Below are 139,569 nucleotides of genomic sequence, written 5' to 3' on the forward strand. Positions count from 1 at the left end.
TTTCTACTTCACCAAGACAAGTGAAGAATTGGAAGAACTACACATTTCTGTCACCACACCTACTGAAATACCAGCTTCTTATACTCTGCTTGCCTGTCTGTTAGCACAGATAACATAGCCATGCTTCCAACCGGATTCTATCTCTCGCCTACCTCCATTGATCACCATCATTTTCCCTCTATCATGTAACTCCCATCAACATATAGACATGCTGTTCTCTCTCTAATCAAAAAAAAGCCACCCTTCTCTTAGTGCAGTTCTTCCAATAGCTTGCCCTGTTTCTTTGTTCCCTTTTGCAGCAAACTTCTTTTTTTTCTTTTTTTTTTTTAAAAAAAAATTTTTTTTTCAACGTTTATTTATTTTTGGGACAGAGAGAGACAGAGCATGAACGGGGGGAGGGGCAGAGAAAGAGGGAGACACAGAATGGGAAACAGGCTCCAGGCTCTGAGCCATCAGCCCAGAGCCTGACGCGGGGCTCGAACTCCCGGACCGCGAGATCGTGACCTGGCTGAAGTCGGACGCTCAACCGACTGCGCCACCCAGGCGCCCCTGCAGCAAACTTCTTAACACAACTGATTATACTCTTTGTCTCCAGTTCCTCCTCTTCCACTCGCTTTCCAACTCCAACTCCAGTTTGACTTCCCGCCCCGCACCCCCACCCCCCCACCATTCCACCAAACTGTGCTTTCCTGGCTCTCCAGTGACCTTGGCATTGCTCTATCCCAGGATCAATCCTCAGTCTTCATCTTGACCCAGAAATGACGTTGGCTAAGTCAATCAATTGATCAGTCCTTTGCCTGGATGCACTTTCTTTCCTTGGGTTCAAAATTCTGCACTCTACAGTTTTCCACCTACTTCAGCGGTCACTATCTTAGTTCAATCAGGCTGCTGTGACGAAATATTATAGACTGGGTGGCTTAAACGATGAGTGTTTATATCTCACGGTCCTGGAAGCTGGAGAGTCCAAGATCAAGGTGCTGGCAGATTCCCTTTTGGTGAGGTCCTTCCTCCTGGCTTGCAGTCAGCCGCCACACTGTGGGCTCACATGCTTTTTCTTGGTGCCTATGTGCAGAGAGAGATTTTCCTCTTCTTTTCCTACCCTCATGACCTTATCTAAACCTAATTACCTCCGAGGAGCCCCACCTCCAAATACCAACATATTGGGAGTTAGGGCTTCAACATGTGAATTTTGAGATTCACATTTATTCTGTAACAGTCACAACTTCTGAGCCCTCTTTGCTGATTTTTCCTGTTCTCCCAGACTTTTTATAATGACATGCCTCAAGGCATAAGCACTGGTTCTTTTCTCTTCTCTACCTTCACTCCCTTGGTGGTTTCATTCAGCCTTGTGGCTTTCAATACACCTCCCAGTAACTCCAAACTTGACATCTTTAGTTTAGAGCTGTTCCCTCAACTCCAAATGTATGCATCCAACAGCGTATTCAGCATATTTTGTTGGGTGTCTAACAGACATTTATTTAACTTTCTGAATACAGAAGATGAAGTCATAGCAATTGTTTTAACCTCCCAGTCTGCTAATTTGTACAGCTGTCAGTTTTTTCCTGGTTTTGATGATTTTTCTTCTCATTACGGGTCATATTTTCCTGCTTCTTTGTATGCCTCATATTCTTTGATTGGTTGCCAGACTTTGTACATTTTATTTGTTGGGTGCTGGATATTTTTGTAATTCTATAAATATTCTGGAGCTTTGCTCTGGGACTCAGTTAAGTTACTTGGAAACAGTTTGATCCTTTGGGGTCTTGCTTTTAACATTTGTTAGACAGGACTGCAGCAGCATTTAATCGAAGGCTAATCGTTCCCTACCACTGAGGCAAGACCCTTTCACATGCCCTGCACAATGCCCCATGAATTCATTTTGGCTGGCAGGATCCAGCACTGTTCCCAGCCCTGCTGATCGCCTGGTACTGTTTCGTCCGATCGCGTCATACAGCTTTTTTCTCCATCCTTGAGTAATTTCCTCACTTATGGGTGAATACTGGTAGGGAGCTTTCACGGATCTCTGGCGTTCTTTGTGGCTTTCTCCTTTCTGATCCTCACTTCTGTGAACTTGAGTGGCCTTGGTCTCCCTTCACTTTCGGCTCAACTCAGGGAGTCAACTAAGGCACGACCTGGTTTTCACCTTCCAGTACCTCAGCTTGGAAACTCTCTCCAAGAGCTAAGCTGGGGCAGTGGTAAGGCTCAGTCTCTCAGGGATCATTGTCTTTTGTCCCCTGAAATTTAATGTCTGGAGAACTATCGTGTCATATATTTGGTGCTTTTTTTGCCATTGTTGCTGTTGTTTGTTTCAGGAAGGAGGGTAAATTTAATCCCTGTTACTCCGTTTTGACCCTAATCCAATAGGCATCTGAATGTTGACATGTGCAAGACGGATCTCCTCATGTTTTTCACCAGACCTGCTCTTGTAATCCTCTGTATCTCTTTGACTTCTTTCTTTTCCTCATCCAGCTTTCTCCAGTATTTACTCCTTCAGGAAATCTTCTGGCTCCTCCCGCAAATTTTATCCGTAATGTGATGACTTTACTTATTTTTTATTTTTTTAATGTTTATTTATTTTTGAGAGAGAGACAGAGAGAGATGGAGAGAGGGACAGAGCATGAGCAGGGGAGGGGCAGAGAGAGAGGGAAACAGAATGTGAAGCGGGCTCCAGGCTCCGAGCTGTCAGCGCAAGGCCCGACGCGGGGCTCGAACTCAGGAACCGTGAGATCCTGACCTGAGCCGAAGTCAGACACTCAACTGACTGAGCCACCCAGGTTCCCCAATAATATGATGACTTTAAATCACCTCCGCTGCTAGCACTTGGTCTGAGCGACCTTCACTTCTTGCCTGGATTATCATAATTGCTTCCTAACCGGTTCCCTTTTATGCTCTTTCCTACCGGGAATCTGATCTCAATTCAGTGGCCAGAGCAAGCTTTTGAAAATATGAATTCGTATTACTCTGCATTGACTGCCTCGGCAATTCTCTAATGGTTCAAGCATGTTCTTGTCTCAGGACCTTTGCACTGGCTCTTTCCTCTTCCTGGAATACTTTTTCCCTAGATCTCTGAATATCTAACTTCCTTCATTCTTTGCCAAATGTCCACCTTCCCAATGAGGTTACCCCGCCGTTTTTTTAAAAGAGGCTCCACGCTCAGCATGGTGCCCAGCGTGAGGCTTGAACTCACAACCCTGAGATCGAGACCTGAGATGAGATCGAAAGTTGGACGCTTAAGTGACTGAGCCACCCAGGCACCCTGAAGGTTACCCCTTTAAAAGTTTTTTTTTAATTAAAAAATATTTTAATAGAGCATCATCTCTTTGCTTTTTGACTAAAGCATCTACATGGCTTAAAATTGGAAAGATCAGAGTACACAGTGAAAACTTGTCTTTTTACTCCTGTCCTCTCCTAGAGATCACCATTGTTTCTTGCATATCTTTCCGGCAATATTTTATAGGTATAAAAGCGATATATACCCTCTCCTCTTTTTGTACAAATAGTATTTTATACACCCTGTCCTGCTTTTTACTTTTTTCATTTATCTTGGAGATCGAATGGCTACATTGTATTTCATTATTTGGATATTCCGTGATATGCTTGGAACTTTGCTGCTAGACCTTTCAGAATCCAGGATTCTAATACTTTGCTGTCATAAACAGCACTGCAATGACTAACCTTGTCCATATGTCACGTATCTCACATGTGAGAATATCTGTGGGAAAAATTCCTAGAAGTAGAATCGCTGGGTCAAAGGCATGTGCCCTTGTGGTTTTGATAACATGTTGCCAAGTTGTTCTTTACAGGGTGTGGACCACATTCCAATAAGCAATGCATGAGTGACTGTTATCTCCACATCTTCACCAACATAGTATATTATCTCTAAAAAGCTTAAAGCTAAAAATATGGTGGGTTGGGGCACCTGGGTGGCTCAGTCAGTTGTGTGTTCAGCTCTTGGTTTAGGCTCAGTTGATGATCTCACGGTTTGGGGGCTCGAACCCCGAGTTGGGCTCTGTGTTGACAGTGTGGAGCCTACTTGGAATTCTCTCTCCCTCTCTCTCGCCCCTCCCCTGCTGGGTCTTGCTCTCTGTCCCTCTGTCTCTCTCTCAAAATAAACAAATAAATAAGTGAACATTTAAAAAATGGTGTCTTAATGCTTTTCCTTTTTTTAATTTTTTAATTTTTTTTTTTTCAACGTTTATTTATTTTTGGGACAGAGAGAGACAGAGCATGAATGGGGGAGGGGCAGAGATAGAGGGAGACACAGAATCGGAAACAGGCTCCAGGCTCTGAGCCATCAGCCCCGAGCCTGACGCGGGGCTCGAACTCACGGACCGCGAGATCGTGACCTGGCTGAAGTCGGATGCTTAACCGACTGCGCCACCCAGGCGCCCCTCCTTTTTATGAGTTAGCTTAAGCCCCACAGCTTAATCTTAATTTGTATTTCTTTTTCTGACGTCTGTTCATAGAACATTGCTTTTATCCTTATTTATGCATTTATTTTTTTAACTCTGCACACCTGAAGGACAAGCTGCACCTGACTTTGGGTGAGGGGAGTGGGAACCAGGAAGGTCAGAGTAGTCCCTGGACTCTGCTGGGACGACCTTTGATGATTACAGTAAGGACAAAGGACTCAGAATCTTACATTTGCCAGGAACCTTAGAAATGATACAGTTCAATGTTTTCATTTTTGTTTCAGGTTTTGTTCTCACTACCTCCGCCTCTTCCACCCCACCCACTCCACTGTCATCTCCATTGGGATCCTGCAGGCACTTGGCTTCTGAAAAATAGGCGGTGACTGCAATTAACGTGTGCTCCTCAAACACTGCATACCCTACCCCCCCCCCCCACCCCGTGTATGCTTTTGTGTAGACGGTATGAAAACATGTGTTCCTGTCATTTCTGCCTCTACAAGTCTGCAATCCTGACATCTAAGGTGCTCTTTTTTAAAAATATTTTTTAAATGTTTATTTATTTTTGAGAGAGAGAGAGCGTGTGGGAGCGAGGGAGTGCAGGGGAGGGGCAGAGAGAGGGAGAGGGAATCTGAGGCAGGTGCCAGGCTCTGAGCTGTCAGCATAGAGCTCAACATGGGGCTCGAACTCATGAACTGTGAGATCAGGACCTGAGCTGAAGTCAGATGCTTAACCAACGAAGCACCCACGCACTCCTCTAAAGGGCTCTTAAAACCTGAAAGTGTTTAAATAATTTGGCACCAAAAGTTATTTAGTGGCAAAACCTGACCTGATGGGTAGCTATTTAGAATCTTTGCCTATCTCATAGGCTGACAATATTCAAATGTTTTTCAGAAGAATGATTCCCTTTTCTTGTTGCAGATTGTTGCCCTAGACCCTGCTGGGGGCATGACGTAACAGTCTGCTACATTTCTGAAATCTGTAAAATCTGGAATATTGAAAGGCAGTTGGCTCTGAGGGTGTCAGATAAGGGATTGTGGACCTTCATTTGGACTTAAAAATTCTTGGGGCGCCTGGGTGGCTCAGTCGGTTAAACGGTCGACTTCAGCTCAGGTCATGGTCTCGAGGTCCGTGAGTTTGAGCCCCGCGTCGGGCTCTGTGCTGACAGCTCAGAGCCTGGAGCCTGTTTCAGATTCTGTGTCTCCCTCTCTCTGACCCTCCCCCATTCATGCTCTGTCTTTCTCTGTCTCAAAAATAAATAAACGTTAAAAAAAAAAATTCTCACTACTTGGGAAAGTTTTAACTCTGCACTGTTTTTTAAAATTCAGGCTTGTGTGTGTCAGTTCATGTAAAGCTGTTCAAACAAGTCCAGAAGAGTCAGTTGTGCAATAACATCCTGATAACATTCTATTATGAATACTTACAATGCTTATTCTCAGTTTCAGGTTCTTCCCTGACCTTTAAGTGTGTCTTGGGATGCCTGGGTGGCTCAATCGGTTGAGCGTCTGACTTTGGCTCAGGTCATGATCTCACCGTTTGTGAGTTTGAGTCCCACATTGGGATCTGTGCTGACAGCTCAGAGCCTGGAGCCTGCTTCCGATTCTGTGTCTCCCTTTCTCTCTGCCCCTCTACCGCCTGTGCTCTCTCTCTCTCAAAAATAAATAAACATTAAAAAAACGTGTCTTAAGTAATACAAGTTATCTAAAAATATTGTTTTTTAAAAAAATTTCTTTTTTATGTTTTTATTTTATTTTTGAGAGAGAGAGTGGGAGTGGGGGAGGGGCAGAGGGAGAGGGTGACACAATCAGAAGCAACCTCCAGCCTCTGAGCTGTTGGCACAGAGCCTGACGTGGGGCTTGAACTCACGGACTGTGAGATCATGACCTGAGCTGAAGTCGGGTGCTTAACTGACTGAGCCATCCAGGCACCCCTAAAAATATTGTTAATCTTTCAACTTGGAAACAAAAATGTCATATCACTTCTTTAAAAAAATTTTTTTTAATGTTTATTTATTAAAAAAATTTTTTAAATGTTTACTTATTTTAGAGAGAGAGAGAGAGAGAGACTGACAGACAGGACGTGAGCAGGGGAGGGGCAGAGAGAGTTGGAGACACAGAATCTGAAGCAGGCTCAAGGTTCTGAACTGTCAGCAGAGCCCAAGGTGGGGCTTGAACTCACGAACTGTGGGGTCATGACCTGAGCTAAAGTGGGACTGACACTTAACTAACTGAGCCACCCAGGTGGCCCTCATTACCACTCCTCCCTTAAGAGATACTTAGAGGGGCGTCTGACGGGCTTGGTCAGTAGAGCATGTGATTCTTGATCTCAGAGTTGTGAGTTCGAGCCCTACATTGTGTGCAGAGATTATGTAAAAATAAAATCTTTAAAAAAACCAACGGGCACCTGGGTAGCTCACTTGGTTAAGCATCTGACTTTAGCTCAGGTCATGATCTCACGGTTTGTGGGTTCAAACCCCTGTCGGGCTCTGTGCTGACAGCTTGGAGCTTGGAATCTTCTTCAGATTCTGCCTCCCTTTCTCTCTGCTCCTCCCCCGCTCATGCTCTCTCTCTCTCTCTCTCTCTCTCTCAAAATAAATAAACATTAAAAATAAATAAATAAAAAAACAAAAAAAGAAACACGTAGAAGTTGTAAAGGGAGCTTTTATTTGCTTACTTTTTAAATTTATTTTTTAAAGAATGTTTCTTATTTGTTAATTTTTATTTTTTTATTTGAGAGAGAGAGAGGAAAGAAACACTTGAGGGAGGGAGAGGGGCAGAAGGAGAGAGGGTGAGAATCCCAAGCAGGTTCCATGCTCCGCTTCCACTGGGAGCCCGACTCAATGAGGAGTTCGAAGGAGGACTCAATCCCACAGTCCTGGAATCGTGACCTGAGCTGTAATCGGGAATCTGACAACCGCCGGAGCCACCTGGGCCCCCTGGAAAGGAAGCTTTAAAAAAAAACTGTTATATTTGCAACTACATGTGTGGGGAAATCAGGATTTTCTTCTTATATAATCAAAACAAAATTAGAAATAAATTGTTATCTAGAACCCTAATTGTAAATGTGTGCATAAACATTTTTGATTCTGATTGTCTTCTTAAGTATTAAAAAATTATTTTCTTGGGGCGCCTGGGTGGCTCAGTCGGTTAAGCGTCCAACTTCGGCTCAGGTCACGATCTCACCGTCCGTGAGTTCGAGCCCGGCGTTGGGCTCTGTGCTGACAGCTCAGAGCCTGGAGCCTGTTTCAGATTCTGTGTCTCCCTCTCTCTCTGCTCCTCCCCTGTTCATGCTGTGTCTCTCTCTGTTTCAAAAATAAATAAACGTTAAAAAAAAAAAATTAAAAAAAAAAAAGAAAAAAAATTTTTTTCTTACTGTTTATTTTTGGGAGACAGAGAGACAGAGTGCGAGCAGGGGAGGGGCAGAGAGCGAGGGAGACACAGAATCTGAAGCAGGTTCCAGGCTCCGAGCTGTCAGCACAGAGCCTGACGCGGGGCTCGAACCCTGGAAGTGTGGGATCATGACCTGTGTAAAGTCCGATGCTTAACCGACTGAGCCACCGAGGTGCCCCTTAAGTATTTCGAATATGATCTTATTAAATATTTTTATATTGGTTAAATACTACTTTTAACTCATTCTGCACACTGGCATTTCTCATAAAATTTTCTTTGGAAAGAGTTTCAATTGCCCAAGGGTATAATGACGGAAGAGGACAATGATAACTAGAGATTGTGGAATACATCTTCTGCAATCCTTGGAGGAAATAAAGGTGACCTTTGGGTTGTTTCAGGGATGGGATTATAGAAAAGAGCATTTATTTCACACAGTGTCTTTCTGCATCAGTGATTTTAATATGGATTCTTAGTGGTTATCAATAACTGGTCAGATCATTTTTTTTTTTTTAACACACTGCTGTCTGGATTTTGACCTAGTGAATTGTGGGCTCAGCCCTCTCCCTCCTCCTCCCCCATCTCCTTCTTGATCCAGTCCACATAGTTGAGTAATTTGGTGTAGAAGCCATAGCCCCTGCCACACCCGATGCCCCAGGATACGATGCCCGTGGCCACCCAGCGATCATTGTCCTCATCCTTCACTGCAAAGACCCCTCCGCTATCGCCCTGACAGGCATCCTGCTTTAGAGACGGGTCCCCGGCACAGAACATGTTTTGAGAAAACACATCGTTCCTATTTTTTTTCCGGAGCCAGCTCTCACACGCCTCTCGCCTACCTACGGGCAGACGGATAAACTTGAGGTCATAGGAAAGCCTCTCCTCCATTATCCCAAAGCCACTGACGTAGCCCATGAGGCCCCTGTCATAGAAGGTCTCGTTGTCAGGGAGGCAGATGGGGAGGAGGTTGGGCCCCAGGGTGACACTATTTTCCAGCTCCAAGAGGGCGATGTCCGCCTCAAAATTGTTAGACTCGTCCTGGCGGTAGTCTGGGTGAATGCTGACCCTGCGGACAGGGTGGTTTGCTAGTTTTGTGATCTCTTCCACGTTTACGTGGCCCAGGAACACATCCCTGGTGGCGTTATTTTCCCCGTTGTAGTCCTTGGGGTAGAGGGTGTGGGCAGCCGTGAGGATCCAGCGGTCGCCCAGCAGGGCCCCCCCGCCTGGCCCGTAGATGTTGGTGTATGCCTGCCAGGGGAAGTTGCCCAGCTTGGCTCTTTGCCCTCCAATGATGCGCTGCTTCTGTTCCACGGGATTGACGGGTTTCCCACACACTGGAGAGGAGAGACAGAGAAGGCAAGTTCAAGTCAGTCCGGCCCATCCTCTTTCCTTCTGTGATCAGGCAGTTCCCCCCTGAGGCCTTTTTTTCTGGCTCTGGGGGCGTTTCCTCTTTGTTCTCCCATTCCCACCCTCCCCCTGAGTCTTTGGCCTTTGTCACCCTCTCCTCCTGGCTCTGGTTTATTTCTTCCTGGGGGTTTTCTTGCTCTTTTTTACTCCCCGATTCCCCATCTGCTCAGGGAAAAAGCGGGAATGTCAGGACCGAGTCCAGTTGTCTGGGTCCCTCTGTCCGTTTCTCCTGGGCCTTCTCCTTACCTTCCCCCTTTACTCCTCCTGTCTATTTTTGACCTCAAGCTGGAGTGTCTCTCCATTCACTTTGTCTCCATGCTCTGTGCAGGCTCTTCCTGAGGCCCCGCAGGGTTGCCGAAGGCACTGAGGATGGCCCCAGAGGGCTTCCACTCACCTGGCAAACACCGAGGAATCTTTTGTCCTTCCTTTTCATTCTTCCAAATGCCCTCGGCGGTGCAGGTATAGGCCCCTGTGGAAAGAGGGGGCGATGAGCAGGCTGGGAGATGGTGGGCAAAAGAAGCGGCTCGCAGAGGCCAGTAAGCACAGAGCGCGCTAGATGGGGAGAGGGGAGATCTGGAACCAACACGGACGAAGGGAAGGTTGAAATACATAAGGATGGAATATCACAAGTGTTGTGAGGCTCCCTACGTATATTTTTTTGGTGTTGACATTCGGTGAAAAAAATCAGAACATTAACTCTACGTTTGATGTGCTCCCTGTTTGTGAAGGTAGACATAAAAACCGGAAGGAACATTTGAACATCTTGTCAGTGACTGCACCTTGGAAGTGGGTTTGTAGATAATAATGGTGGCTACATTTTCTGATGGCTGACGGAGTACCGTACCTGTTGCTAAGCACTTTCTTGACATTATCTCCTTGAAGCACCACAGTGACACTTTCGGGGATGCATTACTATCCTCATTTTTTTGGAGGAGGAAAATGAGCTGAAATAGTTTGCACAAGGTCACATAATTTCTAGGTTACAGAACCAAGATGCAAACTAAGGGTTGTCTGACTTCAAAGCCCAGCTGTTTAATAATACTATATAATTTCAATATAAGATTGTTTCTTTTTTTGGATGTTTCTAACCTACAAAGCATGTCATTTATTTTATTTTATTTTTAAAAAGTTTATTTATTTTGAGAGAGAGAGAGACAGAACGAGTGAGGGAGGAGCAGAGAGAGAGAGGGGGAGAGAGAATCCCTAGCAGGCTCCATGCTGATAGTGCGGAGCCCAATGCGGGACTGGAACTCACAAACTGTGGATCATGACCTGAGCCAAAATCAAGAGTTTGACGCTTAACTGACTGAGCCACCCAGGCGCTCCTAGGATGTGATTTATTTTATTTTATTTTATTTTATTTTATTTTATTTATTTTAATGGTTATTCAGTTTTGAGAGAGAGACAGAGACAGAGACAGAGTGTGAGCAGGGGAGGGACGGGGAGAGAGGGAGACCCCGAACCCAAGAAGGCTCCAAGCTCTGAGCTGTCATCCCAGAGCCTGACATGGGGCTTGAACTCACAAACTGGAAGATCATGACCTGAACAGAAGTCGGATGTTTAACTGCGCCACCCAGGCACTCCTGATTTATTTTAAAGAAACGTTTGGAAGATAAGTTTGAGAGTCATTTAGTAAATCTAAATGCAAAAAAGTTGCAACATAGTAGCCTGAGGGGGTGTTGGAGGTGGTGGGGATGGTGGTGGTGGAAATGATGGTGACGGAGGTCGGGATGGTGACGCTGCTTGCGCGGGTGGGAATGATGATGCTTGTGGTGAGAAGGAGCGGACCGTTTATGAGATTTGAGATTTTCTTTGTATCGGCTCCGGTGCCTCCTTATTCAACCCTCCTAGACGCCTCTTGGCATCGTACTTTAGGCCCCTGAAGCCAGTGTCCTGGGAAGATACCGTACTATGCATCCGTTCTCGAGGGGTTATGTTGGAAGAAATCTCCGGAAGATGTCCCGAGAAGATGGAAGGGAGGAGGCTGCCATTTGCATGGGTCCCTACCTCGCTCGGTTTCACTGATGCCTCCTCTGGTCTGCATCTTGTAATAGGGCTCCCGGCAGTAGTACTGGATACGGGCCTGGTAGGTGTTCACCCCCTTTGCGGTGGTGTAATTGAAGTCCCCGTTAGTCAGGCTTTGGGGCTGCCCACAGTCCTTGACTTGGAGAGAACACAGGGCCGTATGAGAGCTGAGAACGTACTGGAACTTCAGCGGAGGGACCACGGGTTGTCTGCCCACAGAACAAGCTGAGAACCTCAGGGCAATACGGTCGGTGGGGGGAACTTATGACGGATGGGAACTGGATGGAGTGAAATTCAGTTCTGGGTAGAGCCCCCCAATACAGCTGAGCGGGGGGCCGACTGGTTCCTGGTGTGGGCCATAGGCTTCAGAGGACAAGTGGGGGGGACAGTCCTTTGGGGAGAGGCTTAGCCCAGGCCCCCTCTTCCTTTCACATCCCAGGTCCCCATGGCCAGGGGGTGGGAGTAGGGGCAGATACTCCTGAGTTGGGACTTACTCTTGCATCTGGGCATGGCACGGTGCCACGTGCCGTCGTCCTGACAGACAGCCGTGAAGGAGAGCAGCACCTGGTTTCCCTGTGTGAGAAGAGGGACAGAGGTAGCTGTGTCATTAGTACAAGAAGGCACTGCGGTTCCCTTCCCGCCTTTCCCACCCCAGAGCAGTAGCCAGTGCAAGAACATCTCAAACTCGCAGACCGCAGAACCTCTGTGGGTGCGGCTCCTTTGTCCTTCTCAGACCAGGGCTACAGAGGGGAGCCCCGAGCCACACAGCAGCAAGTCAGAGCAAGGACTCATTGTCAGGCCCAATAATCCTCTCTCTAGACTCTTGCCTTTTTCCACGGAGGCCCATTTGGACTCCACAGGTTTAGATTAAAAAAACAGCAAGACTGGTTGGGTGTTTTCTGCGTTGGAACAAAACACCGTGCCCTGAAGTAGAACCATGTTTCTCCTCCTTTGGAGTACACACCGGTCTCAGCCTGCATCACTTCCTTTCTCCTAGACCGCAGTTTTCCTTTTTTTTAAAAAAATTTTTTTTTAATGTTTATTATTGAGAGACAGAGAGACACAGAGCGTGAGCAGGGCAGGGGTAGAAAGAGGGGGAGACACAGAATCTGAAGTAGGCTCAAGGCTCTGAGCTGTCAGCATAGAGCCCGACGCGGGGCTTGAACTCGCAAACTGCGAGACCATGACCTGAGCCAGAGTCGGTTGCTTAACCCACTGAGCCACCCAGGTGCCCCTAGACCGCAGTTTTCTGAAGGGCAAGGGCCCAGCCATTTTCCAGGGTGCTTGAGATACTGATGTGTGCCAAATGCTATAGTAGTTGAGTAGATAGCAAGCACAAAGCAAGAAAATGGCACCCTCTGAGATGAAAATTAACCGGACCCTATGAATGAGTTTTATTAAGGCCAACAACCATCCCAGAGAGTTAGCCCTGGAAAAGATCGCAAGAGAGTGCGTACGAGAACAAGGATGTTTGAGTGAAATGCAAATAACGGGAGACAAGCTGTGTGGCTTGCTTTAAATTCTATGATGTGAGTCACACATGCCAAGGTAAGGGTGGTGGCAGCAGAAGACAGGGAGGGTTGTAACGTGAGCAAAGAGTACGGGAGTCTCCAGTCTTCTGGGCCTGGGACAGCCAGTCCTCATGACGTAGCTGGAGACATCCAGGGGTACAGAGCAACTCGTCTGGCTAGCTCAGCTTGATGCAACATTCATAGGTAGGCTGCATGAAGGCTCTCGTGAATATGCGCGTTTCTTTTTACTGACCTCCTGCATCTAGAACACCGCCTGACCCTCGGTAAACACTTAAAATGTTTGCTGAATGAATTAACTACTATTTGAGGGCATACCAAAGATCTTCTCTCTGATTCTGATGAGGTCTTCCAAGTGGATCTATTGACCAAAGATGGGATGTCCCGTCCCGTGCCCCTGCCCAGGGGTCACTCTAACTTTCATGTCTTTCAAAACCGCATTTTACTTGACCGGATTCTGTGAGATTAACCAATAAAACCACGTTCTTTACTGCACCCGCAAAGCTGAGAACAGGCTGGTGGGCCCAGGCTGAGAACCTCATTGTACATAAAAAAGCCCTGGGGCAAGAGGCGGGAGATTTGGTTCTAGTCCCTCCTGTACAAAATCTGTGATGCTGAGCGAGTCACTCCTTGTACTCCACCCTGCCTTTTCAGGTCCTAATCCTACCGTTACTGCCCAAGGTTAGTAGTTCATAAACTTGGCTGCACATTAGCTTCGAGTGATCCTGATGCCCTAGGTGCCAGGCCGAGGAATCAATCTCCAGGTCAATGGAATCAATCTCTTACAGGGGACCCAGACATCAGTATTCATAACATTCCAAGTGTTCCCAGTGTATAGTCAGGTTTGAGAGCTGGTAGACCAGGTGACCCTTCCAGCTCAAGCATCTGTGAGTCCAATCGGGACTGAGCCTAAATCTGATGGGGGGGGGGGGGCGGGGCTGAGCTACCCGTGTGAATTGCCCCTGGAAGGCTGGGCCAGCTGTTTTCCCTCAGCCTTGGGCTCTTACCTCCACAAGCTGGTAGCCCTGTTTGCAGGTGACAATGAAATAGTCACGGAACTGGTATTGAGGCTGCAGGTCCTGGATGATGGTGAACTTGTCTAGGGTCTTGGGCTGGGGGCACTTGATGACTGTTGGGGAGACCAGAGGACATATTCATGTCAGAGCCACTGTCTCTTCTACCCATCTGATTCTGCCCCAGTGTTGCCTAATGGGAGAGGCCCCCGGGAAATCTTACTTTCAGTCGTATAATGCAGCTTCCAGCCTCGGCTGTCCCCCGAGTCATCCGTGAAGAACAGCAGATCCACGGCATTGCTGCTGCTGTCAAAGTCAGCGGGTCTTTGCTTCCCACAGAACTCGCCGATATTCCTCCCACTGGCGTAGATCTGGTGGGGAAGAGGTGAGGGCCATCTCTCTAATTCAGATATTTCCCCACTGAGCCAGGAGGGCGGCGGTGGTGGGAAGTCTGCTTTTTGTGTATGCTTTCAGCTGGAGGGGGAAAGGGATCCCTAGGATCCACACCCAGTTGTGTGGGAACTTGCCTAGCCCATGTGTGACGTTGGTCATTCCTGTCCCGATTGGCCAGAGGATCTAGCGGGAAGCAGGGGTGAGGGGTGCCGGGTGAAGAGGGGAAGGAGAGGAAGGGGGTCTCTCAGGGAGTAGGACGGCTGTACCTGTAGCTGGTCATAGGGGCAGTGCACTTGCTGGTGGTCATCGATCTCGAAAGGTTCCAGGAACTTGAGGTGGAGGGTGAGGCCGCGCTCTACCCGGATGCTATAGTTGCAGCGCAGGTCAGGGGGGTAGGGCTTGGGGTACTCCAGGCTGGAGATGTAGCCCGATGGCTCCGTGTACAGCTCACTGCTGCACTCAGCTGTGGGAACAGAGCCGGGTGGGGGTCACCGGAGACTCTCGGGCTGGCCAGCAAGCCCTTGCTCCATCCCTGCCTCCCTTCCACAGTGCCCCAACCTCACCCTGGCAGGAATGCCCATTCTTCTGAAGCTCATAGCCTGGACGGCAGGAACAGAAGTAGCCACCAGGATAGTTATGACACAGGTGCTGGCACTGGGGCTGGAGATTCTCCTCAACCGAATTGCGCTGGGCGGCACATTCATCGAGGTCTGGAAGAGATTCCAGAAGGAGAGGTTAAATTCCTGCCGGGGATTTCTGTAATGGCTCTGCTCTCAGAGAGATCACTCACTGGAGGCCGAAAGACAAAGTCATCTCTTGGCCACCTCAACTTCCAGGCCTGTCTAATAATGTCTTCTGGAAATCCCCCAATGGTGACAGAACCCAGGTTGGCAGGCCCCCTTTGGACAAAGCTCTCTTGAGGGGAAAAGGAAGGGAGGACAGGCTTCCTACTCCTTTGGATTCAAGATTCCCCTTTTCTGGTCCCTAGTCCATATGACTAACGCCAGAAAAAAAGGCACCCAGGGACCACTCACCCACAGCTTGGTAGTAGGCCAGGAAGCCCTTGTAGAACATAATGGTGCCATTCTCCTCATTGGAGAAGTCCGTGTGGAAGGTCAGCAGCATCTTGTTCCCTTCAGACATAAATTCCTTTGCTTCTGGGGGGTTGCCCAGTGGAGAACCCAGTTGCCCACAGAACCTCCCCAGAGTTTTCTTGTCAGCAGAGATCTGGTGGAGGAAGGAGAAGGGGCGGGAAGAGGAGCTGTTAAGGAGACACGTCCCATGAGGAAGGTCAGTGAAGTTCCTCCTCTTGTCCCAAAGAGCGAGTGTCCCAAAGAGTTCCACTCTATTGGCGCAACAGCCTCTGCCTGGTTTCTGCCTGCCGGGATCTGGCTGTTGTGAACTTCTCCCCACCCTGGCGGGACTTCCATGGTGCATCTGAGTCTCCCAGTGGGTAACTCCTTGCATGTCACCCTGTGCCTGGTACATCATCTCTTCCTTGTTCTCCGTCCCCCAGCACGTTTCAGACCTTTCTTCATTTCCACCACCTCCCGTGCTCATCTTCCACTGGAATCCTGGTTGTCTCCACCCAAGTCTTTAGCATTCCTTCATTCTGAGAGCCCGACAGGTTTGCTTTATTTTCTGTCTAGTTACTCCACCTCACCTTATGCAAACTATTCACATCCAGTCATGCTTCCTGATAGACTCAGCTGAGAGTGAGCCTCTCCAGCCTTCATATCGGCAAGCATCGCCTAGATTCCCTTATCTTTCCTTTCGTAAAAAAAAATTGTTTTAAGTTTATTTATTTATTTTGAGAGAGAGAGAGAGAGAAATTGAGAGAGAGTGTACACAAGTGGGGGAGGGGCAGAGAGCGGGAGAGAGAATTCCAAGCAGGCTCCATGCTGTCAATGCAGAGCCCGACTCGGGGCTTGATCTCAAGAACCCATGAGATCATGACCTGAGCTGAAACTGAGTCAGATGCTTAACCGACTGAGCCACCCTGGCGCCCCCCCCCCACCTTATCTCTTTCTTCACAGGTTCCTTAACCCCTCAAAAGTGGAAGACATCCTGCCCCCTCCCCATCCCTCTCTATCCCTACCCTGGAGACCCTTCCCCCCAACCCTGCAAACTTCTCAAGTCCTCTGGGTTAGGAAGATGTATCATTTTCCGATCATTCTCTCATAGCCTCCAGAGGGTATACCCTCCTGGGAATGGTATTTATCGGATGTGTGTAGGCTCTACTTGGATCCTGAACCTTGAATCTCATTTTTATTGGATATAGAAAGTTGAGACTTGGAAGGCCTTCTTGGTTGCTTCAAAGGTGAGGAGACTGAGCCCATTGACTTTGCTGAGGGCTATGTTTGAGCTACTACTGCATACATTTCTCTTCCCCATGTTCCTGTTTAGGTAGGCAGCCATGGTGATATTCTACATGGAAACAGGGAAACTGAGGCACAGCTGTTTTCCAAAGACTCCCAGAAAGTCAGCAGATGGGGAAGGTTTTTCTGACTCTTATGGACAGTACATTTCCTGGAAGTGGGACCTATACATTCCTTCCTCCATGTTTCTCCCTTCAGTGCTCACTGAGGGCCTCTAAATCCAGTGGACACCCCCCCCCCACACACATCCAGGGTGTCACCTGACTCTCAGAGCTCCACTTGGCCATCAGCTCTTGAAGGGCTAGGGCTCTGTCCATGTGTGAGGAATACTATCCAGGGTGGTTAGAACACAAGTCCTCAGTTTCCAGAGACACCCAGCTCTCCCTCTGCCCTCCCAACCCGATCCCATACCTTGACATAGTCATAGAAACAGCCTTCAGAAGGCTCCAGGTCAAACTGCCAGAAGACGAGCTTCACCCTGAATCCTGTGGGCACCGTGATCACAGTGGTTTTCTCAAAGTTGTTGGGGTAAGGCTTGGGGTACAGAGGAGAAGTCACTTCCCCAAAGAGCTTCTGAGAAATGGGGATGGAGCCTTCCACCTTACAGAACAGGATCATCACCAGGAGGTATAAGAGCCACCTGCCGAAAAGAAAGTGGGTGTCTGTAGGGCTGGAGGGGTGCAGCACCCTTGCCATTTTGGCAGTGATTGGGGTGGGGGCTGGGATGGTCATACCGCTCGGCATTTTCCACTCTGGCCATTCTAGACCTCATAGAGATGTTCTCGGTGGGGGTGGGTGAAGAGGGGAGGCTGGTCTCTGCAGCCACTGCATTGGGTATTCCTCCCCCGGGGCAATGTGCAGTCCAAAGGGTCATCATACTCCCTGTCCTCTCTCCCCATCCTCCTCCCCTGCCCTCTCGCAACACTCCCCTCCCCTTCCCGGAATAGGGCTGGCTTGGGACCAGTTAACTGAGGGTGAGGGTTTCCAGTCATGGCTCTCTGATATGGCTCCCAAGGGCCAGCAAAGGCCTCTGGGAGAAACGGCCTATAGAATATGGAGTCACACACAGAGCGCACCCCTCCTGGGCAGAGTGGGTCTCCCCATCTTGCTGCTCCCCTGCTATGAGCTGGGAGGAAGAAGAGAGCGTGGCCATCGCCTCACTTGTGTAAGGTCTCCTTTTGTCCTCATGAGGAGGGATGGAAGGTATATGTTTGCGTGTGCCCGCATGTGCATACCGGCATAAGGTAAGATATACGGGGAGGGGAAGGGTGTTCCTGTCTCCCTGAATAAATTTGGGAGCAGAGTTGCCCAGGATTCTCCCTTCTGGCTTCTCCCTCCCTCCCTCCCTGGGTCCCCATCAGCCTTACTCACATTTCTCCAGGCCTGTTTTTGGATCCTAGACTCTCCTGACAGCGTCTTCATCCACTCTGCGTTGAGGGAGACAGCGGTCATGCAGAGGAGGGAAGGGGGAGGGAATGAGCGTGGAGGGGAAGGGGGGTGGGAACCATTCCCGGAGGAATGTTGTAGGGAATGAACTATTTGCATAAACAAAATGAAAAAAAAAGTCTGTTTCCAGTTGAGTAGAGTTTTGGTTTTGAAATCCCTGATGGTGGCGCCACCTGCTGGTCGATCTGGGGAAGGGCTAGGGAGCCGGGCCTGAGTTTCTCCAGTGGAGACAGCCTTTGGTTTGGAAAACCCAGACCTCGCGGTTTCTAAATCTGATCTGAATTTTCATTTTCTTCAGGGACCGCCGTTGTCTTTACAAGGTTCCTACACCAAAGGCAGTGGAAATCGCTGTTGAGGGAGACTCTCTTTTCTGCATCACCTGTTCCATCAATCTGGTTCGTCCTGCCCTTAGTCACCCAACGGCCCTGGTCCAGGAATGGCTAGGATTTTCATGTCCAGGAACAACAAGGTAGAAGAGGGCATTGCAGGAGTGAAAGAAGACAATGGAGTTTGTTTGCATTGGGGCCCCGGCCTACTCATCCTTGAATGACAAACACTGAACAGGGCTTGTTGTGTCAGGGTGACCCTAAAGCAGCACTAGGGACTCTTGTAAGATGCTTCCTCCCCACTTCAATGAGCTCAGGCCTGCCAGTGAAGTTGGCTTTTAGAGAGGCAAGGGAAGCTGAGCGGGGGTAGAGACATCTCTTCTTCTGGGCATCTGGTCAAATATTGGGGCCCTGAGAGTCATGGCTGCCTAGGGCTAGCCAAACAACAGTGTGGCTGTGGACCAACAGTGACTTGGCCTTTTCTGAGAGAAAGCCAGGCCCTGGGGTGGGGGTGGGGGACTCTTATCTTTCCTGGGCTCCAGGGCATAGTCTCCTAATTTAAAAGTATGCTCTCTGTGGAAGGCTTTCTTTCTCAACTCGCCATGGCTCAAATACCGTATGTGGCAAAACCAAAATACCAATATGGCACCATGTTTTATAGGGCAGCTCAGGCAGAGCAGTCGTCTGAGTTTTTAGACCTTCGGAGTGTATCCCACTTGTTTCTCCAATGAGATTAATCCCTCCATCCCTCCACCTACCCGCTCCACCTACCCACTCATTCCTCCATGTAGGGACGTACCTATTTTAATGTGCCAGGCACTTTCCCAGGCAACGGATAGCGAGGACTCACAAAGATGGGGCAGTTTCCCATTAGGCAGTGGCCAAGTCGTCACTGAATGTACTTAGAGAGCCGGCACAGGGAAGACGCAAGGTCAACCAAGGTGCGGAGGGTTCCTCCAGCAGGCCTGTACGTCAGAGCTGAGGAACGGATCTGATGGCGGGGCTGATCCATGACTTAATCCCTGACATGACCCATGACCTTGTCAGGTTAGGAAAGGCAAAAAAATAGAGGAGAGGGATAAGGACCAGATCAGGAGACAAGAAAGACGGGGAACCTTGCTTAGCGAATTGCGTGTCAGCAGGCTGACAGCGCTGTGCGTATGTCTCGTGTGGTGTTCACAGTGGAGGCAGAATAGCAGAGGTTACGGGTTAAGGAGAGGTGGTCCAAGAAGGTAAGTCTTAGCTGAAGCTCTCCCATCCGTCCCAGGGATCCTGAGTTCTGTCCTGATGTAGACGACATGACTGGAAAGTGACAAACCTGGGGCGCATCAGCTCAGTCCCAGCCCTGCCTCCCCACTGCCCGACCACTGAAAGGAACCCTTGACTAACTTACACCAAGGATAGAAAGAAACAGCCAAATGAAGATTGCTTCTGCCCTGGCCTAAAAACCAGTATCGAAGACGGTCTATTTTATTGTTCATTCCTCTCAGGATTTGATTCTGGGGGGAAAAGTTTCTCTCCTAAAGTTATGGTAAGTTTTCTTCTGTGGGTATATCTAAATCTAGACAGATGGCTCTATATAGATATAGGTATATAATTTTTGGCTTGGCTGGGAGAAACATCATTTTTTACAAAAATCTTTTAAAAATTATTTTAATTTTTGAGAGAGAGACAGCATGAGCAGGGGAGGGACAGGGGTGGGGGGACAGAGGATCTGAAGCGGGCTCCTCACTGACAGTTGGCAAGCCCAACACGGGGCTCGAACCCACGAACCGTGAGATCATGACCTGAGTCGAAGTCAGACGCTTCACCGACTGAGCCCCCCAGGTACCCCTCATTTTTTCAATAACAAAAATAAATAAAATAAAACTAAGATATGCTCATTAAATACAGTTTAGCAAAGTTTAGCAAACACAAAAGATTAGGGGAAAACAAAACAGCCAAAATTATACCAGCTACAACAACTTCTGATTAATATTTTTGGGTATTTTTTTTAACTTTTAGGCTATTTTTAATCGTCTTTTATACTATAGGTTTGAAAATGGTTTTAAAAAAATCGACGTAACCACCTGTATGTACAACTTTGCATCCTGCTGTTTTTCAAGATCAATTCAACCTTTAACCACATAGCTAACTTGACCTTCCATGTTAGCACATTGGCTCTCTTCTGTGTTCTGGCATTAATTTCCTATTTCCATGTGAACAACTGTACTTTACTCGGGTCTTGCGCTGTAAATCACCTCGAGTCCTTACTACAAGTTAAAGAGTTGGTCTTCTCAGGTGGAGCCTGGACCGGGGTGTCCCGTGGTGCTGGAGGCTGTCTGTAGAAACATCCAGCCCCGGGCTGGGCTCAGCTTGGTGTCCGCAGGAGGTGCGGCCGGCAGGAAAGTGTGAGCAGGTGCATCACGATGCATTTGTTAAAGACCTGCATCTGTGAAGTGCTCTCTCTCTCCTGTCTCCAGAGACATTAAAAAAAAAAATCACTCTTGGGGTGCCTGGGTGGCTCAGTTGGCTGAGCATCTCACCGAAGCAGGAACTCCCAGGGGGCATCCGTAAGGATGTGGGGACTGGGTAGGGAGGTACAGGAGGTCTTGAGGACAATCAGGAGGTATGGTGTACCAGAAAGCAGACGGCCTTCGCTGTCCGGTATCCGCTGGGGGTTTGGGGCAAGCCACTTTCTCTCTCTGGGCTTCAGTTTCCTCATCTGTGAAATGTGGCCCGTAACACATCCATGGCAAACCTGGTGTGAGGAGTCCATGAAATAACATGGGAAGCACCTGGTGTGCGGCAGATGTCAAACAGAACGAACTATTCACTTCGGTAACTGCAGCTAGGAGATAGGGTGAGGGGTGAAGCCGAAACTCTGAACGCGGGAAGGTCCACGAAAGGGGCTTTGGAATGTTTCAGAAATGAAAGCATTTAGGACCACATCCCTCATACTCCACGTGAACAGGGGGATGAGAAGGTGACAGACTCCCAGGAGAGTACAGAAGAAGCCATGTCAGCAGGAGATGAAGTTTATTATTACTATTTACTTTATTTATTGAAAAAAATTTTTAATGTTTTTATATATTTTTGAGAGAGAGAGAGCGCGCGAGAGAACAGGGGAGGGGCAGAGAGAGAGGGAGACACAGAATCTGAAGCAGGCTCCAGGCTCCGAGCTGTCAGCACAGAGCCTGACGCGGGGCTCGAACTCCAGGACTGTGAGATCATGACCTGAGTGGAAGTCGGACGCTTAACCAACTGAGTCCCCCCAGGCTTTAGCTTATTTTTTGAGAGGGAGAGAGAGGGCGCAAGTGAGCGAGGGACAGACAGAGAGAAAGAGAGAGAATCCCAGGAGGGGGGGGGGGAGAGAGAATGAGAGAGAGAGAGAGAGAGAGAGAGAGAGAGAGAGATGGGGCTGGAGCTCACCCCATATGGGACTGGAGCTCATGGAGTCCCGTGAGATGATGACCTGAGCTGAAATCCAATACTTAATGACTGAGCCACCCAGGCACCCAGAAGATGAAGTTTAAAGACTGAGCCACCCAAGCGCCCAGAAGATGAAGTTTAGAGACTGAGCCACCCAAGCGCCCAGAAGATGAAGTTTAAAGGCAACCGGCTGAGATGTACAGGGATTCCTTGGGCGGAGCACAAACTCACAAACTGGAAGGAAGGGAGAGGATGAGGAGGAGGGGGTCTCGGGAAGGAGGAGGAGTTCTGTCGCATGAGGGATAGGGCAGCAGGAGCTCGAATAGAGATTCTCTGCCCCCATCCCCGTCCCCGAGCCCAGTCTGAGCTCCCAGCCCTCTCCTTTCGGGGTGGGGGCCTCCAGAGTTGAGGGTCACTGCTCAAGTGCCCCCAGGGTCAGTCCTTCCCCCCCCATCACTCCTTTGATCCAGTCCAGGTAGTTGAGCACTTTGGTGTAGAAGCCATAGCCCTTGCCGCACCCGACGCCCCAGGATACGATGCCCGTGGCCACCCAGTGATGGGCGTGCTCATCCCATACCACATAGACGCCACCACTGTCCCCCTGGCAGACGCTCTGGTGCCTCATCTCATCCCCAGCGCAGAACATGTTGTCCGAAAACACCTCAGACCTCTGCTTCTCTTGGAGCCAGGCCTGGCAGGCCGCCCTCGGGGCGACGGGCAGCCTGGAGTACTTCAGCTCGGTGGTTAACCAGCCCCTCTCCACGCCGAACCCACTGACATAGCCCAACACGCCGCTGCGGTAGAGGGTCTCACTGTCGGGCAGACAGACCGGGAGGAGGCTGGGGCCGAGGGGGACGCTGTGTTGGAGCTCCAGGAGGGCAATGTCCCCGTTGAAGTCGTGGGACTCGTTCTGGCGGTAGTCGGGGTGCACGACCACACGGCGCACAGGGTGACTTCCCAGCCGCAGCATCTCGTCTAGGCTTGTGTGGCCCAGGAAGACATCCACCCTCCGGTTCTTCCAGGGAAAGACGCTGTCCTTGGGATAGATGGTGTGGGCGGCGGTGAGGATCCACCTGTCACCCAGCAGGGCCCCCCCTCCACGGCCGTAGATACTGGTGAAAGCTTGCCAGGGGAAGTTGCCCAACTTGGCTTTGGAGGAACCGAGGGCCTCTTGGTTCTGGGCGATGGGGGTGAGTGGCCGGCCACAGACTGGAAGAGAAGAGGGGTACGGGTGACATCAGCAGCTGCATCAGGATACGTTTGTTGAACGGGGCGCCTGGGTGGCTCAGTGGGTTAAGCCGTCAGACTTCAGCTCAGGTCAGGATCTCACTGCTCGTGAGTTCGAGCCCCACGTTGGGCTCTGTGCTGACAGCTCAGAGCTTGGAGCCTGCTTCAGATTCCATGACTCCCTCTCTCTGCCCCTCCCCTGCTCATGCTCTGTCTCTGTCTCTCAAAAAATAAATAAACGTTAAAAAAAAAAAGATACACTTGTGAAAGACCTGCTTCTGTGAAGTCCTCTCTCTCCTGTCTCCACAGATACTTTAAAAAAAAAAAATCACTCTTGGGGTGATGAGCATCCCAGTCTTGATTTTGGCTCAGGTCATGATCCCAGAGTCATGGGATTGAGCCCTGTGTCAGGCTCCATGCTCAGTGTGGAACATGTGTAGGATTCTCTCTCTCCCTCTGCCCCTCTCCCCTGGTCTCTCTCTCTCAAAAAAAAATCACTTATTTATTTTACCTTAATAATGGGATTAAAGGGGCGCCTGGGTGGCTCAGTCGGTTAAGCGTCTGACTTGGGCTCAGGTCATGATCTCGTGGTTCATGAGTTCAAGCCCCACGTTGGGCTCTGTGCTGACAGCTCAGAGCCTGGAGCCTGTTTCCGATTCTGTGTCTCCCTCTCTCTCTCTGACCCTCCCCCGTTCATGCTCTGTCTCTCTCTGTCTCAAAAATAAATAAACGCTAAAAAAAAAAATAATGGGATTAAAAATTTTAATTCCAGTGTAATTAATTTCACGTGTACAATATAGTGATCCAACAACTCTACACATTACTCAGTGCTCATCGTGGTGAACTGTACTCTTGATCCCCTTCACCGCTTTCACCCATTCCTCAGCTATTTTTTTTTTAATTTTTTTTTCAACGTTTATTTATTTTTGGGACAGAGAGAGTCCTCAGCTATTTTTTTAAAAAAATTTTAAAAATATAATTTATTGTCAAATTGGTTTCCATACAACACCCAGTGCTTTTCCCAACAAGTCCCTCAGCTATTTTAAAGCCACTTCTCTAGACTCTTGGTGGGGCCAGCCTGAGCACAATCATGCAGCCAGCCGAGGTTGTCCTCAGCGTCTGTTGTCTTTGTTTTCTGTGCCCTTCCTTCATTTTTTTATTTTATTTTTTTTCAGGTTTTTTTTTTTGGTAACTTTTATTTATTTATTTTCAACATAATACTTAATTATATATATTTTTAATTTACATCCAAATTAGTTAGCATATTCTTCTTCCATTTTTATTTTTATTTTATTTTATTTATTTTTTTTTTTTTTTAATTTTTTTCAACGTTTATTTATTTTTGGGACAGAGAGAGACAGAGCATGAATGGGGGAGGGGCAGAGAGAGAGGGAGACACAGAATCGGAAGCAGGCTCCAGGCTCTGAGCCATCAGCCCAGAGCCTGATGCGGGGCTCGAACTCACGGACCGCGAGATCGTGACCTGGCTGAAGTCGGACGCTTAACCGACTGCGCCACCCAGGCGCCCCCTTCTTCCATTTTTAAAAAAATTTTTATGTTTATTTAGTTTTTGAGAGAGTGCAAGCGGGGGAAGGGGAAAGAGAGAGGGACGCACGGAGTCCGATGCAGGCTCCAGGCTCTGAGCTGTCACAGCACAGAGCCTGATGTGGGACTCCAACTCACGAACTGTGAGATCATGACCTGAACCAAAATCGGATCCTTGACCGACTGAACCAGCCAGGCGTCCCGACCTTCCTTCATTTTTAACATCTTCCACTATCACCGGCCCTCCCACCCACCCCCCAAAACAGTGCTCAGGCTGGCCCGAGAGCCTTCTGAGGGTCAGGAGTGAGACCTGAGAAGTTTGTTCCGACTGGGTTAGAAAGGCAGTGCTTTGGACTCAAAAAAGTGGGTTTCAAAAACGGTGAACTTGAACCCTTGTATTTGCTGGTGGGCGTGTAAAATGAGGCAGCCACAGCAGAACACGGTCTGGCAAGTCCTCAAAGAGTTAAACATACAAGTATGATGGGACCTAGCAATTCCACTCACAGGGATAGACCCAAGGGAACAGGAAGCATATGTTCACACAGAAACGTGCCCACGAAGGCTCATAGCAGCACGATCCATAAAGGGCAAAATGTGGAAACAGCCCAAATGTCTTTCACGTGATGCATGGGTGAGCAAAAGGCAGGGCATCCCCACGACAACGGACTCCCATTCAGCCACCAAAAGGAATGGAATCCCGATACCTGTTCCCACATGGCTGACCCTTGAAAACGTGACGCTAAGTAAAAGAAGCCAGAGGCAAAAGGCCACATACTGTAGGATTCCCATTATAGAAAACGTTCAGAACAGGCAAATCCATGGAGACAGAGAGATTAGTGGTTGCCACGGGACGGGGAAGGGTAGATGGAGGTACGGGGTTTCCTTTTGGGGTGATGGAAATGTTCTGGAACTAGTGGGAATGGTGGCACGAGCTTGCAAGCATATTAAAAATGGTTGCATTGGACAGGGGCGCCTGGGTGGCTCAGTCGGTTGAGCAGCCGACTTCGCCTCAGGTCACGATCTCGCGGTCCGTGAGTTCGAGCCCCGCGTCCGGCTCTGTGCTGACAGCTCAGAGCCTGGAGCCTGTTTCAGATTCTGTGTCTCCCTCTCTCTGACCCTCCCCCGTTCATGCTCTGTCTCTCTCTGTCTCAAAAATAAATAAACGTTAAAAAAATTAAAAAAAAAAATGATTGCTTTGGACATTTTTAAACGGTGAAGGTGGTGAATCTTATGTTATATAAATTGTATCTTAATAAAGAGTCTTTAAAAAAAAATGGTGGACTTTCTGGCACTGCGACATCTAGGTAGGGAGATATTTTGGGGACAGAGAGCCTGTCTATGTATGCTTCAAGCAGACCATCCCAAGAGACGGGTTTCCCTTATTTCCACTCTGCGGACCCCTCTTCTCCTGTACTGTCCCATTTGATGAACTGCCTTCCTGCTTTTCCTTTCTCAGTTATCTCTTTTGTTGTTGTCGTTAATTTTAATGTTTTCTTTAATTTTGAGAGAGAGAGAGAGAGTCAGAGCGTGAGCCGGGGAGGGGCAGAGAGAGAGGGAGACACAGGATCCGAAGCAGGCTCCAGGCTCTGCGCTGTCAGCACAGAGCCTGACGCGGGGCTCGAACCCGCGAGCCGTGAGATCAGGACCTGAGCCGAAGTCGAACGCCCAACCGACTGAGCCACACGGCCGCCCCTCCTTTCTCAGTTATCTCTTGATCCTGAAGAAAAAGAGACCAGATCCTTGCCTCTCCTTCTCTGGGCCCTCCTGGTTCCCCTTTCCCCCTGCACTTCTGCCTTTATCTCTCCCTTTCTACCCCAAGGCTTAAACCTCCGTGTCCTGCTCCCACAGGCCCCATGTGCAGCTGAGACTTCTTTGGGAAGTGGCCACCGGAGGGGCGCTGGCAGGTCACTACTCACCAGGTTCACAGCGAGGAAGCTCCTCCCTATCCTGTGTCTCCTTCCAGAGGCCCTGGGTTGTGCAGGGGAGTGCCCCTGAGGAGTGAAAAGACAGGAGGCAAAGAAACAGGCTCAGCCTTGGGAGGCGGGGGTGGCGGGCGCCCAGAAGGCCTCAGGCCTCCTGGTGGGAGTGAGGCAAGTAGGAGCCAGTTCCCCAGCAGGTGGGGGCTTACCTGCCGGCACTGCCTGGTAGTAGGGCTCCTGGCAGTGGTTCTGGATCTTGGAGGAGTTGTCTTCAGCTATGCTGATGGCCTCAGAGCCCCCACTGGGCCGACTGTGGTTCACCCCTGTAGGAAAACAGTGGTCATAAGGACCTAGAGCTGGCAACCCCGGGACCGATTCTGGCCCACGGCCATATTTTAGTCTGACTTGCACAATCTTTTGTTTAGAACAACCGAAATGGGGCGCCTGGGTGGCTCCGTCGGTTGAGCGTCCGACTTCGGCTCAGGTCATGATCTTGTGGTTCGTGAGTTCGAGCCCCGCGTCAGACTCTGTGCTGACAGCTCAGAGCCTGGAGCCTGCTTCGGATTCTGTGTCTCCCCCTGTCTGCCCCTCCCGCTCCCCTGATCGTGGTCTATGTGTCTCTCTCAAAAAGAAATGAACATAAAAAATGATAAATTTTGAAAATAACCATGATAAATAGGGTATAGGGAAACAGGTAGTTTCAGACATGGCTAGTCAGTATATATGAGCAAGACTTCTTTGGAGGGAAATTTAGCAATACCAAGATTTAAATTGCAAGCGTTTTTTTTTCACCTGACATGTACACGTCTAAGAATTCACCTTCATACACGTGCTCAAGGTGTATAAACAAGGAAGGATACGCTTAGCAGCAATGTTTGTGGCAGCAAAGTATCAGTGGAGGGCTGGTTAAATCCATTGCATGCATCAATCAAAGGAATATTGTGTGGTCATTCAAAAGAATTAGGCAATGCTAGCCACATGTACATGGGATGATCTTTTTTTTAAAAAAAATTTTTTTTTTCAACGTTTTATTTATTTTTGAGACAGAGAGAGACAGAGCATGAACGGGGGAGGGGCAGAGAGAGAGGGAGACACAGAATCGGAAACAGGCTCCAGGCTCTGAGCCATCAGCCCAGAGCCTGACGCGGGGCTCGAACTCACGGACCGCAAGATCGTGACCTGGCTGAAGTCGGACGCTTAACCGACTGTGCCACCCAGGAGCCCCCATGGGATGATCTTTAAGACATATTATTGTGTGAAAAATACTACATTTAAGACGTTTCATCAGGCAATCCTTTCCTTCCCTGTAAGAATATGTATAATTGAATGGCATAGATGTCTTTGGAAAGATACCAGGAAGTGGACAACAGGGCTGTTTCTGGACAGGGTAGCCAGGGACTAAGGGCCAGAGATCAGAGGAAGACTTACTTCTTATATTATTACCGTATTACATTATTTTTATTCACCATATTATGTTATTTAAAAAAATTACCATGTGCTAGCATTATCTTTCCAAAAAAATCCGAGTTACCATTTGAAAATCTAGAATTTCACTTAAAAATCTGGAATTTTGGGGGTGGCTGGGTGACTCAGTCGGTTAAGCGTCCGACTTCCGCTCAGGTCACGACCTCACAATCTGTGAGTTTGAGCCCCACGTCAGGCTCTGTGCTGACAGCTAGGAGCCCGGAGCCTGCTTCAGATTCTGTGTCTCCTCCTCTCTCTGCCCCTCCCCTGCTCGTGCTCTATCTCTCTCTGTCTCTCCATAATAAACAAACATTTTTTAAAAATCTGGAATTTTTGGCTTCGTTTGAAGGATGAGATGATCTGTATGCATTTGGCCTAGAAGTCTGCATGGAAAAGGAGTGCTGGAACCGAGCAGCGGCTGCTCTTTGAATTGGGGCACAGGTGGGGCCGGGAGGGATCACTGGTCCCTGCCTCAGTAGTCACTCAAGCTTCCCCATGTCACTTCAGGATACTAGGGGCCATGGCCGTGGGCAGAGGCTGCACCCCCGGGACAGACACTCACCCACAGCTTGGTAGAGGGCCAGGAAGCCCCTGTGGAGGCCAGTAGTCCTGTCCTGAGAGGAGGCAGGTGCTCGGAAAGTCAGCCGCAATCGATTCCCTGGGGACACAAACTCCCTCTGACCAGGGGGGCTGCCCAGCAGGGAGCCCTGCTGCCCACAGAACCGGTTCGGGTCCATCCCACTGGCTGTGATCTGGAAGGGGAGGGTGGGCAGGCAGGTGTGGGGTGAATCTGCACCACAGGGTCACGTCCTGGGCGTAGATTCTAGAAGGTCTGCCCACCTCTGGGGCCCAGAAGCTGTCCCTCGGGGAGATTTCCTCAAGTAGCTTTCTGTTGCATTACTGACGCCCAGGTTTCTTTCATCCATGACCAGATACCTCACACATTTCTTTCGCCTACCATAATTACCTCAAAGCCCACCGTAGTTACCTCCTTTCAAGAAGCTCCTTGGGAACCTCAGGGTTTCTCCAAGCAGTCCACTGGATTCTCAATTCTAAGAAGGCAGGAATTACATCTATTTTGCTCACCACTGACTCTCTGACGCTCCAAATGGTACATAGAGCGCCAGAGCCTTGAATCAACAAATATACAGACGTAAGTCCTTCCCATCCAGCCTCCTCCACTCCCATCACCTTCCAGTTCGAGTAACTTCCTAGGACCAACGTCTGTGAGGCAAAGACCCTTTGCAAAGACTGAGCCCCTTGGGTTCCTCGCTTTCCTGTTCTTCTTCTTTTGGAATGTTCCTCCGCCTATACTCCATAAACTTAACGGTGGCCACTGACACGGGGTGAAATCTATGGACATGGTGTGTGTACGTTGGCTATTGTTGCTTAATATGTTCGTTGAGCAGGCTGTCTCTGTTTCTGTCCCTTCTGGCTGCCTCCCCCCGGCTCAAATCCCTTCCTGTGGGTTCCCCAATCCAAGGAAGGGCACCTTGGAAGGAGTCCCCCCGGTCCATGCTTCGTGCCTAATCTCTGTTCTGGGTGCACCGCTCACTGGTCAGCTCATTTGATTTCTGAACCTTCATGTTGACACACATACTCTGGGTTCTTGCTAGCTCTCTGCTTCCTCATTCTCTCCGAATCTCGAATTCCCTTAAGACCCCATCCAGCCCGTCTCTTCATGGTCACAGCAGCTGGGTGGAAGTTGGCACAAAGAAAAGTTTTGTCCCAATGCTTTTGCTTCCTTAGAACATCAACAAAACTAATCTCCCTATTTCAGAGACCTACCTCTTGGGGAAGAAGCATTTTACCCTAGAAAATGGTCCTTTACTGATATACTTGGTTGTTAAATGCTCCAGTTTTCTTCTTCCTCTTCCTTACGAGCTGTTGGCTAACTAAAGTCACTTAAGAGTCTAACTAGCAACGTAGAATGAACACCCGGCTGCAAGTCATCAGACTTGTGTTAAATTCCAGACTTTGCCCCGACTCCCCGTGTGACATGGCAGGGGGGGGGGTGGTTTCTTAACTACCCCAGCTCTCAGTTTCCTCCTATAAAGCGAAACCTCCTATAAAATGGCCCGTAAGTCCTCTTCTAGCCAGGACAACATCACGCCCTATGATAGCTGTCCAGCATCTTCACGCGGAGCCACCTGCTCGTTCAAAATTCATTTTGTTGTGTGTTCTACAGAGGCTTGGGTTCCACTCATTCTTTCGTTTAATCCTTTATTTATTTTTTTAAGTTTATTTATTTACTTTGAGAGAAAGAACATGAGCTGGGGAGGGACAGAGAGAGGAAGAGAGAGAGAATCCCAAGCAGGCTCCACGCTGACAGCATGGAGCCCGATGCGGGACTCGATCTCATGAACCGTGAGATCATGACCTGAGCTGAAATCTAGAGTTGGACGCTCAACCGAGCCACCCAGGCGCCCCTCATTTATTCTTTTAATAAAAAGTTATTGGCTATGTTCTATGTGCTAGGCAATAGAACACCGTGCTAGGTGTTGTGGGGGGGGGTATAGATACAAACACACAGTTCTGCTACCGAGGAGCCCACAGGCTGGCTGAGTACACTGACAAGTAAAAACGGAACTGAACTACAGGGTGTTGAATTCTGCATTTGAGGTGTCTGTGTGCTTTGCTCTGGACGCAGAGAGGAGGGAAGAGTCCTATTCCTGAGCTTAAAGTCCCTCATTGACAAGGGAAGAGTCAGGCCAAGATCACAACTGTCCGTGACTGAGAAGAGCGGGGCTCACGGTAGGTGCTCAACGGACAAAGGCTGAATTGAAGGAAGTATAGTCCCGACTGCCAGTTAAATCTGAAGCACTACACACACGCATTTATCTCCTCTCCCACCTCAAATCCCACCAACGTGACAGCAAAGGGATAAAATGGTATTACGCGAGCAAGGACAAAAAAGAGAGAGGACGGCGTGACAGCGGATGAGAGCTGTCCACACTTTGGAAGATAGAATGGAGATGGACCATGGCAATGAGTCTGCAAGGATAGAAACCAACACAGAGCGGGCAGATTCTCATCACACAACCCAGGGAGGTTCCAGAAACTGGGGTAACCAGGAGCCCCTGAGGATGAGGACGAAGGAAGGGCTGATGGAAAGCCTACGCGGGGAGACCTCAGAACTCTGGATCCCTTTGCCCACCCTGTGCATCCAGGCAACTCCTCTGGCTCATCCTGGCAGATGACCTGAGCGTGAGCCAGACAGCCTGGACTTGGGGTCCGCCAGCCCACTTGACGGAGGAGGTGAAAACCACGACTGAGAGCAGAGGGATTAGGTGGAAGTCCACGTGGCAAACAATGAGATTCCCTTCTCTGCTTGTTTGCCAGAATGTCAGCAACCCTGAGCAGGAGGCCAGAGGATTCTGATCTGAGGTCGGCTGTCCCCAAGGAAAATACTTCTGCGAGCTAATATCTGGGAGGCGCCCAATAGCACAAATAGGTCACCGTGTTGATAACTCTATTTCCGAATCTGTCACTGCACAAGTTTTAGCTACCCACACAGAGAACCCAGTGCCAGCCAAGTATTTCACCCTTAAATATGAATGGAGAGCCAAGGATTATCAGACATTATAGGATGGTTTCTAACACAAAAAACAGAGACCAAAACAAATGAACAATAAAAGGGAACTTGGGTGAAGCAGAGATAATACAAGGGACAGAAGAAACCTTTAAAAATAATCCCCATAGAGGGAAAGGAGTAGATATGGCCTCAATGAGACAAGAACAGTATTCTATAAAAAGGCACGTTTTGAAGAATGACCTTTTAGACGTGAAAAAATACGTTAGCAGAAAAAAATTGATTAAAATGTTATTTAAAATGAAGAGATCTCCCAGAAAGTGGAACAAAAAGAAAAAGAGACGGAAAACAGAACAGAATGGATTAACAAAACGAGAGAATCAGTCCAGAATCTACAACAACTCAATCACAGGAGTTCCAGAAAGAGAAAATACAGAAAGCAGACATCTGGAACTTATTTAACAAATAATACATGACTGGTGGGTGGGGAGATAGGTGATGGGGGTTAAGGAGGGCACTTGTTGTGATGAGCACAGGGTGTTGTATGTTGAGTGTTGAATCACTATATTGTACACCTGAAACTAATATTACAGTGCATGTTGACTGGAATTTAAGTAAAAACTTTAAAAAATGATTAAGTGATGGAGAAGAAAAGTACAGCATAAGGAATGTAATCAATAATCAATAATATTATAATAACATTGTATGGTGACAGATGGTGACTACACTTATTGGGGTAAGCACCGAGCAATGTACAGAATTGTGTATTCAATATTTTGTACAATTGAAACTAAGATAACATTGTATGACAACTATACTTCAGTAAAAAAAAAAAAAATATGTAAGAACATTCCCAGAATTGAAGGATTAGATTTAAAAAGTCTCTACGTTAGAGGGCGCCTGGGTAGCTCAGACAAGTATCCGACTTCAGCTCAGGTCATGATCTCATGGTTTGTGAGTTCGAGCTCCGCATTAGGCTCTGCACTGACAGCTCAGAGCCTGGAGCCTGCTTTGGATTCTGTGTCTCCCTTTTCTCTGCCCCTCCCCCGTTCACACTCTGTCTCTGTCTCTCTCTCAAAAATAAATAAACATTTAAAAAGGAAAAAAAAGTCCCTACATTAGGGGTGTCTGGGTGGCTCAGTCGGTTAAGTGACTGACTCCTGATTTTGGCTCAGGTCATGAACTCACGGTTGTGAGATCGAGTCCTGCATTGGGCTCCGTGTTGGGTTCCATGCTGGGCATGAAGCCTGCTTAAGGTTCTCTCTGTCCCTCTGCCCTTTCCCGCCACCCCTGAAACTAACTAAATAAATAAAGTGAACAAACACAAATAAAAATAATAAAAAGTCTCTAGGTTAAAAAAAAACCTGTACAATGAGTAGAAAAAGACTCATATCAACAATTGTCCATCAATGGTGAGGGTAGAGCTGGGACATTCAGGGTATGTACGATCCTTTACAAGTTATTTTCTCTTGCTCTTTCTGGAGCAGAATGTTCTCCCCCCAAATGGGGTACTATACCAAGAAGAGAATGATACGGGATTCAGTTCCAACACAGGACACGTAAAGGAAATGCCCAGAAGGAAGGGTAGGGAACTCCCAGAATGCCTGAGGCTCTAGACAGCAGGGGACTCAGACTGAGGAGATAAATCACCAAGAGCTCTTCAGGGGGATGTCACCAGTACAAAGGAGGACTAGAGATTGAGATGTGTGGTTGATTGTGTCGATTATATAGAGAGGATATTTACTGTCCTGGCTAAGAGTCTGGGGAGATTAGTTACAGACAGAACTAAACAAACTAAAAATCAAATCAAAAACAAACAGAAACCCCCTAAAATTCCATGTGGTTACCGACTCCTGGGAGACCCAAAAGTTGGAGAAACAAGGACAGAGAATTATGGTACACCATATGCTCAGAAGTGAATATTTTAATTGTTTTAATGTTTTCTTTATTTTTGAGAGAGAGAGAGAGAGAGTTAGAGCGGGAGCAGGGGAGGGGGCAGAGAGAGAGGGAGACACAGAATCTGAATGAAGCAGGCTCCAGGCTCCGAGATGTCAGCACAGAGCCCTACGTGGGGCTCAAACTCATGAACTATGAGATCATGACCTGAGCTGAAGTCGGATGCTTAACCGACTGAGCCACCCAGGCGCCCCTGAAGTGAATGTTTTAAAGTCAAGAGAATGCAAATAATGAGTACAGAGTTAACTAGAAATGCTAATGGTGGTTGACAGGGATGACGGGGGTGGGGACATGTGGAAGGTCTAAGAGAGGTAAATAGAGTCCTCATCTTCTATAGTTAGATATTAAGTGATCAGATGCAAAAAAGTAACATAATAAGCATGCTATTTATACATATGGCATAAATGCCAGACGGAGCAGCTACATGAACTGTAGGTGCTTCCCCGGGAGGGGCAGTGGGGCTGGGAAGAAGGCTGGAGACGCTGTTTTCCTGATAAGCCTTGGACGATACTCATTTTTAAAAAGAACTATGTGCACGGTATTATTTCGATAGGAATAAAATTTAACCCAAGAGACAAGATAAGGGGCCGTTTCTAGAGTGTTCTTATTCTGCAACTTGAACCATCACCTGGTCTTTTGTGATTATTTACGCCCAGCCTCCTGATCTGACAGAGCCTGCGCTCCACCAATACTCGATGGATCTTTAACAACTGATAACGTGAGTCCCCGCTCTTTTACTCCAGGGTTTGGTGGTACTTGTGTGTCCCTCTGTACGACTTCCAAAGGCAGGGAAGTCTTTTTTGCTCTTTTGCTCTGTGGGGCCCACACAGTAATGCGGGCAGGGACAGGGCCACTGGTTGAAGGCTGTGCCCTGGGGCAGATCCTGGCCTCCCAGGTAAGCTGCCTGAGCCCCTGACTTGGACTCGTCAGCCATCTTTTGCCATTCAGGGCACAGCCACACCCCCCTGCCTCTGGGCTCCAGGCCGGGAGCCTTCCTCCCCAGAGTCCCTCCAGGACCCCCACCACAGCTCACTGTGACAGAGTCCTGCCCGCAGTCCTGGGACGGCTCCAGGTCAAAGTCCTGGAAGACAAGTCTCACGGCGAAGCCCTCTGGAGCCTCGATGTCACTGCTGCTCTCTTGGCCTTTGACATATGGCTCTGGATACCCGGGGGATGTCAGCTGCTGGGGTAGCTGCTGGGCCAAGAGCACGGAGCCCTGTGTGGGGCAAGCCTGGAGGACTCCCCAGAAGAGTAGCCACCACCTGTGCGTGGGTGAGAGCAACATGTGGCCACAGAGCTGTGGCCTCAGTCCTTGGGGCCTCGGCACCTGCTGGCCACTCCCTCATCGTCCCTCCTCACCCTGAGCCTCCTAGCCAGCCTGAGCTTGGACTGTGAGTTTTCCACCATTGCTCATCTCCCTGGTGAGTCTCAAAGTAGGGGGCTGCTCCCTGCTTCAGCAATTTTCAACCCCCCCCCCCCCCCCCCCCATCGGAGGGAGCAATGGTGGTAGGAGGGAGGGACATTTCAATATGTTAGTTTCCTGGCTCGGAAAGGAAGGCTGGGGAAGGCTGCTAGAGGCTACAGGCAAATTCCAGCTCCCTGGGCATTAATTGGCTGTGTGTGTGTGTGTGTGTGTGTCCTTGGGTCTGCCTCCCCCTCCCCCGCCCCAGGGCCACTTCCCTTTCTTCCAGGCCTCTTCAAGGGCACACTCACATCTTGCCTTGGCAGCTTGTGGAGTGGGGGCTTCTCCAGAGGTAATTTCCCCACTCTGAGACCAGGCATCTGGAACTGGACATCTGGGAGGCTTGGCCCACGCCGGGGAACAGGAGGTGGGGCTGGGGAAGGCCTTGTGGGGGAGGAGGGAGAAGTTACTGGAAATGAGTTAAGTAAATGCCGCAGTTCTTTTTTCAATTCTCTGAGTTGCGCGCCACCTGCTGTCTGATTCAGGAATAGTTTGCCCACCACGATTTAGAGGAAAGACCTCTCCAAAACCACATTTGCCCTCAGAAGACATCGGGGGCTGGGGAAGGTGCTGACTCTTGAGTCTTGTGTACTACTTAAAACTAATTTTTGCCTCATGCATGTATCACACGGTAGGGTCGCTCCCTCTGAGTTAGGGCTGTCACCTTTAATGGCCATATGTCTCCCTCCCTGATTTTTCCACTCATTTATGTTACCAGACTGCGTCTTGTAGAAATGAAAGTTTGTGACCCATGAACTGGAGCTACTCCTTCCTCCTCTCTCCTCATCCAGGATGGGTGGGGGCACTTGCTGAGGTTGTCTTTTGAATTCTGCCCACAACCCCTGGGAGCTGCTTGTCCAGTGGGGTCATGCTGGGGCAGGTCTGGGGTCAGGCCCAGACTCACGCTTCTTTCGACAGACGCCAGAGGCCATGGCTGGCGGCAGAGCCCGCCCTCCCTGCGCCTCCAGGAGGGACACTCACCCATGGCTTGGTGGGGGGCGGGAAGCCCTTGTGGAGGCCAATGTTCCTGTCCTCAAAGGAGGCAGGTATGTGGACGGCCAGTATGTGGAGGACACAACTCCCTCTGACCAGGGAGGGCTGCCCAGTGGAGAGCCCTGCCGCCCTCAAAACCAGCTCAGAGCAGCCCCGCTGTGATCCCAAAGCGGAGGGGTTGGGGGATGGCAGGCAGATGTGGGGTGAATCTGCAGCACCAGCACAGGGTCGCGTGCTGGGCGTGGACTCCAGCCCCGTGGAGGGCACACCTCTGTGTGTGTGTGCCCCGTCTAGGCACGCCCGCACACCTCTGGGGCTCAGAGTTATAACTAACATGATGGTTTTGTCAAATAGTTGGACTTACCCTTTCCCCCTCCATTCTGCTAGCCGCAAAGGCTGCCATATGCCGAGAATGGTTCCTCACTCACTCCAGTGCTCTTGGTCCACTCTGCTTTCCAGACGCTCTCCAGAAACCCTTAGGGACACTCCCAAGCCGTGCACTGGGCCAGCTACTAGCTCCATTAAGGCAGGGACTGTGGCTACTTGGCTCACCGTCCCTGATGGCTAACACGCCACCCACCCGTGCTCTTGAAACTTGACTCTGTGGGTAGAAGGTCCCTTAGCCGGCTTCTTCTCTCCCCCTTCCACATTAACCCTCAAATTCCCCTTCTTCCAGCCCCACTATCACCTTGCCAAGTGCTTTCCTGCTACCAGTCTTGGGGACCTGACTTTTCCTGCTTCCCCTTCTTTTGCAGGATACTTCCCTTACCCCACACAGGCAACAAAACACACAGGGCTGTAACAGAGCCCTAGTAAGAGAGTAAGAAAAATCTAAAGGTATAAAACATACTAAAAATGGTATACCTCTGTGATATTTTGTAATCCTGTGATAGCAACAAGCAGCTCCTTCCAGGCTCTCCCTGGGTCATCCCACATGACCAGGCTCCTTCTCGAGCGCCATCCCTCTGGGCTACCCTCTCTCCTGGAGCATCCCTCTGCCACCTTCAGTCCAAGGGGGAGCTTGGGAGGCAATCCCTCTCACCCCCATTTCAGAAGGAACGTCTACTCTGGGCCCACGCACACCACTCAGGTCCCTGGTCATGTGTTCTCCTTCTCGTTACTTCTTCCTTCATTTGTCCCTCGCCCCCACTGCTTTCCTCCCTTCCTCCAGGCCTTTGATCCTCCTCCCCCATCCAAGCTTTAGCTCTGACAGCTTCCTCTCCTCTGAGCCTCACATCACCCCACCTTTCTGGGGAGCCTCTGACTTGCGAAGGCAACTAACTTCCTATTGTACTTGGGAAGCTGTATTGCTCCCAAGTAATAGGGGTGCAGTGGAGATGGTGCCCCCAAATATCATGGTCAGAGCATTTGTCTTCCTTATATCACCCCCAGGGAAAGGGTGCTGTGGGCCACAAATTCCAAATCCCCTCAAGTTAATTGAACTTGGGGTTAAGCTGCTTCCCCCTGTTTCTTTTTCCAGCTCTTCCCACAAGGCTGATTCCTATCTTTACTGGGCAAGGATTCTTCTTGTTATTTCAAGTGATCACGGACCCTTGGGGCACCTGGGTGGCTCAGTTGATTAAGCATCCTGTTCTTGATTTCAGCTCAGGTCATGACCTCACAGTTTGTGGGATTGAGCCCCGTGTCGGGCTCCATGCTAACAGTGCAGAGCCTGCTTGGGATTCTCTATCTCCCCCTTTCTCTTTGCCCTTCCCTTGCTTGTGTTCTCTTTCAAAATAAATAAATAAACTTAAAAAAACATCATCACAGATCTTTAAAAAAAGTTTTTTTAAAGCTTATTTATTTTGAGAGAGACAGAGAGAACATGAGTGGAGAGGCTCAGAGAGAGAGAGAGGTAGAGAGAGAGAGAATCCCACACCATCAGTACAGAGCCCAACTTGGAGCTCGAACCCAAGAACTGCAACGTCATGACCTGAGCCGAAATCATGAGTCAGATGCTCAACCAGCTGAGCCACCCAGGTGCTTGTCAAATTGTCACAGACTCTAAAACTCTTTGAAAAAGAAATTGAAACAGAGAAATGGGATTTTACCTTTATGCTTGAAAGGACAAGAGAGTCCCAAAGGTCTAACAAACAAACAAACAAAAAAACAAACATCAATCTCACAAGTATTTATGCCTTTGAAAACCGAAGAGGTTAATTTAAATATTGTTTTCAGAGTAATAAGTTATCAACAGCCAACCAGAGTTGCAGACTTTCAAGATTTATAGATTACATTGTATTGGTCATATAGCAATCATCGCTGATAGCTGAATGTCTTAAAGATTCCTTTGCACAAATTACACTTCCAAAGATGATATAAATATAACATAGAACAGGATTGCATGTTTTCACACCAGTGGGACTGAATGTTCTTGATTTACCACTTTATCAGAATCAACTCTATGAGGCAGAATTGTGTCTGATTTTCTGCAACTCTAGGATAAGAGGGAATATAGTCTCCTCATCTCGCCGAGATTTATTTTGTTAGTATTTGTGGGGCTTGCTTTTTAAAACCAGGCACCAGAATTTCATTTTAGGGTATCTAGAGGGTAAAAAAGGCAGGCCTGAGAAGCTTAAAATGTACAAAAGAGAAAGTTGACAAATGGAATATGAAATACTTTCTGGTTTTCATCTACAATTGGAAGACAGGTCCATCTTACTCCAGGTCAAGTGAGAAGGTTTGGCCCAAGTGAGGGCTGTGGCCTGGAGAAGCAGGAGGAACAGAAGATCACTGGAAATATAGTAATTCCCAGAATGACTGTTAAAAAAAATCTCTAGAGTAGACACAACTTACTACCTGGCTCAGGAATGGCTAAAATATTGGAGATAGTTTTTGCCCAAATTGAGGCTTGATATCTCTGAGATTGAGAAGACCTCTTATCCACCAACACCCAGACTTGACTTGAAGGAGAAGCTGAAGGAAAGTTCTGTGGGGATGATGCCAGGTGTTCACTTTTAAAAGCTTCTCTATTTCAAAGACTATTTCTATTTCTTTATGCTCCTGGTTCTCTGCTAATCACTCCCCAGACTGTGGTTGTCTCTCTCTGTGCCCTTTCTTTCCATACCGGGTGCTCTGGGGAGAAGAGCAATGGCCATGTGGAGGCCCCAGGATGCCACCTCACAGTGGAGAAAGGAAGACTCTGGTGGAAGTGAGTAGAATTCACCTCCGTGGACTCCTCAGATCCTGGCCTATACTCTTCCTTCCACCAGGCCTTGAAGAGGAAATTTTGAGATACAGCCGCTGTCTGAGGTCCTGCCTTCTTATTGGGTGTCAGAGTACGTAAGGCAGCTGACTGTGGCCTTCTTCGCCCATGGGCAGGAAGCATGATGGGCCTTGGACGTCCAGATTGGGTCACTTGGTGCCAATTGCAGCAGGAGGAGGCAAATGGAGCCGCAGAAGAGGAAGCCTTCTACTGCCCTCTGCAGGTAAAAAGCTGGGACCTGCAGCAACTGCCCATGAATAAGAGGGACTATGGCACGAGCCCCAAGAGACCTCCTCTGGGAGGAAGGGGACCATGGCATGAGCCCCCAGGGATCTGCCCTGGAAGGAAGGGGTACCCAACCAGCCACTGGATCACAAGGCTTACGGGCTGGGCACTGTGTTCTTTGTCTCTGACGTTCTTTTGGTCATGCTTCACTATACTAGTCCTTCCTCATACACCCATCTAACCACCTATCAGCCCGAACAATATTGGCCACTTTAGCACTTGTTTTCACCCGCCCTGATTCACTTTATTGCCTCTAAGAAATTCTTAGAGGCAAGAGTGTTCCTACCTCCCCATGATGGTCATCAGCTCCCTGAGTGAGTCTGATAGGCCTAATAAGACTGTTAGTGCTTTACCCACCAGGGTATTAACTCTCTCTCTCTCTCTCTCTTTGTAGCTTTGGTGGACCAACTTTATCCAATCTTCCAGAACACTCTTTAGGGTCACCCATTGGGAGAGCATATGTCCCCGTTTGGTTGGAACAGTCCCAGTTTACTCTGGTTGTCCTGGTGTAATTATTAATAGCACCCTTCTTCTCTTTCAAAGGAGTCCTGGTTTGGACAATAAGCTATATCGTCATCCTTGTGCAAAGTGCTTTGCAGCTACTTCAGTATGCTGCATGAGACCTTCCTTCCTCTCTCCAGCCCTTGTCATTGTCATTGTGGTCACTTGTCACTGTGGTCACTACCCCAGGCTGAGCTTTGGGTACCTGAAGCACTTTCTGGCAGCTCCACGCCCACTGCATCGGTCAGCATGCTTTCATGAGCAACACGATACTCTCCTGGAATAACATGTGGGAAATGTGCTCAGTAACATACCTCTGGTCTCTCCTTCTCCACCAAAATCAGAGCCTTCCTTTTTTTTTTTTTTTTGAATACTTAAAAAAATGTCATCTTAATGTACTCAGGCCTGAAAGGTGTTTGTGGATGGGTTTGTCCCAAAGTTCTGAGGTCTGTCTACTAGCCCCTAAGAACTCGTCATGAGAAAGAGGCTGGGAATATCCCCCAAAGGACTCTTCTATTTCCACCCTGCCAAGGTGGCTGGAAGGAAGGGCGGGGGGTGGGGGGAGTTCTCAAAACAGAAAAAAAAAAAAAGATCATGGAAGAGATTTTCAATGTGTTTGGAGTGAGGTCCAATGTGGTGAAGTAGTGTTGTGCTTCATTCTGCCTGTCGGGGGCAGTATAGGCTGCCCTGTCCAAAACAGTCATCGGAGAGTGGGGGTTTGAGGCTGAAGCCTTTCGCCCACAGATTACTCAGTGAAATAATTCATGTGGAATTTGGGGATTGTTGTAGAAGGAATTCTTCATATGGATGGGAGAATATCAGGCCTAAGAAGAACTTACCATTCAGGGGTGCCTGGGTGGCTCAGTCGGTTAAGCATCCAACTCTTGGTTTTGGCTCAGGTCATGATCTCATGATTCGTGAGTTCAAACCCCTCGTTGGGCTCTGAGCTGACAGCATGGAGACTGCTTGGGATTCTCTCTCTCTCCCTCCCTTTCTGTCCCTCCCCTGCTTCTGCTTAAAATAAACATTAAAAAAAAAAAAGAACTTACCATTCAGACCCTGAGACATGCACATGTAAACACATTCATTTATTCAACCAATATTTCTTAAAATTTTTTTTTCAACGTTTTTTTTTAAAATTTATTTTTGGGACAGAGAGAGACAGAGCATGAATGGGGGAGGGGCAGAGAGAGAGGGAGACACAGAATCGGAAACAGGCTCCAGGCTCCGAGCCATCAGCCCAGAGCATGACGCGGGGCTCGAACTCACGGACTGCGAGATCGTGACCTGGCTGAAGTCGGACGCTTAACCGACTGTGCCACCCAGGCGCCCTGATTCAACCAATATTTCTTGAATGTCTGCTATGTGCCAGGTGTAAGTATGTGGAATGTATGCAAACTCTTACATTCCATTTGGTCCTACATTGTAGACACACACACACACACACACACACACACACACCATTTCATAGAAGACTCCATTGTTTCTTCCATTTTTCAAGCAGTAATGTGAATCCTCACAAATGTAGTAAGTTATAGACCCAAACAGGGTATGTTCTGGATCTTTGGCTTTCCCAAGTTGGAAAGTTTCAGGAGAACTATGGTTCATGGTTCTGAAAGGGATGACAGAAGGGAGATGGCCAAGTCATACACAATTTCCCAGACACAGTCCTGGTATCAGTCTACCTGTCTTCCATACCCAACACCTACCACACCTGGGAACAATCTCCCATATCCATATGTTGAGGAGTAGGCCCCTCTGGCCAGGATTTCTCCCCATTCCTGGGAGCACTGACACCTGCCCTCTTATATAATAACCCTTAGAATCGCATGGAACATCTGAGAAGCCAGAGACACATCCATAGGAGTGAACAGCGGTCCTAGTCTATGACCCATCTGGTGGGAGGAAATCAGATAAGGCTGCAGCCAGAGCTGGGAGTCCACCCTCGTTTCCCTTCAGAGCATCATTCCCTATTCTCTTTGATAGTCTGTGATGGGTAGGATTGTACTGTGCCCCTAAGCTTGTACTCCATTCTAAGAGGGGCACATACCAGAGTCCCTAGGTTAGCCCATCAGAGAAGACTTTCTTGAGATGATCTGGAGGAGAGGAAGAGAAGAGCCTTAGAAGAAAACTCCGGGGCACATCAGATGACCAACTGTTCAGACTTGCCTGGGACTGAGGGCTTTCCTGGGATGGGGGCCTTTCAGTTTTAACACTAGGCAAGTTCTGAGGGAACCAGGATAATTTCCACTAACGGACAGGGGTTCAAGTGCTGGGTGGAGGCTGGGTGGGAAAGAGGCAGGGAGCTAAGAGTGTGAAGAGGCAGTGGCCACACTGCAGCTGATGCCTTGAGCGGTCTTGAGCCCAGACGTGGTCCCTGTTTTGAAAAATCCGACACTTTGACTATAAAGGCTTGCCTTGGTCCCATATAGGTGGTGTGGCTGCAGTGAGCATTGGGGTCAGAGGACAAAGCCTCCAGGGACGTGGGACTGGAGAAAGGGCCTGATGGTTCTCTGTGCAGCTGGTTGATGCAGGCCCATGTGGAGCTGGGATTGGGTAGCTATGCCCCCATCCTGCTTTCAGGACCATCTCTCCTGCACTGGGGCTCCCTCTCTGGCTGGAAGAGAGAGATAGAAGTGATCTTGCTCTGCAGGTTGTAGCCTGGCAGGAGGAGCAGAAGTGGCTACCAAGCAATTATGGCATTAACACAGGTACAGGGGCTCTTCAGGGCTGGTGCCATGTGGGATGTTCCCTTGTTCACATCTGGGAGTAGGGACACAGAAAGAATGCCAGGAGTTGACGACTTGGGCTCAGGAGCCTTGGGGAGGGGAACATGTCTGAGGGAAAGCTAGCACTATTTTCTTAATTTTGTCATCATGAGACACTTTTGCTTCCCTTACTCTCTCTAGGGGCACAGGTGTTGGGACTGGCTGTGGGGCTATAGCCCTGAGCCTTTGAACCACCTCCCTGAGCTTCTGGTTCGACAATGTGTTGTTCTCTCATTTTGTGACGTCTGGCTCATAAGCAGGTTGTCAGCTACTTGAGTGACTCAGAGATTTCTACCTTCGTATCCTTAAACAATGAATGCATGGGTCAGACTCCAGGCAGCCTAGCTAAGACAGAAAGAATTCAACTTAAATTTGAACTTCTCCTCTGTCAAGAAAGTCTGCAGTTTGAGTTAAGCCAAGTTAACTGCCTACTTGAAAAAAAAAATCAATACTCTTTGGAAGAACATCACAGAATCCACAGTCTTTATAATGTATTATTGCCATGTCCAGGATACAATCCAAAATTACTCCAAATATGAAGAACCAGGAAAACACAAACCACACTCAAGAGAAAAGACACCAGAGAGCATTTCCCAGGATGACCCAGATGTTGGAATCAGTACACAGGCTTTTGGCACCCAAGGATGCAAAGAGGAATATGCTCATGGTACAGAAAAAAAAAAAAAAAAAAAAAAAAAAAAAGGAAACATAAGCAAAGAAACAGAAACTTTAAAGAAGAACCAAGTGTAAATTTTAGAATTGAAAGATGCAATACTCTATGAAATTAAAGAAAAATCATTGGAGAGGCTTAACAGAAGAATGGAGATGGCAGAAGAAAGAGTCAATGACCTTGCAGATAGATACATAGAAATGATCCAATCTGAAGATCAGAAGAAAAAATTTTTAAAAATGAGCAGAAACTCAGGGACCGGTGGGACAAAAACAAAAACAAAAACAAAAACAAAAAAACCCCTCTACTATATGTGTTCTTGAGTACCAGAAGGAGAGGAAAGAATGGGGCAGAAAAAAGTATTCAAAGAAATATGCTGGAAATTTCCCAACTCTGGTGAAAAAAAAAAAAACAAACCCAAACATTTTTAGATCCAAGAAGCTTGGTAAACTCAAAGCAGAATGGAAAATTAAAAACACAAAAGGCACATCTAAGCAGGTCATAGTCAAACTGCTAAAAACCAAAGGTAAAGAGAAAATCTTGAACACACCCAGAGAAAACAAAACAAAACAAAACAAAACACCAAAAAACCACACTGCACACAGAGAACAACATTTTCAATGTCCCTGTTTTCTCATCAAAAACAACGCAGACTGGAAGTGAGTGGAGCAACATCTTTAAAATTCTGGAAGAAAAAAAAATCGTCAACTCAGAATTGCCTTTCCGATGAAAATCTTCCAGAATGAAGATGAAATAAAACCATTCTCAGATAAAAGAAATCTTGGAGACTTTGTCATCAGCAGACCTACAGGATGAGAAATGCAAGAGACAGAAAGAGAGAGAGAGAGAGAGAGAGCGCAAGCGAGAGCACCTGGGGCAGAAGGGAAAGGAATCCAGGTGGAAGAGGAAGCTGCGAGTTGCGATAAAGAGAAGTGGTAAGTTTGTAGCTAAATATAAACATCTATGTTTTATTCTTAAGTTAAAAATGTATATACCTGTTGAAAGCAAAAATTATAACATTGTATCATGGGTTTTATAACATATGTAGATGTAATATACATGAAAACCATAGCATAATGGAGAGAGTTGGACTACAGTTCTTCATGCAGTATTAATTCTAAGGAGATGAAAAAGCTAAGGATGTGGAGAAGAAATTCTCTCTGGGGCAGTGGCTCTCTACTCTACCTGCGGTCTGGCAAGCCCTGGGGGTCCCTGAGATCCTTTCAGGGTGGTTGTGAGGTCAAAATTATTTTCATAATAATTTTAAGATATTATTTGCTTTTTTCTCATGGGAGTACCATGGAGTTAGCAGAGGCCACGTGAGGTGTGGAGACATCGTCTCCTGACAACTAAAGGAAGATGTATTTGTGTATCCTTGTGTTTTACAATGTTCTCTGTTTTGAATTGCTCAAAACAGATATAAACAATATATCTGAACAAGAATTTAGAATAACAGTTATAAGACTAATAGTTGGGCTTGAAAAAAGCATAGAAGACACCAGAGAATCTCTTGCTGCAGAAATCAAGGAACTAAGAAATAGTGACGATAAATTAAAAACTGCTATAACTGAGATGCAAAATAAACTAGATACAGTGACAGAGAAGATGGAGGAAGCAGAGGAAAGAATAAGCGAAATAGAAGAAAAAATGATGGAAAATAATGAAGCTGAAAAAAAGAGGGAAAGGAAACTACTAGATCACAAGAGGAGAATTAGAGAACTAAGTGATTCCATGAAATGAAACAACATCCATATCATAGGAATTCCAGAAGAAGAGTGATAGAAAGGGGCAGAAGGCTTATTTGAACAAATTATAGCTGAGAAATTCCTTAATCTGGGGAAGGAAACAGGCATCCAAGTCCAAGAGACACAGAGAACTCCGTTTAAAATCAACAATAACAGGTCAACACCATGACATATCATAGTGAAACTGGAAAAATACAAAGATAAAGAGAGAGTTCTGAAAGCAGCTACAGACAAATGGTCTTCAACCTACAAGGGTAGACACATAAGGTTAGTAGCAGACCTATTTACTGAAACTTGGCAAGCCAGAGGGGATGGCAGGAAATACTCAATATGCAGAATAGGAAAAATATGCAGCCAAGAATCCCTTATCCAGCAAGGCTGTCGTTCAGAATAGAAAGAGAGATACACTTTCTCAGACAAACAAAAACTAAAGGAGTTCGTGACCACTAAACCAGTCCTGCAGGAGATCCCAATGGGAACTCTGAGTGGAAAGCAGCACTTTGTAGTGGAAAGACTACAAAGGACCAGAGATATCACCATAAACACGAAACCTACAGATAACACAATGACACTAAATCCATGCCTTTCAGTAATCACTCTGAATGTAAGTGGACTAAATATCCCAGTCAAAAGACATAGGGTATCAGAATGGATAAAAAACCAAGAACCATCTATATTCTGCCACAAGAGACTCATTTTAGACCAGAGGACACCTGCAGATTAAAAGTGAGGGGATGGAGAACCAGCTATCATGCTAATGGACATCAAAAGGAAGCCAGAGCAGCCATACTTTTATCGGAAAACTAGATTAAAAAAAAAAAGACTAGGGCACCTGGGTGGCTTAGTCGGTTAAGCATCCGACTTTGGCTCAGGTCATGAGCTCGTGGTTCATGGGTTTGAGCTCCATATTGGGCTCTGTGCTGACAGCTTGGAGCCTGGAGCCTGTTTCAGATTCTGTGTCGTCTTCTCTCACTCTGCCCCTCCCCTGTTCATGCTCTCTCTCTCTCTCTCAAAAAATAAATAAATAAACTAAAAAAAAAATTAAAACTACAACCAGAGATGAAGAAGGGCATTATAAAATAATTAAGGGGTCTATCCATCAAAAAGAGCTAACAATAGTAAATATTTATGCCCCCAACGTGAAACACCCAAATACATAAATCAATTAATCACAAACATAAGCAAACTTATTGATAATAAACTGTAATTGTAGGAGACTTTAATACTCCACTTACAACAATGGACAGATTATCTAGGCAGAGAATAAGTAAGGAAATAACAGCTCTGAATGACACATTGGAGTAGATGTACTTAACAGATATATTCAGAACGTTTCATCCTAAAGCAGCAGAATACAATTCTTCTCAAGGGCACATGGAACATTGTCCAAAATAGATCACATTTTGGGTCACAAAACAGCCTTCAACAGGTACCAAAAGATTGAGATCATGCCATGCATACTCTCAGATCACAATGCTATGAACCTTGAAATCAACCACAAGAAAAAATGGAGGTTAAAGAACATCCTACTAAAGAATGAATGTGTTAACCAGGAAATTAAAGAATAAATTTAAAAATACATGGAAGCAAATGAAAATGAAAACACGACAGTCAAAAGAAAAGGAGCAGCAAAATAAAGCCTAAAGCCAGTAGAAGGGAAATAATAAAGGTTAGAGCAGAAATAAATAATGCAGAATCCAAAAAAAAAAAAAAAAAAAAAAAAAAACCACAACCAGTAGAACAGATCAATGAAACTAAGAGCTTGTTTTTTGAAAGAATAAACAAAATTGATAACCCCCTAGCCAGACTTGGCAAAAAGAAGAGAGAGGACCCAAAAAGATAAAATCACAAATGAAAGAGGAGAGATCATAACCAATAACACAGAAATACCAACAATTATTAGAGAATACTATGAAAAATTATATGCCAACAAACTGGACAATCTGGAAGAAATGGAAAAATTCCTAGACACTCACACACTACCGAAATTCAAATGTGAAGAAACAGAAAATTTGAACAGATCCATAATTAGCAAAGAAGTTGAATCAGTTATTAAAAATATCTCAACAGGGGCGCCTGGGTGGCTCAGTCGGTTAAGCGACCGACTTCAGCTCAGGTCACGATCTTGCGGTCCGTGAGTTCGAGCCCCGCGTCGGGCTCTGGGCTGATGGCTCAGAGCCTGGAGGCTGCTTCCGATTCTGTGTCTCCCTCTCTCTCTGCCCCTCCCCCGTTCATGCTCTGTCTCTCTCTGTCTCAAAAATAAAAATAAAGGTTAAAAAAAATAAATAAAAATATCTCAACAAATAAGAGTCCTGGGCCAGATGACTTCCCAGGGGAATTCTACCAGACATTTAAAGCATAGTGAATACTTATCCTTCTCAAACGGTTCCAAAAATAGAAATGGAAGGAAAGCTTCCAAACTCATCCTAGGAAGCCAGCATTACCTTGATTCCAAAACCAGACAGAGACCCCACTAAAAAGGAGAATTACAGGCCAATATCCCTGATGAATCTGGATGCAAAAAGTCTCAACAAGATACTAGCAAAATGAATTCAACAGTACATTAAAAGAATTATTCACCATGATCAAGTGACATTCATTCCTGGACTGTAGGGTTGGTTCGATATTCACAAATCAATCAGTGTGATACATCACATTAATAGAAGAAAGGATAAGAACCATATGATCCTGTCAATCAAAGCAGAAAAAGCATTTGACAAAATACAGCATCCTTTCTTAATAAAAACCCCCAAGGAGGTTGGGATAGAAGGAACATCCCTTAACATCATAAAAGCCATATATGAAAGGCCCACAGCTAATATCATCCTAAATAGGGGAAAAACTGAGAGCTTTCCCCCTAAGATCAGGAACATGACAGGGATGTCCACTCTCACCACTGCTGTTCAACATAGTGTTGGAAGTCCTAGCCTCAGCAATCAGACAACAAAATGAAATAAAAGGCACCCAAATTGGCAAAGAAGAAGTCAAACTTTCACTCTTCACAGATGATATGATACTCCACATGGAAAACCCAAAAAACTGCTAGAACAGACACATGAATTCAGCAAAGTCGCAGGATGTAAAATCAATGTACAGAAATTGTTTGCATTTCTATACACCAATAATGAAGCAACAGAAAGAGATATCAAGGAATTGATCCCATTTACAATTGCACCCAAACCCATAAAATACCTAGGAATAAACCTACCAAAGAAGTAAAAGACCACCTGTATGCTGAAAACTACAGAAAGCTTATGAAAGAAATTGAAGAAGACACAAAGAAATGGAAAAACATTCCACGCTCATGGATTGGAAAAGAACAAGTGTTGTTAAAATGTCGATACTACCCAAAGTAATCTACGCATTTAAGACAATCCCGATCAATATAACTCCAGCATTTTTCACAGAGCTGGAACAATAAAATTTGTATGGAACTGCAAAAGACCCCAAATAGCCAAAGTAATGTTGAAAAAGAAAACCAAAACGGGAAGCATCACAATCCCAGACTTTAGTCTTTACTACAAAGCTATAATCATCAAGACAGTGTGGTATTGGCACAAAAACAGACACATAGACCAATGGAACAGAATAGAGAACCCAGAAATGGATCCACAAATATATGGCCAACTAATCTTTGACAAAGCAGGAAAAAGTATCCAATGGAAAAAAAGACAGTCTCTTTAGCAAATGGTGCTGGGAGAATGGGACAGCAACATGCAGAAGAATGAACCTGGACCCCTTTCTTATACCATACACAAAATTAAACTCAAAATGGATAAAAGACCTAAATGTAAGACAGGAAACCATCAAAATCCTACAGGAGAAAACAGGCAGCAACCTCTTGACCTAGGCCACAGCAACTTCATACTTGACATGGCTCCAAAGGCAAGGGAAATAAAAGCAAAAGTGAACTATTGGGATAAAAAGCATGTGCACAGTAAAGGAAACTTTGAACAAAGCTAAAAGGCAACTGATGGAATGGGAGAAGATATTTGCAAATGACATATTGGATAAAGGGTTAGTATCCAAAATCTATAAAGAACTTACCAAACTCAGCACCCCCCCAAAAAAACCCCAAATAATCCAGCGAAGAAATGGGCAGAAGAGATGAATATATATTTTTCCAAAGAAAACATCCAGATGGCTAACAGACACATGAAAAGATGTTCAACATCACACATCATCAGGGAAATACAAATCAAAACCACAATGAGCTACCACCTCACACCAGTCAGAATGGCTAACATAAACAACTCAGGAAACAACAGACATTGGAGAGGATGCAGAGAAAGAGGAACCCTTTTGGACTGTTGGTGGGAAGGCAAATGGTGCAGCCACTCTGGAAAACAGTATGGAGATTCCTCCAAAAGTTAAGAATAGAACTACCCTATGACCCAGCAAGTGCACTACTAGGAATTTATCCAAAGGAGACAAAAATGCCGATTCGAAGGGACACATGTACCCCCATGTTTATAGAAGCTCTATCAATAATAGCCAAGTTATGGAAAGAGCCCAAAATGTCCATCAACTGATGAATGGATTAAGAGGATGTGGTGTATATACACAATGGAATACTATTTGGGAATGACAAAAAATGAAATCTTGCTGTTTGCAACAACGTGGATGGAACTGGAGAGTATTATGCTAAGCGAAATAAGTCAGTCAGAGAAAGACAGATATCATATGGTTTCACATTTCATGCATATGTGGAATTTGAGAAACTCAACAGATGAACATAGGGGAAAGGAAGGAAAAATAAGATAAAAAGAGACAGGACGCCTGGGTGGCTCAGTCGGTTTAGCGTCCGACTTCAGCTCAGGTCATGATCTCGCAGCTTCTGAGTTTGAGCCCCACATTGGGCACTGTGCTGACAGCTCAGAGCCTGGAACTTGCTTAGAGTTCCGTGTCTCCCTTTCTCTCTGCCCCTCCTCCGCTTGTGCTGTCTCTCTGTCTCTCTCAAAAATAAATAAACATTAAAAGAAAACAGAGAGGGAGGCAAACCACAAGACTCTTAAATACAGAGAAAAAAACAGAGTTGATTGGGGTGGGGGTGGGGGGTGGGTTAAATGGATGACAAGCATTAAGGAGGGCACTTGTTGGGATGAGCACTGGGTGTCATATGTAAGAGATGAACCACTGGGTTCTATTTCTGAAGCCAAGACTACACTGTATGTTAACTAACCTGAAAATAAATTAATAAAAAAAGTTCTGTTTTAAATTCTTTAAAATTAAAAAAAAAAGTTTATTTTTGAGAGAGAGACAGAGGCAAGCAGGGAGGGGGCAGAGGGAGAGGGAGACACAGAATCCTAAGCAGGTTCTGTGAGCTGTCAGTACAGAGCCTGACTCATAAACTGAGAGATCATGACCTGAGCCGAAATCACACGCTTAACCGACTGAGCCACCCAGGTGCCCCTGTTTTAATTTCTAATACAGTGACTATGAATAGCTATAACCTACATAAACAAAAGTTCTTTGGGGTTCTCAATTTTTAAGGGGATAAAGTTTAAGAGGAACGTCTCTAAACCAACCCCTAAAAATACTCTACAATAAATACAATACAACGAATACAATATATTATCACACACTATAATAGTTTGTTAAGTTTTTTTTTTTTTTTTTTTTCAACGTTTATCTATCTTTGGGACAGAGAGAGACAGAGCATGAACGGGGGAAGGGCAGAGAGAGAGGGAGACACAGAATCAGAAACAGGCTCCAGGCTCTGAGCCATCAGCCCAGAGCCCGACGCGGGGCTCGAACCCACAAACCGCAAGATCGTGACCTGGCTGAAGTCGGACGCTTAACCGACTGCGCCACCCAGGCGCCCCTATAATAGTTTGTTAAAAAGAAAGACACAGAGGTATAGCTGAAAGGTCAATCTATCAATTACATTGAAATTGGATTCTGAACTGGCTTACTTTGCAGGACTCGTTTCTAACAGGGTGACCTATTAGAAACCGTTTTGGTTGGTCGGGGACCAAGCGGTTTCCTGGGATGCAGGACTTTCAAAACTAAAACTGGTTCAGCCCCATGCAAATTGGGACAATTGGTTATTTCTAGCCCTTCAATCAGCTACTTTGTCCCCCTTTCCCTTGGCCAAACGTGAGTCTCTGAAGAGCAAAACCACATCTGTGCTACGTGTAGGCCCCTGACAGGTAAGAGGATAGAGGAAGGAAGGGAAGCAAGCTACAAAAGTATAAGCAGACCATGTGCACAAAAGTAGGAAACACTCACAAGAACAATCTAACATAACTGTGGCCATCTTAGAGTAGAGGGATGTGGATAGTTTAAGAAATGTTTCTCTGTGTAGTGAAATTTCTGTAACATTATTAAACCACTTTAATAATTTCAGAATGAATGTATTTAGAGTTATAGCTGTGACCAGATGGCTCTTTCTAGGCCAGGCAAAATTAGAAGGATGAGGCCATGGATCCTGAAGATGATGCTAGACCCTGGCTCTGGGGGCATCTTTAATCCGTGTGATTAATGAAGAAGGACTTCCTGTCCTTGGATACAAACTCAGGCCAGGCACAGATCCTTTCAACCTTGGGGGGCTTCTGTCTAAGCACAGGTTGATATCCTGTAGTCTCAACACCTTCGCATCTCTGTCTCACTTATATCTTCTGAACCTACTTCTGGGTCCATTGAATTTTGTTTCTCCTTAACTGAGGAGGGGCAAAGCGCAGAAGCAGAGAGGGGTGCAATCCACAAAGTTGTGAACAGATTCGAGAGAAAGCAGAGGGAATACATGGTGTGAGTGCAGGAGTGCGGGAGTCCATTTTCAGTTTGGAGTTTTAGTTTTAAGTTTTGAAATTCCTGTTCGTGATGCCACCTGCTGTCCAGCATTGGGAAGGGCCTGTGAGGAATAGTACTGGGTTTTCCAGACCAGGGAGGTTTTCCTGCAGCCTTCATTAGACCCTAGAATTTAGAGAGGCGTTTGCTCTCTCTTGGAATCCAAACAGCCATGGGAGACCCTGGGCTGAGAGAGTGGGGGAAGTTTCCTGTCTTTAGATACCTTGCCCTGGGCTAGGACACGTTGGGCCTTTTATGCCCCACATCAGGTAAGGAGAGAGATATGGGAAAGAGGTGGAGAGCAGAGGGAGTGGAAGAGGCCTGAGTCAGTTGCGCTGGGATCCTGGGCTTCTATCCTTAATGGACACTAGAGATGTAGACAGAGATTTAGGGGATGAGAGTGACTCTATCAAGAGTTGGGTCTGTCCTGCAAGCTCCACTATCCCCAAGTCATCTCGGGTATGGAAGTTAGGACATTGATATCCATAGGTTAGGGATATTTGGGCAGAGGCTAAATCGATGCCAAAGGAGTGCCAGCCACCTCTGTTGGCCCTCCAGTCTACCTTCCTTACTCTGCCAGCTATCTGTCTATGGCATCTTGCTCCTCCCCAGCTTAAAACCTTTTAACAACTGCACCCTCTGATGCACAAGATGGAGCCCAAGCTACTTGGCCATCATGGCAGATTTTTCATTGGTAATTGGGCTCTGCTTGCCTTATTCCACGCAGTTTCCTCCTCTCATATGCATTCCAACCTCACTGGTGACCTTGCTATTTCTTAAACAACACCTTGCATTTGCACATGTGACTCTTTGGCCAATTCTGTGTTTTTCAGTCATCAGAGACCAAAAGGTAGCATAACACAGTGGCTAAAGGACTGGGCTCCTAAACCAGACTCGCCAGGTTCAAATCCAGGCACTGCCTCTTAGAAGCTTTGTGACTACAGGCAGCTTATGCACTTTCTCCTTGCCCATAAAGATCCTCACCTATAGAAGAAAGATGAAGACAGTGGTACCCACTTCCATAGGGGTGTTGTGAGGATTAAGTGAGCTAATCATTTAATTTCTTTGGAGAGTGCCCAGCCTTTGGTAAACCCTCAATAAATATCACTACTTGTTTAGAAAGGCAGAATAGCAAAATGGTTAGGTCAGTGGTTTTCAACCAAAAGCAATTTTGCTCCCCAGGGGATATTTGAAAATATCTAGAAATTTTTGGTTTTCACAGCTGCAGGGATGCTACTGGCATCTAGTGGAGAGATGCCAAGGATGCGGCTAAACATTCAATAATGTTTAGACATCACCTCCCATAACAAAAAACTATCTGGCCTGAAATGTCAACAGTGCTGAGGTTGAGAAACTCTGGCTTAGGTGGCCAGGTTATTCTGGAACCAATTTGTTTGGGTTCAAATCCTGGCTCTGCCTTTGATATGTGACCTTTGGCAAATTACTAAGGAACTCTGTGTTCTTCAGTTTTTGTGATGGTGAGCTTTATGTGTCAACTTGACCAGGCCAAGGGATGTCCAGATAGCTAGTTAAACATTATTTCTTGGTGTGTACATGAGGTGTTTCCAGAAGATATTAACATTTCAATTGGTAGACTGACTAAAGCAGATGGGCCTCCCCACTGTGGTAGGCATCATCCAATCCATTGAGGACATGAACACAACAAAAAGCAGAGGAAGGGAGGATTAGTTGGGACGCTGGTCTTCTGCCCTTGGACTGGGATATACACCATCAGCTCCCCTACTTCTCAGGCTTTCAGACTGGGACTACAATTACACCATCATCATCCCTGGATTTCTAGCTTGCAGCTGGCAGATTGTGAGGCTTCTCAGCCTCTATAATCGCTTGAGCCAATACCTTATAATTAATCTCTGGAGAATCCTGACAATACGGTTTCCTTACCTGTAAAGTAAGGATAACAATATCATAGGATTCTTGGGACGAGTAAATGAGTTGAGAGGTGAATGTCTGGCATGCAGTAATCATGCCATGGATGCCATCCATTATATTATGACTTCTCTCCTCATGTGTCCCCTCCTCTGGGAAGTCCTCTTTGACTCGGGGTTAGATTACTTTCCTGTGCTTATCAGCACATTAGCACTTATCTTCATATATGACAACCACCTGTTCGCTTGGCTATCTTTCTTCTAAGACTGTGAGCTCCTTGAGGGAGGGCTGGTTCTATAGGTTTCAATATCCACAGAACTGAGCATGATGCCTGGTACATATATCCATAGGATGAATTCATGGGATGAGGTAAAGAAGAAGAGTATGGATGAGGTATTGGAGTTTTCAAGGAAGGTGCCCAGGGAGGAAGAGAGCATGTGAGTAGAGAAAGCAGGCGTATGAATACAACATGCCTTTGAGAGGGCTTGGCTGGTCCTAACCTGGGCGGGACCTGGCTTCTACCCGCTCTGATCTTCACTAAGTAATGGGGCTTCTGGCAGTGGTGGTAGATCTGGGCCTGGTGAGTGTCCTGCATCTGTTGGGTGAAAGCAGAAGTTATTATATGGCAGGCTCAGGGGCTTCCCATAGCCTATGATTGCTGGGGAGAGTATAGCAGAGCAGAGAGCCATTAAAACACCTTCCCTGGTGTCCCCCTCTTTCTAGCCATCAGATTTGGCTACACCTGGTGGCCTCTGCACAGAGCCTTCTGGTATCTATGTTTCTTCATTTCACCCTCTTTTTCAGCAAAGAAATCTTTGGCTCTGGTATTGCTGTGCTGGCTTCGGAAGGCTGAGGAGGACCCCAAAGATTTCTTACTCTGTGAGGGATAGCTTACCACGCAGGCGTGGCTCTCCATTGCATTGTATGTCTGGACACCAACTTCCCCTCATTACTGCTGGTATTCAGGACCCTGATGCTCTGCCATCATAGAATTTGTCAATTAGCTTCCTGCCAGTAAAGATCTGATGCTATCTGAGATAATCTCCTTGCCCCTGGATATGCACTCTCTCTATTGACATGAGGTTTATTGAGTTGTATTCTGCTGCATTTGTCCTATTAAAGCCACAAGGTAAACTTATACATCTGTGAAAGTGGGGGGGGGTATTATTTGAAGATTTGGACATTCTTTTTAACAATTACCTAGGGAAAAAGTGGGTTCTCAGAAAGTACTCCGGCAGGTGGGCCTAAGAGAGGAAGGAAAGGGGGCACCTGCCTATCTCTGGACTTCACTTTCTTTAGACTTCTAGGGGGACACTGAGATGTGGGTCCCTGGTGCTGGGCACGCAGCTGGTGTCTGGGCTTAGGGCTAGCATGGAAGGGCCTATAACGCCCTTAGGTGTACAGCCATATCTTTTTGTGGCTGGACAGGTTTATACTGCCCTAAGTCACTCATCTACATCCTTTTGCCAGCTTGGCAAATACTAAGGCTATGGTGCTAGGAGGAGGGTCATTTGTGTTGAAATTCAAAGCTGAGAATATGTGTTGGTTACCTGTTGTATAATAAGTCACTCTTACATTTGGCTGTTTAAAACAGCAAATATGTATTACTTCACACAGTTTCTGAAGGTGAGAAGCAGCTTAGATGAGTGATTTTGGCTAAGTCTCTCACAAGGCTTCAATCAAGGTGTTGGCCATGGCTGCATTCATCTGAAGGCTTGACTGGGGCTGGAGGGTCTGCTTCCAAGATGGCTCCCTTACAGGACTATGGGCAGGAGGCCTCAGTTCCTTCCATGTGACCCTCTTCACAGGACCCTTCCCTGATACAGTGTAGGAGGAGAATGCACGAGGAAGGGAATGCCAAGAAGCAGGGATCATTGGGGGCCACCTTGGAGGTTGGTTGGGTATCACAGAAATAGACATATTATTTTAGTACAATAAATCAGAATATCAGTTAGTAAGATGTTATTTTTGCTAGGCATGGTTGTATTTCAGATGCATTACCCTAAAGCCAGAGTGCCTTTGGGGGCTTCTGACCCTCTCCTTCACCTTAGATCTGAAGGGCTCCTTCACTCATCCCCATCAAGTAGCAGGACCAAACAGATCAAAGTAGGACCTGCAGGAGAACAAACACAGAGGAGGTGAGGCTTTGGAAGGATAGCAAAGAGTTAAAAAAGGACCAAGAAGCTGTTGAAAAGGATAAAGGAAGAGAAGCAAGGAGAAGCCCTAAATAGAATGCTTTTTCCAACGTAAGGGAGGGTAACCATAGCACGAGTCTTAAGAATCTAGGACAATGGTCCCACACCAGCAGATTGTCTAACAGGACAAGTTCAGAGGCTGGAGATTCCAGTTCCGAAATCTCCCATACCCGATGGGCTTTGTGTGGACTTTCAAGCCTGAAATAAAGTCCTCTAGTAAAGAACTCTTTAAACATACTGCGTATGTGCTTTGCTTGTGAATAGGAAGGCAGTTCTGCTATATCCTGCACCATCCCTGCCATTCACAATGAGTTTATGGGTGAGGCTGCATTTGGACCTCAGGTAATTGACTCATATATTACTCTCTCTTCTATTTGGCTTTTGCTTTCTCCAAGACTTTAATAAACCCTTGTTCAAATGATGCACCCTTGTCCCGTCTGTGCTACTCAGTCAAAAATGAGTGGAGGGGAAAGAAAACAGGACGGTGAGTGGCAGTAGAGATTAGGGGAGCCACCTTACGGAAAGAGAGAATGCTCTGTGATCTAGCCGTTCCTTCCCACGTTGGGGTTCTCTCTCCAGTGGGGACGCTGCAGGCTAGACTTCAGTTACATTAAGGATGACAATTTCTTGACTGCTGGGTCAAGGGCAGGGAGCAAAGCTTTTCTAAAAACAGTGGCGGAAAAGAAAGGAATCCAAGGGGAGGGTGTGGGTGTGGAAGGCGAGATAGATCAGTCATAGAACACTGAGGCTGAACAGGACCAGTCCTGCGGCACAGAGAAGTGACATAATTTCCCTGAGATCATGCAGCGAGGCAGCAATAATGACTCTTCAGGCAGTGCTTTTAGCTCTGCCTTGCGGTCTGATTAGGTCAATGAGTACCCACAGCTATTGTGTGCGTGAAGGAAAGAGAAGGGTGGGTGCTGGCTTTCAGCAGACTTACAGAACACTGGATGAAAAGGCCACGTGGACAATACACACACCTCTCCCCACACACGGTACGTGGAAGAGACGAGTGTGAGACAGACTCAGGAGCGACACGCACATTTCCATGGGAGGAAAACTGTAGTTGATACTTAAGTAGACCCTCCTCCTCCTCCCGGCTCATCTGTGGGGTCAGCAGGGCTGGTGAAGCCCAAACTGGGGCCTGAATGGGGGGTTGCTGAGGCCAGGGGATATTCTGCAGGGGATCAGGGACGGCGGGGTGGGGGAAGGCTTCTCAGGCATGAGGGAAGCATGAGAAAAAAAAACTTACGAGGAAGAAAACAGGGTGCTGGCTGGTTTTGGCATCCATGTAGAAGACGAGTGAGGACCAGGAGGGCCAAGGGTAAGTGGTCGCACCTGCAGCTGGTAACTGACGGAGCTCGTGCTGGGGGTCCAGTCCCTTAAATGGTGTGGCTTCAGTGTGTGCTGTGGGGAGAGACCCCTGAGGAACTCGGGGGTGCTGCTGGAGCCTGATGGCTCTGTGTGAGCTATCGCTTCAGTGGCAGTGGCGCCGGGGCTGGGCGGCTGCCCGCCATCGGCTCCCTCTTCCCTGCAGAGAAGCCTTCTCTTGATGGGAAGGCAAGAGTGGCTGTTACTCTTGCAGGTTTAGCAGGCAGGAGCAAACGTAGCTTTCCAGTTTCCAGCACAGGGGCTCTGCAGGGCAGCACTGTCTGGGACAGCACACTTGTCCTCATGGGGATGAGGGGACCACAGGATACAGGGAGAGGTTCTCTTTCTGGAGGCCTGGGGGAGGCAACACCCCTCCATCTCCCCACCGGCCCCGGGGAAGACATTTTATCTGCCTGAGTAGCCAAGGTGAAGGCTATACTGTCTCTGAATCTCTGATCTCAGTCCCTTAACACTTGGGTATAAATATAAGACACTGTGTGACTTCACAGGCATTGGCAGGGATGCCTTATCCTTAACGGCAGAGTGCAAGGCTTTGCTTCCGGTTAAGAGAATTGCGATCATCAAGTCAAGAGGTAAGAGAGAATAGAAATAATAATAGCTAATATTCACCAGTTCTTATTCTGTTCCAGGTATTATGCTGAGTGATTTCACACGGAATTGTCACAAAATTCCCTGGACGAAGGAAATACTCGGTATTGCTTTGTATGACCACCAAATGGGTCTTATTTACTGAAGGTTAGTGGATGGATATGCTCACACAGCTGGTAAGATGTGGCAATTTGACACCAGACCCTACTCACTTGACCACTATGGAATACTCTTTCCCAATTTTGGTGCGATTTTAGGTTGATCTAGAGCCTCTGAGGCAAGTGATTTATCCGTGAACCCAATGGCTTGGCGACGCTGGTGACCCTCTGCTTGGGCACTGGCCATGGGGGACAGAAAAGAGGCTCCTAGGGATGCCCCCTCTCTCGAGGAGCCAGAACAAAAAAGTGAAGGCAGAAGGAAGTGAGACGTGGGACTGGGTGGGTGGAGGAAGGCAGGAGGCCCAGCTAGACAGTGGGCCAGGAAGTCCTTGAGAGAACAGTGGTGCCCTTGTCTTGCTGGAAGGTCAGCTCCATCTCATGCCTTTGGAATCTAAATGGCCTCTGGTGAGAGTGGGTATACAGTGTGGAGCTGTCCCAGAGCCATCCTGTTGGCTGAGATCTAGGGGAGGAGGAGGCCCTGATGGATGCAGATCCTGGCCCCTGGTCAGGCAGGGCCACTGCTTGTATGCTTGGCCTCAGAGACTTTGGCTACCTTCTTTCTTTTTTCCTTCCTTCCTTCCTTCCTTCCTTCCTTCCTTCCTTCCTCTTTTTCTTTCTTTCTTTTTCTTTCTTTCTTTCTTTCTTTCTTTCTTTCTTTCTTTCTTTCAAACCCAGGTCACAGAGCCCCTTTGATTTAGCCGCCATCCCCTCACCTGCTATCTTTTCCCTTTCTGCTATACCTACAAGGTCTCCCCATCCTCACCTGACCATAATCATGGACACAGCCCTGGGATGGCTCCAGATCAGTCCCTGGGGACCCTGATGGCATGGGTGCTGCTGTGATTGAGGGGATTAGAGCCAGGGGGAAGTGGGGGGAGATATGTCAGAGAGCTGGATGGAGGTACCGGAGGTGGTCCCCAGGTTGGGTAGGAGCAGCGAGTTCCAGAAGAGGAAGAGCCTTTGGAAGAGCAGGGAGAGGCAGGAGGGGAGGGGCAGGTCATGGTCAGGGTCAGCCATATCAGCAACTGCTGGCCTCTTACTGGCCTTTGGGTACTGAAGTCTAGACCAGATGTAGTTTTTGCTTCTTAGGGGATAACATTTGGGTTGGGGAAAGGAGTCAATATGGCCAAGCCTCTGCTGTCTCTTGGGCTCCCAGGATTTGCAGTGCCTTTTAAGGGTTCCCTTCTGCTAGTAAGGGGTCCAACCCTGTTATAGAATGGAGCTCCTGGCTGCGATGGCCTTTGTGCTTTAAGAGTTGAGGAACTTCCTGCTTTTTTCCTGAGCTTTCTTTTCAACATGCGGGTCTGGGCATGTGGAGTGGGGGGTCACATGGGAGACAGTGGCTGAAGGGAGGGGGCAGTGGGGAGGAGCGTCTGGCTAGACTTTGCTGCTCCTGCCTACTCTCTGGTCCCCTACCAGAACGTGGAGCCCGAGGCCTCGGGCAACACGTGGCTCTCTGCTTCAGAAGACACACACCTGCTCTTGGCGTATACGCTGTTGCTTACTTTCTTCTGAGATGAGGATCTGTATTGATATAAGGGATCAAGACTAAAGGACCATCTGAATTTCAGGCCAGAGGTTGTTTGTGACCATATGGTGCTATCTGGGCCTGAGGAAGAGGGAACGGGGTAGGGGCCCTGCATGGGGCTGGCTCAGAGGGATGCAGTTATTCCCTCTCACATGGAAATAAACATTTTGGATCCCTGATCACCTCCCTGGGGGTGAAGATTCTGGTCAAAAAAGTCAAAGTTGGTCCCCTGGATTCACAGCTTTGTGTGCTCCAAGACAGGCAGGTGGTGGGACTTTCCTTGAGGGCTATTTCCCTCTGGCCTGGTTTTTCTTCTTTCACAGGTTGGTGTCCCTCCTAACCATCTCTTCCATCTGAAGACAGAGGGAGCAGCCTGATCTGAATGAAGGGTTGGGGTTTTGTCAGGGTGAGTATGTGGGTTCAAAATTGATGGGGGTGGGGGTGTGGTGTGTATGTGCGTGCGTGTGTGCGTGCGTGTGTGTGTGGTGGGGAATGGAATATTCGAGAATGTGGCAGAAGAGGGAAGATTAAACTTGGTGCTTCTTCAGCTCCCACTGCACTGAGTGGCGCCCCCTGCTTCCCACAGGGGAAACAGCAGCCCCAGCTTCCCAGTCTCAGGTACCTGCTTTCACCCACCCCCTTTCCCACCCACCCCCTTGGTGATGTTTCTGAAGCTGCTCAGTCATCCTCTGACTGCTTGTGCTCTTTTGCGGATCTCCAGGCTTCTTGTTGGACTCTGGCTCCTGAAGGGGTGAGGTCAAGTGAAGGATTTGAACTTGCAGTGTGGATGGCTGGATATTCATGTCACACGGGTTTTGAGGAGTTCAGCTTGGACCTGTCAGTTGCCATGGAGGACTCCAAGCTACTGGGTCAGGCCCTCTGGCAAGACTGCAGCGAGGGGTGCTGGTCCAGCATGCAGAGCACAGGGGACTGTCCTGTGGGGAGAGGCTTGGACATGCACTGTAAACTCAGAGTGACCAGGACGTTGCATTGCCCTGGTGACTTAGGCAATGGGTGTCTACACATGGAACATCTTCCTTTGCCTTCGCTGTTCCTTGGAAAGGGACAAGGTAGGATCCAGCAGTCCTCAGAGCTTCTGCTGGTTGGCTTTGCCCAGAGGAGGGCTTTCTACATCCTACTCTACTGGGGACATTTGCAGAGAGGCTGGCAGGGAATAAGTTATCCATTTCCACTCAGTTCTTTCCCAAACTCATTCCAGAGTGTATAGTAGGATCAGTGTTTCAAAACTAGTGACTGTCTTGAATGTGTAGGGGCTTAGCCATTGCAGGAAGAAGGGGCAGCGGTGATCATCTAATGAGCCAGGGACTTTCCAACAAGCCCTGCCTCCCACACAGTCAGGCTCTGTCCCCAAGCCATACAGCCCTCTGGCCCCATGGGACTTTTATTCTGAAAGGACCAAGGCCCCTGGCAGTTTGGGTGTGTGTGGGGGGGTATCCAGAGGCTGGAGCTGGCCATGACCCTGAACAGGCCCTGCCCTCTGGGCTGTTTTCCCGGTAGTGATTCCAGGACCCTAAAGGAGGGGACTTACTGTCCTCACTTCTCCCCCTTATCCTCTGTCCCGGCCTTGCTGGCCTTCAAGCAAAGGGTCCCGATAGCCAGGCGTGTTGGTCTTCTCCCTACTGTTGCCTTCACGCCCCTGTGTCCTCATCTTTCTAGCCCTTAGCCTTATCTCTTCCATCGGTTTCTAGCCTTCTTGCTGCCTGTCCTTCCCAAAGCAGACATGGAGGCCAGGTCACTATTCTGAAGCTTTGTAGCCTCCCCCAGCACTGAACAAGGGTCTTATTCTGTCCCATCCCTCTTCCCCAAAGTGTAGGATGGAAATAGAAGATAGCTAGGATTCATTCAGACATTGGTATGTGTGGTCTGTTGAACTCTGTGTGGGTGAGGCTGTGCCTTGGGATGGGTTCTGTTGAGCACATGAGGCTTTCTTGAGAATAAGGACAAGGAAACAGACAACAACAACAACAACAACAACAACTCTACCAGTAGCTCCTGTTTACATTCTTGAACCCAACTCAGTTTTCCAGAAGTTTCACCAGGAAGAGTTCTTACTAGTCCTCAAATGCTCAAAGCTTAGTTCTTTCTTAGATGGAAAAGAAGAAACCAAATGAAATGAAGAGAGTTGAGATCCACTGTTCTCAAGGGGTCTTTCCCCTTTGCCTGTTTCTTTCATCCAGGAGGCCAGACCTTGAACCAGATGTGAGGCAGTGGAGTGTGACAAAAGACTTTGGCCTGGGGGCTACAAGTTATAGATTAACATGGGGAGGAGGGAGGAGGGACCTGGAGGGAGAGTAAGTGGCCCAAAAAAAGGGACTGCTGACCTGGAACAATCTGGCTTGAAGGGGTACAAGGCCTCCTCCCCAGGAGGAGCCTGGGGACCGGTGTGGTCTGGAGGGCCCCTCAGCTCCTCTCTGGCTATTTGACCTTCCTGAAGACCTGCTCGCACACTGCATCCCTTGCAGTCAGTTCCTGGGGACACAGTAGGAATAATGAGGAGAGAGAAAGAAGGTTCTTGCCAGCCAGAGTTCCTTTCTTGAGGTCCTGGAGCCCCATTTAATCCTTCAGGATACAGCAGTCGGAGTGCTTGATGTATGGGGAATTGTATCATTGTCCCAAACCTTCAACTGTTCACCCCAGAGGAAGGAAGGAAGCTGGGTCACAGAATGTGAAACGGCTAAGTCTCCATCTCTCCAGTCATGATTTATGGACATTCATCTGATTTGTAGCCAGGGGCCCAACTGGCCCCTCTATTTCCTCCTCTCTCTCCTCTTCCCAGTGCTTTTGTTTTCCTTTCTTGCTTGCCTTCCTTGGAGGGGGGCAGAGAGTGGAGTAGGAGACTGCTTTGATTTGGGCAAGGGGATGTGTCTTAGCCCAAATAGGGAGATGAAACCCCTCTCCCAGCCCTCACCGAGCTTACCAGATACAGCTTCTCTCCCTCCAGCCAGTGTCTCCAGCCTCGGTTGGGGACCTCCCCTTTCTGCACACATACTAGCTGCTCCTCCTCCCAGGTTACTATGGTCTATAGGGAAAGCAAGAATAAGGGAAGATTTGGAGGCAGAACACCCCAAATGCATCCAACTCACTCTGGGCTGCCCCGCTTCACACTGCAGCAGATACTGTCTTGCTCCAGCCTCTTCATTCTGAGTGAGAGGGTGGTTTTGATTCAACATGACCCCCCCACCCCCACTGCCAACTCCTACAGGCTACCGAGGCCATAGTTTGTCTATGGTGACTACTAGGGTAGGGCAGGGATGGAGCAGGATAAACCAGGGGTAAAATTGGGTGGTGGGTGATGAAGAACAAAGACTTGGTCCTTGGGATACTTCCAGCTGGCCTGGAAGGTCATTTGGGAAAGAAGAGAGATTGGTTGGGAGTCCCACCAGGGAATCTCTCCTCTTTCTCAGTTTCAAGGACAGCTGAAGTGTCCCTGAGAGTAAAGAATCACCCCCCCTCCCCCATCGGAGTGGGGCGGGCCTGGTATTCCAATCAGCATTTCTTAAACCCTCCTATAGAATAGGCCTTGCTAACCAAGGTGCTGAGAATCTTGATCAGATAGAGCAGGAAACAGGTGTCTATGATGCCAGGCAAGCGCTGGGGAAGAGCTGAGTCTTCAAGGAAGCGAGGGGTTAGTTAGATTGGAGATACTGGGACATTTCCAGCAAGGAAAGGAACAGATAGAGGTAAGAGAGAAGGTCAAGTAGTTGTAAGAGGCTCTAAACTAGGGTGTTTGTGGAAAAGACCCTTGTATTCCATGGACCTCATCTGGAACATAATGGATTGTCACTGAAAGGGTTTAATTCATGGTCACTTTTACATTTTAGATGAATCCTTGTGGCTATAGCATGCAGAGTAGATTAGAGGAGGATTAAGCCTGGGGGCCAATTTCGGGCACCAGGCGAGAAGAGAGGGCTTAAATAAAGGTAGTAATCGCAAGAAAGGCTAGGAAGGATCAGTGATGTTCAGTGAAGTAAAATGGGCCATGAACGTAAGTCACATATGTAACTGCAAGATTTCTAGAAGCCACATTAGAAAAGGAAGAAGAAACAGGTGAAACTAATTTTAATGACATATTTTATTTAACCTAGAATATCCCAAGCACTAAAATTTCAGCACGTGATTAAAATAAAAATTACTGAGATGTTTTACATTTTTTTTGTACTGTCTTAAAAAACTCACTATGTATTTATACTTATAACACACCTCGGTTTGGACTAGTTACATCTCAAGTGTTCAATAACTGTATATGGCTAGTAGCAACTATATCAGACAGTGTAGATGTTATGGATTTCTTGACCAACTAGATGTGGGGTGTGTGTGTGTGTGTGCATGTGTTGGGGTGCAGGGGTAAGGGAACAGAACATGTTGATTGTGATTCCCAAGTCTCTGGTCTGCCTGGTTATCACCATTAACAAAGGCAGTAAATATAAAAGCAGAAATAGGTTTGGGTAGGAAGATAATGAATTTGGATTTGAGCTTGGCGCGTGCAGATGGAAACATTGTCCGACAGACGAAAGCTTCACCCTGAAGTTCGGGAGACAGATCTGGCTGGAGAATACAAGTTAAGGACAGTTTACAGATGGTAGCAGAATGCATGGGTATAGATGATTTAGCTGATGGCTGTGTACAGACAAGAGAGACAAATTCAAGAACAAAACACTGGGGGGGAACCCCAGATAAAGGGGTTAATAGGGGAACTAGGGTCTGCAAAAAAGACCAAAAAGACGGCATGAGAAACAGAAAGAAATAGAAGAGAGTGGAGTCAGAGAGGCTAAAGGAAAGGAGACTCTGCATTGACCTACTGTGTCACAGGCTAGAGGGTGAGCAAATATTTCTTCTTTGGACTGAAGGTGACCTGCTCTTTTTGTCCTTTAGCTGGTGATAAGAGGGGGCAGGAGGGAGTGGTTTGGGGGAAGCACCCGGAGACTGTTACCTTGGGGATTCTGCAGCCTGCTGTGGTGGTCACTTTCTCTGGCTGGGAGAGGTCCCTTAGTTTTGCCTCAGTCTGTTAAGAGGCACCTATCTGCTCTCCCATATGCCCTCCCCCAACCCCCCGGGAAAAGTACCTGGCATTTTCGTCCATCCACGATCCTTAGATCTTCTTCAAACTCAACTCCCACATCGAATTCCAGAATGTAGTTGCGGAAGGTGCTGAGGGTCTTGACTATCACGTGGTTGCCCTGATGGTCAATCTCCTTGTCTGGCTTGAGCAGCAGCGCTATCTTCCGCAAGGCCATGCCGATGTCTGTGGGGGGCTAGCTCTTAGCAGGGGTCCCACCAGCCAGCCAGGAACTTCCCTCCTGCAGCAGTACCTTGGGGCTGTGAGCTTCCCTTTAGCTGGGTGTAAGACTAGAGATTGACTCTCCTACCAGTGCTCCTGGCTAGAAACGGATCCCAGCTCACCTGCCCCCACCTGAGCCTTTCCACAGCTTCTAACCCCAGCACTCCTCCTTCTCAGTGGGATAGAGAGGAAGGAAGGGAAAGGGAAAAAGGGGAGTGAATGGGGCCTGGGGGAGGGGTGAGGCCATTACTTAGGGCTTGCAGGTAATGTTCCAAGTTCTTCTGCGAGACAAAGCGGTAGTAGCCGGTGAGGTTGGGAGGCATTGTCTGGGCTGGCCAAGATGGAGATGGAAATTTCAGGAGAATACAGCAGACAGGATGAGGAGGGAGCAGATGTTGTCTGGCAGGTGAGGTTGAGAGACTCCAGGCCAGCCTCTATACACACACACAATCACACACACACACACACACACACACACACACACACAAACACACACAAACACACACACACACACACACAGAACACTCTCGATCACAGAGGCTGCGTAAAGGTCTGTGCTTACCGGGGCTTTTATAGGGCTGGGCCCTGGTGCAATAAGAGCTCCTACCAGACTTTCCCCCCTCCCCCCATGATGAGTTTGGGACTGGTGCCTGCAGCCTGAGGGAGGGGTAAGAACTTGGCAGCTTTGTGCCTGACCTCGGCTTTTCCTGAGGAAGGAACCTGAGGTAGTATCTGGGGCTGTCTGTCATCCAAGACTTGACCCTTTTCGAAGGTCAGTTTTGGCTTCCAGCCCATTTCTGGCAGGTTTGGGAACTGTTCCAGAGCTCTGAGGGGGGAGTCTCCCCTGGGAGAGGTCCGGTCCTGCTGTGTGGTGGGGGCGGGGGGAGCTTCCAGACTCATCCAGGGACGAGTTCTAACAATATCCTGAGATCCTGGGATTGAGTCAGGGATCCCGAAAGGTATGAGGGGGAAGAGGTGGGGAAAGAAGGGGTGACAGTCAGCTGGCCAGGAGCCACCGTGAAGAGAATTCTCCAGTGCTGCCTCCCACAACTCCCTCAGACAGCTTCACCGAGTTGGGGCCCCAACTCTGGATTCCAAACTCTTTGTCCAATAGTGCTCTTCCCAAGCACAGAGAGGGTTGTCAGCGCGAAGTATTGGGTTCAAAGTCCAGAGCAGAAAGTGAGGGAGGAGTTTGGTTAGCTATTTTGGAGAATTTTCTACTCTTTGGCTTGGGACCCAGGGGTTTCCCTCTCCCTCTGAAGTCACTGATGGAACCATCATCCCCCAGTTCCCAGCCTTTGGACAGCCCATGCTTACCAGATGTATTCCCGTGGCTGGGGCTGCCTAAATTATTGTGTACCTCGCCTCCACCCCCTACCCCCTTCTCTCTCTCTCTCTCTCTCTCTCTCTCTCTCTCAGACCTACCAACTTCCTTGGCTTCAGAATCAGCTGGATTGGTTCATCATGGTTTAAGGTGGGAAAAGCAGGGAGAGGGAGGCAGAGAGCCTAGGCAATGGAAAAAAATCCCACCTGCTAGTGACTTGTTTCCACAGGTGTGTGTGTGTTGGGGGGTACACAAACAGCACACTCTTCCTCCAGTCCCGGAACTCTTTCCACCTCCCTGCTGACCATCCCATGGTTTCCTCAGATACTGGGGCCAGAAACTGAAATGCTACAATCTCTCCGGTTTAGTCTGGGTTTTGCTTCACGGGCTCCCGGGAGGCACGCAGCAGGAACCTGCTGTTGGAAAGGGCTGTGAAAAGAGGTTAATGCAGAGCTGCTGCTGCTGGTGGTGGTGGTGGTGGTGGTGGGGTGACGTGAATAGTGCCCCTCCTCGCTTCGCTCAGGTCTTCGTTGACGTCTCCCCTTCCCTCCCCCGGGCATCTAGCTTCTCGATTCTCCCAATGTCCCTCTTATTTCCCACCCCCTCTACGGCTTTCCAGCTTCCTCCCCAGCCCCCGCAGTTCCCTTGCGCCCGCAAATTGCAGTCTAGGGAAAAAACCCTAACACATTCTCCCGCCCCTGCTCCCCAGTCCCATTGGCTCCCTCCCCCGCCCTGCAGCACCTGGGCCCCCCCCGCCACCCGATTGGCCAGCGACCCCATCAATCCTCGCCTGGCTGTGCTGACGTCATCCTGCAGTAGCGGGGATGGGTTGGGAATGAGGGAGAGAGTGAGGACGCCCGGCTCCAGAGCAAACGAGAAGCCTCTGCAAGTCCCCCACCTCAGCCACCCGGGTTGAGGTCTGCCCAGGTCTGCTGTATGGACCAGTGTGGGCGGCAGGCTCCTTTCTGCCTGTGCCCTGCTGCCCCCTAGCTTCCCCCCCACTGCTTGGAGAGCCCCTGCCTCCCTTCCCCAAGGTGGAATCAGCCGGCTAGAGGCTCTCGGGGGAGAGCGATCGCCTGGCCCTGCCCTGCCCTGCCCTGCCCACACCACACCATGACCCTCCTGCTGTTGCCCCTCTTGCTGGCCTCCCTGCTCCCCTCCAGCTCCTGTAACAAAGGTGAGTGAGGTGGGGGAGGGGGCCACTGAAAGAGGGGTATGGGGAGAGCCATGTGGGGGTAGGGGTGGGCAGGGGCTGTTGAAGCTCTCGGGCAAATGACAGGTGTGGGTTCTTGCCACCATCCCCCTTCCCACCCGTTTTCTCGGAGCTGCCCCCTTCTCGGCCTCACATCCCCTTCCCCACACCATCCTCTCTGGTCTGTTTCTACCCATGTGCTTCTCTTGCTCCCGTTTAGTCCTCATTTCTATCCTGGGCTCTCTGCATCCTCCCCCCCCCCCCCCCCCCCCTTCAATTTCACCTCCGGGAGCTATCTCAGGTCTCAGAAGGCCTTGCCCCTGGAGGGTAATGTACATCTCTGGGGGGTTCTCCGTTGTCACTGGGGTGTGCCCGCACTAAGGGTGTGTGGTAGATCCATCTGGTTCATTTCCATCCCATCCTGGATGGAAACAGTTGCTTGCAGCAGCTCAGCAATTCGGAGCACGTATGTTTTGGCGTGTTCCTCTGCGTCCATACCCGGCATACAGCTGGGCTGAGGGTTACCAGAGCTGCCCTCTCTGGCAGACAGCAGATAAATTCAGCTGGGTGAGGCCATCAGAGGGACGAGGGACGAGGGACGAGGGACGAGGGACGAGGGGCGAGGGGTGAGGGGCTAAGGCTCAGGTAGGTGGAGGAAAGCAGGCAAGGGCAAAAGTGGGTGTGTAGGGGGTGCCAGCTGAGCGGTGAGAGGAAAAAGCTGAGGACGACAGACATGAGGTGTGGGAGGGGGGTAAGAAGGAGATGGATGGAAGAGGGTAAAGGTGGAGGCAAAAAAAGAGAGAGGATTGAAAGGGACAGAAGAGGGGGAAGGGGAAGTCGAGGAAGGAAGGGCAGGGAGCCAGCAGCGAGTGAAGGAAAAGAACACAAGGAGAGTCTGTGGCCAAGAGGAGAGGAGCAGGGAGACTGGGGGTGAGCTGTGGAGAAGGCACCCAGCCCTGGCCCTGCGGCACCACAACCCTTGCATCTTCAGGCTGTGGCTCCTCGCCTCAGTGTCTGACCTCAACCCAGCTTCTTAGCCTCCTGCCACTTCCTGTGCTGCCTTTTTGAGCACCATCTTGTGGCTTCCTCCTCTGCCATTCGAGAAGGGGGTTCTGGTGGTCATCTGCTAGAAAGGGGCAGGCATTCCGATACCAGAAGCCTTTTTTTTTTTTTTTTTTTTGTGGTGTAGTTGGAGGAAAGACTGGAAGACAGGATTTTTTGCTCACCATGACATCCTGGGGAAGTTTCCTTTTGGTGACTCAGTTTCCCTCTGATGATATGTCTTCTTCCACCCATGTTCCATTGATGGGCCATCATGAATGTGCTTTGGGAGTCTGGGGGCTGGCATGGTGGGATTACATGGAGCAAACGGTGGCAGCTGAGGTGGAGGTGATGTAGAAGGGAAGGGAGCATACTGTGCCTTCCCCAAGGCCCCTCACCGGGCTAGGGGGAGATCGGTCCCGGGGAGGAGACACAAGTGAGCTGAGTCTGGCAAGAGGTAGGGAAATCTAGAGGCTGAGTGAGTCCTGTATCCTTCCTGGCTTGGCTGGTGGTTGAAGGGAAGAAAGGGGTAAGCAAGAAGGAGGACTAACTCATGAGTCTGAATAAGAAGTGGGGGTCAGGGAGTGTGGGGTTTGCTGGCCTTGTGGGGGACGTAGCAATGTGCTGGCTGCGATTGTGCTCTCTTGGGTGTAGGGATGAGAGGCAGGCAGGAGATTTGTCGTGTTTCTAGGCCAGCTCAATAATCCCTTAGGATGTCGGCTGTGCTGGGTCCGGTCATTTGGCATTGATTCCTCACCTCCATCCCTGCCCCTTTCTGTCCCCCTCCTTCTGTCCTATATATTTTCTCTTCTCTTAGGTTGGATGGATTTAGGCTGGGGCTTGGCTTGGAGAAGGGCAGAGTGAGGGGATCAGGACTGAAATGGGGGTGGGGGTGGGGGTGGTGGTGGAGAAGATAAACACGCAGGATCTCAGGAAACGTCTAGATCTTTTTTCTCTAATCTCAACTCTGCCCTTTCCCAGGGCCTTCTGATGGCCCACCACTGCTCTCCGAATCTCCAGTCTCCACTCACTAGCACTTGAAATCCCTCAAGAAAATTCTTTACCCCCTGACCATGTTTCCCAGGGGAGATAGTGGTTCTCCTCCTCCTCCTCCTCCTCCCCCAGGGTAGGCTGTTGCCATGGAAATGGTCTATCCTGCCATGGGCAGAAGGCTGTGACATCCCACAGACCCTCTGACTCCTTTAATGCTGATTTCTTGACCTCAGCCCTTCCTCCTGCACGTGCTTCTGCAGAGGGTGGAAAGGGGGATAATAGTGGAGTGTAAGTGGGTCGGGGTTGTGCAGGAGTGGAGGGCCAGCTCACAGGTGCGTCCTCTCCTCTCCCTGGGCGGGGGTCAGCCAACAAGCACAAGCCATGGATCGAGGCAGAATACCAGGGCATCGTCATGGAGAATGACAACACGGTCCTGCTGAACCCACCACTCTTTGCCCTGGACAAGGATGCTCCCCTGCGCTATGCAGGTAATTGGGGTTGGGGGATGCCAAGGTGGGTGGGACGGAGAAAAGTGGTTGGGCCGGCAGAGGGCAAGGTGGGGAGAGGGGAGGTCCTGGGAGAGGAGAGCAGAGGAAGTGGGGAAGAGGCCTCGGCAAAGTGGTAGAAGTAGGCTTAAGGATGGTGGCTGAGTACAGGGAGCCAGAGAGAAGGACGCAGGCAGGCAGAGGTTAACTGCATCACGATTTGGTCAGATCTCAGACCCAGTAGCTCTGAGAGGCTGCAGCTTGGGGACGCTGGTGTTGGAGCTATATGTCTGATAATTAACACTGTCACACGTACAAGAGAAGGGACGGGGGTTTGGGAGGAGAGGCGAAGTGGAACGGAGGCGGGGAGGCTGGGCAGAAGGTGCTGGAAGTGGTGAAGGAGAAGGAGCCTCATCCCTCCTTCCCCCCCTGGGTCAGGTGAGATCTGTGGCTTCCGGCTCCATGGGTCTGGGGTGCCCTTTGAGGCCGTGATTCTGGACAAAGCAACTGGAGAAGGGCTGATCCGGGCCAAGGAGCCAGTGGACTGTGAGACCCAGAAGGAGCACACCTTCACCATCCAGGCCTACGACTGTGGCGAGGGCCCCGACGGGGCCAACACCAAGAAGTCCCACAAGTGAGGAGACCCTTGTCCCCTGCTTCCGGCTGCTGAGCCCTCCCTGCTCCTCCCAAGCCCCTCACCCTCCTCTGTCCATGCTGTCATTGAATACCTACCCCCTCCCCTCTCTGTTCATCGGGGTCTTTTCTTCCAGGAGCTTTCACTCTAGGTGACAGAAACATGTAGAAGAACTCATGGGATCTAATCCTAGTTCTGCCTCTTATGACCTTGGGCAACTTACTTAGCCTTCCTGGATCCGCTTTTACTGCTCTATAAGATGGGGCGAATGACGATCCTCCTTCCTTAGATTGCCGTGAAGAGTAAAGGCGATGGTTTATGTAAAAAGCAGGCACCACAGTGCCTGATGCACGGGAGAGGCTCAGTACCTGGGTCATGAGGAGGAGGAGGGGAACAAGGAGGAGGAGGATGAGCACATCAGCACACATCCGGATTTCTTCCCCCTGCCCCACCAGTCTGCAGCGCGTCCCACACTCACATACTCACGATGTACACATGCACGATGCTAGGAGAGGGTGCGCAGGAAATGGCTCCGGCACGGCCAAGCCTGGGGCCCGAGACTCCTATGTCTGTTCCCAGCCGGCTTCTCATCAGAGAATGGGAGAAAGGTTGGCAGTCAGGGTTCCTGGGCCGCTAAGAGGCACCGGTGGCAAACCGCACCTTGTGACTCAGTTTCCCATTTGGAGACAGGACCCTGCCTCTGGGCCCCGGGTGCCTAGATCTTGGTGGGAGGCCGCGCTCCGCATGAAAGGCATAGCCCCGGGGCTGTCCGCCCCATGGGCCCCGAGTAGGGGGGCCACACCTGTCAAACACGTTGCACACATGTGCACAGAAGACAGCCCTCCGCTCACGCTCGTGTCGGATGACTTAATGGCTTTTATATAAATACCACTTCCCTTCCCCTGGTTGGTTTTAAAGATTTTATTTTTAAGTAATTTCTACACCCAATGCGGGGCTCGAACTCACAAGCCCGACACCAAGAGTTGAATGCTCCACTGACCGAGCCAGCCAGGCGCCCCACCCCCCAGTTGCTTTTAATTTGGCTTTTCTTCTGTGTCTTCCTCGGTTATCCCGTTGGATCTGACTGTTGTGGAGGAACAACCAGCTGGACGCAAAATTCTGTCTTAGCCCTTGTCTTAGCACCGAACCTATAGGACTCTGTACAGGAGTTCTCCAAGTCAGCTGAGGGTGTCCTCTGAGGTTGTCCTTTACCCCTGACATCAGTCACCCCTTCCTGTGTGGTGCCTGGTGCCCTGGAGGGTGGGATGAGCATGCCCACAGCCCTAGGCTCGGGACACACTGGCTCCTGTGTGCTCTGACTCCCTGTCTGCATTCCCCTCTTTGAGTTTTGAGGCCGGCTGACTCTTGCTTGTCCCTCCTTCTGCTCGGGTACTGTGCAGGGCGACTGTACACGTGCGGGTCAATGACGTAAATGAGTTTGCCCCCGTGTTTGTGGAGCGGCTGTACCGCGCTGCGGTAACTGAGGGGAAGCTGTACGACCGCATTCTGCGGGTGGAAGCCATCGATGGTGACTGCTCCCCCCAGTACAGTCAGATCTGCTACTATGAGATCCTCACCCCCAACACGCCCTTCCTCATCGACAATGACGGTGAGTGCATCCCCTGCGGCCCCGCCCCTGGGCGCCCACGTCCCTCCGAACACCCCGGGGGCTGAACTCTCCACTTGTGTCCCTCAGATCCTCTTTCCACACCCGCCTTCCCAATGGAGAGCCTTTTTCCCCCAGACACCTCCTTCCCCGTCTTCTGCTGCCTGATTCACCTGTTGCCCAATTGGCTCACGAGTCCTCCCCTTTCCTCCCTAGCCTTTCCCTGGCGCACCTTACCCTCTTTGTCTTCCCCCCACACCTATCCCAGGAAACATCGAGAACACGGAGAAGCTGCAGTACAGTGGCGAGAGACTCTACAAGTTCACGGTGACAGCTTACGACTGCGGGAAGAAGCGGGCAGCAGATGATGCCGAGGTGGAGATCCAGGTGAAGCCCACCTGTAAACCCAGCTGGCAAGGTGAGGAGCTCCATGCTGTGCTGTCACCCATCTTGTAAATCATCTCTCACCTGGGTCTCCCTTTTGTCCCTTCTGACAATCACAGGGCTAGGTTAAGAGCCAGGGGAGAGAGATTTGGGGGCAGGCTTGCAGCTGTCTACCTTGGCTGTCTACCCAAGGGTGTCAGCGGACACGACAATGGCAGAATGGATAAGAGGGGCTGCCTTCCTCTCTCTCCGCTACCCTCTCCCTGTCCCCTGTGCAGGCTGGAACAAAAGGATTGAATATGCACCAGGCGCAGGGAGCCTGGCTTTGTTCCCTGGTATCCGCCTGGAGACCTGTGATGAACCTCTCTGGAACATTCAGGCCACCATAGAGCTACAGACGAGCCATGTGGCCAAGGGCTGTGACCGTGACAACTACTCAGAACGGGCACTGCGGAAACTCTGTGGTGAGTGTGCCCTCCTCTCCCCAGGCTTCTGCCTGACCCTCCTCTGCCTCTTTCCGAAGAATCTGCCTCACATCTTCCCTTGCCCACCCACAGGTGTATATGTATATATATATCCACAGAGGTTGTAGCACGTGGTTAACTCCTGTGGCCCCCAAAGCAAATCAATAGGTCATTGGCAATGGTGCATAATCATAATCGTAGCACAAGACAGTCACCAGGTACGTTGCGGAACAATGGTAGGGAGAGATGACGAGTTGGAGATTGAGTTCATTGGAGAGCCATTTCTAGAAGAGAGGTCTACCCTCTGGTGTCTTTGAGGGGCCAGGAGAAGGGGTGAGACTAGCTGTGGGAAACCTCTCTCCTTCATTCGCTCTTTCCCTGGCTGCTTCCCATTTCCCCATCTGCTGTGTCTCAGCTCTGACACTTGTGCTTTCTGGGGCTTCTGCAGGTGCCGCCACCGGGGAGGTAGACCTGTTGCCCATGCCCGGCCCCAATGCCAACTGGACGGCCGGACTCTCGGTGCACTACAGCCAGGACAGCAGCCTTATCTACTGGTTCAACGGCACCCAAGCCGTGCAGGTGCCCCTAGGTGGCACAGCCGGGCTGGGCTCTGGGCCCCAGAACAGCCTCAGTGACCATTTTACTCTGTCCTTCTGGATGAAGCATGGTGTGACCCCCAACAAGGGCAAGAAGGAAGAGGAAACCATCGTGTGTAACACTGTCCAGAATGGTGAGCCTTCCCCAGGCCACTGGTCTGCGAGTGAGGAAACTGGCTTTTTATCCTGTTTCTGTCACCATCCAGTTTGTGGCTGTGGACAGGCCACTGCCTCTTTCTTCATTTGTAAGAGGTGGTGCTGGCTTTGGTGCTCCCTGAAGCTGTGTGGTTTACTGCCTGCATGAGTTGAGACCTTGCTTACTCTCAGAGGGCAATGGGACTGCTCACTGCCCTTCTCACCTGCAGTTGCCCAATCCCCCTGCCTCCCACCATGTGGTAGGCTGCTCCCCAGTCTACTCCCATTAAAACCTGTTCACTGCAGTGGAGAAGCCTGGATAGTGGTGTGCCCCATTCTTCCTCTCCTACCACTATCCCGTCCTCCTCTTTGAAGGGCTAGTTGGCTCCGTTTCCAAGTCCCCATCTTCCTTCAACTGCATAGCACGTCCTTCCTAGGAGGGCTCAGTCTTGACCTGACCTCTCATTTCTGCCACTTCTCCGAGCTCACTTCTCTTGACCTAAGAAGGGTTGTCACCCATGTATTAACCAAAGGAGTAGTAGAAATCTGGGTGGGAACAGGCTGCCCGGTGTCGCACCTTGGCCGATCAGAATGCTCGAGAAGCCCTAGTTATCGCTTGGCCTGGACTCTGTTCATGTGTCAGAGAGAAAGAGAAGAGACACTAGGGAATACGGGAGGGAGAGCACCTAAGAGAGTAATGAGAGTAATGAGAACCTGTTCTTGCCTCAGGCCCTGTGTTTGACCCCTGTCTCTGTCCTCTCTCCTCAGAGGATGGCTTCTCTCACTACTCGCTGACCGTCCATGGCTGCAGAATTGCCTTCCTCTACTGGCCTCTGCTTGAGAGTGCCCGCCCAGTCAAGTTCCTCTGGAAGCTGGAGCAGGTGAGGCCAGTGCCAGGCTCCTGGGAGAGCTGGGTGGATGGAAGGAGGGTCCCGGGACCAGGGTTGGCATTTTCTGCATTGCCCTGGGTCCCTCTTCATGCTCCACCTTCAGTTCCTGACCATTCTACTCCCAGGTTCTCTGGTTCTTTTCCAAGGCTTGTCTCCTGCAGGAAGCACTCCAAGATTAAAAGGAATTTGGGAGCACATTACTACTAACACCATATCCAACCAACTATCTTTTCCTGCTTGTTTGATTTCATCTCTTTCTTACCTAGAACCTTAACAGTGCATATCCCTGACTCTCAAGCAGTTAGCATGCTGTAGTAAGCGAGAAAGTAAGTAATTCTGGGGGACGCAGCCAGGGGAACTCACTAGCCAAGAAATCTCTATTAGTATGTCTAAATCCCAATTTCTTGGCCTATTAAATGGGAATAATATGAACTTTATTTAAAAAAAATTTTTTTAATGTTTTATTTATTTTTAAGACAGAGAGACAGAGCATGAGTGGGAAGGGGCAGAGAGAGAGGGAGACACAGAATCTGAAGCAGGCTCCAGGCTCTGAGCTGTCGGCACAGAGCCCAATGCGGGGCTCGAACTCACGAACTGTGAGATCATGACCTGAGCTGAAGTTGGACGCTTAACCAACTGAGCCACCCAGGTGCCCTAATAATATGAACTTTATATCCGAGGGTTGTTGCAGGAGCGAATGATGGACTAGACCTTGTAGGCAGGAAGGATGTCAATTTTCACTATTATTACGCATGATTATGAAGGATAAATAAAAACGGACAAAAAATATGTAAAATCGTCTCTTGAGTGGACAGTTACAATCTCTTCTTTACTCTCTCTGTAAGCTGACCGTGAGGACAAATGGGGACTAATTTGAGTTCCCATCTCCTTCTACTTTTCTTGCAGGCCCCAGTAGAGTGGCTGAGTAAGCAAATAGCTGCAAAAAGGCAGGAAGTGGAAGAGAGAGAAAGAGAAAGGAGGGGCCTAGAAAATCCACAGACTGGATAATTGAGGGCTGTCTACAAAAGCTTTTGCTTTCTCTGGTACTCTGTGAAGGAGACAGTCTGCCATTTGCTGCTTCTTGATCTTTCCCTCTTGTTGCTAATGTTAGTAACATCTGTTTTTCTTTTATTTTCCTTTATTTATTCGACACATGTTAAATATCAAGTACGTGTCTGCCATTCTGCTTGGTTCTAGGGATACAGTGGAGTATAAGGGAAAGAAAGTATTTGCCTTCTTTGAGCTTACATTTTAGTTGGAGAGGTAGATTTTTAGAAAGTAGGGAAACATATGTAAATGGTAAATTGTGATGAATTCTCTGAAAGAACAAGCAGGGACTGAAGTAGAGAGTGGGGGAGGACAAAGAGGGGGAATTCACTTTAGATCTAATGCTCAGGGAAGTCCTGATGGAGGTGAAATCTAAGTTTTGTTCTAAAGGATGGGAAATGGCTGAGAAGAAAGTGTTCTAGGCAGAGGGAAGGGCTGATGCAAAGGCCCTGAGGCAGGAAAGCGCTTTGCCTGTTCCAAGCATGGGAAGAAGGTCAGTGGGCTGGAATACAATGAGCAAGGGGGAAAGACTGGCATGAGGTTGGAGAGGTGGGCAGTGATCAGGTTGTGCAATGGACTTTGTCCAGCTGTAGTTTGTTTAGATTTTTTTAAGGTTAGGGTTTTTTTTTAATGTTTTATTTATTTATTTTTGAGAGAGAGAGAGAATGCGAGCAGGGGAGGGGCAGAGAGAGAGGAGGACAGAGGATCTGAAGCAGGCTCTGTGCTGACAGCAGAGAGCTCAATGTGGGGCTCAAACTCAAGAACCATGACATCATGACCTAAGCTAAAGTTGGACACTTAACCAACTGAGCCACCCAGGTGCCCCAGTTTGTTTAGGTTTTGTCCTGTACGAGGTAGGAAGCCTTTTGAAGGGTTTAAAGCAGGGAGGTGATCCAATCAGATCAGATTTATATCTGCAACTCTAATAAGATGTGTATTTTAAGAAGATCCCTTTGCAAACTATGGGAGGAACTTATTGAAAAGACATAAAAAGGTAAAGACCCAGACAAGACTGTTGCCATGGTAAGGTTGAGGACTGGACTGATGCATGGCATTATAAAGAACTGCACAGAAATCCACAGCTTTTGGCTCTGTTTGGATCTGGGATCAATAGCACTGCTGATGGGTCGGATGTGTAAGGTGATGGAAAGAGAAGGATCAAAGGCTTCCTGTAGGTCGTCCGTTTGAGCAACTGGATGGACAGTGGAGTGCTGATGCTGCCCCAGGGAAAAGTGAGGAAATTGGGAAGGGGTGTGGGCTTCTGTCTTACACATGTTAAATTTGAGATACCTCTGAGACATCCAAGTGGAGAGCCCAGAGTTCAAAGGAGAGCTCTGGGCTGGAGATGCAGATTCTGGAATTAACAGCATAAATATGGTATCTGAACTCGTGGGAACAGATGAGGTAACTCCTAGCAAGAGTGTGTAGAGAGAAAAGGGAGAAAAAGGGCCTAGGTTGAACCGTGAGGCATTCCAGCACTTGGAAGCTAATAAGGCAGAGAACTGGCTACCCCTCATTCCTCTGACCATCCCCCACACCCATCTTGATTGACCCTAGGAGAAACTGCCAAGGAGAGCGGGTTTGTTTTACTGTTGGGATACAAACTACTGTGGACCTTCCAGTGCCATGCGTACATACAGTTTTGGGCAAAAAATTATTCAGAAAATAGTGTGTTACTTCTCTTAGGAATGTTTATAGTTCTAGAGATTTGCCTGAAGAACGGAATTTTAGGTACCTACTTGGTTGGTGCCTGATAGATTTTGGGCAGGGATGTTATTTCCTGAGCTGGGTAGGCAACAATTCACTAGTAAGCCCTGCTGATAGAGCTGAGAATATAAGGGACTGTACCCTGTCTCCCAGGAGAAGGGGCAGTGCCTTCTGTTAGTTCCCTGGTGATAAAGCACCTGAGGGTTCTTACCCTTACACTGCTTTGCCAGGTCTGTGATGATGAATGGCACCACTATGCTTTGAACCTGGAGTTCCCCACAGTCACGCTTTATGCTGATGGCATCTCATTTGACCCTGCCCTCATCCATGACAATGGTCTCATCCACCCGCCCCGAAGGGAACCTGCTCTCATGATTGGGGCCTGCTGGACTGGTAAGTCCCTCTGAGCTTCTCAGTGAAGACAATGAAGGTTGGAGCCTTTAGAAAGTTAGGATTAATGAAGGAGCAAGGGTAGCCTGACTTCATGCATCTCTCCTTGCAGTTGGGCATGGTGACTCAGAGAGATCTCTGTGGAGGAGACCACAGGACCCCCCCCTCCCCTCCCCCCCCCCCCCCCCCCCCGTATCTCCCACCTGTTCAACTAGTCATTACCTCAGGCATCACCAGAATCTCTCTTTCTGTAACTTTGGCCAATGCCCACATTGTTCCATCAAAGAGATGATGTCCACAGTGCATTCCCTTGCTGGAGGCCAGTAATACCAGTAATACTTCAGAGAGTTCTCAATCTTCCTTAAGCTATTTCTTTCATTTTTTTCCCTTCTGGGAACTTGGGTGCATGCCTGCGTTTGTGTGTGTGTGTGTGTGTGTGTGTGTGTGTGTGTGTCTTACCAAAGCCGTTGTGTTTTCTCAGCCATGTATTTGGGGGCTGGTTTTCAACAGAAGCTGGAGAGATTGAGATGTGAAATTGGTGAACAGGTTGCAAGCCCTACATTGGCGGGGAGAGAACAGGGAAGACCCCTTCTTCCTTACGGTCAGTCTGTCCCCACAACACTGAATTCATTGCTACTTTTTTTTTCCTCCAGAGGAGAAGAACAAAGAGAAGGAAAAGGGAGGAGACAACAGTACAGACACCACACAAGGTACTCTGTGCATAAGAACTGGAGACCAGAGAGCTCTCACCTTAACTTTCTGTGCTATGCTCCTGACTCCACCCCAACCCCAAATCCCAGCCAGCCTCATAGTTACTGCTGCACATGCCACCAGGGGGCAGAGCCTCCATGAACTACTGCAGGGCAGGGCTCCCTTGGAGAGGTAAGGCCAGAGGGAGCTTGGTGGCCTCCTGAGTGTCCCTTCCTGCTCACAGAAGGAAGTGGGAGAGTTCTCTTGCTGGCTTTCCACGTAGCAGATAGTGGGAGGCAGGAGGTGGTCCCACACAGGGAGATCTGGGCATCTGTGAAGCTCCACACGTTCCCCTGGGTCCCCTTGCATGCCCTGTGACCATGTCCTCTCGCCCTCCCCTTCTTTTCCTCCATGGGCTCCTCTTTCCTCCCTTTGGTCCCACTTTCCTCCTTCCCTTTCTCCCTCTCCTGGGGGGCTTTTCTCATTTCTGTTGCTTCTGTTTTTCACCCTTCTCTTCTCCTTGGATTTATTCCCTCTTCTGTCCTTTTTTCTGCATTCTCCAGTTCCCCCCCCCCTCCCCCCAGCCTCACTTCCTGGTCTCTTCTTTCCTTTCCATTTCCACATTTCTCCTTCTTACACTTTTACTCCAGCCTTCTGCCCTTTCTTTCTGCCTCATTTCCTGCTCCAGCTGCCTCTCCCCTCACCTGCTCTTACCTCCCTTCCATCCCTGTGTTCCTGCCCTAGGAGACCCCTTGCCGATCCACCACTACTTCCATGGCTACCTGGCTGGTTTCAGCGTGCGCTCAGGCCGCCTGGAGAGCCGCGAGGTCATCGAGTGCCTCTATGCATGTCGGGAGGGGCTGGACTATAGGGATTTCGAGAGCCTGGGCAAAGGCATGAAGGTATCGCCCCTTCCTCTAGCCCTGTCCTTCCGGGCATGCCCCCTGCCCCCGACCTCTGCCCACCTCTCTCCCTCTGCTCCCTTCCTCTCCCACCTCCTGGTCCTGCTCTCAGCTGTCTGTGTCTGGGGCCCAGGTCCACGTGAACCCCTCGCAGTCCCTGCTCACCCTGGAGGGGGATGATGTGGAGACCTTCAACCATGCCCTGCAGCATGTGGCTTACATGAACACTCTGCGCTTTGCCACGCCTGGCGTCAGGCCCCTGCGCCTCACCACTGCTGTCAAGTGAGTGTTGGGTGGGGCGGGCAAATCACAGCGCAGAGGTAGACGGTGTCAGAACTCCTTGGTCTCAGAGGTCACCCAGGGCTAGGCGCACCTCCGTCACCGTATGGATGGGGAGATTGGGCCCCAAAGACAACTGACCTGCTCAGTTGACAGCCACGTTTGTAGAAGAGCCTGGACTAGACTCGGATTTAAACAACGGACTCATTACTCTTTCCACTAACCACCCTTCCAGGACCCTGGGGTTTTAATTTTCTCTGTGCCTCTTTGCTGATACGTAAAGTGGTACAGAGAAGGTACTGGATTGGGAGCTGGGAGATCTGATGTTGCTTCTGACACTGTCTTAATCGCCTGGATGACCTTGAGCAAATAGCTCTAGTTGTTTCACCTGTTTTCATCTCGATTCAGCAAGCCCTTGCAAGATCAAATAGGATCATTGAAGTCTAGGGATTGGTAACCTGTGGCCCTGGGGCCAAATCTGGCCTGTTGCTTGCTTTTGTAAGTAAAGTTTTATTAGAACACAGCCATTCCCATTCATTTGCATATTATTTCACAGTATGATGGCAGGGCTATTGGTTGGGACAGAGTCTGTATGGCCCCAAAAGCCAAAAATATTTATTGTCTGGCCCTTCACTGAAAGTTTTCTGACCTTTGAATGCTAAGTAAATAATTTTAATTCTTTAAAAGAAAAGTTGTACATTATTTTCAAGGTTTAAGTATGTTGCTAAACATGCAGAATAACTGAGAGGCACCTGGGTGGCTCAGTTGGGTGAGTGTCTGACTTTGGCTCAGCTCATGATCTTGTGGTTCGTGAATTCAAGCTCCACATCGGGCTCACTACTGTCAGCACAGAGCCTGCTTCAGATCCTCTGTCCCTCTCTCTCTGCCCCTCTCCTGTTTGCACTCTCTCAAAAGCAAAGAAAACATTTTTAAAAATGCAGAATAATTGAGAGGTAATGAAAGCATAATAGTTATGGACACAGAGTCTGTTATGTACTGGCTTTTTGCACTGAGCAAACGCTATAAAACAGGGATAACAATAGAATCTAACTCCTGGGATTGTTTTGAGAGCTAAATGATACAGTCCAGATTGACCACCTAGCCCGGTGCCTCTTCCTCCAATGCTGGCTATTTTCACCCCCTAGAATGTTTGCGGGGCAGTTTTTAGGAGATACTGCTATCTGGTGTGCGGATTACACAATGCAGGAGACTAGATTCCTGAGCAAGCATGCCTTTCTCCCCTACTGTGCCTCAGTTTCTCCATAAGCAATCTGAAGATAAATATCTCTGGCTTGTTCCTATCCTGGGAAGGGTGGCTTTAGAGAGGAGAGAGAGGAGAGGGCTCTGAGCCCTACACAGTGACTGGGCATGATTATCAGGCCTCACAATTACAGCTCTGGAAGGCAGAGGCAGCAGCTTTTGGGAATCGGGCTGCTAGCCCACGGGGGGGTCACAGTGTGGAGCTGAAGGCCACAAGTAGCTGGGGTCATGTGGGCACAGACCAGAGCTGAGCGTGCAGCTCACCACGTTCTAGCCAGAACTCAAGTTGTTAAAAGGGCAGTCGTGCAGCTATGAAGGGTTTAACCCACTAGAAACTGAGTAATTGCCTCCTCACCTTCACTCCGCTCAGAAGCCACATCAAGGGAGGGCGCTGTCTTTTGGCTTATGGTGGAGCTTTGCAAGGGGAGGGGAGTCCCACAGTGGGAGGAGGTGACATCCTTTGTGGATGGACTCAGCTGAATTCCTCCTACCTCTTTCATGCCTGGGGAGAGGCTTATCCACCAGCTGGGAACCTGACTTTGATCCTTTAGTGGGGGAGGGGGCCTTGTTTTCTTTGTGAGAGCTCTCAGTTTTTCCGTTTGTAGAGCTATCATGTGGTTAGTGCTACCCTAATACTTCCTTGAGGTCATTGGAGAAAATATAGGTGCGTGTGTGTGTGTGCGCGCACGTGCCTGCGCACCTGTGTGCATGTGCACGCACGTGCACCTGCTTATGCACGTGAGTGAAAGAGAGAGAGACCTCCTCTTCTCTGATACACATCCTTGCCCTAGTCCACGTGGCTTCCCCAAGTTCCAGGGTTCAGTTCTTGAAGCTCTGTTCGTTGAAAGCCAGATTTATCTAACTATTTGGTCAATGCAGACTTTCCCTAAGGTATTTTGTCCCCCTACCTCTTTCTTGGAAAGCCCGCCTCCTTTGTGGCATTAGCCCCTGAACAAATGGTTACCACATCTTTTTTCTCTAGCTTTGTCTTTTTCCCATAGCCCTTAAATTTCTGCTTACTATAACCTCTATCTAGAAAGTTCTGCCAGCACCTCACAGAAATGAGCTCAAGATGGAATAATGGCCTTCAATATCCAAACGTGCCCTTCCCCCTGAATTCTCCATTTCTGTAATGGTGTCTCTGCCCTTGCGGTTATCCAGGCTTGAAACCTCTGAGTCATCTTGGATTTCTCCCTGTCTATCCTCCACGCTCCGTCCGTTGCCAGGTCACCCTGATCCCGCCTGTGCTGGGTGCTGGGAATCTGTCTCCTCTTTTTCCATTTCTGCTGTTATTACTCCAGCCCCGTCTCTGATTACCTCTTGCCTAGCCTATTGCCATAATCTCCTAACGAGTTGACCTATCTCTAGTATTCTAACTTCACCAGAGGCTAGGTTAGTGGTCATAAATCAGAATTTTCATCCTCATTATTTCCTGATATAGAAGAATTTAATGACCTCCCCTTGGCCAGTGCTCAAAATTTGCACTCAAAGCCTTCAACCGTCTGACCCCAGATTTCTGCCTCATGTTCCTTCGTTCCCCTTGGTACACTCCTCACCACCCATTCTATGGTCTACCTTCTGCCTAGCAAAGTCCTACCCTCCTTCAAAGGCTATCTCAGTTGCTACTTCCCTTGATTATTCCTATCCTCCCTGGCCAAATGCCCCATTCCCATCCTAGCCAGAAATAACCTTTGCCTCTCTAAACCCTTGTGATTTTTTGTTTGTTCCACTTACACGATGGTGACCATATTTGCCCTTATTTTAAGGTTGTGTGCTATATATAACTAAGCTCTAGACCAGATCATCAGTGCCTTTGGGCCAGGGCCGGCGCCCTGTTCCCCTTTGGGTTCCCTTTGGATTGCTCATTGCAGTGGGGATGTCTGTTGGAGTCTGGGCTCTCAAGGTCAGCTTAGGTGGTTTTCCAGGAGGCTTTGATCTGGGCCCCTCAGAATGACCGTGCAGATTCTTGGGCCCCACCCCTTGTGGCACAGGAACTCTGCAAGCTGTGGACATTGGCAGCTTCAGGGGCTTTGAGTTCTTCGTATCTGCTGAGGTTACCCCTTCCCGTTTTGGCTCCTGCAGTCAAGCTGGGCATTTCAGTTAGCACAAGCATATGGACCACAGGCCCTGCTCCTGTGCTACTAACTTCCTTGTGAAGGCTGCTTGTTTAAGGGGTGCTTCTTTTTTTTTTTTAATTCTTTTTTTTAACGTTTATTTATTTTTGAGACAGAGCATGAATGGGGGAGGGTCAGAGAGAAGGAGACACAGAATCGGAAACAGGCTCCAGGCTCCGAGCTGTCAGCACAGAGCCCGACGCGGGGCTCGAACTCACGGACTGCAAGATCATGACCTGAGCTGAAGTCAGCCGCTTAACAGACTGAGCCACCCAGGCGCCCCAGGGGGTGCTTCTTTATAAATAAATCAGACTGGTGCAAACCCAGGCGCCAAATAGTGGCTGTGGTTCAGTGGAAAGAGTGGGATCTTGGCATAAGAACTGTGGGTTTAAGCCTTGACTCTGATGCCTATTTCTTTTTCTAAAAAAAATTTTTTTTTAATGTTTGTTTCTTTTTGAGAGAGAGAGAGACAGCGTATGAGTGGGGGAGGGGTAGAGAGAGAGAGGGAGACACAGAATCAGAAGCAGGCTCCGGGCTCTGAGCTGTCAGCACCAAGCCCGATGCGGGCTCGAGCTCATGAACCGCAAGATCATGACCTGAGCCGAAGTCGGATGCTTAACCCACTGAGCCACCCAGGTGCCCCTGTTGCCTATTTCTTGTGTGGCCAAGATGCTTGATCATCTTTGGTTTCTTACCCCTTTTCCACAGGTTGAAATAAGGTTGCATGAAAGAGTATGTGTAAACGCTTCAGAAACCAGCAGGTGTGATGAGAAAGTGAGGTGTCATTCTGATCGATTGGCAAAGGATGGGGCGGGAGGTGACCCTGGGAGCGCCTTCCTGAGCAGCTGTGCTGTGCATTGGTTGGCCTGGCTGAGTGCTTGAGGGAGTCTGTCCTGGTGCCAAGGTCCACGAGGCTTCATGGGACCATGGATGCAGGTCCGAGATTGTCACATTAGCTCACCGACCAAAGGAGGTTTCTCTGATCTTGAAGGGAAGAAACACCAAGGAGGAGGACATCCTTGGATAGGCTCCCCCACCACATCCTTCCCCTCCACTTTTGTTGTTGAGTATTTTTTGGGCATGTGTCTGCCGTGTGTTTTACTGAACACACTTCTTAATTCAAATCTCCTGAGTAAGGAACTGTGTATGTGTAAACATTTTGGCAAGTTCGGTTTGTGAAATGAAATTTGATAGGTGTTCCATAGTCTTAGGTCAGGGCGTTGGTGATGTGATCACCCCTGCAGGTCTGGGTTGCCTGATCTGTCTCTGACCCTTTCCCACAGTGGCATCTTCCCAGGAAAGGGTATCTCCTCTCCAGCTTTGCCCCGGTGGGGGTAGTTGTGCTGCCACAGGGACACTATCCCTCTTTCCTCCCTTCCCCTCCCTGACGTGGGGTGCTCTGTTGTAGAGATGGACGCCCGGAGGGATGAAACAGAATAGGGATCATTAGACAGGAGGTGTTGGGGTCACAAGCTGCCTCTCTCCCCTCTGCTCTGCAGGTGCTTCAGCGAAGAATCCTGTGTCTCCATCCCCGAAGTGGAGGGGTACGTGGTGGTCCTTCAGCCTGATGCCCCCCAGATCCTGCTGAGTGGCACTGCTCATTTTGCTCGCCCGGCTGTGGACTTTGAGGGACCTGAGGGGATCCCCTTGTTCCCCGATCTTCAAATCACTTGCTCCATTTCCCACCAGGTGGAGGCCAAAAAGGATGAGAATTGGCAGGGCACAGGTAAGGATGACTCCAGGGAGTGATATCATCCCGAGAAGGGGCTCATGTCCGCAACTGGGGTGACTTCATCCCACATTCGCTTGTCTGGAACCACTTACATGGGACATAGAGCCAGGAGGAGGCCTGTGGGTGTGAGGAAAGTACTGCGTAATGACGTTCTTGAAGTTGCTGCCTACTGCTCTCGGGGAATGAGCCTGGAAAGGGAGGAAGCATGGCCATGAGGTGGGCCCTGTGGCTCTGATCCCGATCCCGACTCTCTCCCATCCAGTGACAGACACACGCATGTCAGATGAGATCGTGCACAACCTGGATGGCTGTGAGATTTCTCTGGTCGGGGATGATCTGGACCCCGAGCGGGAAAGCCTGCTCCTAGACATGGCGTCCTTGCAGCAGCGAGGGCTGGAACTCACCAACACGTCTGCCTACCTCACCATTGCCGGTCAGTGGGGACTGAGTGCCTGTCCTCTTTTTCTGTGTGCGCCCCTCCCCAGTATCAGGTATCTAGGAATTCGAGAGGTCCTCCTCCCAGGTCCCCAGGGATAATGGCAAGTGCCATCTTGTACCTCCCCAGACTGGAAGCTCCTCAGGCTTCCAGATTGCCCCTAGAGGAGGTGTGCTGGGGTTCAGGCTCCCAAGTGGTTCTTTCTCCCCGCTTCTCTCTATAGCCTGGCTCCCCTCTGCTGCTCCCTCCTCCTGTGACTCAGCCTTCTCTGACGAGCCTTCAATCCTCTAGCTGTTTGGTCCTAGCCATCTCCTCTACACCTTCCATCTCTCTGATCTCATGTACACACCAGATCTTTATAAATTTTTTTTTAATGTTTATTTATTTTTGAGACAGAGAGAGACAGAGCATGAACGGAGGAGGGTCAGAGAGAGAGAGGGACACACAGAATCTGAAACAGGCTCCAGGCTCTGAGCTGTCAGCACAGAGCCTGACGCGGGGCTTGAACTCACGGACTGTGAGATCATGACCTGAGCCGAAGTCGGACGCTTAACCGACTGAGCCACCCAGGCGCCCCCACACCAGATCTTTAACTCGTGTGCTCACGTCGTAGTGAATCGTGGTCATGACTTGGTAGCTTTCAGAGGAAGCCTGCTATTCTCTGAAGGAAACCTCCATAGGTGGGGATGGGAGAAGCTGGTCATAACCGGCTCCCTCCTGTTGCCATCCCCTTCCAGAACCTCACCGAGGACTTCTGTATTTTCCCCTCTCTCCGTTTCCCCCCTGCTGGCCTCCTCCCTTCTGTCTTGCAGGGGGTCCTTAATGCCTTCTCTCCATCTCTACCCAGAAGCTGCAGAGTTTTCAGAGAAGAGCAGAGCAGGAAATGGACCCCAGCCACACTCTCCCAATCAGTCAGAGCCGGGCTGGGGGTGGAGGGGTACATCTCTTGGGAGAACTCAGGTCATTCCCCTGCTGAGGCGCGGGACCGACCCATTCTGTGGCTGCGTCTGCTCTCAGCTGGCGGGAGTCTGAGAGAGAGGGGCCTGCCGGGCCCTTTTGGCCGGCTCCCCGCCCTGAGCTGCTTCCTCGCCCCCCAGGGGTGGAGAGCATCACTGTGTATGAAGAGATCCTGAGGCAGGCTCATTATCGGCTGCGACACGGAGCTGCCCTCTATGCTAGGAAATTCCGGCTGTCCTGCTCAGAAATGAATGGCCGTTACTCCAGCAATGAATTCATCGTGGAGGTATTCAGAGAGTCTCCTTCCCTCCCCTCCTCCCCCACTAGCGAGGAGCCCTGGAGGAGTGGACTGAGACCCATAGTTGGCGGGAATGGACATTGCAGCACGGAGGAGCCCAGAACCTGTCTGCTCAGAGGGGGAGGAGCTGTGGGGCATGGTTAGCAGATGGCCTCTAGTGAGGTGGGACAAGACTCTAGTGGATAGGAATAGGAGACGCGGGTGCCCACTGAGCTCTCCCTCCCCCAGGTCAATGTCCTGCACAGCATGAACCGGGTCGCCCACCCCAGCCACATGCTCAGCTCCCAGCAGTTCCTGCACCGCGGCCACCAGCCCCCTCCTGAGATGGCCGGACACAGCCTGGCCAGCTCCCACCGAAACTCCAGTACGTAAGAGTGCGCGGGGCCAGGCAGGGCAGGGGGGGTGGCGGGGGGTGGGCTGGGCACGGGCATCCTCTCTCCTCTACCACTGGGAGTGGGGCAGGCCGGTGGAGCTATGGTTCTGTTCCCTGTGCTGACTTAACTGATCACTCTGTTCCAATCCCTGTAACCCCTGGACCATTAACTTTCCCTCCCGAAGAATATGAGTCAATGTCATTCATCGCTGGGGTGCTCATGTCTGGAATCATGAAGTCGGTGTGGGGTTTAGGCGCCTTTTTTGTTCCTGCTCCCTCCCCCAGGAATATCAAATTAGCCTTGGACCTAGTGAAGCCATCAAGTATTTATGAAGCACCTACTGTGTACTAGCACTGTCCTAAAGTGGTATTAGGGACATAAAAGAATTATGGGTTAGATACAGTCTCTATCCTCAAGGAGAAAGTTGGGGCTAATACGTGTGTAATTATGTGCTATCTATAATGTCATAAGTCTTTTTTTTTTTTAATGCTTATTTTTGAGAGACAGAGAGAGAGAGAGAGAGGGAGAAAGAGAATGAGAATGAGCGGGGGAGGGGCAGAGAGTGAGGGAGACTCCAGACTCTGAGCTGTGAGCACAGAGTCAGACGAGGGGCTCAAATTCACCAACTGTGAGATCATGCCCTGAGCCAAAGTCGGATGCTTAACTGACTGAGCCACCCAGGCGCCCCTATAATGTCATAAGTCTTTCTAACGCCAAGTGTGCAACTTGGCAAAGTATTAAATCCAGATGGAGAGGGGCGCCTGGGTGGCGCAGTCGGTTAAGCGTCCGACTTCAGCCAGGTCTCGATCTCGCGGTCCGTGAGTTCAAGCCCCGCGTCAGGCTCTGGGCTGATGGCTCCGAGCCTGGAGCCTGTTTCTGATTCTGTGTCTCCCTCTCTCTCTGCCCCTCCCCCGTTCATGCTCTGTCTCTCTCTGTCCCAAAAATAAATAAACGTTGAAAAAAAAAATTTAAAAAAAAAAAAAAAAAAAAAAAAAAAAAAAAAAAATCCAGATGGAGAGCTGCCCTCATGTTCCCTGGCCGTGGCACTTTACCAGTGATGCGAGTTTTAATTTCCAATTTAAGAGTTGGTTTATTGTAGAAAAACTAGAAACTACCAAGTATGAAGAAGAAAAATCAGCCATAATTCCACCCCAGAGAAGAAGCCATTGTTAATGTTCCTTTTTTTTTTTCCTATGCCTTATTTTTTTTCTTTTTACAAAGTTGGGATCAAACTATTTTACTTAACCTGGTATTTACACATAATATTATGAAATGAGTTTTTTTCCACATACTAAACACTGTAAAATGATTCTGTTGATGCCAAAAATGATTTTTGGAATCCCTTTTAGAATTGCTTTCAAAGCCTATTTACATGATGCATTTATGTTTATTACTTCTTAGATATGCTTTGCTTTTGACCCATTTCAGTTTTACCCAATTTCATCATCCACTTTTGTCAGAGTTGGCTCTGGATATCATTTTAGGTTCTTAAATATACAAACCCACAAAGGGCACAGGTTTGTCCCTTTTGAAAAAAGCCGAAAGGTGTATCACAGGCTCTGAAGGCAATTCCCTAAAGAATTCTGAAAATGCTTCCTTGAAAAAGCTCATTTCAATACATACAATAATAAGAATATTGAACACATCAGTGTGTGCCATGAGCTTTTCTACATATTGACTCATTTAGTCATTACAAACAGCAAATGAAATGGGTACTAGCATTATCCCTTTTAAAGGGGAGGGAATGGAAGCCCAGAGAGGTTAAGCATTTTTTTTTTTTAATGTTTATTTATTCTTCAGAAAGAGAGACAGAGCACGAGCAGGGGAGGGGCAGAGAGAGAGGGAGACACAGAATCTGAAGCAGGCTCCAGGCTCCGAGCTGTCAGCACAGAGCCCAACGTGGGGTTTGAACTCACAAACCTGTGAGATCATGACCTGAGCCGAAGTCGGATGCCTAACCGACTGAGCCACCCAGGGGCCCCATAATTTTTTTTTTTTTTACATTTATTCATTTTTGAGAGACAGAGGGAGACAGAGCACAAGCGGGGAAGGGGCAGAGAAAGAGGGAGACACAGAATCTGAAGCAGGCTCCAGGCTCCGAGCTGTCAGCACAGAGCCCAACACCGGGCTTCAGCTTAGAAACCTGTGAGATCATGACCTGAGCCGAAGTTGGATGCTTAACCGACTGAGCCACCCAGGCGCCCCGAGAGGTTAAGCATTTTATTCAAGATCACACAGCTAGGAAGTGGTAGGAGCCAGGATTCAAATCTAGGTGGCAGGATTCCAGAGCCTGTACATTACTGTGCATTAACCATTGACTTCCATACCTTCTCCATTTATGCTTGATGCTTGCCCGCTCTTCCTTTTCTTCCTCTTTCTTTCTTTCTTTCTTTCTTTCTTTCTTTCTTTCTCTTTCTCTTTCTCTCTCTCTCTCTCTCTCTCTCTCTCTTTCTTTCTTTCTCTTGTTAGTTTATAGTTGCACTTAATTTGGTGGTGGTGGGGGGGGGGCTCCTGAGGGCTTCCTAGGGCTTTTTTGACTGAGGCTAGCTCCCTGGTATCCCCAGGGATTCCATCTGGCTTCCTCCCCTTAAGTGGTGGCCACCACTACAGAGTCTCTTGTGTTCCCTTTTCCCTGGGGCTGGCTCCCTTTTTCCTTCCTCTCTCTGAAAAGAGAGGCCTTTTTAAGTATTTACTCACTATAGGAAAGCAGATGGGGGTAGGGGTATAGAGAGTAGGGAAGTAGGGGTGAAGAGGGGAGCATAATGCGTAATCAAGTTGCAAAGGTTCATAGAAACTTCATACAATTTTTAGAGACCTGTGAGCAAACTAACCCTGTTTGTTAAATAGACCCTTGGGGCCAGCTTTTTTTTTCCCCCTCATAATTTCCTAGCTCTTTTTCCAGTTCTTTCCTTTTTTTTTTTTAATGTCTATTTATTTTTGAAAGAGTGCAGATGGGGGAGGGGTAGAGAGAGAGGGGGACAGAGAATCCGAAGAGGGCTCTGTGCTAACAGCAGCCAGCCTGATGTGGGACTTGAACTCAGGCACCGTGAGATCATGACCTGAGCCGAAATTGGACGCTCAACTGACTGAGCCACCCAGGCGCTCCAGGCAGGCGTCGATGGTTTTTAAAGATCCCCAAGTGCTTCCAATGTGCAGCAAAGTTTGGGAATTGTTTCCCTACTTTGTTTCTTACAAGTACCTGAAGCTTTGCAGACAGACCTACAATGAAATAGAGTGAGCATAGAAAATGAACTCGGGAGTGGGGAGGGAAGGACGATTCTGAAAGAAGAATAAGATGTAGGAGGGGAATAAAGTCAGTTCATAAAAGACACACTCTGAGAGCTGCTAGAATGGTAGAATGGGCCAGCATGTTGGCTCTGAGCTTCCTTGCAGTTTAAGCAAAAGGAAACCTGAGCAGTTACGAGAGTCATGTGATGAGAGCCAACCAGTATTTCAAGAGAAGCGCTGGGACTGAGAGCGGAAAGAAGTTTCTCCCCAGGGTCTTCATAAAGGGGGCACCATGCAGGACTGTGGATGGGGCTTTAACCGTGTCCTCACACCCACCTGAAACCAGAAGTTGCACAAGGGCCGTTTGATAAAACACCCCTTCATGTCGGCGGTGCCAGTCATTCAAGGCCACAGTCACCTGCTCGGGTCTCATGCAGCAAGCGAGGCTGATTGCGCTTTTTTAAACTCTTGATTTTTGTTTGTGGCTAATTGAAAAATCCTGCCATCTCGCTGGCTTCCAGCCTCATTTTAAACTAATTAACTCTACTTGTTTGCCTGCAGATAACAGTGTCTGCATTTTGTCTTTCCTGTGGTCATTTCTTATTCCTGGCAATCGACTTGCCATTTCCTTCACCAGGCTGGGGGCTCAGAAGAACAAATGCATTTGATCAAGGCACAAACCAGAAACTTTGGCCTGTCATCATCAGTGTGCTCCTAGAGTAGGTTCACCTGCTGCGGCCTCCACTCGGAGGTGTGGAGGGGCGGGTCTCCATTCCTTCTAGAGCCTGAGCTTAGCTACAGGGGCCACCTGCTGGCAGGGTCACTGTTCCTGGCTCTTGCCCACTGACATGGGGACCTGGGAGGGACCATTTCCTGCAGATGGTCGGGAAAAGCACCTCTGTCCCCTTTCTCCCTCCTCCCCCATCCCCAGGCAGTTGAGAAGTGCTGATCCAGCCAGGCCCATCTCTGCCCTAGAGCCCGTGCCCAGGGAGCCTGCCTGCCCTGCCAAACAGGATTGGCTCTCCTTGGCGAGCGGCCACAGGCAAGCTATGGGTTGGGTCAGGATAGGGACCAACTTGGCAGGGAGCCGTCAGGGTGGCCTCAGGGAGGTGTGAGGCTAGTGTGCCCGCTCAGGCAGGGCCTTCTGCACACACCTGGTTGGCCCCGGAGCTTGTGACAGCCTGCTGTGCCGCTTGCCGGGGAGGAGTGGTGTGTGTGGGACAGGGTGTGTGTGCGGCTCCCGTGCTCTTGGCTTCTTTGCGTTCCGCTCTGTCTCTCAACACGTCTCAAAGGCTGTGGGTAAATCGGGGACTGGGAGGTAGATGTATGGGCTGGAACACAGTGTGATTACACGGGTAATCACCCCTTAGCAACGGGACTCTCCAGATTCGGGGCCTCACGGGGCCTCTGTGGCTGGGAGAGCCGCTGCGGGCGCAAACAGTGAGCAGGGGTGTGCACCCATGTGGGGTGCAGCAACCCAGCTGCCTACGCGGGCCCTCAGCCTGGGGACACGTGTGTGGGGTCTCTGCCTCCACTTGCTGTCCCGGGGGCTGTGGGCTCTCCTGCTCTGCGTGCCCATGCTTCCCCGAGCGCTGTGTGCGTGTGTGCGGGAGGTGGCCCGCCCTGTGCTCACGGCTGCTGGCTCCGTGGCCCTCGCGGCGCACGTCTGTGGCATTTACATCTTCCTTCAGGGGGTCGCCTGGTGTGCCCAGCTGGCGGGGAGCTGGGTGACGCTGCACGTGTGGTTCTGCCGTGCCTTGCTGGAGGCCCTCGGACGCCGCCCTTTGCTCCTGCTGTGTGAGCAGGCCGCCAGGCTGCTGGTGCGGGCAGGTGTGCAGACCGGCAGAGTCCTGGCTCGGGTGAAGGGGGTGGCCGTCCTTGTTCAGCTGTGTGCCCGTGCGGTCCTCCTGGGCACGTGCTGGTGCATGCACGTCTGCTTTGCCGCCATCAGCTCCACGGTCCGCGTGAGAGTGCACGCGCCTTTCTCTGTCTCACTGCCCTTCAGGGTCCTCACTCCCCTGAGCCTAGGCATCAAAGTGAGGCTGCGGGGCCAGAGGCATGACAGGGCCGAGGGGGAGGTAGGTAATCCTCAGGGGGAGATTCGGGAGGAGCAGAAGCCCCAGGTGTCCGGGAGGCCCAGGCCCGGGAGAAGAAGGGAGGAGTCACAAAACAGGAATGAGTGCGGTTCAGGTGGGTGAGTGAAGGGGCTGCTCCCGGCCCCTTGGACGTGTCCCCCCAGCCTTGGGTGCCAGCAGCTTCTCCTGGCTGCCAGGCCAGCTTGGGGCCTGTTTCTCAAGATGCGGGAGGACATTCTCTCCGATTACACCGTTGAGCCTATGTGGCGCCTTTCACCTTCCCCCACTGGGCTCGAGCTCCAACCTGGCCCTCTGCCTGCTGAGAACAGGGCTGTTCTGATAGCGTTGGGCCAGGAGCTCTTCTCCCCCTGCCCGTGCCCCCCTTTGCATACCTCCCTCCCTCTGCCTCTCTGTCCCTTTGGCCTTAAGCGGCCCTTCAGCACCCTTCCCTCCCTGTGTCCTGTTCTTCTCAATAGGGGTCTCTTTCTCCTCTAGCTCGTACAGGGCACTCCCCGCTCCGGGACCATCCTGTCTTCTCTCTCTCTCTCTTTTGAAAGGTTTATTGAAAATTTATTTATTTATTTTTATAATAATGTTTATTGAACATTTAAAGAGAGAGCGCATGCTCGCAGGGGAGGGGCAGGGGCATGTGAGCAGGGAGAGAGAGAGAGAGGGAAAGAGAGAATCCCAGGCAGGCTCCACACTGTCAGTGCAGCGCCTGCCTCGGGGCTCTGTCTCACAGACTACGAGATGGTGGCCTGAGCCGAAATCAAGACTCGGATGCTTAACCTACTGAGCCACCCAGGCGCTCCCATCCTTCTTCTCTTATTCCAGGACTCCCTCTTCCCCCGTCTCCCTCCATCCCCGCCACCCCCCCCCCCCCCGCCCCACGGTGCCAAGTCCATTTACTCTCCCCACAGTGGTCCCCAGCGCAGCGACTCTCATCATTGTGGTGTGTGTGGGGTTCCTGGTGCTCATGGTCATCCTGGGCCTCGTGCGTATCCACTCCCTTCACCGCCGTGTCTCAGGGGCTGGCGGGCCTCCAGAGGCCTCCAGTGACCCCAAAGACCCTGACCTCTTCTGGGATGACTCGGCACTCACCATTATCGTGAACCCCATGGAGGTGAGTGGCATTGGGAAGGGGGAAAGCCTAGAGTCCAGATTCAGCTGGAGCACAGAGTGGCCAGGCCCTGGGGAAAAAGGCTCCGGGCAGAGCTGCCACGAGTGGGAAGGAGAAAGGTTAAAAGGGAGGTCGGGGGTGGGGCAAGGGGCCTGAGGGGAACATGGCCCCCAAAGGAGAGGCTCTGGGGTGTGTGCAGACCATTGAGCCCTGTGCTCTCTGCTCCTGCCTCATCCAGTCCTACCAGAATCGGCAGGCCTCTGTGGCAGGGGCTGCCGGTGGCCAGCAGGAGGACGAGGACAGCAGCGACTCGGAGGCAGCCGACTCCCCCAGCAGCAACGAGAGACGCATCATCGAGACCCCTCCACACCGTTACTGATGCTGCACCCTTCCCCGAACAGAGAGAGATTTCTGCCCTGGTGAGACAGAGACACCCCCCAGAAAAGAGAGAAGGACCTTCTGAGAGAAGAGACCAAGAGGGAGAGAGCTCTTTGGAACGAGTCTTCCTTTAATCCCCAAATCCCAGTGGGCTGTGCTGGGGTCTGCCTCCCCCCTGGCCCCCAGCCCACCTCCCTCCTGTGCCTCTGGGCTCCTGTTCCCTGGAAGACTTTGGCTGCCTTCTCTGCCCCCCCCCCCCCGGCAGTGGCCCCTTAGCTCACCCATGTCTCTGTCTCTCCCCCACCAGGCGCACCCTGCATGGAGTGGGGGTCACTAGCAGTGGCAGGGGCCCGGGTGGAATTGAAGGGGGAACCCTTCCCTACTCTCCTGTCCACGGAGGCCTGTCTTCCCCAGGGCTTCCGCAGCTGGGAGGAATCTTCCGTCCTCTCCTCCCTCTTTTTCCACTTCATTCTGGTGATCCCTGCTTCTTCACCTTGCCCGCTCTCCTTCCTTTTCTGTCCTCTTTCCCCTCTTCTCCTTGCCTGAGGGCCTGCAGCCCCTGCCCCTTCCTACATGACCTGGTTGAGGCTGGGTTGTGGGGATGGCAGGGGGAGCGGGGGCCCCAGGTGTATTATATATAATGTATATTTTTTCATGTTGCTGTGAGCGCAGCCCCCGTGTTCTGTGTGCAGCTCACGGCCTTGTGTGTGTGTGTGTGTGGCATCGTCATGTCCTGGGAGGGGGGAGAGGGGGGAGGGGGATGGGCGTGGTGAGGGAGGGGATGCACCCTAGGGTTTTCAAATAAAACAACCAGAAAAAGCTCCGTGAGCTGCCTCCTGCCTGCCTGATCCTGTGTGGGTGCTACGGAGGTGGTAGGAGCTCAGGTCTCAGGGTCCATTTGGGGTCTGAGCAGGGCTGAAGTGAGGGGGCAGGGCCATCAAAGCAACCCCCCCCCCCCCGATAAATCCCCAGAAGGCCAGGCCACTGGGTATGTGCGGCTATGGTGCCCACTGCCTTCTTCCTTCAGCACCGCCTAGAAGAGCACGGACAGTTCAGAGGATGCCACAGATGTCTGGGCCTTGCGGGAGACACCGCCAGTCCCTCCCCATCTCTTGGACATTCTGCCTGTAGCTTCTAGCCCCAGGGTCCAGGGCGAGAGGGCAGGAAACCCTGCTATTTGTAGCAAGAGAACGAGCTTTGGTTCATCTTCCCCACATAGTCGGGGGCAGTAATAAGACAAGCTCATTTCAGAAGAGGGAAGTGTAGAGGGAGCATCCTTCTGGTGCCTTCCCCGTCACAGGAAAGACCAGGGATCCACGTCTTAACCCCTTTCTGTTGAAGAGGGGGCTCCGACCATCAGTGGTTCTCCATGGTTCTCGTTAACACAGGTAGGGTGAAGGGGAAGCTCACTGGCCCTTCCCAGGCTCCATCCAGGACCCGGTGTGACTTCTGCCAGGTGCCCTGTCCTGGCCCACGGCTTTGTCTAGCAGCTCTGTGCCGATGCGTCCCCATTTATGTCTCCCACCCAGACCTCTTTCCCCACCCCCGGTCACAGCTACGTACTGGTGCCTCTGCCCAGGCAGCCTGTGCCTCGAAGCCAACCTTTGCCCAAATTCTGCTCTAGTACCTGTTACCTGTCCCTTTGCCCTTTCGTGAGGTTACCTAAGCCAGAATCTTGGGAGGCAGTCTTTCTCCCTCACCCTTAACCTCATGTCCAAGCGGTGAGTAGACCCTGTCCTTTTTACCCCTTAACATCTCTCAGATACATCTTTCTTTCTCTTCCCCCTACTGCCACTGCTGCCTCAGTTGATACTTCTTCAAGATACACCTGTTGCTGATCTGTTGCCAGACCCTTCTACCTGCCTCCTACCTGTTCTTGCCCGGGGTGTCTTGCTCTAGTCCAGCCCAACTCTGGGCCCGAGTCAACTTTCTAAAGTGCAACTCTGGTCGCGCCACTCTGCTTTTTACAGCCGTCCCAACCTCCCCGTCACCGCCAGGGTTAAGTCCTGATACCTTGGGAGGCTCCCTAACCCAGTGGGTCAGGCCCCGCCTCCCTCCCTGGCCCTCTCTGCCTCCACCACCCCCATGTACCTGGGCTCCAGTTGCACAAACCACTGGGGCTGCTCCAAACTCACCCCGCTCTTCCTTTGCCTCCATGTCTTTGCATGTACTGTTCCCCCCGCGCCTGGCACGCCCTTTCCCTCGGTGTGCCTAGTGGTCTTCCACGTATCCCTGAAGACTCAGTTGGGATATTGCCTCTTCCGGGAAGTCTGTGCTCTGGTGCCCCTTATTCACGCCTCCATCACAGCACTTCCTCCTGGGCTGTGGCAGATATCTGTCTCCACCACTGGGTCTGCTGTGTCCCCAGCAACTCGCATAGTGCCTGGCACGGGGTAGGAGCTCCATAAATAATGCGCGAGGTGATGTGTGTGGCTCTCAGGCTGAGAGAAGACTTTATTAGCTGGGGGAGAGGGGCTCTGGGAGCGTCTGGCCTGGGGCGTCAGTGCACAGAGGGCCTAGCAGGTGCCCCGCAGCAGCCTGTCTATAGCGGGGCCCCCCCAGATGCCAAGCTGATGTTTCCGTGTCTGGAGCAATACCAAGTGGGAGGCAGCGCTACCTGTTCAGCCTGCAGACCCTCAGAGGCTCAGGCGATGGCTCCAAAGGTAGAGACTTCAGACATCTGAGAGCCTTGTTCTCAAAGGGGTGCAAGAGAGAGTGTTTAGCCTGTGGTCTTGAATTTCAGTGAATTGCCTCCTTCTCCTCCCTCTTACCAGTCTTCACCCAGCCCTAGTCTCAGGGGCTACAGCTTTCCATGCAGTGGAGTGAAAGCCAAGTAGATCCCATTTTTCTTGGGTTTGCCCTTGGACCCCCTACCGTGTGGCTGAGACTGGTGATTTGGGGGTCTGTGTTGACCTCTTGTTCAAGTCCTGGCCCCAGGGAGCAGGGGGAGGAGAGGGCCACCTTGTTGTGAATTCTGTCCCCCGCTTGATGTGCATACATGTGCAGCATGGAAAGCACGTGGCAGCACGAAGTCTTGCTCCTAACACCTGCCCAAATGTATCATTCTGCACTCGTTTCCTGGAGACTCCCTCCAGAATCTGAACCACTGACCGCCATGTCCTATAGGTGTAAGCTTTCCTCTCCTTTTTACCCTCAATGTCTGATACCATAGACCTCAGCCCTTGCTGACCATTATCTCCCTGTTTGACAATTGGGCAGGTAGACGTGTCATGGCAGGCTGAGTGTATAAGTAGGAGCCTGGAGGCCTGGAGAAGACCTTGAACTCCTTATGCCATCACATGCCCCAAACTGCTGCTCTTGCTTGCTGGCCTGCCTTCCCTCTCTCAGTCTCTCTGTCTCTGTTTCTTTGTCTCTCTCCTCCTCACTCTCCATTACACACACACACACACACACACACAGTAGGACTCAGGAGTGAGGCAAAATGCCACCTCCAATCATGTAGACAAAGGGCACCAGGCAGGGGTCCACATGGGTTTTTATTTTGTTGCTCAAGTTCTCCTGGAAGGATGTTCCCTAACCTCCCTCACAGCAGCTGGCAAAGCCTCAGGATGCCAGGCCTTGGACAGGGTTTCCAATTTGCCTCTTCTCAACTTAATTAGAAACAGCAAACACATCTCCTTTGGCCTAACTCAGATCTTTCCTTCTGCATTGGAAGGCTGTTTTCCCCTAAAGTTCACTCTCCACAGTATAAATTGATTAGCTTCCTAAGAGGCGTGTGATGAAAAGCTATGCCCTTGGGAAAAGCCACGCCGTAGAAGCAGATATGGTACCGCTAGTTCAAAAATAGGTGGCATGTGCCCTTCTTCCTGTTACCAGACCAGACACCTGAAAACTCACCTGTGCCTTCCAGGCAGGTGGACACAGACACATTGGTGGTATTTAAACACGGCACGCTGGCCACTTCAGGCGTCGCCGCAACCTTCGGGAGGATGCACTAATCAGTGCCAATTTGGAGGCCTCCGTTTCCCCACCCACCAGCCCCCACCCCCGTGGGCTTTGTTGGGGTAGGTCAAGGATGACGAGTTTGCTGCCGGTCTTCTAGGAGCTATGGAAGATCTATTCCCTTCAGATTTTAATCTCCGTGCTGGGCACTCCTTAAAGCGTATCCCCCAGATCCCCCAGACTTATCACACCTCAGGGCTCCTCTGGGCTGTGTGTTGATCGCGTGTCCCTCAGACCCTGGGGGTGTTTGATGGAGGTGTCCGTGAGCCTGGACCGAGGTGAGTTTGTGTCCATTATGTTCCTCTGTGGTACTGTGGGTACCGCTTTCCTGGACTCCACCTCCTGGGGGTCCTCTCCTCACCCAGTGCCCTGCTGAGGGCTCACGGTGAGCTCTCTCCTGGGAGAGAGTCAGAGCAGGAGGCAGGGGGCTCGGTGCGGAGGGAGATGGGCGAGTCCCTGGCGGGCAGGTTCATCTGACAGACAGAGAGGAGGAGCTGGCACGCTTATTTTCACCGCGCTGCCATCACTGCTTCTGCTGCGGCCCCACGCTGTCACTCCCTTAAAATACCCACATCCGACAGGAAGAGGACAGATGAGGGTGTAAATTTAGCAACAGTGGGTCGGAGGAGGGGATACAGGCTCTGGGACGTGGTGGAGTTGGCTGTGTCAGAACAGGAGTAGGAAGCCCATGGTGCCTGGTGGGGATTCTGACTCAGGAGGATAAGGGGACCTCTGGCCCAAATATCCAGTCTCAAAGACCTGACCCCAACTCTTGAAGTTCTCACCCCAACTCTACAGCCCTCTCCCATCTCCCCCATCATATGTGGTCTTTTCTCCTCAAGTACGTGCATGTTGGGATTATGCCGACCTTTTCCCGTGGGCTGCAGTGTGGCTGGCTCTGGGGGTGGGGTGGGGAAGAGGTTGTTAACGGGCCAAAGCAATACTTGAGAAGACCTCTGATCTTTACCTAGGCCCCTGGAGGGGGAGCAGTCTTCCTTCATTCCGTGGCACCACAGAGAGGGTTGAGTCCAAAAAGCACGAAGCAGTGAAGAGAGTCTAATACCACCTTCACCCAACAACTGGACGAGGCCCCGGGGTACCAGGCCTAAGGTGGACTTGGGCTATTCATGCTACCGTGACCCCTGAAAGTTCAGCCGTCCCCTCACAGACTGCTGGGCCAATGACCTTGTACCTCAGGACTCTACTTGTGAACGGCCATCTTGTTTGGGGAAATCCCAAAGCCCAGAAGGGCGTCTCTTGCCAACCTCACCTGGCAAGATGAGGTGGTGGGGAGGAGAGCTTGAGGTGGGCTTTGCTCTCAGGCTCCTATGTTCACATCCCAGACCCGTAGTGGTCTTGGTCTTTAACTTCTCTAAGCTTTGGTTTATCACCTATCAAGGCGAATTGTTGCTCAAAGGGTTGAATGAGGCTTAAAAGCTTTGCATTTTCAACTTGGAGTATCTGTTGATAACTTTCTCTGAAGTAACTCAGAATCAGCATGTTTCGTTAGCTATCATTATCCCTGATTATTGGGAGATGGAAAAAACCATCCCCAGCCCCGGGGGGCAGTGGGGTCTTGAGAAACACAAAGTCTTGAGGAAGGAAGGATCCCCGAAGTTCCTTTCCTCCAAAGCCCAGGCTTATGGTTTTGAACACATACCTTGGAGTCAGGCACACCTGGGTTTTCTTTCACCTTAGCAGCTGGCAGAAGCTTAGTGTGGCTAATGCCCAAAGTAGAGTGACTATTTTTTACAGTTGCCAGGCTGTTTTAAAATAACAGGATTATTTTTTAATAGATGGGGGCTTAAGCAACATGAGCTGCCAGGGTCTTAATAAGCAGGAGCTCACAGGCTTTCAGGTGCCGACTCCTGCGGCTGACCTTGGGCTAGATGGGTGACGATGACCTGGAACTGCGGTTAAAGCACAAACAGGGATTAGTTCACCAAAGGGAGGGTCTTTTGGTCTCACTTCAAAATGGGCAGAATTTTAGCTATGAAGTCTTTCCAGGTAAGGTGGTGGTGGATGGAATAGCTTTTTGTTATGCTGTGTTTTTTCAGCCAGGGTTTCAGGTTGGGTTGCGCACCTCCAAGGAGGGAAGTGTGTGAACTTTGTGTAGGCCCGAGTAGGCCGCGCCCAGTGAGCCTCTTACTGTCATTGTGAGCTGTGTCATGGGACAAGGGGATGGAGTGTGGAGAGGCCTGGAGTTACCTCCTGTCATCTCAAGGGGGATCTGGAATTGTAACCTTTATACTCCTTTGGTTAATGATCCAGTCCTTGGCTGTGACTTTGAGTCTTGTAGGTAGACCCAGACTGCAGCTTTCCCTACCAAAAATATTGGCATATTTTTTCCAATAAAGAGATAAAAAGAAGTGGGGATCCTTTAGTATACAGGGGACATGCCATTTTCTTGGTGAGGTAAATAACTGAACTTACAGCAAGCCCAAAGACTCAAGAAGGTGATTAAAAAGGCCTCTGTCTGTGGGGCGCCTGGGTGGCACAGTCGGTTAAGCGTCCGACTTCAGCCAGGTCACGATCTCGCGGTCTGTGAGTTCGAGCCCCGCGTCAGGCTCTGGGCTGATGGCTCGGAGCCTGGAGCCTGTTTCCGATTCTGTGTCTCCCTCTCTCTCTGCCCCTCCCCCGTTCATGCTCTGTCTCTCTCTGTCCCAAAAATAAATAAAAAACGTTGAAAAAAAATTAAAAATAAATAAATAAAGGCCTCTGTCTGGAACTTTCAGACTCTGAGAATCGCGTTTGCTCAAGTCTTCAGGAAGAACGGCTTAAAAACAACAGCTTCTTGGCCTCCTGGCTGAGATCAAGTGAGAAACGACACCAGCACCAGAACAATGTAGGATTTGCTTTTACGTAGGGTTTTGGAGAGGTAGAAAATTGAAAAATAGAAGGCTGATTAAGCTGGAGGAAGGGACAGATTTCACTGAAAGAAAGGTTTTATGGTCTTTCGAGACAGGCTAGACACATAGGAGAGGAGCATGAGGTCTCAGAGGCCAGGCCAGGCAGGTATGAATGGGAAGAGATTTCTGTGGGACTGATGACCCTGAATTAGAAGATTAGAAAAGAGGCCAGTGATGGGGCTCCGGAATTGGATAAGACAAGAGAAACAGAGAAGGAGTGGAGGACCTGATAAGTAAAGGGAAGTTTGCTGAGAGCTAGGTGGGGGTACAGTCGCAGTTCATCTATCCAAGGTGGGACGAGGTGCCATGCAAAAGATGCCCTGATTTGAATTGCAAATTGTGAGCCGGTCCAGCTGAAAGCCCAGTCCTGTTGTCCGCACAGGTTAATGCCACCAGGAGCATGCTCAGTGAGTTCACCAGTAAAAATTACTTTGGCATCAGGTAGCCCCTTACCACAACCCCCGAGTCCCTGCCCCGCTGTGTGTTCCTGTCCTGCTCTTCACCAATAACAGTTTTATGGCACTAATTGTTTGACCTAATGATCTCAGCCTTCCCGAGACAGTCAAATTGATCTTCTGAGAAGGTATAAAATTTAGCATAGAGACAGTGAATCATAATATTTTGATGTGAAGTTTCAGGGAAGTTTAAAAATCTGTACGCAGTTAAGGTAAGCTTTGCATTTTCAACTTGGAGTATCTGTTGATTTTAGAGTTATGACTTTCAGTTGAAAGTTGTAAGGTATTTCTCAAGCTTATAAACAGAGTTAGAACAGTTAAGACAAATCTAACATCCGAACAAGGTAAATCAAGTAATTAGATTTACGAGAGTCACTTATGTTATAAGGAAGATTTTGCATGTTAGGATTTCAACTCTACCTTGTCAGGCAAATGAAGTGAATGAGGAAAAAAATAAAAAAAGTCAAGTATATTAAGCATATGAATGTGGTCTAAACCAGTTATGGAAATTTTAGTACATTTGTAGATGGAACTAATTGTAAGGAAATTTAAATCTGTTCAAGTCGAGTTAAACACCAATCAAAGAACAAGTAGGAGTGATTAAAATGTACCATTCAGTACATTTATATATAGCATGTCAGGATTCGTAAGTTGAATTTAAAGATTTAAGCAAAACCAGATTTTATATTTACAAGGTTGATAAATTAAATACTAAATTTAAAACCCAGAGCACCGGAAGTAGTCTCTTCCACACACATTGGATGTTGTAGCTATTCACAACGACGCCGTGTGGGTGGGCCTCCTGTCATTGTTGGGTCAGAAACAGTGATGGGGTCCAAAGAAATCTAAGATAGAGGAGTCCTGTACCACAGAAGACAGAAGATATCATGAGATATCTTGAAATTACAAGATCGAAAGATTGAAACAGCTATACCAACCTGTTTATTGGAAAATTCTCTCAGTGGAGTTTAATTTCATAGTTCTACTGGTGAGCAAAAAGGTAGCCTGTCATAGAGATTGCCAGGTGCTCACCAAACCTTGGTCCTGCTCACCATGGGGTACAGCCAAACTACATTTCCCAGCTTCTGGACGACTGAGCATTGGCCCAAATGGAACGTGAGCATTCTACTACATCAACCTTGCGATTGGAGAATCCTCTCACTGATGTTTAATTTCATGGCTATGGGCATAGCCTGACATTGAAAACACTATTCTCATTACTCTTTTTCTCTAGTTACTCCTAAGTTTCTACTATGGCTTTGGCTGCATCCAATTCTGAAATCCCCAAATCTCTGAAAAGCAAAAGTGTTTTTATTTTTTATTTTATTTTTAAATTTCCAACTCTTTAAAAACATTTTTTTAATGTTCATTTTTGAGAGAGAGAGAGAGAGAGAGAAAGAGAACAGGGGAGGGGCAGAGAGAGAGGGAGACACAGAATCTGAAGCAGTCTCCAGGCTCCAAGCCGTCAGCACAGAGCCTGACGTGGGGCTCGAACTCATTAGCTATGAGATCATGACCTGAGCTGAAGTCAGATGCTTAACCTACTGAGCTACCCAGGCGCCCCCCCAAAAGTGTTTTTAATAAGTCTGATGCCAAAACTCATTTGGGAGCAAAACCCGGCCTGAACAGGTGAGGCTCTTTATAGACTTCATCTCAAAGTAAATATTCACATATTTTTGCAGAAAGAAGTATTAAAGTGTTTGATTCTAGGGTGCTGGCTGGGGAAGCTATGTAATTCACGTACTGTATTTACCTTATTAAAATCCCAAAAGTTCTGAATAGTGAGACACATCTGCCTCCAAGAGTTTAAGATGACGGACTGTGGACCTGAGAAAATGTAGGTCTCGGTTGTAAGTGTATTGTCCCGGACTCTGGGAAATCTTGCTTAGGATAATGACTTCTGAGTTAGAGACTCAGGTGCCTCTGCCATTTCAACACATGATTTCCAAGGTCACTATGCACGGATGGCTGCACCAAGCTGGAAAGAGCAAGAGTCAGAGGATGGCACATGGCAAGATTTCACAGGCCAGATCTCCAAGTAGTGCTTATCATTCTGCTCAGGTTCTGTGAGCTAATGTTTGGTCATCTGCCCCCCTCCCTTACAGTGGAGGAAGCTGGGAAATGTAGTTTGGTTGTGTGCCCATGATGAGGAGGAATGAGGTTTAGTAATCAGCCTGCAGTCTCTACAACAGGCCATCTTTCTGGTATTTTTGGCAAAATATCCATTTAATCCTTCTTCCCAGAAGGGTGCTCCAATTCATCTCTCCCTCCTCCCTGTCCCTGCTGGAAACCATTGATTTTTTTTTTAATGTTTTATTTATTTTTGAGAGAGCGAGAGGGGAGGCGCATGAGTGGAAGAGGGGCAGAGAGAGAGGGGGACAGAGGATCTGAAGCGGACGCTGTGCTGACGGCAGTGAGCCAGATGTCACGCTGAAACCCATGAACTGTGAGACCATGACCTGAGCTGAAGCTGGACACTCAACTGACTGAGCCACCCAGGTGCTCCAGAAACCACTGATCTTTTGTTCTTATTACTGTCTCCATAGTTTTGTCTTTTCCAGAATGCTACACAGTTGGAATCATACAGCACACAGCCTCTTTGGATTGACTTCTTTCACTTAAGAATCCTTTATTTCTTTTTTAAGGGGTGATACCTCATTTCTTTTTATTTTTAAATTTTAGCCTGTTTCTTTTTCTTTTTTTTATCATCAAATAATATTTTTTTAAAAAGTTTTTTTAAATGTTTATTTATTTTTGAGACAGAGGGAGACAGAGTGCCAGTGGGGGAGGGGCAGGGAGAGAGGGAGACACAGAATCTGAAACAGGCTCCAGGCTCTGAGCTGTCAGCACAGAGCCTGATGCGGGGCTCGAACCCACAAACCGGGAGATCATGATCTGAGCCGAAGTCGGATGCTTAACTGACTGAGCCACCCAGGTGCCCCTCAAATAATATTCTATTGTATGAATGTATCACAGTTTATCCATTCACCTGCTGAAGGACATCTTGGCTGTTTCCAAGTTTGGGCAATTATGTGTGAAGCTGCTATAACATTCATGTGTAGGGTTTCATGTGGACAAACGTTTTCAATTCATTGGTTAAATACCAAGGATCACTACTGCTGGATTGTTTGGTAAGAGTATGTTTAGTTTTGCAAGGAAATTCCAAACTGTTTTCCAAGTGGCTGTACCATTTTGCATTCCTACCGGCAATAAATGAGAGTTCCTGTTTCTCCACATCCTTGACAGCATTTGGTGTTTTCAGAGTTTTGGATTTTGGTTATTCTAATAGGTGTTTAGTAGTAACTTGTTCTTTTAATTTGCAATTCCCTAATGACATATGATGTTGAGCATCTTTTCATATACTTATTGGCCACCTGTAAATCTTGGTTGGTAATGTGTCTATTCAGATCTTTTGTTCATTTTTAAATTGGTGCTATTTATCTTCTTTTTAAAACAATTTTTAAATGTTTTTATTTATTTTTGAAGGAGAGAGAGACAGAACATGAGCGGGGGAGCAGGGAGAGAGGGAGACACAGAATTTGAAGCAGGCTCTAGGCTCTGAGCTGTCAACACAGAGCCTGATGCGGGGCTCAAACTCATGAACTGTGAAACCATGACCTGAGCGGATGTCGGATGCTTAACCACTGAGTCACCCAGGGCCCCGGGGCTGTTTATCTTCTTATTGAGTTTTAAGAGTTCTTTGTAAATTTTGGCTACCACTTTTTTTTTAAGTTTATTTATTTATTTTTTATTTTGAGAGAGTGAGAAAGTGTGAGAGGGGGAGGGGCGGAGAGAGAGAAAACCCAAGCAGGCTGCATGCTGTCAGTGCATAGCCTGACTTGGGGCTTGATCCCATGACCCTGGGATCATGACCTGAGCTGAAATCAAGAGTCAGATGCTCAACCGACTGAGCCACCCAGATGGTCCCCACAGTTTTTTGTTTTTTTAAAAAAAAATTTTTTTTTAATGTTTATTTATCATTGAGAGACAGAGAGAGACAGAGCATGAGCAGGGGAGGGGCAGAGAGAGGAGGAGACACAGAATCCAAAGCAGGCTCCGGGCTCCGAGCCGTCAGCACAGAGCCCGACGTGGGGCTCGAACTCACAAACCGCGAGATCATGACCTGAGCCAAAGTCAGACGCTCAACTGACTGAGCCACCCAGGCGCCCCCCCACAGTTTTTTATTTAGGGTTTCGCTGGAGCAGAGTGGCTGTCTAAAAGATTTTGTCTTTGCAGGCCACCCCGTTCCTGGTCTTTGGCCAGGGAGAGCAGGGCTTTTATTGCAGCTTTAAAAATTTTTTTTTATCTGTGTATGTTGGTATTTCTAGGTTACTGACCTTTCTAGCACCCAGTCTGGCATATAAGAGGCAAAAAGGAAACCCATAGAACCCACTACTATGTTGTTTCTTGGGTACTGAGGTCCCTAGCCAGTCTGCTTTCTTTTTTCCACCTTTTGGAATCTCCTTATGTTTATTTTACCTACAATGTCCAGGGTTTTTTTAGTTGTACTTAGTGGGAGGAATAGAGAAAAGTAGATCTACTCCATTCTTCCTGAAAACAAACACACTGCTTGTCTATGTACGCTACAGATTTTTGGTGAAAAGTGCTGAGGAAGGAGCAAAACTCATTTGGGGAAAGACCCCCAAGTCAAAAACCTTGACTTCTTTTTCCCTTCCTTCCTTCCTTCCTTCCTTCCTTCCTTCCTTCCCTCCTTCTTTCCTTCCTTCCATTCTTTGAGGGAGAGAGGATCAAAAGGTTCCCAGTTGGATTTTGGCAAGGCTGACCTATTCTGACACTTCTCCGGATTTCCGAAGGTGGTAAAATTCTGCTATAAGCAGGGATAGAGGGAGTATGTATTACAGTCCTTGTTGTTACCTGGGGAGTTCCCTGCTGTGTGGCCAGGAGATGGAGTTGGGTACTTTGCACCTAAAGCTAGGTTGATAGCACTGGATACACCCAGCTATATCTAGATCTCACTATACTGAACACTTGAAGGAAACGGAGATTTTTATCCAGGTATATTTAGATGGGCCCCGCTTTGGGATTTGCTGTGTCTCACTACACATACAGCTTTCTTTCTCTGCCGAGTTATTTCTGCCAGCGATGGCTACTGAGAGGAAGGGAGGATGGGCGAATCATAGCCAACAAGCCCTTCCAAATGTACAGGTGTAAAGACTGTACCTTGATATGCAACTTCCAGAGCGTGGACAGTGGCATAGCACTACATCTTATAGCATTAAGAAAGCAAAGAATCGAACCAGAGGAGGTGGTTCCCATTTCCAACTCCTCTTCCAACCAAAAGGAATACAGAATTCAACACTTCTACAATAATTTGTTTACTCAACTTCAGTCGAGTAAAGAAATTAGTTGCACCTAAAGGAGACAACAAAAAAACAGGTAAAACTGTAACCTGTGAGTTGGAATCCTGCATTAGTTGAAGGAAATGGCCTTAGGGACTATGACACAGCAGACAAAACTCATCTCTAAAATTGGGTTGAGAGTGTTTACTCATGATTCAGATAACACTGTCTTGGGAATATGGAGCTCCTAAGGTTTGTGCCTTGGTCTCAAATATGACTTTTAAAGACCTTTACTGTGATTCCAAATTTAGCCTAGTAATCTTGACCTACCTGAGCCAGTAAGTTTGCTTTCCAGAGGTATAGGTAAGTGACTTTACGAATTAAAATATTTGATGTTGAAGAGAATCTGATGTATTAGCCTGCCATTTGGGAAGTAAAATTTTGGACTTGAGATTTTAGGAGGATTAAAAGAATTGGATAAATGTTTATAAGTTTAATGTATTAGATGCACAGGGTTGAATAAGTTTAGAAGAGTTTTGCCTGAAAAGGTTGTTTGCCCTGTTAGGCATTTAAAATGCTTAGGGGCCCCTGGGTGGCTCAGTCGGCTGGGGGGGTCCTGACTTTGGCTCAGGTCATGATCTCACGCACTGGTGAGTTTGAGCCCCGTGTCAAGCTTTGTGCTGACAGCTTGGAGCCTGGAGCCTGTTTTGGATTCTGTGTCTCCCTCTCTCTCTGCCGCCCAACCGCCCCCCCCCCCTCGTGCTCTGTCTCTCTCTCTCTCAAAAACACAGCATTAAAAAAAAATAAAATGCCTAAAAATATATGTATATTAAATGCCAGGTAGTTAAAAATGTTCAAGGAAATCTAATTTATATTTTTAAAAAGGTAAAGTCTACCATAACATTTCAGAACATGGACTCTGGAACCAGATTATGTAGAGAGGTCAGCAAACTAGGGCCTGCTGACTGTTTTTATACAGTCTGCAATCTAAGAATGGTTTTGACATTTTTAAATGGTTAAAAAAAAGATCGAAAGGATTCTTTTGTGATATATGAAAATTATATAAAATTTGAATTTCAGTGTCCATAAAATTTTTTATTGGAACATAAACATGCTCATTCATTTGTATATTATCTTTGGTTGGGTATGTGCTATGAGAGCAGAGCTGAGTGGTTGTGACAGAGACTGTATGAGCTGAAAAGACAAAAATATTTACTGTTTGGCTCTTTACAGATAAAGTTTGATGATCCTGGTGTAGGTTCAAATTATAGCTTTGCTATTTAGTATAAACTTGGGCCAATCATTTAACCACTCTGTGCCTCAGTGTCCTCATCTGTAAAGTGGGGATTAATTATAGTTGCTATTATTAAATTATTGTGAGGATTAAATAAATTGATATTTGAAAAATGCTTAGAACAATGCCTGGCACACAGTAAATATAGTCTATATCTAAAATTAAGGGGGCTTTAACCTGTTCAATTTGAATTAATCAAACATTAGTTAAAGAATATGTAGAATTAAAAATTAAAGCATGAAGTAAAATTTCTATTCTATAAAAATTATTACTGGGGCGCCTGGGTGGCTCAGTCAGTTGAGTGCCCAACTTTTGATTTTGGCTCAGGTCACAATCCCAGGGTTGTGGGATCGAGCCCTGTGTCGGGCACTGTGCTGAGTGTGGAACTTGTTTGAGAATCTCCCTCTCCCTCTCTCTGTCTCTCTCTCCCTCTCTCTCTTTCTCTCTCCCTCTACCCTTCTCCCCCGCTCACACGGTCTCTCTCTAAAATAAAAAAAATAGAAAATAAGTCTCTTTAAAAAAAGTATTACTTTTATGAATAGAATAATAATTTAAAGTTGAACCTGGGATTTTAAATCTAAAACATCAATAAATTGAATGTTGAACACCTAACTAGCTTTATTAGTCTTTTCTTAGCACCAGAGTCCCCCTTGAACTTGTGGGCCAGGTTCTGTGCAGAATTCTATGGCCTGGGAGACAAAGTTCTCCAGGGCTTATAAACAAGGCTTCTCTAAGACTGGGAGGCAGTGTTGTATAATGGGTAGGTATTTGGAGTTGTGTCTGGATTGAATTTTGACTTCCTAGCTGTGTGATTTTGGGTAAGTGTTATCTGTAAAGTGGGGTTGGTTGGTGATTCCTATTTCATAGAGGGTATTATGAAGATTAAAAGCACTAATACCCATGAAGTGTTTAGTGCAATGCCTGGGTTTTAGTAAGCATTAAATAAACATCAGTTACTATCATTATTATCATTCTCCTAGCAGGTGGACACATAATGAATTATTGCTAATCGGTTACTAAACTCCTAGCAGAGTAGGTGGTTATGTGTGTGCTACGGTTTGAATGGTACTTGGAAGTCTTTTCCGGTTGCCTTGATTTTCTAAAATTCTACCATATCATATGCTTTCTGTTAAACATTGCCCTCTCCAGGGATCCTTTACACTTTACAGAGAGCACCCCTTCCTCCTTGGCATGGTTTAGTTTATTAGGTACTAGGCATTTTCCCCTCTCCTCTGACGCTTGCTCTGTCTCTCGCTCTCCCTCTCTCTCTCTCTCTCTTCCTCTCGGGAGGGCAGCCTGGGAGCAGTGAACAGGCAAGGGCGGGGATATGTGTTCTCCAGGGAAAAGGGGGTGGGGGTCTGGAAGATGGTGAAAAAGTAAGGAAAAGGAGAAATTTTGCACAATCTTCAGGTCTGCCCTGCCATTCCGTTCCCCTGAGGTGTCATAACAGCCTCTTTACTTTCCCAGGGATGAGTTTTACCGAGCCAAGCCCCTTTGGTCCCCTTGTGCCTCGGCCTTTGAAATCTGCGGGACACCAGGAAACAAGCTTGGTCCGGAGCGCCACCTGCTGTATACCTGCCTCCTCTCCTGCACCCCGGGCTGGGATGGTGCTTCCGTGTTTTGGTACTAACTCATCCTTGCTCAATTACCAGCAGCTCTGAGCACCTTCTGCCCTTCTTTATGGCACCGGGACTCTCTTGGTCTTGGAGCCAGGTGAGATATTAGGGTTTATTTCCCAGTGAACTTGAAGTTTGACACCAGAGCCAATTCTGTGGCAGATGGTGAGCCTGAGGCTTATTCTGTGATTAAAAATCATTTCTTGCATCATGTCTATCCTTTCAGTCTGGAGCAGTGGGGAATATGGCCACCATGGTGACCTTGACGGCGATGAGGGAAGAAGGAAGGGAGAGGAGTGATTCACTGTGCACCTTTGTTGTATGTTACCAGCTTAGGACTCAGGATGCGTTGGGTCCAATTTTAGTCTCCGGAATTATCATCATCCAGTGCTATTTTCCCCATTACGCAGAGGTGGCAGAGGGATGGGGGGGGGGGGGGGGCAGGCCTCTGTCTCCAAGGAGACTGTGACGATGTCCCAGTAGGGGCAATTTGGAAGTGGGCATCCCTAGAAGGCTGAGGGAGGCCTCGGATTTGACTCTCGCGACTCCCGCGTTAGGGACTTTCTCTTACCAAAAGACTAGTCAGCCCCTTTTTAGAAGAGGAAACTGAGGCCCAGAAAGGGCAGGGAATCCCCTTGGGTCACAATGTGCCGTCAGGGAAGGGTCAGGAGGAGCTGGGTCCAGGATTATGCGCCCTTGGCTTTCCCCCAAAGCTCAGGAAGCCCCTCTTGGCTCCACTCTTCTTTGAGCTTTCTATCAAACAAGTCCTAGCGCCGGTGATCTTTTTGAACGTTCTGCGTCTCCACTCTGAGACTTCCCCTTTAAGGCGTTCTTCCCCTTTAAGATTCACGGCCCCTCCCGTCACGCTGCGTCGCAGTCTTAAGGCCCCGCCCTTCAAACAGCTTTCGCCGGGCCGCGGCTGCTGCGCGACCGCCACGGCCCCTTTAAGCTCGAGCCCCGCCCCTGGTTCCCCATTCCCTTCCCTCCCCTCCCCTCCCCCTTCTGCCCGCACCAGGTGCCCCGGCCGGTCGTGCGGCGCGGCGCGGCGCGGCGCGCGACGGTGAGCGCCGGGCCCCGAGGGGGTGCGAGGACATGTTCCCAGTCTTCCTCGGCCCTGGCCAGATCCTCGCGGGTGCCAGGAGGCGGGGCCGGAGCTGCGACTGGGGCGGGGGAAAGGGGTGGGCCGGGGGCGGGAGGGGTGGGCCGGGACCGGCCGAATGCGGGGGAGGGGCTCAGGTGACTTACGGGGGAAGGAATGGCTCCCTTCGGAGCTCGCCTGTCGATAGGGGGTGTGGGGAACCTGGCTTACGCTCGGCGGCGTTCCTACTCTCCGTTGCCCGGCCAGTGCTCCGGTACAGCCCGATCGCAGAATTGTCCCCCTCAGACCCATGGGGTCCAGGCCCTTCTGTAAGGGGTGGCTGCCGGCGGGTCCCGCCGCCTGACCCCGCAGTCGTGGAGGCGGCCGGAGAGGGCCAGACTGAAAGCGGTGGCCTTTGAGCGGGGGCGGCAGGAGGGCACCGGCCCCCTCTCGGACCTCCTGGCAGAGGTGGGGGCCGTAGCAAAAGGCACAGGGGTGGAGCGTGGCCAGGGGCTAACCAGCTGGAACGGACGTCTGCCCGCTTCCCCCAGATACATGCTGAGCTGTGGGCTGGGGAAGGATCTGGCTGCCGGACCTCAGTTCCAAACCCTTGCCCGTCAGTGAGCTGGCGGTCACCATGGCAATGCGGGAGCTGGTGGAGGCCGAATGCGGGGGTGCCAACCCACTCATGAAGCTGGCCGGGCACTTCACCCAGGACAAGGCCCTTCGGCAGGAGGGGTTGAGGCCTGGCCCTTGGCCCCCAGGAGCCCCCGCCTCTGAGGCGGTGAGTATTTTTGATGTAGAAACAAGCGGTGGCCTGGGATTGGTGGGGGGGGGCAAAGGAACACTGGGGGATAACTGCTCTCTCTGATGTGTCGCAAATGATAGTTACCACTTAATGAGTGTTTACTTAACACCGCGCTAAGCATTGTGCATCTTCAGACGGATGAAGGCCGTCGTTTTATAGATGAAGAAACTGAGGCTCAGAGAAGTTTTGTGACTTGCTCAAGGTCATTTATACATGCCGGAGCTGGAATTTTAACCCCTGTTTAACTGAGTTGTGTGTGGTCTTCACCACTGTACCATATTGCCCCCCCCCCCCCCTTTCTTTTCTTCTGTCTTAGGTCTCTAAGCCTTTGGGAGTAGCCTCGGAAGATGAGGTAAACATACCAGTCTCTTGCGTTGCATTTTTCTTTTGCCCGTTGCGTTTTCACTTTAAACTTGGCTCACCCATATTTCAACCTGTGGACCTTCCTGACCAAATGAGATTTGCCTTATTCCACCTGCTTGCTTTTAAAAATGTATTCTTTTGAGTGTTTGCAAATCTATAGTTTCTTTGCTTCCCTTTCCTTGTATTTAGCATCCCCCATTCATGGGGCGTTATCTCCTGCTGAGTTCATTTCATCACGTCTCTCCTGGCAGTTGGTGGCCGAATTTCTCCAGGACCAGAATGCACCACTTGTATCCCGCGCCCCTCAGACTTTCAAGATGGATGATCTCCTGGCAGAGATGCAAGAGATTGAACAGTCAAACTTCCGCCAGGCACCCCAGAGAGGTGGGTCCAGAGTCTGGTGGGAGGGGAGTGCACCATTTTCCGTGCACAGAGGGCCAAGGGGGTTCCATATTTGGATGCTGCTGGCGTTGGGGAATTGAGATGCAGAAGGAGACAAAAGGGACAGAGTGTTTTCATGTGCACTGAGGGCTCCTTAGGCATGATAGAATGATACGTATTTCTTTTTTTTTCTTAGTTCTCTCTCTTTCTTTTAAGCTCCTGGTGTGGCAGACTTGGCCTTGTCTGAGAACTGGGCCCAGGAGTTTCTTGCAGCTGGAGATGCTGTGGATGTAACTCAGGATTATAATGAGACTGACTGGTCGCAAGAATTCATCTCTGAAGTCACAGGTGAGGCTTGCATGGGGCAAAGTTCTCTTTGGTTCCCCAGTTCATCTTAGGATATAGAGCGATTTTAGCTTCTATGACTTTTCTGGATTCTTGACTCATTTCTCTAGGGCACTGAACCTCAGGTGATAATAGGGAATTGTTGAAACTTATATGAAGCAGGGGACTGGGTTTGAACTGGATAAGAGATTTTGGAGATTATATCTCTGCATCTCTGTATCTCTCTCTATTTAAAGAGAATGGGAGAGAGGACAGGGAGAGAGAACACGAGGGGTTAGGTACTTCTTTCTTATCTGGAACTTTATTACTGTAATTTGGTGGTGAGGATCCACAGATTGGATGAATGACAGTACTGCCCAGGAGGAAATATTCAGCACAGCCTGTGGGATTCTGGCATGAAGTCATCTTGAAAAGAGTTGAGGCCTTGGAAAGTGGGATTGGGGAGTTCAAGGGCCTGAAGTACAGGGTCTTAGAGGGCAAAGACCATATCCTGATGATGATAATAAAAATTAATAGCTAATATTTACTTATCATGTTCTGGATTTTGTATTAAGTGCTCTGAATGCATTATCTATTTAATTCCCATGAGAACTCCCGAGGTAGCTACTGTTTTTATTCCTAGCACATACATAAGAAAACAAAAGCTTTGGGATTAAGGGACTTGCCAAAGGTGATTCAGTTTTGTAGGTGGTGGAGTTGGGATTTGACTCTGGGTTTGAATGATTCCAGACCCTGTGGGCTTAACCATGGTGCTCTACTGGTGGGCCTGCACCCTAAGCTCTTCAGGGTCCCAGCCTATTTCTTGCTCTTTGAGAGGGTCCATGCTCATTACGTCCCTCGGGATTGATTCCTCTCCCCCAGGCCTGTCTGAATAGGGGCATGGGGGAAGGGCATTCTCTTCAGCTTTCCTCTTCTTCTTTGCTGTCAAAGGGAAGTACTTGTTAGCCTTTTTCCAATTTAACAAATTAAGAATAACAAGAGATACAAATGGACAAAGTTACAGAGATTATAGACTCTCAGGGCATTCACACTGTCATCGTTTTTAAATATTCCTGAGGTCACTAAAGGGACCTAATTGTTTTCTCCCTCCATCATTTTTATTCTTCTAAAAGTAGGGCTTTCTGTATTTAGGAAAAAAACCCCAAATCTAACAGTTAAAAGCTGTTGGCCTCTTTTAACATGACTCCCTTTCCTCCAGTGCTGAAGTTGGAGTTTAAGGTAGAACAGTAGATGTTCTTTGTTTCTTGAATCATGCTTTGCACTTTATAATCTTAAAGTCATTTGGTCTTCACAGTTATACTTACAAGGTAGGTATTCCTTCCCTATTGTGTAGATAAAGAAACTGAGATTTCAAAAGGTTAAATACTTTATCCAAAGTCATTCAGTAACAGAGATGACATTCATACTCCTATCTTTCTGACTCTAGGCTCCATACTTAGAGCCATTACACTATCATTGAGAATCTTTGTGGAATTTCCTCAAGTGAAGCTCTGAGCTGTAACAAAGACACTCCCCCAGACCAACACTGTTTTTCATACAAACTGTAGACTTAAATGCTGTGTCTTATTGTAGAGAGACTTCTGTTGTAATGTGTGGGCGTCATTTTTGATAACTCAGGAAAAAAAATTATTGCTACCGTAAGCATTGAGATTGATGAGATTTCTGTTATGATTACCTTTAGAAAAACACGTTGGACTTGTCTCATTAAGTTCTCTTTGGGAGATCTCTTCTGTTTTGTCTGTTCTTTTGGGACTGTGCCTGCTTCATGGAGGCAGGGATAGGGAGAGGCGGAAAGGGAAGTTGAGCTGTTTGGGGCCTGCCTTCATAAAAATGTGCAATTGCATTAGTTATTGCTTTGTACGTAGTGGACCTTCAGTATTTATTGAACAAATGAATTGAGATCTGGGAGAAAGCTAAAGGAAATTAATTTTCTGGTCATTCATTTTTTATTATTCTCATAACATTTGTGGCTGATATTATTATATTGATGATATAGGTTACCTATTACTTTATGGATAAGTTGACTTCAAGATGAAAGGTTATATGCTTTAAATCCTTATTATTTTCAAACCCCTATTGTTAAGATTCCAGACTCAAGTTTACAAAGAACCTAGATGTGCATTTATTGTCTTGTCCTGTTCTATTTGAAAATAATTGATAGTTTCACTGGAAGTTGCAAAAAAGGTAGAAGAAGGTTCTGTGTATCTTTCATTCTGTTTTCCCTGGTGGTAATATTTTGCATGACCGTTTGTTATGTCCGACATCAAAATCGGGAAACTGCCATTGGTACAATCCACAGAGCGTATTAAATCTCACTGGTTTGACATGCCTTTGTGTGTGTGTGTTTATGGTTTTATGCGGTTTTATCACTTGTGTAGATTTGTGTAACTACCATCACAGTCGAGTTACAGAATTATTCCATTTGCCACATGAAGCTCATTTTTCAGTCTGCCATATTTCTTGATGGAATCCACCCCCCGACCCCTGCCCCTAAATCTCCTGGGCCAAATAATTCCCCATCTTATGACTTGGCTGCAGGGATGAGATACGTCTTTAAGGGGTTTTGAATTCAGGCAGCCTCAGCTAACCTGGTGTGTGAGGTTCCTATGGTAATTACGAGAGAGAGACCTGTGCTGTAGGCAAGCAGCAGTGGCAGACGATGAGTGGCAACAGATCTCCCCCTGTGGCAGAGGAACAGACTGTGGAATAAAAGGAGTAACGATCTCATCGTGATGTTTTCTGCTTTCCCTATGGGTTTGCTCCCTATGTGAACAGACAGTGATGTTAATAATAGAGAACATTTGTTACCCTGTGCCTTACGCATGCCTTATCTCGTTTGGTCTTTACAACCATCCCTATGAGGTAGCTGTTCTTATCTCTATTCATAGATCTATTTATATCTGTTTATAGATAAGGAAATGGAAACTTAAGGGTTAAGTAACTTGCACAGTGAATAAGAGGTGGTGTTGGGATTTGAGTGCCCGGAGGCTGACTCTAGAACCTACATTCTTTTTTTTTTTTTTTTTTTTTTTTTAGGGAGAAACATAAAAATTTATTTAACAGGTGATAAAACTGAGGCATTGAAAGATTTAATAATTTATCCAATAAAATAGAGAATCGTAATTATAGAACCAGGGTAAGAACTCAGTCTTTCTGGGCTTTTATGGACAAAGTAGAACCTACATTCTTTACCACTGGGCTATTTAGCAAACTCAGGAATGTTTATGGATGAGGGTGGGAAGTTCTGAATTTTTGACTTTTGAGCTTGGGCTGGATGCGCCTAGGTGGAAGGAACACACAACGAGAAAGTAAGTAAGGTGAACATTCTGAATTGGATATTTGGTGTCAAGGTTGTTGGTTCTGACTCTACTGATTTACGTAAGCTAGGACAGTCCCTTCTCCTCTGCAGGCCTTAATTGCTCCAATCTCGAGTATCCAAATAGATCTGATTTTCTGTAAGAATTTCTCAAAAAATAGTGTGAAGGCCAAACAGAATTCTTCTGGTTCTTTCATTTTGACTCTGTTGGAGCAGGTTCACAATGCCAGAAAATTCTGAGTCTGATGGCTAAATATGGCCAAATACCAAATTACAGCTATTTGAGGATGACTTTTCTCATCCTGGGATTTTTTTTCTAATCTGCCTCATGTCTCTTAGAGTCCAGATGCTTTATATTTTTTCCGTTGCTTCTTGTCCTTGGAAGGAGCATTTCACAAAAGACAGCATTCTAATTTGAGGAGCATTTGTGGCCAGAGTATGCTTCTGGAAAACACTCTAGTTGAGAGTAAGGAGTGGCTGGAGAGTAAGAGGAGCGGTGGTTAATTTTCAACAGAATGGGACGAAGGGATCAGAAGGCACTGTAAAGTCTACTTTAGTATTTTGTGTCTCCTTCTTAGGTCTCCACTTTTGGGCCAGCAGTCTATTGCCCATAATAACTAGTGAGGGAATCTGGATAAAAATGTTGAGAGTCTTTGAAATTAAGGACAAAAAAAAAAAAAAATGTCAACCATATCTTAATTTATTGTATTAGTGATATTTATAGTTATGTGTATTTTGAGAGTCTGTATCCCCCTTTTTTTCTTCTCCAGATTTTGACATTACTTTCCCACATGTTGAGCTTACTTTGTTGAAATTGTTCAGGCAAAGTCTCAGTTAAATGGAGTAGACATTTAATACCAAAGGGATACATCTGCCTTCTGTGTTGAAAGCAATGACAGATCTCCAAACTGGGGACAAAGATAGCATGACCATTTCAGTACTGATGGTGGAGAAGTGTGGATGCAGGGCAGAAGGAAAGCACACTGCTGGCTGGTGCCTTGTCTGTGTTGACTCATTCTTTAGGGCCCCTTTGTTGTTGTTGTTTTTTTTAAATATTTATTTTTGAGAGAGTGCAAGTGGGGGAGGGGCAGAGAGAGAGGGACAGAGCTTCTGAAGCCGGCTGTATGCAGATAGGCTGACAGCAGAGAGCCCGATGCAGGGCTTGAACTCATGAACTATGAGATCACGACCTGAGCTGCAGTCGGACATTCAACTGACTGAGCCACCCAGGTACCCCTCTTTAGGGCCCCTTTGAATAATGTCTTAGTGCTTTTTGTTTTGTTTTGTTTTTTTTCATTTTCCCCCTGGCCCTAAAATAGTAAAGGACAAAGTCCTGGAGGTTGAGAAAGGGTTCAGTGCCCTCGTTCAATCTGTACCTTGCTAATCTTTACTATGATGTTGTGGCAGTGCCCTTTGTCACTAGAGCTTTTAAGACAGTTCCTAGAATTACACTTAAAAAACATAGCCCTAAAATGAATCAAAAGTGAGGGGCACCAGGGTGACCCAGTCAGCTAAGCATCTGACTCTTGATTTAGGCTCAGATCATTATGATCTCATGGATCATGGGTTCGAGCCCTGCATTGAATCCCTCGCATGGGATTCTCTCTCTCCCTCTCTCTGCCCCTTCCCTGCTGCTCTCTCACTCTTTCTCAAAATAAATAAACCAAAAAACAAACAAACGAATCAAAAGTGACAAGTCAGAATAATGTTTCTTCTTGGGGGAGGGAGGGCCTGACGGAGCCTGTGGGAGGTCTGAAACGTTCTGTGTCTTGATGTGGCTGGTGGTGATTTGTGTGTATTCACGTGTGGAGTTAATGAAGCAGTATGCTTACGCTTGGTACACTTTGTGTACATTCATGTTTGCATCTCAACTAAAAAAATGAAACCAACATCCAGTGGGAAGAGTGGCCCTAGGTATTTTTTAATTCTAGCCCAGCATTCTGCTTCTCCGGTTCTCCTGGTAGCTTTATTACAATGAAATACGAGGCTCGTTTTATTGGGAGAGCGTGAACTCTGTCGATGGAGACCAGACCAGAGGTCTTCCGCTCTCCTTTAGCTCCTTACCAGTTTCTTGCAGTGCCTTCGAGGAAGGTGGAGGCCCCAGGTGCCTGCTATTTCTTACTGAGGCCTCTGGCACTTCAACCAAAAGGGTTTGGACTCCTTTCCTGAGTCTCCTCATTTGTTTTCCTGTTTCCATTCCAGTAAACTTTGGCCCCAGGCCCCTTGGGAGTGGGTTGGCTATTGAGCGTTTAGTAGTGTTTTCTTTTGAGCAGGACTTTCTGAGGAATTCAGTAGGGTCTTATCTGCTTTGGCTTGGTTAAGAGGGTCAGTTGAATATGTGTGGTACTCTCCTTTGCCCTGACCCTCACTGAGCTCAGTGTGATTTCTCCAACTCCGTTCCTTGCAGATCCTTTGTCTGTGTCCCCAGCCCGCTGGGCTGAGGAATATCTGGAACAGTCCGAGGAGAAGTTGTGGCTGGGAGAGCCTGAGGGAACAGCTGCCACTGATTGCTGGTGAGTCCAGCTACTTCTTTCTGGATGGATCCCTGTGAAAGGAGCATTGGGTAGTTTTCTCAGCCTCCCTCACCTCCTACATCTGCATTCTCAAACTGATTTGCAGTCCCCTCATTTGTTCTTTTCTTTTCTTTTCTTTTCTTTTCTTTTCTTTTCTTTTCTTTTCTTTTCTTTATTTTGAGAGAGACAGAGAGCATGCCAGAGGGGGAGGGGAAGAGAGACGGGGGGCACAGAGGATCTGAAGTGAGCTCTGTGCTGCCAGTAGTGATCCTGGTGCGGGCCTCAGACTCACAGACTGTGGGATCACAACCTGAGCTGAAGTTGGATGCTTAACTGACTGAGTCACCCAGGAGCCCCCCCCCCCCCGCCCTTTTTTTAAAGTTTATTTATTTTGAGAGAGGGGCGGAGAAGGGGAGAGGGAGAGAATCCCAGGCAGGCTCTGCACCATCAGTGGAGCTTGAACTCAGGAACCATGAGATCGTGACATGAGCTGAAGCCGGACACTTAACCAACTGAGCCACCTAAGCACCTCCCCTCATTTTCAGTGTTAAGGTTCTCACTTGTATTATTACCCCTACTCAAAGTGTGAGTGAGTCAAGAATCCTAAGTGTCGTAACCAGAAGTTTGTAACTTTACCTTATGTACCCTATTGCCTCTTTAATTTGGAGGTTGCTACTATATTCCTTCTCTCTGCAAAGGTGTGTTTGTGAATGGGAGAAGTAAAAGAATGTAGCTAGTACTTTGCCACTTCCGCCCGTGTCCTTTTTTTTTTCTTTATAAAATTTTTTTGTTATTTATTTATTTTGAGAGAGACAGAGACTGTGAGTGGGGGAGGGGCAGAGAGAGAGGGAGACAGAGAATCCCAAGCAGGCTCCATACTGTCAACGCAGAGCCTGAAGCGGGGCTCGAACCCACAAACTGTGAGATTATGACCTGAACTGAAACCAAGAGTTGGATGCTTAAGGGACTGACCCAGGCACCCCCCTCCCCCCCCACCAAGTGTCCTTTTTTAATGTAAATTGGAATTTGTAGGACCTCAACAAGAATGTGTGTCTTTTCCTTGATAAGAACTGTGATGCCAGGGGCTGCGGGGTGGGGAATAGCATGGGGAAGGTGGTGGCAGATGAGTGTGTGGAACCCGTTTGCCCTTACCTGTTCCAGGTATGATGAATATCATCCCGAGGAGGATCTGCAGCACACAGCCAGTGATTTTGTGGCCAAGGTGGATGACCCCAAGTTGGCTAACTCTGAGGTGAGCCACATCCCACTGCTATTTTGCCCAGCAGAGCTGGCCTTCAAAGCCAAGAGTCTAGCTTTTCATACCCCAGTTTAAAGAGAAGGAAATAAGATCCCGGGTCCATGCCTTCCTGTCTTGAGAATAGAGACTTCTTCGCATCCTGCCTCTTACTTTCAGCATTCTTTCCCTCACTTCCTTGCATACTCACCCTGTTGCTTTTCTGTGTCTTCTCAAATCTTTAAAGCCAGAAATTCCTTTCTTTTGTTCTCTACATTTTTCAGGGTCTTTTAGCAAATCTTGCCTGCAGCTAGAGATGGTCAGGGGGAGGGTGAGTGCAGGCTTCTCTTGGGCATGGTTGAGAGTGCACACCTGGAAGTCCTCTCCCAAGTGGCCTATGTGTGTCTCTGTGCCCCAGTTCCTGAAATTCGTGCGGCAGATTGGCGAGGGGCAGGTGTCCCTGGAGTCCGGTGCAGGGTCGGGCCGAGCTCAGGCAGAACAGTGGGCAGCAGAGTTTATACAGCAGCAGGTAGGACATTGTCACTTCCCAGTCCCACTTGAGAGCCGGCTGGTGCCCCAGGCCTTGGGTTCAGTGTTCAGTGGTCCTAGACGGGGAAGGGATTTTATTGCCAGCTTGTCTTGGTAGCATCGAGGTCCTGAGTGGGTGGGAAAGAGATCCTGAGAATGTTCTCAGAAGTGTGCAGGTTGCTGGTGTTTAGTGGGTATTTAGTCAGTAGAAAGTTGGTGGTGGTCTGACCATCCTTCTTTGTCACAGGGTACATCAGATGCCTGGGTTGACCAGTTCACAAGACCAGTAAACACAGCTGCCCTCGATACGGAGTTTGAACGAGCCAAGTCAGCTATAGAGGTGAGAGCAGGTAGCACAGGAGCAGACACCTCAAGAGAAAACACTCCTTTGGAGAGAGTGGGTGTTTTAACAGCAAAGAAACGTACCACGAATGTTGTATGTCCTAGTGTTCCTGGGCCCTCTGTGTCAGAATGCTTGGGGTAGGGCATCAGCTCACACTGCAGAATCAGGATCTGAGCGTAGGATCTAGGAATCTTCACTTAAAAAAGCTCTTCAGGAGATCTTAAATGCATTGACATTTAAGAACTACTGCCTTACGGAATCTATCCTAGCGGCGCTGAGCGTCAGGTGGGGTGGTCATGATGGATCTCCTTTTTCTATCTGCCTTCCCTTCCTTACAGTCCGATGTCGATTTCTGGGACAAGTTGCAGGCAGAGTTGGAGGAGATGGCGAAACGGGACGCAGAGGCTCATCCCTGGCTTTCTGACTATGATGATCTCACGTCTGCTTCCTATGATAAGGTAAGAACTCGGTTTTCGGATTGCAGGGTTTCCTTGTTTTGTGCCTCCTTTAATCTTGAATTTGGAGGGTACCTACTTTCAAGTAATTACTACCTTGAACCCCTTTCCACGAAGGGAGGTCTAAATCATTCCCTTGCCCCGCTCCTCTCCAGTGTTTGAAGGTATGCTTTATTCTTAGGGTATAAGGATTAATAATAATAGACCATCCTTGTCAAATAATGGTAATACAGTGACATAGTACCTATAATAGAGATTTGCCCCTGATGCATTCAGAACCTAGATGAAAGAGCTCTGCTTTGGAGGTTGATTGAGAACATTTTTAAGGAGATAGATACCCCTTTGGTAGAGAGTGGTAATTGGTAGATTATCTGTCTTCCCACCTTCATATCTATTTACTTTTTTTTTTTTTTAATGTTTATTTTTGAGAGAGAGAGACAGAGCGTGAGTGCCGGTGGGGGGGGGGGGGGGGGCGGGGAACAGGGGCACAGAGAGAGGTAGACACAGAATTTGAAGCAGGCTTCAGGTTCCGAGCTGTCAGCACAGAGCCCGATGCGGGGCTCGAACCCACAAACCGCGAGATCGTGACCGAGCCGAAGTCAGATGCTTAACCGACTAAGCCACCCAGGCGCCCCTCTGTTTACTTTTTTTAACTGACAAATTCATTTTAAATTTGGATCTGTTCCTGTAGGTACTGACCACCTGTGCCAATTTAGGTGTTTTCAAAGAATTGTATTAAATAACTTAAATGTTAGGAAAATATTCCAGCAGTCATTGGTGAAAATTGATCTAGTTTTGCATATAGCATATACTTTAGACCAAGAAGCTTATGCTGTTTCAGAGGTATCACTGTGGAAAAAAATCTGCTTTGGGACTGTGAGGTATTTAGGGATGTGGGTAATAACTGAACTGCTGAGGGAGCACCTGTGGCTCAGTTGGTTCAGCGTCCGACTTTTGATTTTGGCTCAAGTCATGATCTCACGGTTTGTGAATTTAAGCCCTGCTTGGGGCTCTGCGCTGACAGCATGGAACCTGCTTGGGATTTTCTCTCTCTCTCTCTCTCTCTCTCTCTCTCTCTCTCTCTCAAAATAAATAATAAATTAAAAAAAGAATTGAGCTGCTGAGCTGAAGCATGAGGGGGAAGGGAGAGAACTGTTTGGTTTTGGAAGAGACGAAACAGGAACTGGGGAGGAGAGTAGCAATACCTCTTCTCAGCTCAGATCTGGTTGGGAAAGGATTCTGGGGCTAGAACCAGGGCCTGAGATGTAAAGCAGGATGTCTGAGGTAGATCTTGACATAGGGGAGCTATGCAAAGGTAGGAAAGAGTAAGGTTCAAGATAACTATAAAAAGGCTAGCATTTGGGGCGCCTGGGTGGGTCAGTCGGTTGAGTGTCTGGCTCTTGATTTCAGTTGAAGTCATCATCCCAGGGTCGTGGGATCGAGTCCTGAGTCGGTCTCCACGTGGAGCCTGCTTAAGACTTTTTCTTTCTCTCACTCTGCCCCTCTCCCCTGCTCGTGCACTCTTGCTCTCTCACATAGGAAAAGAAAAAAAGAAAAGGCTAGCTTTTGAAAGCCAATGAAAAACTTAATACTGGGAAAAATGGGATTTTGTTTACTGTTTATTTCAGTCTTAGTTTTTAAGAGCTATCCTCTTACAGGGAAGAGAGCTTACTTCTTGGACCCTGCCCTATGTTTTGCCACAATAAGAGTTTCTTCTGTGGAATTCTGAGGAGGAAGAACTGAAGGAAGTACCTGCACATAATACATTTATTAATTTGTATAAGCAATTTGATAAGTTGCAGAGTTCATCATCTTACAAGTGGCAAATTATATATTTTAGATGAAAATTTCCATGCTTTTAATAAATATAGATATATCATTGATTTTGTATGAGTAGCATTTCTTAGCATTTTTTGCTCTCATATTAATGACATGCTAGGTGGAATAACATTTTCTTGAATGCTTTTTTTTTTTTTCTTTTTTAAGAGGGGGTGAGGGGCAGAGAGAGAGAATCCCAAGCAGCCTCCATGCTCAGTTCAGAGCCTGATGCAGGGCTCAATCCCACAACACTGGGATCGTAATCTGAGCTGAAATCAAGAGTTGGACACTCAACTGACTGAGCCACCTAGGCGCCCCTATGCTAACTATTATTGAATTATATGTCAATAGTGCATTTTTTGTTTTTGAATGTGGATCTGATCCTGATTGTCATATAAATTCATGGGTCTCTGAATATACTATTTTTTTTACTGGATGGTCCTTAAATTTTCAAGACAACATCTGTAGCTCAAGCACATATTGCATCCCTTTAGCATAAAGAAGTTTCTCTGATGGGCTAGACTCTTAATAGTATCCTATTTCTGCTGCATGATCCTGTGAGATTTTGGAATAGACCAGACAGTGGATCAGACTGATTGGCTCGGCTTAGACTTTTTAGGTTGCGACAGTGATCATAAGCTCATGCTGCATTCTTTTGGTTTGAAGCTTCCTCCCACATATTCTTTTTCCCATTTATGCAAATGTTCTAATTTTGAAAAATTCCTCTTTGATCAGCAGTTGATAAAATGGCAAGGAGGATAGATAGCATGGACAAGAGTGTATTTGGAGAACCTCCTGATGGCATTGATTTGTTACATTGTCTTTTGAGGAGAATGCCTATTTTATGAATAGTATTTTATGCTTTTTGATAATAAGACTTAGGTGAATAATCTCACTTGATTATTAATAATTTCAGAACTCTGTAATTAATAATCTCAGAACTCTGTAGTTCTGAGAGGCAGGAATTGATTTCATTAGGAAATTATGTTATAGATGACAATGATCTCTGTTTCCTACAGGGTGGCTTAAAACATAGATCGATGATAGACGATAGTTGAAGTTGGTTGTGGAGGGATTTATGTCTAGGATGGGGGTTAGCAAACTATGGCCCACAGGTAAATCTGGCCTGCTAACTGTTTTTGCCTGGCCTATGAGCTGATAGTGGTTTTAACATTCTTAAACAGTTGAAAAAAATGAAAAGAAATATTTTGTGACCTGTGCAAGTTATATACAATTCAAATTGCAGTGTCCATAAATAAAGTTTTATTGGAACACAGTCATGCTTATGTGTTTTACATATTTGTGGCTCCTTTCTCTCTCCAAAGGTGGAGTTGACTAGTGACAGATTACTTATTATCTGGCCCTGATGAGAAAGGTTTGCTGATCCCTGGTCGAAGGTCATTTTCTTTTTTTTTTAATTTTTTTTTCAACATTTATTTATTTTTGGGACAGAGAGAGACAGAGCATGAACGGGGGAGGGGCAGAGAGAGAGGGAGACACAGAATCGGAAACAGGCTCCAGGCTCTGAGCCATCAGCCCAGAGCCTGACGCGGGGCTCGAACTCACGGGCCGCGAGATCGTGATCTGGCTGAAGTCGGACGCTTAACCGACTGTGCCACCCAGGCGCCCCTCGAAGGTCATTTTCTACCTTCAGAGTTTTCATATTGTACAGAGACATCCCAGGAGCACTACTTATTCTCAACATGAAATACTTTTAATACATTTATTCCTAATCCATCTCCTGTAATATATCTTGCTTCTGAGACTTCCACTGTAATTATTTAAGTTTTGTCTGTCACAAGTAATTTTCATCTGATGACTTATAATGGTTTAGAACTTGGCTGGTAAAATTTACGTGTTTCCAGTTCTTTAGCAGTTCCGTAGTAATAGTGAAAAAGGGCCTCACTCACGTCTTTATTGTAGACGGTTTCATTCTTATTTGTCCTTAGCTACATTTAGAAGGGCTCTGCCTGGTATTTTGCATCTTTTCATTCTGGTATATTGTTTTGTGATGGTAACTATTTACTCCCCAAAGAGGAACATTTTATTTGCTTGTCCCAAGTCATGCGGCTTACTAGAGACTTCCCTTCTACCTTATTACCTCTTTGCCTAACATGAAATACCAGTAGACAAAGCTTTGCACATAGCATCATAATCCTTCCCTGAAATGAGAAATCCTCAGCCAGAAGAGAACGGTGTTTTTCTGAAGCATTTTTTGCCGTCAGGATTTTGGGATCTAGGTTTCATTTACTATGAGATACAGATTAATATTAGTAACTTTCAAGAATGAAATTAGGGAACAACTAAAGTTTTCCAAGTGCTTGGACACATGTTATCCAGGCAGTGCACACAGTGATTCTCTGAGCTAGGCAAGAGTGGGATTTGAGTGGCAGGACCTCTGACTCCAAATTGCATTTCCGTTATCTGTTATCACATTGCTGCAGGAAAACAAGAAATGCCCTTTGTTTTTAAAAATATTTTAATGTTTATTTATTCTTAGAGACAGACAGAATGTGAGTGGGGGAGGAGAAGAGAGAGAGGGAGACACAGAATCTGAAGCAGGCTCCAGTCTCTGAGCTGTCAGCACAGAGCCCTGTGCAGGGCCCAAACCCACAAATGCAAGATCGTGACCCGAGGCAAAGTCAGAAGCCCAACCTAGTGAGCCACCCAGGTGCCCCAAGAAATGCCCTTTGAATAGCTAAGGAGAGCTTATCTCATTCCTATAAGCGGATCTTGTAAGAAATGTGTTCTGTCCAGTAGTGAGAGTCAAGGATGTAGAAATACAGGCCTTTAAAGACTTCCTAAAATAAGCTTACTCCCAGCATGGATCCCAGTTTGTAGACCTTCGCTTTTCAGTTATTGTGAACAGGAGACAGCAGCATGAGCACGATACCGAATGATTTTACTGTAGTCCTCGATGATCCCCTTTATAATTTGGAAAATTTGTGGGCATTTAATTCGGATACTTTTTGGAGGCCTTCAACTTCTCCACCTCTGTGTGGGTTGTCCTCTCCCATTTCTTCTGCTTTGCCTGCGACGGCTCTGTCCCAGAGGTTTTCACTTGGCTTCCTTTCCCTGTAGGGGTACCAGTTTGAGGAGGAGAACCCCCTGCGTGACCACCCCCAGCCTTTTGAGGAAGGCCTCCGGCGGCTTCAGGAGGGGGACCTGCCAAACGCGGTGCTGCTTTTTGAGGCAGCTGTGCAGCAGGATCCCAAGCACACGGAAGTGAGTGACTCACTGGTCTGCCTTCACATGAGACACGGCTTCCTTCAGTTTTGCGGGAAGCCCCACAGAGCAGTGCAGATGGATGCGGGCCTGGGTGGTGGCCTGAGGTCGGGGGGTAAGGGTGGAGAGGGGGAAGCCAGAGGAAAGGAGGGTGGCAAGGTGAATACACGAGTAATGGGATCTGGCACCTTCTTTCTAGGCTTGGCAGTATCTGGGTACCACCCAGGCAGAGAATGAACAAGAACTGTTAGCCATCAGTGCGCTGCGGAGGTGAGTGCGTGAAAGGTGGGGTGAGGTGCTTCCAAGGCCCTCCAGATAGCCTTTAGAATGCTAGCGTCCCAGCCCCAGATCCTTGTCTTCTTTCCGGTCACTAGCAAGAGTGTGTTCTTGTGGCGAAACTCTTAAGATTTGGAGGGAATTGGAGACACCTGGTTACGTTTCCTCACGAGCCGTTAATTGTATATGTGGGACCCTTACTGGTTCCTTGGCTGCTAAAACATCCCACCTTCTCATATCTGTAATTTTGTTAATAACTCGCGTGTGGAGGAGTCCCTTGCCTCGTAATCTGAGGGAGCTGGCAGGTGAGGCTGTCATGACTCTGCATTCCGTGACCGTATTCCAGTGTCCTGCAGGTGCCAGCTCTGCCCACCTCTGTCCAAACAGGTGTCTGGAGCTAAAGCCAGATAACCGGACAGCACTGATGGCGCTGGCTGTGAGCTTCACCAACGAGTCCTTGCAGCGACAGGCCTGCGAAACCCTGCGAGACTGGCTGCGCTACACGCCAGCCTATGCCCACCTGGTCGTGCGCGGCGAAGAAGGGGCTGGTGGGGCGGGACAGGGCCCCAGCAAGCGCATCCTGGGATCCCTGTTGTCGGAGTGAGTGCGAGGGATTCTTGGGAGGACAGATGGTAACGGGAGTCCCAGGAGAGGGAGGATCTTGATTTGGGAAGCTGGGATGGACTTAGACTCAGTGGTTTGAGAGTGGGATGCGGGCGGTGCCTGGGTGGCTCAGTCGGTGAAGCGTCCGACTTCGGCTCAGGCCACGATCTCGCAGTTTGTGGGTCGAGCCCCACTTCGGGCTCTGTGCTGACAGCTCGGATCCTGGAGCCTGCTTCGGGTTCCGTGTCTCCTCTCTCTGCCCCTCCCCTTTCCATGCTCTGTCTCTGTCTCTCAAAAAATGAGTAAACATTAAAAAAAAAATGACACACAAAAAAGAGTGGGATGGGAAACCCAGGATCCACTTGAAGGAGGTCCGCACTCCATGGTGCAGTGCCGGGATGAAATGGAAGAGCAGGTTTCTAAAGTGGAGTTTGGGGGTCGGAGGATGACTGATAGACTGATGAATCTCGAGGGTGTGAGTGACTAAGGAAATATTTTGGGAGGGTGGGAATATAGACACATCCATCCACCTATGTCTGTGTTTTTGTTTTTTTTTTCTTCCCCCCTACTTATCCAGCTCCCTATTTCTTGAAGTGAAGGAGCTCTTCCTGGCTGCTGTGCGCCTGGACCCTACATCCATTGACCCTGATGTGCAGTGTGGCTTGGGAGTCCTCTTCAACCTGAGCGGGGAGTATGACAAGGCAGTGGACTGTTTCACAGCTGCCCTCAGCGTCCGTCCCAATGTGAGCCTCGGGAGGAATAGAAATAGAACATGATTGTGTCTTACTGAAGAATCATTTGTTGGGAACTTCGGAGTCATGGGAGATTTCGTTCCGGAGACTGGTTGCCATGGGAGAATTGGGAAAAGGAGGCTGGGAGTACAGGGTCATGTGGACGTCGGGGAGTCTGCATGAGATGAGAGCGGTTGCACTGTGGCACACGGGGAACAGTGGAGGACAGAGGAACAGAAGGAACCTGTATTAGCTAAACAGAATGGTGAACCAGGGGGAGGGACGGGCAGAATTGGAGCGCCTGGCTCTTGTTTCTAACCCTTCTCCATTCCTATCCCAGGACTATTTGCTGTGGAATAAGCTAGGGGCCACCCTGGCCAACGGAAACCAGAGTGAAGAAGCAGTAGCTGCCTACCGTCGGGCCCTTGAGCTACAGCCTGGCTATATACGGTCCCGCTACAACCTGGGCATCAGCTGCATCAACCTTGGAGCTCACCGGTGAGAGCAGCTCTTGAGTAATTAATGGGTGAATTCCTTCCCCCCGCCTTTGACCCCGGCTCCTCATTCTTTGATCCTGTATTTGACTGACTAGCCCCAGCCTTCTCCCCAGGCCGGCTGACCTGTCTCCTTCCAGTGATGTTCTGCTCACCATCTCTCACTTTTCTTTCCTACAGGGAGGCTGTGGAGCACTTTTTGGAGGCCCTGAACATGCAGAGGAAAAGCCGGGGCCCTCGGGGAGAAGGGGGTGCCATGTCAGAGAATATCTGGAGCACCCTACGTTTGGCATTGTCTATGTTAGGCCAGAGTGATGCCTATGGGGCAGCTGATGCCCGGGATCTGCCCACGCTCCTAACTATGTTTGGCCTGCCCCAGTGACAGTGGGATGGGCTGCCCTGTGAGTGTCTGCTTGGAGGGGTCCCTGCTCTGGATGTGACTCCCTCTCCCCAAATGGGCCTACCAAGGGGGTGGGCTGATGACCACAAGCGGTACGGCCTCTCAGGAGCTGCCTCAATGTAGGGGGTGGGGGGTAGTCTGTGTCCTTCCTACGTAACTGTAGGAAAATGAGCTGTGTCGACTCTGAGTCCCTTGGTAATTCAGGGGCTGTACACCCCAGCTACAGATCTCTCTGCTCATCATGCCCTTTCTTGGTGCTGCTTTTTTGGGTAGGACCCAAAGATCTAGGGTAACTGTTGTCATCAGCTGCCATTTCTGATAGGGTCTAACCACATTTGTAATGTCCGTCCTTTCCCCCCCCCCCCCCCCTTTTACTGGGAACTGGTGATAGTGCAGCTTTCTTGGGCAGTTGTGGGTGGCAGGTTCTTCTACCGTGCACCTCTGTGATGACTGTACCTGGGATGGGGTGTTAGGAGTCGGCCTGTTGGATTTAAGTGTTGCTTTGGCTCAGCAGAGCTGAGTTTTGATGGGGGTGCCCACAGTTCGGTTGTGCCTGGACCTCTCCCGACTGTAGTCAGGTGGCCTGGGTGCGGTGCCGTACGCAGTAAGGCTGGCGTCATCATTGAGGGGTCCCCGGGAGTGGCTGGGGTCAACTGTACAGAGAGTGTTTGTGTGTGGGGTAGGAGGATGCTTGTTTGTGGAATGAACCTGGAAGGGACCAGATGGGATCAGATTAAGGGCTCTGTTCTGGGGCCGTTGGTGGGAGGACAGAGCAAGTGGGCTGCGGGGTGTGGTGAGGGCAGCAAGCCCCCCTCCTAGAAAGGCGTGCGAGTAGGAGTTGAGCCAGCTCTTCTAGAAAGTTGGCTCGGAGATTGCAGTCTTGCCAGATTCCTAGCAGAGAGGCGGTTCAGTGTTACCGTAAGCCTTTTGCTGAACTTCTTTAAATGTTTCTAGGGGAGAGCATTGAAAAATCCCCTTCCCGCATATTACCTTCACAAGGTGTAGATTGAGGGAACGTGAGGGAGCAGCTTGGAATGTCCTCAGCTGCCCCTGCGTGGGGAGATCCACTAACCCCCAGAAATGACTGCTAAGCCTCTTGCCTTGTCTTCACTAGCTAATGATCAGAGAGATTTTTTTTAAACTACCACGGTCCCAAGGTTCCATCCTGAAATTTATTTTTCTTTGTATGAATATGTGTAAATGATTTAAAAATAAAACTGTATGAATAAAATTTGTATGAAGAATAAGTGGAACTGACATGGGTGTGAGTTCTGCTGCCAGGGGAGAAGTTGGGGTGTGGGAGGTGGGTTGGTGTTTGGAGGATTGGCATTCAGTTTTCTTCTCTCTTTGCCTTTCAAACTCTCACTAGTATATTGATTGCCCATCCATCCATCCAGTAATATTGAGCACCTAACACATGCCTGGTACCATGAATAAGATGTACAAGGTCCCTGTGTCCATAGAACTTACGGTTCAGCAGGAGAGACTGATGGTTAACAATCGTGCATTTTTCATACTTAATGATGATACTATAAAGGGAAACACGGGGTGTGATATAATTGGTGTTGCTTTCATTGTGAATTACATGGGAGGATTTTGGTAGTTTTTTCAACGCTTACGCTTTCTAAAGGTTTTCATCTGGCTCTCCCTGGTTTTATTAGGAACTGTATCAAGGGCCATATAAAGACGGGTATCTATCCTTGGGGAAAAGTTTTTAAAGATAAACATATTTATATGTGGAGATAAATGTCCATGGCCATGTTAGTGTTGGGGAAAAAATGTCTAAAAGAAAATGCGTTCAGTAAATTATCCAGACGGTGAAATATCATTTAGCTATCTAATTCTGTTTATGGAACAATTTCCAATGACCATAAGTGCTAACAATATAATGAGAAAGAAGAGGTTAGCAAACTATTTACAGGTTATCTCAAAAACATGTCCTGAAAAGAGACTAGGGAATACCCCAGTATGCTAAGAGTGTGAAGATGCGAGTGATTTTTCTCCTGCTTTGCCATACTTGTAATTTTCAATTTTTCTTAGTGCGTGGATGGGTAATACTTTCATAGGAAAGACCCTCCCCCCACCTCCAAAAAAAAAAAAAACATGGTGGGAAGGGTGAGGCATTTGTTGTCACCACCTGGGTGACCTCAGGACACCCGGTGTCCTGGGCTCCGCAGGACAGGCAGTGCAAAGCCAGAGGCCTGACTGGGGCCTGGCATGTTGAGGCAGCAGTTTCTACAATGTGTAGATAGATACAAAGAGAGCCGCCTGGCTTGAGGGTCAAGCTAACTTCTGGTTTAATTGAAATCTCCAGGTTTACCTGCTTTGCCTGCCTTTGGGGACGTGAAGATGTCCAAGAGGATGCTTTTCTTGCACAGCCAGGGCTAGGCATCTCTTGAACCCAAATCAAATCCATCCAACAGTTATTGAGCCCCTAGCATGTGCCAGGTGCTGTTCAGGGATACAATTCACAAGGCAGACAAGGGTCCCTGTTCTCATGGCTTAGGTACTAGTTGACTAAAGAGAGAATATACAAGTTAATGAGAAAATACCAGTTAGTTTTGTGTAATTTTTATGTGTTTTAATTTCTAAGAAGAAACCAAAATGGCACATTGCACTACGAGTAAAGAGGAGGGCTGTGGGGTGTGAGGATCCAGCCATGGAGGTTTGGGTGGAAGCACAGCCCAGGTCCCGGGGGGCAAATGTGAAGGCTGTGATCTGAGCCTAAAAGAGCTGTGTACACCCCAACAGGAAGAGGGCTGCAGTGGAGAGGAGAGGAGCACTAGCAGGAGAGAGGGTGGAGGGGTGGGCAGGAGCCCGGCAGGTAGGCCCTTTTCGATTATGGTGAAGAGTTGGAATTATATTCTGAGTTCCACGGGAAATCACTGGAGAGTTGGGACAGAGAAATGATGTGATGCGATTTAGTGTTGAAAGACCCTTTGCCTGGGTGGCTCAGTCAGTTGAGCCTCTGACTTTGGCTCAGGTCATGATCTCGCAGTTCGTGAGTTCGAGCCCCGTGTCAGGCTCTGTGCTGACAGTGCAGAGCCTGGAAACTGCTTCAGATTCTGTGTCTGCCTCCTCTCTCTGCCCCTCCCCTGCGCACGCTCTGTCTCTCAATAATAATAATAATTAAAAACAAAACAAAACAACAACAAAAAAGAATGGCGAGCCCTTAACTGACTGACAAAGGGGAAGCTGTGGGCAGAGTGGGTTTGGGAAGGAAAATATGAAGTTCTAGAACTGAACACATTAGATTGGAAGTAGAGATCTCCAAAAATAGATCTCAAGTAGATAAAATGGATATATAAATCTCAGGTGAGAATTCAGGACTGGGTGTATAAATATAGATAGTATTTAAAGCCATGGAACTGTCTAGGTTTGCCTAAAGAGAGAATGTAGACAAAGAGGGTGTAAGGCTGCAAAAGGCCCTGGTTACCAGGCGTGGGGGATCCATCAGAGCAGCTGTTTGTTCCTGGTTGATACAAATCTGTAAAGGGCCACCTTGTTAAACGAAAACAAAAAATAAATGTGGGCCTGCAACTTTAAAGAAACAGTTTAACTTTTAATCCAAGTTTTCCAGTTTCCAGGAAGAAGTGTAACTGGCAGATGATCTGTGTGTTCATTTCAATAAAACCAGGGCATTCTCCCTCCATAAGTAAACCGATCGGTGAATAATTAAAAGGCTGCCTGGCTTAAAAGGCTGCCTGGCGAGCGAGGGAAATTAGTTTGAGTTAATGGCCTCAGGGTATTGCTGATGGGCTAGCTCCACAATCCTGTCAACCAAACAAACACAGAAGCATCTCAGTCACCCTGTTTAACTGGGGCTTGCGTGGGCATTGAATGCCTCCTTGAGGCTCCTCTTTTGTTCTAACTTACAAAAATAATTATTTTTTTAAACGGGCAGAGAGAGAGGGAGACGGAGGACCTGACGGCACACAGCCTGACGTGGGGCTCAAACTCACAAACCGCGAGACCGTGATCTGAGCTGACTGAGCCACCCACCCAGGCGCCCCACTTAAAAAATTATTTTTAATTTTTAATTTCAGTTAAAAAGTTTCTAGAGTAGTTTTAGGTTTATAAAAAATCGAGAGGAAGGTGCAGAGATTTCCCACATGCCCTCTGCTGCCACACAGGCACAGCTTCTTCACATTAACAACATCAATCACCAGGGTGGTACTTTTTTTTTTTTAACCAAGCATGAGCCTATGTTGACACTTCATAATCACCCAAAGTCCATAGGTTTAGGCAAATGTATAACGATTGTATCCATCATTGCACCATAAGAGTATTTTCACTACGCTAAGAATCTTCTTTGCACTGTCCATTCATGTGCCCCCCCCACCCCCCCACCCCCAAGTGCTAAACGTTGGTGTCCATAGCTTTGCCTTTTCCAGAATGTCATACGGTTGGAATCATACCGTATGCATCCTTTCATATTGGCTGCTTTCACTTTGTAATATGCATTTAAGTGTCCCTCATGTCTTTTCATGGCTTGTTGGCTCACTTTTCTTAGTGCTGAGTGTTAGTCCATTGCCTGGATGTATCACAGTTTGTTCATCCCTTCACTACGGAAGGACATCTCGGTCGCCCCCAAATTTTGGCAATTATGAATAAAGCTGCTACAAACATTCGTGTGTAGGGTCTTGTGTGGACAAAAGTCTTCACGTCCTTTGGGTAAATAACCGAAGAGCATGGCTGCTGAACTGTGCAGTAAGACTATGCTTATTTCTGTAAGGAACTTCCGAACTGTCTTCCATGGTGGCCGTACCATTTTGTAGTCCCACCAGCAGTGAGTGAGAGTTGCCGTGGCTCCACATCCCCACTGGCATATGGTGTTGCCAGTGTCTCGAGTTCAGGCCATTGTCATAGGCGTGTGGTGGTCCCTCGTCGTTTTAATTGGCATCTCCCCAGCGACAGGTGACGTATAGCACCTTTTCATACGCTTGTTTGCCGTCCGTGTATCTTCTTGGGGGAGGTGTATGCTCTGCTTCCCCGACTACGATCTCTCTTCCCGATGATTGTATCTTTTTTTTTTTTTTTAATTTTTTTTTTTTCAATGTTTATTTTTATTTTTGGGACAGAGAGAGACAGAGCATGAACGGGGGAGGGGCAGAGAGAGAGGGAGACACAGAATCGGAAACAGGCTCCAGGCTCTGAGCCATCAGCCCAGAGCCCGACGCGGGGCTCGAACTCACGGACCGCGAGATCGTGACCTGGCTGAAGTCGGACGCTTAACCGACTGCGCCACCCAGGCGCCCCCCGATGATTGTATCTTTAGACACTTTCTTTAAAACCTTAAACTAAGTTTTCGGTTATTCTTCCTTTGAACTTGGAGGCCTTACATGACAGCTTTCTACTTGGCAACTCCTTCTCTTCCCTCTCAGCAGAGATCCTGCAAGGTTATCAGGAACACACTGTATACGTGTTTATACACCTGCCCCCTATGAGTTTATCTCCACTTGCATCCGTTGGGTCCTTCCGCCTTCCTTGTGTTTCAGGGGAACACCTACCTTCCTCCTCTTCAAGGATAATCCCTTATTCTGGTTTTCAACTTTCTGTCTCGGCAGGATTGCTCATCTGCCCTGTATCTTTAATGTCTCCCTCCCTACAGGCCCTTTCCCTTCATTAAATAGGCATGCTCAACTATTTCCCGTCCTGAACCAGATACAAATCCACCGGATCCACCCATCAAGCAACCAAACAAAATAACCCTTTCTCAGCCGTGAGCCCACCACTACCAGTACGTTCCTCCTTCCTCAGAGCCAGGCTTTCTCAGGGGGTGGGCCATGCTTGCGGCCTCCAGGTCTCTTTCATTCACGTCTCACTGTACTGTCTCCTGCCCTCACCACACCCCTGAACCCGCTTTGCTGAGATCTCCAGTGACTTCCGTTTATTGCCAAAGCCTGTGGACATTTCTGATCTTTCTTGGCCTAACTGTGGCATTTGATCCTAAGGCCGCGCTGCCACACCTCGTTGTGCAGATGGTACACTGCACAATTCTTGGGGGGCGGGGGTGGGGGCACCATTAATGTGGCCCACGTGGCCGATGCTAGCCAGTGTTGTGCAGTGAACAATCTATGTGGATGCATTGATGATGACTCTCTTTGTAAAAAAAAAAAATGCTTAACGTTGATTTATTCTTGAGAGAGAGAGACAGAGTGCAAATGAGGGAGGGGCAGAGAGAGAGACACACACAGAATCTGAAGCAGGTTCCAGGCTCTGAGCTGTCAACACAGAGCCCGACGCGGGGCTCGACCTCACGAACCGCGAGTTTGTGACCTGAGCCGAAGTCGGAGGCTCAACCGACTGAGTCGCCCAAGTGCTTCATGATGACTCTCTTTTGTCGTAAATCCTCTCCCCAGTTTGTCTTATATTTTCTCTTCTAAGATTCTACTTCTGCTCAGTCTCCTTTATGTGTCTATTCGCTCCTTAAATGCTGATGTCCCTCAGAGCTCTGTCCTTTCCCTGCTTTCCTTGCTTTACAGGATTCTTTGCTGACCTCCTCCACCCCTGTGGCTGGAACTGCCATTTGAATGTCAATGATAATTTAACCTAGCTCTCCATCCCGAGCCTCAGGTACATCGCACCCTTATGTTCTGTTTCCTCCATTTGAAGGAAACTCAACACATTCCAAACAGGAATTTGCTTCCAAACTTTGCTCCTTGTTTTGTACGCTCTTGGAGACATCATGGGAGAGAACAGTGAGTGGCTCTGGATGACTCCTTCTCATTGTCTTGTGGTACACCTCCAGTCACCCGGTATCATAGGCGTCACCCATAACAGAGCTTGCAAGTGTGTTCTGGTCTCCGTAGTGTGGCAGGAGTCTCGCCCAGAGAGTTGTGACACCGAGGCTTTTCTTTCCAGGAAGCAGCCTGATTTGTGCCGGCACTGGCTCAGTTGGGTTTGTACCCGAAAACCTGAGCCCTGAACGCTACTTGGCATAGTCTCTTATGCATTTTCGACTTCTTTGTCTCCCGTATACGGGAAATGTATAGACAGACAGTCTGATTGGGTGGTCTCATGTCACACGGGCGGGCGTGAGGGATTTCATGTAGTCAGCTTGCCTTCCCTTATCTTGAGGTTTTTTCTCACCACATTCCTTAGGGAGGGGACTCTACCCCAGTAGTTTTGCTATTACTTTTCTTTTAGGGGCATGTCATGTATCTTAGATTACTTCAATAGCTGTGTGTGTGTGTGTGTGTGTGTGTGTGTGTTTCTCATTTCATTTGTTCACAACCCCTCACCACTGAAACTAACGTATTTTCCTAGGCAGGACCTGCTGTCTACTGCCTCTGACGTCTCACAGTTGTGCTTGCCATAGAAGTTTCATCAATGCCTGTTGAAGGAACTGAATACTTCCTGGTAAGGTGGGCTGAGAATCAGGAAACACCAGAGGAGCTGCAGCACGTATGGAGATAGATGTTATGATCCCTCCCTAATTGGGGAAGATGAATTGAAACCCTTGGTCACTGTGCCTACCCCTGGTCAAGAGAAAGTGTCCTAATAGGACAGGTACTTTTCTGGAGGGCTCTGCTAAAGGAGAGACTCTTAAGGGTGTATTCTCTTTCAGAACAAAGCCATTGAATGAGTGAGCCAGAGACCTTGTTCAACTGCTTTTGTCCTGGCAGGGAGAGCACAGCTCCCGGAGAGGGACCTTTGCAGGGGATGGGGTATATGTCCCACACAGAGGCGTGTCACAGAGCCAGGCTCACGTGGCAGCAGTTGTGTGGCATGGGGGAGGGGAGCTCTTTGCAAGCTGCAGCTTGGCCACAGCGCTCGTGAGTAATCAGTGAGGGGACCCTGATGCTTTGTGTCAGAGGAGAGCAGCACGAGAGAGACGGTGACAGTGGCAGGGAACCACACTGTGACTGAGCGGTGATTGCTTTGACCACCAGTGGCATTGCAGAGGCCCCCAATGTTTGGATGAACTGCTTTTGGGTGCTCGAGTTGGTCCTGCTTTTGAGGACCAGGGTGGGGAGGAGGAGAGTATTGGGGTAGAACAGGCTGGGGAGGAGGGAGTATTGGGGTAGAACTTAACCATAGCCCGTGGCCACATGGTAAGAGAGTCAGAAGAGATCCTCGGCAAATAACACACACACACACACACACACACACACACACGCATGCACACACACAGGAATTCTCAAGAAAATGCCAATAGAGCACAAAAGAACTTTCTAGAACCAATAGACATGATTTTCTAAGTACAAATGCAATAGGGGGGCACCTGGTGGCTCAGTCAGTTAAGCGTCCAACTTCAGCTCAGGTCGTGATCTCACAGTTCGTGAGTTTGGGCCCCACATCGGGCTCTGTGCTGACAGCTCAGAGCCTGGAGCCTTCTTCCGATTCTGTGTCTCCCCCTCTCTCCATCCCTTTTTCACTCGAGCTCTGTCTCTCTCTCAAAAATAAATTAAAAAAACATTAAAAAATGCAATGGGGAGACAAACAAGAGGATGAACCCCCACTGAGAACTAAATTAATGACCTGAAACTCAAACAACAATCATGGATACCTATAAACACATAGAAATGCACATGAGGGAAAACAGGATTAGGGGGACAGATCTAGGAAATCTAATACACAAAACTTAGAGAACTTCCAAAAGAAGAACAGATTCATTCAAATAAACGAATAATAGGAAATGTGCCTGGGCTCAAGACTTGATTGAAAAGCTATACTGAGTCATAGAAAGCTAGGTTACCGGGACGCCTGAGTGGCTCAGTCGTTAAACATCCAACTCTTGATTTCAGCTCAGGTCATGATGTCACTGTTGGCAGATCGAGCTCTGTGTCAGGCTTGGTGCTGAGCGTGGAGCCTGCTTGGGATTCTCTCTCCCCCTTTCTCTCTCCCCCTCCCCCACATGCTCTCTCTCGCAAAATAAATAAATAAACATTAAAAAAAGGCTAGGTTCGCTAGTGTCAATGGGGTAAGATTCTAGACCAGCAGAGGCCATGTGGAAGCACTTAAGCATGAGAGCAAGGTGGGCCTAATTACCATAGTAGACGGTAAGGTTGGAGTGGGAATCAGGGGACCCTGACCCCTAGGAAACTACACTGAAGTTTGCTAGGCATGGTGTTCCTAAGAGCAAGAGATGGGTAGTCAATGAAAGCATTGCAGAGGGAGTGGAAAATCATGATCCCTTGCCCAGGTTCCAGACCTGTGTCAGTTACTGATTCAAAGAGAGGGTAGGTCCCTTTCAAAAGGAAACTTGCAACGCCACCACAAGTGTATTAATAAATATTCTCCAAATCCTCTCTGATGGGACCTACGGCCACATACCAGAGTAACTGTATACTAGGGAAAGGAGAATACCCAGATTTTCAGGGGATTTAATGCCATTATAATCTTGGTTGGTATACTGGGGAGTGAATGAAGTCAGAAGTAAATGGAGTCCTGGCCCAAGTCCTTCTCATAATGGGTCTCATGTGATGTGTTTTTCAACATTTAGCTTTTTCGGACTAATACAATTAGTTATTATTACAAACACCATCAGCCCCTTTTAGTTCCCCAGACTGCAAACCTTGGTTCCCAACTCCCCCTCACTCCCACATCTCATCAGTTACTAAATTGTAACTGAACCTTTCTTGTTCATTGTTTAAAATCATTTATTACATAACATTCGATACAAAGAATACATTTAACATGTAATTTACAAAGCACAATACTGAAATTCATTCCCTTCAACTTCACAGCCCAGAATGTTATCAGTAACATTGAAACTCTGTGCTTCTCCTGTGTTTTCTCTCCTTGCCTTTTCCTCAGAAGTAACCACTATTCTGCTTTTTACAAAAATACTTTTATCACACAGGCATGGTTCCCTAAACAATAGTGTGTTTATTTTCGAGTTTTCTAAAAACGGTATCATTCTGTTGTAGTCTCCTGGGATCTGCTTTTATTCACTTAACATTTTATTTCAGACGCATTCATATTTCTGTATACAGCTGCAGTTTACAAATATGCCACAAATTATTTGTTCATTCTTTTGTTGATTAACACTTAGATTGTTTCTACTTTTGGCTATAAGGAACAAATCATTGCTTAAGTATTCTTGTGGCTGTCTCCTCGTGGGCATGTGCCAAGGAGCAGAATTGTGAATGTTTATAAGTTAATACTGAATTGTTTCAAAAGTGAGTGTGCCGATTTCCATTCTAGCATATACACCCGTCAGTGTTTATAAGAATTCCTGTTGATCTATATCACTCCTACACTTAATATTGTTGGATTCCAACTTGTTCTCTAACTCGGGTATTGTTAGACATGAATTTTTATTTTTACATTAGTGTGATTTCAAAATGGTATTGCATTGTGATTTTAATTTGCATTTCTCTGATTAATAAAGAGATTGAGCATCCTCCTTTGTTCATATTTCCCCTTTGTGAACTGCCTAATTTATGTTTATTGCACATTTTCCCATTGGGTTATCTTTTTATTTCTGATTTTTAAGAAGATTTTTTATATTCTGGAGATTAATGTATTATAAAAATGTATTATATTATACAATATACAAAATGTATAATGTATAATAATGTATAATATAATATAATGTATATATAATATAATGTATATAATATAATAATGTATAATATAATATAATGTATAATGTATAATACAAAAATGGGTTATATTATAAAAATGTATTACAAAAATCTCCCAGCCTGTGGCTTGTCTTTTCACTAACTTTCTAGTATTTTCTGATTAACAGAAGTTCTTTATTTTATTTTATTTATTTTTTTAAATTTTTTTTAATGTTTATTTTTGAGAGACAGAGCGCGAGAGGCGGAGGGGCAGAGAGAGAAGGAGGAGTCACAGAATCCGAAACAGGCTCCAGGCTCTGAGCTGTCAGCACAGAGCCTGATGCGGGGCTCGAACTCACGGAGTGTAAGATCATGACCTGAGCTGAAGTCGAACGCTTAACCGACTGAGCCACCCAGGGGCCCCAGAAGTTCCTAATTTTAATGTAGTTGTATTTCTCATGCTTTTTGAAAAACTTTGTGTGTAAATTTAAAAAGTCCTAACCTACCTCAAGGTCATCAAAATATCCTATATATTATCCTGTAAGTTCTCATGCTTTGATTTTCACATTTAAAACTTTAACCCATGTTGGGGTGCCTTGGATGGCTCAGTTGAGTAAGTATCCAACTCTTGATTTCAGCTTAGGTCATGATCTTGAAGCTTGTGAGATCCAACCCCTTATCCAACTCTGCCATCAGTGCAGATTCTCTCGGGAGTCTCTCCCTCTCTCTCTCTGTCTCTCTCCTACTCACTCTCCCCACCCCCCCCCAAAACACATAAAGAAACTTAAAAAATAAAACGTTAACCCGTTTCAAATTGAGTTTTACACTTTGTGTGACATAAAGACCAAATTAAATTTTTTTCCTATTTGGATAATTAATTACTGCAGCACCATACATTGAACGACTTTTTTTTCTAGCGATTTATAATGTTGCCTCTATTGTCTATCCAGAGCCCACATACATGTGGGTCTATTTCTGCCTTTCTATTTGGTTTCATTTATCTTTTTGTGTATCCCTATGTTAATACCACATTGCCTTCATTATCTAA

The 139,569-nt window shown here is 48.2% G+C and overlaps 5 protein-coding genes across 15 annotated transcripts; 2 read left to right on the plus strand and 3 right to left on the minus strand.

Moving 5' to 3' along the window:
- Positions 1 to 8,232: 8,232 nt before the first annotated feature.
- Positions 8,233 to 18,064, minus strand: C1R (complement C1r). The gene is made up of 11 exons (XM_047866927.1): positions 17,909 to 18,064; positions 16,949 to 17,177; positions 15,194 to 15,386; positions 14,723 to 14,869; positions 14,426 to 14,622; positions 13,990 to 14,137; positions 13,761 to 13,882; positions 11,719 to 11,797; positions 11,207 to 11,362; positions 9,594 to 9,668; positions 8,233 to 9,126 (listed from the first exon to the last, which is right to left on the minus strand). Coding segments are annotated over exons 1-11 (2,127 nt in total). The 5' UTR covers positions 17,911 to 18,064; the 3' UTR covers positions 8,233 to 8,347.
- A 3,533-nt stretch (positions 18,065 to 21,597) lies between these two features.
- Positions 21,598 to 35,232, minus strand: C1RL (complement C1r subcomponent like). Its single transcript, XM_047868410.1, has 6 exons — positions 35,077 to 35,232; positions 34,397 to 34,625; positions 28,438 to 28,627; positions 26,621 to 26,734; positions 26,409 to 26,483; positions 21,598 to 22,929 (listed from the first exon to the last, which is right to left on the minus strand). The coding sequence occupies exons 1-6, from the start codon at positions 35,157 to 35,159 to the stop codon at positions 22,133 to 22,135; spliced, it is 1,488 nt and encodes a 495-aa protein (XP_047724366.1). The 5' UTR covers positions 35,160 to 35,232; the 3' UTR covers positions 21,598 to 22,132.
- A 3,623-nt stretch (positions 35,233 to 38,855) lies between these two features.
- Positions 38,856 to 94,289, plus strand: CLSTN3 (calsyntenin 3). Of its 3 annotated transcripts, none has more exons than XM_047868362.1 (20): positions 38,856 to 39,246; positions 57,885 to 57,990; positions 59,853 to 59,935; positions 69,744 to 69,866; positions 70,302 to 70,497; positions 71,898 to 72,106; positions 72,372 to 72,521; positions 72,766 to 72,951; positions 73,400 to 73,681; positions 74,451 to 74,563; positions 77,557 to 77,719; positions 78,370 to 78,426; positions 79,151 to 79,308; positions 79,442 to 79,590; positions 84,461 to 84,687; positions 84,956 to 85,126; positions 86,227 to 86,372; positions 86,613 to 86,748; positions 92,982 to 93,184; positions 93,420 to 94,289. In XM_047868362.1, the coding sequence occupies exons 4-20, from the start codon at positions 69,791 to 69,793 to the stop codon at positions 93,558 to 93,560; spliced, it is 2,763 nt and encodes a 920-aa protein (XP_047724318.1). In that variant the 5' UTR covers positions 38,856 to 39,246; positions 57,885 to 57,990; positions 59,853 to 59,935; positions 69,744 to 69,790; the 3' UTR covers positions 93,561 to 94,289. The 3 variants fall into 3 exon arrangements, with proteins under 3 accessions (XP_047724318.1, XP_047724319.1, XP_047724316.1); XM_047868363.1 differs by lacking the exon at positions 38,856 to 39,246 and adding an exon at positions 51,956 to 52,050; XM_047868360.1 differs by lacking the exons at positions 38,856 to 39,246; positions 57,885 to 57,990; positions 59,853 to 59,935 and adding an exon at positions 67,010 to 67,329.
- Positions 57,176 to 65,355, minus strand: RBP5 (retinol binding protein 5). Of its 3 annotated transcripts, none has more exons than XR_007154214.1 (5): positions 65,079 to 65,355; positions 64,614 to 64,792; positions 62,468 to 62,569; positions 61,872 to 62,019; positions 57,176 to 57,270 (listed from the first exon to the last, which is right to left on the minus strand). XR_007154214.1 is itself a non-coding variant. In XM_047868364.1 (4 exons), exons 1-4 carry the CDS (start codon positions 65,149 to 65,151, stop codon positions 61,966 to 61,968), a joined length of 408 nt encoding a protein of 135 aa, XP_047724320.1. In that variant the 5' UTR covers positions 65,152 to 65,355; the 3' UTR covers positions 60,950 to 61,965. The 3 variants fall into 3 exon arrangements, 1 of the variants encoding a protein (XP_047724320.1); XR_007154213.1 differs by lacking the exon at positions 57,176 to 57,270 and adding an exon at positions 60,950 to 61,789; XM_047868364.1 differs by lacking the exon at positions 57,176 to 57,270 and having other exon boundaries at positions 60,950 to 62,019.
- A 15,712-nt stretch (positions 94,290 to 110,001) lies between the features above and the next one.
- Positions 110,002 to 129,238, plus strand: PEX5 (peroxisomal biogenesis factor 5). 7 transcript variants are annotated; one of them, XM_047867869.1, is made up of 16 exons: positions 110,002 to 110,156; positions 110,726 to 110,958; positions 111,299 to 111,334; positions 111,597 to 111,729; positions 111,943 to 112,074; positions 117,795 to 117,900; positions 119,062 to 119,152; positions 119,553 to 119,663; positions 119,910 to 120,002; positions 120,344 to 120,463; positions 125,360 to 125,503; positions 125,703 to 125,773; positions 126,167 to 126,379; positions 126,960 to 127,125; positions 127,454 to 127,611; positions 127,788 to 129,238. In XM_047867869.1, exons 2-16 carry the CDS (start codon positions 110,812 to 110,814, stop codon positions 127,987 to 127,989), a joined length of 1,923 nt encoding a protein of 640 aa, XP_047723825.1. In that variant the 5' UTR covers positions 110,002 to 110,156; positions 110,726 to 110,811; the 3' UTR covers positions 127,990 to 129,238. The 7 variants fall into 7 exon arrangements, with proteins under 7 accessions (XP_047723825.1, XP_047723827.1, XP_047723829.1 ...); XM_047867871.1 differs by having other exon boundaries at positions 120,368 to 120,463; XM_047867870.1 differs by lacking the exon at positions 110,002 to 110,156 and adding an exon at positions 110,351 to 110,448.
- The last annotated feature ends 10,331 nt before the right edge of the window (positions 129,239 to 139,569 follow it).

The sequence above is a fragment of the Prionailurus viverrinus genome, chromosome B4 (genome assembly GCF_022837055.1).
Source record: "Prionailurus viverrinus isolate Anna chromosome B4, UM_Priviv_1.0, whole genome shotgun sequence".
In the NCBI taxonomy this organism is placed as follows: domain Eukaryota; kingdom Metazoa; phylum Chordata; class Mammalia; order Carnivora; family Felidae; genus Prionailurus; species Prionailurus viverrinus.

Excerpts from the sequence above, each read along its gene's own strand:
- PEX5 (XM_047867869.1), top strand. The coding sequence starts at position 110,812 with ATGGCAATGCGGGAGCTGGTGGAGGCCGAATGCGGGGGTGCCAACCCA. Across the intron at positions 120,003-120,343 it reads GAGCCAAGTCAGCTATAGAG|TCCGATGTCGATTTCTGGGA; the intron begins GTGAGAGCAGGT and ends CCTTCCTTACAG. Across the intron at positions 127,612-127,787 it reads ATCAACCTTGGAGCTCACCG|GGAGGCTGTGGAGCACTTTT; the intron begins GTGAGAGCAGCT and ends TCTTTCCTACAG.
- CLSTN3 (XM_047868360.1), top strand. The coding sequence starts at position 67,266 with ATGACCCTCCTGCTGTTGCCCCTCTTGCTGGCCTCCCTGCTCCCCTCC. Across the intron at positions 72,107-72,371 it reads CTTCCTCATCGACAATGACG|GAAACATCGAGAACACGGAG; the intron begins GTGAGTGCATCC and ends CACCTATCCCAG. Across the intron at positions 86,373-86,612 it reads GCAATGAATTCATCGTGGAG|GTCAATGTCCTGCACAGCAT; the intron begins GTATTCAGAGAG and ends TCCCTCCCCCAG.
- C1RL (XM_047868410.1), bottom strand. The coding sequence starts at position 35,159 with ATGTCCAGTTCCAGATGCCTGGTCTCAGAGTGGGGAAATTACCTCTGG. Across the intron at positions 28,628-34,396 it reads GCGGGCAGGACTCTGTCACA|ATCACAGCCAGTGGGATGGA; the intron begins GTGAGCTGTGGT and ends CTCCCCTTCCAG. Across the intron at positions 26,735-28,437 it reads GGCCCTCTACCAAGCTGTGG|GGGTGAACCACAGTCGGCCC; the intron begins GTGAGTGTCTGT and ends GTTTTCCTACAG.
- C1R (XM_047866927.1), bottom strand. Across the intron at positions 14,870-15,193 it reads GGCCTACTACCAAGCTGTGG|ACCTCGATGAATGTGCCGCC; the intron begins GTGAGTGGTCCC and ends AATCTCTTCCAG. Across the intron at positions 14,138-14,425 it reads GCCCCTATGACCAGCTACAG|ATCTACGCCAGTGGGAGGAA; the intron begins GTACAGCCGTCC and ends CTTCCCCACCAG.
- RBP5 (XM_047868364.1), bottom strand. The coding sequence starts at position 65,151 with ATGCCTCCCAACCTCACCGGCTACTACCGCTTTGTCTCGCAGAAGAAC. Across the intron at positions 64,793-65,078 it reads ACATTACCTGCAAGCCCTAA|ACATCGGCATGGCCTTGCGG; the intron begins GTAATGGCCTCA and ends AGCCCCCCACAG. Across the intron at positions 62,570-64,613 it reads TGGATGGACGAAAATGCCAG|ACCATAGTAACCTGGGAGGA; the intron begins GTACTTTTCCCG and ends CTTTCCCTATAG.